At 60.2% G+C, this 107439-nt stretch overlaps 13 protein-coding genes across 25 annotated transcripts; 6 read left to right on the forward strand and 7 right to left on the reverse strand.

Moving 5' to 3' along the window:
* Positions 1-550: 550 nt before the first annotated feature.
* On the reverse strand, positions 551-3265 carry MARVELD1 (MARVEL domain containing 1). Its single transcript, XM_072869211.1, has one exon. It carries the CDS (start codon positions 3008-3010, stop codon positions 2474-2476), a length of 537 nt encoding a protein of 178 aa, XP_072725312.1. The 5' UTR covers positions 3011-3265; the 3' UTR covers positions 551-2473.
* A 337-nt stretch (positions 3266-3602) lies between these two features.
* On the forward strand, positions 3603-4610 carry AVPI1 (arginine vasopressin induced 1). Its single transcript, XM_072869212.1, has 3 exons — positions 3603-3739; positions 4051-4345; positions 4425-4610. Exons 2-3 carry the CDS (start codon positions 4062-4064, stop codon positions 4483-4485), a joined length of 345 nt encoding a protein of 114 aa, XP_072725313.1. The 5' UTR covers positions 3603-3739; positions 4051-4061; the 3' UTR covers positions 4486-4610.
* A 151-nt stretch (positions 4611-4761) lies between these two features.
* PI4K2A (phosphatidylinositol 4-kinase type 2 alpha) lies at positions 4762-12416 on the reverse strand. The gene is made up of 9 exons (XM_072869204.1): positions 11971-12416; positions 9118-9318; positions 8739-8870; positions 8501-8654; positions 7827-7888; positions 7286-7385; positions 6892-7025; positions 6541-6600; positions 4762-6404 (listed from the first exon to the last, which is right to left on the reverse strand). The coding sequence occupies exons 1-9, from the start codon at positions 12367-12369 to the stop codon at positions 6243-6245; spliced, it is 1404 nt and encodes a 467-aa protein (XP_072725305.1). The 5' UTR covers positions 12370-12416; the 3' UTR covers positions 4762-6242.
* Positions 12417-12862: 446 nt separating this feature from the next.
* On the forward strand, positions 12863-16634 carry MORN4 (MORN repeat containing 4). Of its 5 annotated transcripts, none has more exons than XM_072869206.1 (5): positions 12863-12975; positions 14674-14771; positions 14904-15018; positions 15105-15214; positions 15372-16634. In XM_072869206.1, the coding sequence occupies exons 2-5, from the start codon at positions 14705-14707 to the stop codon at positions 15518-15520; spliced, it is 441 nt and encodes a 146-aa protein (XP_072725307.1). In that variant the 5' UTR covers positions 12863-12975; positions 14674-14704; the 3' UTR covers positions 15521-16634. The 5 variants fall into 5 exon arrangements, with proteins under 5 accessions (XP_072725307.1, XP_072725310.1, XP_072725306.1 ...); XM_072869209.1 differs by having other exon boundaries at positions 12866-12975; positions 14645-14771; XM_072869205.1 differs by having other exon boundaries at positions 12884-13094; positions 14645-14771.
* A 351-nt stretch (positions 16635-16985) lies between these two features.
* Positions 16986-20205, reverse strand: HOGA1 (4-hydroxy-2-oxoglutarate aldolase 1). Its single transcript, XM_072871258.1, has 7 exons — positions 19962-20205; positions 18726-18854; positions 18523-18650; positions 18275-18409; positions 18002-18098; positions 17706-17839; positions 16986-17135 (listed from the first exon to the last, which is right to left on the reverse strand). Exons 1-7 carry the CDS (start codon positions 20188-20190, stop codon positions 16986-16988), a joined length of 1002 nt encoding a protein of 333 aa, XP_072727359.1. The 5' UTR covers positions 20191-20205.
* Positions 20206-21047: 842 nt separating this feature from the next.
* ANKRD2 (ankyrin repeat domain 2) lies at positions 21048-23961 on the reverse strand. Its single transcript, XM_072870975.1, has 9 exons — positions 23558-23961; positions 23066-23179; positions 22824-22985; positions 22528-22635; positions 22263-22361; positions 21935-22033; positions 21714-21812; positions 21328-21426; positions 21048-21244 (listed from the first exon to the last, which is right to left on the reverse strand). Exons 1-9 carry the CDS (start codon positions 23627-23629, stop codon positions 21140-21142), a joined length of 957 nt encoding a protein of 318 aa, XP_072727076.1. The 5' UTR covers positions 23630-23961; the 3' UTR covers positions 21048-21139.
* Positions 23962-24987: 1026 nt separating this feature from the next.
* Positions 24988-30554, reverse strand: UBTD1 (ubiquitin domain containing 1). 2 transcript variants are annotated; one of them, XM_072870977.1, is made up of 3 exons: positions 30458-30554; positions 26038-26265; positions 24988-25806 (listed from the first exon to the last, which is right to left on the reverse strand). In XM_072870977.1, the coding sequence occupies exons 1-3, from the start codon at positions 30480-30482 to the stop codon at positions 25421-25423; spliced, it is 639 nt and encodes a 212-aa protein (XP_072727078.1). In that variant the 5' UTR covers positions 30483-30554; the 3' UTR covers positions 24988-25420. The 2 variants fall into 2 exon arrangements, with proteins under 2 accessions (XP_072727078.1, XP_072727077.1); XM_072870976.1 differs by lacking the exon at positions 30458-30554 and adding an exon at positions 30204-30409.
* A 113-nt stretch (positions 30555-30667) lies between these two features.
* Positions 30668-46823, forward strand: MMS19 (MMS19 homolog, cytosolic iron-sulfur assembly component). 2 transcript variants are annotated; one of them, XM_072869572.1, is made up of 31 exons: positions 30668-30814; positions 34954-35002; positions 35802-35902; positions 37502-37587; positions 38005-38079; positions 38660-38729; positions 38925-39053; positions 39264-39325; positions 39603-39689; positions 39993-40067; positions 40345-40422; positions 40697-40847; positions 41246-41400; positions 41618-41696; positions 41954-42079; positions 42399-42480; positions 42840-42937; positions 43328-43468; positions 43698-43853; positions 44099-44198; positions 44364-44466; positions 44578-44652; positions 44784-44910; positions 44994-45094; positions 45173-45229; positions 45333-45519; positions 45633-45715; positions 45806-45970; positions 46056-46115; positions 46239-46339; positions 46418-46823. In XM_072869572.1, the coding sequence occupies exons 1-31, from the start codon at positions 30694-30696 to the stop codon at positions 46443-46445; spliced, it is 3108 nt and encodes a 1035-aa protein (XP_072725673.1). In that variant the 5' UTR covers positions 30668-30693; the 3' UTR covers positions 46446-46823. The 2 variants fall into 2 exon arrangements, with proteins under 2 accessions (XP_072725673.1, XP_072725674.1); XM_072869573.1 differs by having other exon boundaries at positions 40709-40847; positions 46418-46822.
* Positions 46824-46972: 149 nt separating this feature from the next.
* Positions 46973-52412, reverse strand: ZDHHC16 (zDHHC palmitoyltransferase 16). Of its 7 annotated transcripts, none has more exons than XM_072869574.1 (10): positions 50715-52395; positions 50300-50494; positions 49971-50059; positions 49720-49748; positions 49383-49516; positions 49107-49154; positions 48415-48500; positions 47991-48114; positions 47846-47916; positions 46973-47485 (listed from the first exon to the last, which is right to left on the reverse strand). In XM_072869574.1, exons 1-10 carry the CDS (start codon positions 50988-50990, stop codon positions 47371-47373), a joined length of 1167 nt encoding a protein of 388 aa, XP_072725675.1. In that variant the 5' UTR covers positions 50991-52395; the 3' UTR covers positions 46973-47370. The 7 variants fall into 7 exon arrangements, with proteins under 7 accessions (XP_072725675.1, XP_072725677.1, XP_072725681.1 ...); XM_072869579.1 differs by having other exon boundaries at positions 47347-47485; positions 47996-48114; positions 50715-52400; XM_072869576.1 differs by lacking the exon at positions 49107-49154 and having other exon boundaries at positions 50715-52396.
* Positions 52413-53477: 1065 nt separating this feature from the next.
* On the forward strand, positions 53478-56088 carry EXOSC1 (exosome component 1). The gene is made up of 8 exons (XM_072870186.1): positions 53478-53608; positions 53955-54070; positions 54246-54320; positions 54957-55045; positions 55284-55317; positions 55453-55503; positions 55586-55670; positions 55809-56088. Exons 1-8 carry the CDS (start codon positions 53578-53580, stop codon positions 55913-55915), a joined length of 588 nt encoding a protein of 195 aa, XP_072726287.1. The 5' UTR covers positions 53478-53577; the 3' UTR covers positions 55916-56088.
* A 592-nt stretch (positions 56089-56680) lies between these two features.
* On the reverse strand, positions 56681-59283 carry PGAM1 (phosphoglycerate mutase 1). The gene is made up of 4 exons (XM_072869697.1): positions 59053-59283; positions 58470-58744; positions 57783-57963; positions 56681-57685 (listed from the first exon to the last, which is right to left on the reverse strand). The coding sequence occupies exons 1-4, from the start codon at positions 59189-59191 to the stop codon at positions 57516-57518; spliced, it is 765 nt and encodes a 254-aa protein (XP_072725798.1). The 5' UTR covers positions 59192-59283; the 3' UTR covers positions 56681-57515.
* A 240-nt stretch (positions 59284-59523) lies between these two features.
* Positions 59524-71149, forward strand: RRP12 (ribosomal RNA processing 12 homolog). The gene is made up of 34 exons (XM_072869696.1): positions 59524-59920; positions 60987-61222; positions 61318-61401; positions 61633-61709; positions 61893-61998; positions 62164-62280; positions 62396-62534; positions 62845-62972; positions 63270-63368; positions 63449-63540; positions 63618-63729; positions 63894-63991; positions 64120-64234; positions 64493-64635; positions 64792-64913; positions 65071-65135; positions 65246-65408; positions 65508-65662; positions 66044-66111; positions 66307-66400; positions 66606-66764; positions 66878-66958; positions 67040-67145; positions 67289-67396; positions 67517-67674; positions 68010-68101; positions 68214-68372; positions 68527-68699; positions 68823-68939; positions 69277-69326; positions 69618-69696; positions 69947-70014; positions 70442-70524; positions 70729-71149. The coding sequence occupies exons 1-34, from the start codon at positions 59713-59715 to the stop codon at positions 70829-70831; spliced, it is 3957 nt and encodes a 1318-aa protein (XP_072725797.1). The 5' UTR covers positions 59524-59712; the 3' UTR covers positions 70832-71149.
* Positions 71150-74795: 3646 nt separating this feature from the next.
* ARHGAP19 (Rho GTPase activating protein 19) lies at positions 74796-101852 on the forward strand. Its single transcript, XM_072870895.1, has 12 exons — positions 74796-74853; positions 87798-88063; positions 92460-92540; positions 92882-93091; positions 93689-93915; positions 94452-94538; positions 95500-95565; positions 96298-96486; positions 97206-97304; positions 97868-97960; positions 98442-98510; positions 99008-101852. Exons 1-12 carry the CDS (start codon positions 74810-74812, stop codon positions 99062-99064), a joined length of 1488 nt encoding a protein of 495 aa, XP_072726996.1. The 5' UTR covers positions 74796-74809; the 3' UTR covers positions 99065-101852.
* Positions 101853-107439: the final 5587 nt, after the last annotated feature.

Here is a 107439-nt window from a genome sequence, read left to right on the forward strand (position 1 = left end):
AGAGCTCCAAGGCTGATCCCCGTCCTGAGAGTGCGGCCCAGGGCTGGAGCCAGCCCCGGGAGATGCTGGCTGCCCCCAGCCTGCCCCCAGCTCTCCGGGGGCCCAGCAGCGCCCCGGCCCCGGGACAGAGAGCCCTTTCAGCCCGGGAGTGACGAAGCCAATAGGAATGCAGCTCCGTCCTGTCCCCATCACGTCCCTGCGGCCACACAGCCCTGGGGACCTGGCCTCCCTCTGCACTGCCAGGCCACGGGAGCTGCCCGCACCCAGCACCCAGATGAGCACCAGGCTGTGCCCCATCTCTGGAGGGGGCAGTGGGGCTGGGGACGGCCCCCGTCCCCAAGGGCAGAGGTTTAAGCCTCTTGACCAGGAGCAGTGGCTCAGCACCGGGGAGCCTGCCCGTGACCCCAGAGCACACCAGGATGTTGTGACCACAGCCAGAGGCTCCAGGCAGGGAGACCCCAGGGTGCAGGGCTGCAGAGCCGGGTGTGATCTCAGCTCAGACCCCGTCCCCAGCAGGTCCCAGCCCCAGCACAAAGCCCCAGATACCCGGTGAGCGCCAATGTTGCTTTATTTGGAAGATGAATCCATAGGCACCAGAGAGAGGGCTGGAGAGGGACAGAGCCGGCATGACAGGCAAGGCTGCAGAAAGACGGGGAAAGGCACTTGTGGTGGCAGAAACTCTGCTGGGCATCTCGGGCAGCCTGGGCCAGGGGCTGCACCGGGGCAGGCGGTGTCGGGGACCAGCCCTGACACAGGGTAGGGACAGCACGTCCCACCCAGGGAAGGGGTAGATGGCCTGGGGGCTGGCAGGGCCCCCGAGCGTGAGGGGGGATCGGCTGGGACAGCACCTCACGATGGAAGCAACGATCCAACGCCAGCCCCGGACCTCTCCAAGCCCCAGGGGGATCACGGCTGCTGCTCTCCACCCCAAAAAAGGCACCAGGGAACCTCAGAGCCCGTGGCCAGCTGCTGGGGACATCCGTCCCACCGATCCGAGCCCACGCAGAGACTGGGGCAGACCCTCCCTCACACCAGGAGCAATGGCGAGGACCTGCCCCCAGGCAGGGCAAGGAGGGCTTTGTGGCAGGGCAGCTCTGGTGCGGTGCTCCTCCAAAAATTCCCAGTCTCTGGCTGCCCGTTGCTCCAGTTAGCCCTACACGGCCTCCTCAGGGCTTGGCTGTGGAGGCTGATCCAGGGCTGGGCTGGCCCCACTGCAGCGTCCTCTTCTCCTGTTCCCCAAGACAGGCTGTGTCCCCGCAATGCCTGGCCCCAGCTCCCCTGCGGCCACGGCGCCAGCGGCAGCCCAGCACCGCCATGCTGCCAAGCTCAGCCTTCCCCTCTGCCTCGCCACAGTCTCCGGGCAGCACAGGGCCCCGAGATGGAGCTGGAGAGCCCCAAGATGAGAGTTTTTCAGGATGATAAATCAAGCACTACAGAGCCAGGCAGGGCTGCGGGCTGGTCTCCAGCACTGCCGGTGAGGCCGTGCCTGTCCCTGTCGGAGCAGCCAGGCCCCGGGGTAGGCTCGGTGGCTCTGGGTAGCTCAGAGCCACAAACCTCGCTGCAGGAGGGCAGGGGGAAAGAATGACCCGGCGCCCCGCTCACTTCAACCCCAGGGGCACCTGGCCCCATCCCAGGACAGGACGAACCGCAAGGCTGGAGGAATTTAGCCCCTGCCCAGGGTCACAGGACCAGGCTGTGGCCCCACTCGCCCTTCCCCTCGCCCCGCAGCAATGGAGGAAGTGGGCTCAGCCCCCAAACAGAACAGCGTGTCCGGGGGGCCGGGGTGACGCCGGGTCAGGCTGTGCGGGACCTGGGTGTCTCCACACCCCCAGAACGCAGGGCAGGGAGGGGCTGAGCCCCGCGGGGCTCCGGCAAGACAGCGAACGTGTTCAGGCCAGACAGGAGGAGGGGCCCAGGCTGGGGAAGCTGAGATCAGAGCCTCCGTTAGGGAACTGCGGAAGCGCCGAGCAGTTGAGAACGGCAGGAGGGGGGGTGCCAGCGGGTCGCGGGGGGGGGTTATGCCCACCCAACCCCACTATGCACCGCTGCCCCCTGCTCAGCTCCCCCAGGCCAGTCCCCCTCCGCCCCAGGGACAGGTCGGCACCCACCTGAGCACGCAGCATCTGGAAGGCCGGGGGCAGGGGAGCTGGGCAGGGGCCGTGGGGGGCTCCCAGAAATTGGGGTCCCTCTTAGGGGCTCTCCGCTTGGTCCTTCCACTTGCCATAGCCTACATCTGCCCAGGGGTGGGAGAGGGGCCTGTGCAGTGGCTGGGTGTCCATGCTGTCTCGGCGGGATGCAGGGGAAGCCATGCTCGGGGAAGGCCTCTGTCTGTCCATCCGTCTGCGCAGGAGTCTCCGGAGGAAGCACGGTGCAGTCAGCCAGGAGGGGATGGGGCGGCAGGGTCACTTTGTCCCAAAGCAGGGCCGCGCTCTGTCCGTGGGCGAGGAGAAGGGGAGCTGAGTGCTGCGGGGTCTCAGATGATGTCGCGCTGGTCCCGGCAGCGCCGTGACAGGCAGTAGAGCCCAGAGAAGAGGTACAGGCAGGCAGCGATGCCCCCGCAGATGGAGGCGCTCAGGTAGGCACCGTAGAGGCAGTGCTGGCTGTAGCCCGGCAGGTTGCAATAGCTTCTCCGCCCGGCCTTGTAGCCCATGATGCCGGTGGCGGCCGCGTAGAGCCCCACGCCCAGCGCCAGGTCGTGCACCAGGTTGGTGAGGAGCCAGCGGGAGCCCAGCCAGGGCACCAGCGCCCAGCGCCCCAGCAGGCTGAGCCCGAAGAGGGCCAGGGTGAGGAGCCAGACCAGGACGGCGGCGAAGAGGGCGAAGTGGGCCGCCCCCTCGTACTTGTGAGCCGCCACCGTCACCCAGAAGGCAGCGCCCAGCGCCAGCTGCCCCAGGCGCAGCAGGCCCAGCGGGCTCTGCAGGTAGGCGCGGTGGAGGCTGAGGGAGCCGCGGGCTGGCGGCCCCGGCGGCCCCGGGGGCGGCGGCACCGCCGGGGGAGCCGTGCGGGCCATGGCGGGTCCCTGCCTGCTCCGGCGCGGCTCGGGCGGGACTCAGGGCCCCGGCAGCGACTTCTTCCCCCAGCTGCTGCCAAACATCTGGCGCCTAACGGTCGTCCCCGCGCGGGGCCTCTCTCCTCCCCGCCCCGCCTCCGCGCCCCGCCGCGCCTCCCGCCGGCCCACCGGACACCCGCGGGCCGCCGCGGATGCCTGCCGCCGCCGTCGGGCGGGAGCCGCCGCGCCCCTCCCGTCCCGCCGCCGCGGGGGTGGCCGCGCCTCGGGGCGCGGGAGGCGGCGGCAGGAGGCGGCGGGAGGCGGCGGGGCGGCCGATGCCGGCGGCGGGGGCGGGGGGGGGCGGGGGGGAACGCACCGGGACCCTGCGCGGGGGCCGGCGGGGGGCGCGCGCCGGGGCTCCCCTCTACGTCACCCGGGATTCCCCCTCAGTGTGACGCGTGCCGGGGCTCCGCCCGGGGTCGGGGCCGCGCCCCCCCGCCTACTGACGTCATTTGCGCCACGTGTCCCCTCTCCGGGAGGCGGTGCGGACTCGCCCCTCGGCGCCGATTGGCCCTGGCAGCGGGAGACGGGCGCGGATTGGCGGCGTGGCGCGGGGCGGGGCGGGGCAGCGGCGGGTGAATGAACGGGGCGCGCGGCGCGGGGCAGCGGCGGGACCCCGGTGCGGCGGCGCGGAGCGGCCCCGGGAGCGCAGCGGACACCCGGCGGACCCGCGCCGGCCGCCACCGCCAGGTCTGTGCCAGGGGCCGGCGGCGGCAAAGTGGGTCACGGCGGGGCCCAGCGCCCCGGGCACCGGCGGGGCGGGACCGGACCTGCGTGCACCGGCCCGAGCCGGGCGCCTCCCGCGTTCCCGGGCGGCCCCGCCCGCGCGGCTGGCCGGCTGCCCGGCGCCCCGGCTCGCCCTCTCCCTGCGGCCGCGGCGCGTCCTTCCCCTGCCGCCCGCCCTTCCTCACCGGGCGTCTGCGCCGGATCCCGGGGGAGGCGGGCCGGGCCGGGCGGCGGGAGCGGCGCGGAGCCTGACGCCGTCTCCCCGGTGCCCGCAGCGGCCGGGGCCATGGGCACGCCGGCCTCGGTGGTGAGCGATCCTCCGGGGCGGACGGCGCCCGCAGCCCGCAGCCGCAAGCGGGCCTCGGCCAACATCTTCCAGGGCGTGGGGCTGCCGGAGCTGCGGAGCCTGTTCCGGAGCGGCGGGGCCGAGCGGCCCGAGGAGCGCGCCCGCCTCGTCTGGCGGTACGCGGGCCAGCGGCGCATGGCGCGGGCCCTGCGGCGGCTCCGGCGGCGGCGGCCGGCCCAGCCCGGCGGCGGGATGGCAGCCCTGCGGCGCTTCGGCCGCCTGCGGTAGGTGCGGGCCGGGGCGGCGGGGGAACCGGGGAAGCGCGGCTGGGCCGCGCCGCTAACACACACCTCTTCCCCGCAGGATCGCGGAGAAGGATCCGGAGGGCGGGCGTGGGGCCGAGGCGCCCTCGGGGTCCGTGTAGCAGTGCTGAGCGGCCGGGCCGCGGAGGAGCAGGGCTGCTGGACAGGAGGTGCTGCACCAGGCGGGCTCTCCGAGGACACTACGTGTACTGGGCAGGGTGCAATGGTTAATAAAAGGCGGACAGTGGTGGCTGTGTGAGGCTCTGGCTGTGTCCTGACAACCCCTGGCCTTCCCCCAGGGCAGCAGGACCTTGGTCCAGGCCATTGTACTGGACCCAGTGCAAGGGGAACAGCCCCGAGCTGCCCTAGGGTGCTGCAGAGACCCAGAGGCAGCCGGCTGAACAGCAGCTCTGTTATTCAGACGGTTGCATGGTTTAAATACATTACATACATTTCTACAGTGCATTAGAACAATACATTTTGGGTCAGTCAGCGATGGAGCTGGGCCTGGCCAGGGAGCTGGAGTCGCACTGCTGCCTGCCCCGTGCTTGCACAGCCAGTGCTGAGCCCTCTCCCCGCGCAGGAGGCAAGGGAGCTGCTCTCCCCTCCCAGGCTCCAGCAGCAGAGCCCCAACCTGCCTTCATTCCCCCCCACCCCCCAAAGATGGGCTAACAGGACAGCGAGACCCAACACCGGCTTCCCCCAGCAGCAGGAGAAGCCGCAGCTCAAGGCAAGCGGATGCAGGCAGCAGCCCTGGTAACCGTTTTATACAACACAAGCTCAGCAGCTTCTGGGGAGAGAGGAGCTCGCTGCCTCACCCACCCACAGCAGGCCTGCGAGATTGTCAGCACCAGGGCAGCCAAGGAGCCCATGCTGGCCCCCCCCGTGCTCCTCTTGGGCCTCCTACCCATGCAGCAGAAGAGCCCCTCCAGCCCTTCCCCAGCAGCCCCCCACCCCTCGAGGGGGCCCTAGGCACAGACAAGGCTGGCACCATGCTGGCTGCACAGCAGCCAGGGAGCTTGCTGGGAGCAGGGGCAAAAGCCAAGCAAGAGCAGCCATGGAGACCTGGCAGGAGGGACAGACTGGGGCAGCAGAGGGGGAGAGGGTGCTCGCACCCACGCTCAGCCCTCTCTAACTGGGGGGCGGCTCCCACGGGGGGGGGGGGGAGGGCACTAAGCTAAAGCCCCTCCCAGAGCCACCTGCTATTCACAAGGACAAGCCAGCACCTCTTTCCCCTTAGTGTCTAACTGCACCCAAGCCAGCCCCGTGAGTTGTCCCTCATACGTCCCCTCCTCAAGCCCTCAGCCAGAGAACAGCCGTTCATTGTGGTCCCTGCTGTGCCAGCCGGCAGCAGGAACTCCCCCTGAGGAAAGCAGCGTGCACGGGGTTGGGGCAGAGGAGGGACAGTGGAGGAGTACAGCACACCCTCGGGGAAAGGGAGGGGGTATAACCCGCTACAGGCCTTCCCAGCCCAGCAGCCAGCACGGCGGGGGAAAAAAAAGGGCCAGTGGCTGGTGTAAAGGGCTGGACAGATCCTGGCCCGGGCAGCCTGCTCATCCCAGCCCCAAGCAGGGGTGCTCAGAACCGCATGCAGGCCAAGGAAGGGAGGCAGGGGCAGGGTCCCAGCCATGCCATGGCTCCCAGCAGATTCCCACACCTCCCCCTGGGTTCTGCCCCAGGCAGGGCACCGAGCTCTGACAGAGCTGGGGAGGGACCATGCCCGACCTGCCTGGCTCCTCCAGTTCAGCTGCAGGTTCCTCCAGCCGCACCTGCTCGCTCTACCCAGAAGGTTGAGTCCCAGCCACAGGAGCCGGCGGTGGCCCAGCTCCTCTCGCAGTGCTAGTCCGAGGCCGCCAAGCCCTGCCCACAGCTCCCACAGCTACCACCATGAGAAGAAAGGCTTCCGGCTCTGGAAGCTCTGCGTGTAGGACTCGCTGGCAGTGCGCTGGTGGGAACGTGCCGTTTCCACAATCACAGGTGGCATCTGAACCAGGTGCAGGGGGCTCTTCCCATCTTTCAGCGCCTGAGTCAGGTTCAGGATCTGTATGGCACAACAGAGCAAAGCCTGAGCTGCCCCACCGGAGCAACAGAGAGCATCCACCCCAGCACCCTTCCTGCCACACAGGCAGGACAAGGCTCCACACCTCACCCATCTGCCTTCCCTACGCACAGCTTACCTGGCCTCTCATGACAGCAATCTGCTTGTGAAACTGTCCCCTGTCAAAGCCAGGGTCCTTCTGCAAGAGAGAGAGCAGAGAACACAGTGGGATCTACCCACTGCCTCATCCTGTACAAGAGATGCCTACTTCCCAAGCAAGCCTCTCTCCTCCTGTCCCATGGGTTTGCTCCTTCTCCCCACACTGAATCTTCAGCTCCTGGCAGAGGGATAACCCTGCTATGCCTCTGCCCAGAAACACTGTCAGGAGCTTGGCCACCTTTCTGTCCCCTGCAGCCTTGACAGGGAGCTCCCCAACACCACCCCTGCTTTTCTTCCTCCCAAGCCATCCTCACTCACTCTCCCAGTTCACCTTGAAGAGCTCATACAGATCTTCCTCCAGGTCCTTGACAAAGTTGGGGTCCGAGATCTTGGGAAGAATCAGGTCCTTGATCTCCTGTGAAAAGGGGATTTTGGCCTGGGGTAGCCATGCCCAGTAGAAAGGATCTGTGGGAGGAAGCAGGAGACATTAGAGCTGGGGAAGGCAAACGATGGTGCCACACGCCCCTGGGTACCAGATCACCTGTGTCTGGGACACAGGGTCCAGCACCCGCTTCCTATAGCCTCTGCTGAGGTGGAGCTGCCCATGAACCCAGAAGGTTTGCAGAGGGACACCCCTTGCCCTCTCCTCTCCAGCCCTTGAGGAGGATGCCTGAGTGCAGTTGTATGGCTCGCCAGGCTGCCCTGGCACAGCCCGAGGGACTCACATGCTCTCCAGGAGTCTGGGTGTTTCAAGGGAAACGCTAAACCGTTGTCTATAGCAGCCAGCTTGATGATGGGCTCCTTCACCACCACCCAGTCGCTGTCCTGGAAGGAAGTGGAGCATGTCACAAGGAGGCCCCCCCAGCAGGAACAGTCCCTCTCCCACTCCCTGCAGCCCCCTTGCCAGGATCTTTGCCCTGACTACCACAGAGGCACAGCAGCCTCTCGCCCGTAGCATGGCCCCTTGCCCACAGGGAAACACTGTCTGCTTCAGGTGGGAGGGGGACAAAGCTGCTCCCCACCCCCCAGGCCTCACCCCAAAGATGCACAGGTCCAGCAACACCAGTTTCCCCCAAAGAGCCCAGCTGCATCCTCACAAAGTCCCACTAGGCCACAAATCACCAATGCAGAGGGCAGCGAAAGGCCTAGGAGACAAGATCAGGCCTCCACACACTCAGAAACCCAAGCCAGCTGGGAAATCCCCCGCCTGCCTGCTTGCAGGAGCGAAGTCCCCCGCAGAGCCCCTGCCCAGGAAGAGATGCTCACCCGCACGCCTGCGCTGTCCAGGGGACAGTCGTACTTGATGAGCCAGTTGTCATTGCCCCGATCTGCAGGGAGATAAAACCAGCTGTGCCAGCGCCAGGGCATGCCTGCACCACGCCAGGCAGATCGCTCCTCCTCTGACCCAGAAGTGAGACAGACCACTTTTAGGCCCAAACTCTACCCCAGAGCCCTCGAGTTTGCTGCAGGCCTGGGAAGCCACATCAATCCCCACACAACCAGCCCTGAAGACTGGAGAGGTCCACATATCCCCAGCTTGCAAGAGAAAGGTCAGCCTGCAAGCCTCGGAGTGCTAAACCAACCCCTTCCAGCCTGGCAGGAACTCAGAAGCCCAGCATGAGATGGGATATAGGGGCACAGTCAGGTGCTGGATCTCCGGATGTCCCTGGATCCTCACAGCTGGCAAACTTTCACCCCAGCACCATGCCAGATCCAGATCTCCTAGAACACAGGCCAGCAGCCAGAGCATGGCCACAGTGGCAGGCAGGCACAGCAGCTGTGCTCTACCCAGAGGCAGCTGCCACCTGGCAGCAACCAAGTGGCATTGAGAGGAGTTTTGGGTGCCAGGAAGGGATGCCAGGCCCCTGCCCTGCTCCCCTTTCTCCAGCTGGCAGGACATGAAGGAGCAGGTAGCATCCCGTGCCAGGCCACGGCCCTACCTGTGTTCCTGATGATGTAGTCCAGCACCACCAGCCGCTCAAACTGCAGCAGGAGCTGCCGGTTGGTGTTCTCCGGGAGCGGCTCAGCTTCAAACCGCCGCAGCCAGTAATCAGCATCCTTGTAGCCTTCCACAAAGAGCTGGAAGGAGCCCACCTGAAGCAAGGACAGGCTGCATTACAGGAGGCCACAGAGGATGGAGAAGCGGCAACAGACGGGCGCAGAGGCCGGCAGGCCTACCTTGGGCGGCAGACCAATGCGGTTGAAGCGCTGGCCGACTTTCGGCACCTTCTCCAGGGCCAGCCTCTTTCCTCGGGACTTTACCCTGTCAATGGCACTGTAGTTAAAGGTCTCGCTGGCCAGATACACCACCTGGAGGGACAGGAGCGCAGACGTCAGCAGGGGCACCTGGCAATTGTCACAGGACCAGCTGATAAAACCAAGACACAGCATTTCCCATGGCTCTGCCCAGCATGAGGATCCCCACAGCTTGAGCAGGAGCAGTCCCAGTCCAGAGCTCTCAACACAACATCTCCAAGGTCAGCAGTGCCACAAGACAAGGCACAAGCAGAACTGTGCAGAAGCAGATGAAAGCCTCCCCGGGACGAGATCCCCTCACCTTCGTGCGGGGAACAATGTTGAGTTCCAGTTTCTGGTCCACCAGGCTGGCACCCGCCTCCGAGAGGTAGCCCTGGTTGAGGACAAGGCAGTCTCTCCCAAAGCAGCATGGGCAGCACAACTTCTGCAGCCACTTGGTCCACTTGGGGTTCAGCTGCCCATACGGCTCCTCGTTCTTGGGCTTGAAGACGCCAATGATTTTCTGTGAGTGGGAGAGAGGAGGCTGACTCAAGGCAGTTGGCAGAGTCAGGACATTTCCCCCTGAGCCAGCCCATGATGGGGACACTCAGGAATTGGCCCAGAACAGCCCCTCACCTGGGCAATAACCAGCTCCTGGGACGAGGCAGACCCTGCAGCTCCCAGGAGGGAGGCAGGCAGGCAGGGGCTGGAAGGGACCCTTCCCCAGCCAGTGCCCCGTCCCACGAGAGCAGGGTGCTGCCTGAAGACCTTCATTACCCAGCTCACACACCTGGAAATGACCCTCCTTGTCCCAAAAGACACCGTGATGATGCTGTCCCTGGTAAACATCCCAGCCCTATCCCAGAGACCTTTGTATGGCTGGGGAGAGCTACCGCTCACTGCTTACTCATTATGACCATGCAGGAGAGGGAGGGGGATAGTGATCCCTGACCTGGCTCCAAAATCCATTGAACAGAGCTGATCCCAAACTGACCAGAGGAAATGGGACCAGAACAGCCAAGCAGCTGGAGGACACCTGAGGAGCTCAGGGCTCTCTGCTGGGGGTCCAGCTACAGACAGCAGAAGGGCTGGCTCTCTGGGTACGCTGTGGGCAAGAGGGCACAGACAGCTCCAAACTGGCCACCAGCTGGTACCAGCAACACCCCCAGCCCCTCAATCCAGCCTCACACACATTGACCCAACAGCGGGGGACAGCAGCACAGGTACCCCACCACTGCAGAGGGCACAGAAGCCTCATGCGACGTGCTGCGCCATCACTAAGCCAGCGTTGCCAAGCCACACAGCTGAGACAAGGGCTAGGGCAGGAGCAAGGCCACCTGCCCCCGTGGGCCAGGGATCCCTGGGGGGCTGCGCAGCAGCTCCGGGCTGGCAGCCCCTGCTCTGGGGTGACTCAGCAGCACACGCAACCAGCCCTCCTCCCCACAGCTGGTGCTGGCCCCGGCCTGAGTGGGTGGAACTTCCCCAAGCCGAGCTCCTGCCACAATGTGGAAGTGGAACATGAGACCCAGCACCTCAGCAGGGGACCCCAGTGCAATCTCAGTGTGCCAGGGGCCAGAAGCCAGGCCAGGCCAGGCAGGAGCAAGGTTTTGTTCACCAGGGAGAGGGAGAGGAAGGGTTTGAGGGAACAGGACCACTTCAGCCATCCCCAGATCACACTGAGGAGCCACTTCCCCTAAGCAGGCAGGAAGGCAATCCCCTCATCAGCCCCACGTGAAAGCACACGATTGCCAACACGTCCTTGGATATGAGCCTGCAAGAGGCTTGTTGGGAGTTCTGGCAGCACAGAGCCCTGTGCTCCATGGAGCCAGTCCAGTAGAGCAAAGCCCAGCTGGTCAGGGACAGTGCTGGAGCAGAGGCCAGAGGCCTGGCAGCACAGTGTCTCCTTCCAGACAGACCTGTGCCGAGAGCAGCACTGGCAGGGAAAACAGGTCTGCCTGGTGCCAGCAGCAAGGCAGAGGGAGCCAGGCCAGCCCGGAGACGCAGCCAGCAGTTGGGGTAACCACAGCCACCGGGGCTGGGGAAGCATATCCCTGCTGGGACAGCTCGGGCCCCAGCAGCCCAGAAGGAAGCAGGCACAAGAGAAAAGTTTTTCCCCCCCGATGCCCTCAGCCCCTGCCCACAACAGTAGCGCACTGTGCTCTCTCCTGTGCCTGCAGCGGGGAGGTTTTGGTGACCCTGGGCAGCAAGCCACAGAAATCAGACACACACCACATTCGCTGAAAGCAGGGCAGTCCAGGGGACCTGCCAGGTGATACGGACAGGGCTACACAGACTTTGGCTCCTCACATGCATCCTCCAGCAGCGCTCACTGAGCTCTGGTCTCCTATGGCAGTGACACGACATCTCGTATTGGGCAACAAGAGGGATCAGGAGAGCAGCAGGGCTGTGGCAGGAGGAAGTGTGTGTTGCCCCACAGCCTGCCAGCTCAGCTGGGACCCACGTGCCACAGCTCCCAGGAGCCAGGCTCCACCTGGGGCAGGAAAAGTAGGGCACACCAGAGACCAGCAAGCCTAGTCCTGTTTCCCAGGAAGCATCCCAGCACACACGCGACGAGGGAGTCACGGGAAGCGGCAACAGCTCACGTAATTGGGCTGGGTGCTGCAGGTCACAAGACAAGCCACCCTGTGCTGTGTGCACATCCAGTCAGTGGCGTGGAGACGGCTGCCACACAGCTGACCAGATCTATAGGGGACTAGCTATATGCCAAGGACTTTGCCTTGATTGTATCGGCCGTGCAACCGCAGAGGAGACCTCTCGCTCCAGTCTCACAGGCCAAAAACCAGCTCAGCGCTCAGAGTCGCAGCCCTAAGGCTGGAGTCACTGCGGTCAGGAGAAGCTGACCGTGCTCAGGAGATGCTGATGCACAGGCCCAGGGGAGAGGGTGACCCTTCCTCTCCGGGCAGGAGAGCCACAGAAGAGGCTGAAGCAGCACTGGGACACAGCCGCCCCCCACTCTTGCTGCTGGTCCCACTGCGCTTCTCCCCGGGGAAGCCCAGGGCGGCTCCAGCCGCTCCCCCCAGCCCCACAAGGCCGGTCACCCCCGGGCCAGCATCACCAGTTCCCCGGGAGCGCCCTCCTCCCGGCCAGCGCCGCTCAGCCCGCAGGCCGCGGCGGCCGCTCCCGGGACGGACTCACGGGGCAGGGGCCGGCTCACCCCGTGCGGGTCCTTGACGAAGTAGCTGCCGCTGGAGCCCTGCGAGATGCGCTCGGGGAAGATGCCGCGCTCGCTGGCCAGCTCGGCCCGCCGCACCACCTCGGCGAACTCGGGGTCCTCGGGGAAGTCGTTACGCTCCCGCTGCGCCGCTGCCGCCGCCTGGGCCTGGGCCTGCGCCGCCGCCTGGGCCTGCGCCTGGGCCTGCGCCGCCGCGGCCGCCGGGCCCCGCGCCCCGCGCTCCAGCAGCGGCTGCCGCTCGCGGTCGCGGCCGCCGGGGGAGCCGGGAGGGGAAGGCGGCGGGGGCGCGGCGGGCGGGAGGGCGCGCACGGCACCCCCCGGCAGCCCGTAGTCGGGGGCCTGCGCCCGCTCCGGCGACACCAGCGGGCTCGTCTCGTCCATCGCGCCCGCCCGGCCCCGCCGCGCCGCCCGCGCCCGCCGCTTGCGCCCGCGTCACCGCGCCGCCACGCCCCATTGGCTGCTCCGCCCCCGCCCCGCCCCGCCCCGCCCCGGCGTTGCCGTGGGAACCGCGCCCGCCGCGGGGGCGGCTGCGGCCGTGGTGCCGGTTGAGGCGGGCCTGGAGGCCCCCACGCCTCGCACCGCTTGTCCGTGGGGGCCGGGGGGGGTCCGCTGGCCCCGCGCCCCCGCCGTGGGGGCTGGCGCCGGTGCCCCACACAAAGATGGCCGCTCGGGAGTGGCCGCGGCCCCCGCTGCCCTTCGCAAAGATGGCGGCAGGGCGGGGGCGCTGCCCCTCTGCCGACACGCCCGGGGAGGAGACCGCCTTGCCCCACACAAAGATGGCGGCCGGCGAGGGCGTGCTGCGAAGCTGGCCAATGAGCAGCCGCGTTGCTAGCGGTTGCTGTGGAGACAACCAACGACGGGCGGGGATGGACGCTGGCGGCGTGGCACCGCCCGGCGGGGCGGGGGGCTGGCAGGGGAGGTGGCCGTGCCACCGCCCCTCGGCGGGACCCCCGTGGGGAGCGGTGCGGGCGGCGAGCGCGGAGCCAGGTGAGCGCGGGCCGCGGGTCCCTGCGCCGCCCGCACCGCCCGCACCGCCCCTGGGCAGGCACCGGGCCTGCGGGCATCGCCACGGGTCCCCCGGTGGGGCGTGCGTGCACCGCCCGTCGGTGCGTGGACCCGGTGGGGCGTGCATGCATCAGCCGTGGGTGCATGGGCACAGCGAGGCGTGCATACATCAGCCGTGGGTGCATGGGCACAGCGGGGCGTGCATACATCAGCCGTGGGTGCATGGGCACAGCGGGGCGTGCATGCATCAGTCGTGAGTGCAACCACCACCCCTGGACACACTACCCAGGCGGGGTGTGCATGTGTCCCCCATGGGTGCGTGGCACGGGCAGGGTGTGCCTGCATTGCCCAGGGGTGCGTGGCCCAGCTGGGTCGTGGGCTCACAGTCGAGGTGTGCATGGCATCGCCCCTGCTTGCTGTGGCACTGTGCGTGCAGGGCTCCGGCGTGCGTGGGTGCCAGTGGGGGGACATCCAGCTGCTAGTCAGGCTGGGTTGCTCACGGGACAAACGCTGCCCGTTCCCTGGATTAAGTCGCAGGTCCAGGCACAGGCCGTGCTGGCGGCAGGAGCCCTCCCCTGCAGCAGGCACTAAGTGCCTGCGACAGCACCCTCTCCTCCTCCTGGTACCGCCGGAGGTATCCCCAGAGGTGCTGGGCAGGCTGCAGGCTGGGCAGCCAGCGCTGAGCTTCTGGTCTCTGCCATCAGCAGAGAGCACTGTTCAGTCGCTGCTCGGCTTGGCTGGGGGCCATTTCTCCTCTGGACACAAGGCCCTTGCAAGTTCCCTGTGGTGCTCCCGGGTGCTGTGTCTGCCCGGTTAGCATGGCTCAGCACCCATCTCTCCAGGGATGCGCAGGCTGGTGCAAGCAGGAATACCCCCTTTTGAAGCGGGGAGCCCCTTCCCATCACAGGCGCTGCCTGAGCTACACTGGGAGCCACCGGAGAGGCAGTGCCCAGCCTGCCTGTGGGGCCAGCTCCATGCTGGTGCCTTCCCCAGGTGCTGGGGAGAGCTGTGCTGTGCAGCAGCTGCTCTGGGGGTGTGCAGGGCTCCGGGGACTGCTTGCTGTCAGCAGGCAGGTTTGCAAACCCTTGGTAGCTGAGCAAGGCCCTGGAGCCCCAGGGTCCTCTCTCCACTGTCCCTCTTAGGAAGAGCGGCTGCTCCATCCCTGGGGGGTGAGCCAGGTCTGCCCGTCCTCTACGCTGGAGCTGGAAACCCCACAAGCTCTCTGCTCCCTCCCCTGAAGAGCTGGCACTGAGCGCAACCCAGCAAGCCTCCCCTCTCCAAATGTGTATTTCTCCTCTCCAAATGCCCTGGCCTGAGCCCGCCGCAGTGCAGGACCCCCTCGGGTCCCACTGGGGAGCCATGCTGGAGGCAACCAGCTCCTACTGGGCTCCTCTTCCTGCTGCACACTCACGTTTCACAGGGCTGTGACCCCCGTGGGCTCACATCACCCCGAGCCCTGCAGCAGGGCAGACAGCAACCCGAACCTGGTGGCTGGGGTTTCAGAGGCAGGGCAGGGCAGCTGAGCTCCTGGGGTCACCTCCTCATCTGCGGTGTGCCCCAGCAGAGCCATCTCCGGGGCAGACGCATGCCTCTCCATGAGCCGAGGGGAGGTGGGGGCTCTGGGTGAGCCTGCCTGTTCCCCGCCACGCAGCAGCCACCCTCCGCACCTCTCCCTGCCAGCTCTTGCCCTGTGCTGCTGGAGGCTGTTGCCATGACCCTCACCAAAGGCTCCTTCACCTACTCCAATGGGGAGGAGTATCGCGGCGAGTGGAAAGAAGGTGAGACGGGGCGGGAGGGGATGGCACTGCCTGCGCCGGGGGCCGAGCAGCCCCTGCGTCCCTGCCCAGCACCGCACTGGGGCAGGTCCTGCCTCCGTCCATCCAGCACTGCCCATTTCTGCCCTCGCCTAGGTCGCAGGCACGGCATCGGGCAGCTGACGTTTACCGACGGCACCGCTTACGTGGGGCACTTCGAGAATGGGCTCTTCCACGGCTGCGGTGTGCTCACCTTCCCCGACGGCTCCAGGTGAGCGTGGCACCCCCATGTACATCCCCCCCGGGCATCCCTGCTTGCCACAGGGAGCTGCTGCCTCAGGAGCTCCTCCCGTGCAGGTACGAGGGGGAGTTTGTGCAGGGCAAGTTCAACGGTGTCGGCGTCTTCACCCGCTGCGACAACATGACCTTTGAGGGCGAGTTCAAAGGCGGGCGCGTGTACGGCTTCGGTGAGTGCCCGGTGGCATGGTGCGGGCAGCCGCAGCCCCGTGCGGCCCCAGCTCAGCCCGGCCCCATCCGGCATCTCCCGCTCTGTCCCTCCAGCCCTGGCCCTGGTGTGTGCTGTTCCCTGCCCCGTCACTCCCAGCCCTTCCCTCCCCTCCCCAGGTCTCCTGACCTTCCCCGACGGCTCCCACGGGGTGCCCCGCAACGAGGGCTTCTTCGAGAACAACAAGCTGCTGCGGCGGGAGAAGTGCCCGGCCGTCATCCAGAGGGCCCAGGGTGCGTCCAAGTCTGCCCACAACCTGACAGCGTGACGGTGCCCCACGCCCCCCTCCCACTGCTGCGGGGACCCCCCACCGGGCACTGGCTGGCCCCGCCGTCCCCAGAGCAGGGAGGCAGCACTGCTGGGTGGCCCCCCTGCCCTCCGCTCGCTGGCTGCCCAGCCTTGGCAGGGCCGGGGGTCTGCGCCAAGCCCCCTTGCTGAACCCCTGCCAGTGGGGGGGACAGGGCCCCCTGCTCTCCACTCAAGTGCCCCGGGGCGGCCGTGGTGCCTTCTCTCTCTGGCTGTAGCCCTGGCACCCACCAGAGTAGCCCAGCCCTTCTGCCCCCTCGGGAAGGCTGCGGACCACCGGGGCTGCCAGCCCACCGTGGGGTGTGGAGCAGGGGTGTGCGGGCTGGGGCTGGGCCCCGACCCCACTGCCAGGGTGCCTTGGCCATGGGCTGCTGGCTGGACCACGCGCCCGCAGAGGGGCAGCTCCTGGCCCGCTTTGCTACCCTGGTCCCAAGGCAGGGTGGGCACCCCGGGCACCCCTTGGCCTGCGCCCTCAGCTCTGGGTGACCGGCCATGCCCCCACATGCCGGGGTGACACGGTGCCCCTTAAGGACCCAGTCCGCTCTCAGGGCTGGCCGATGGGCTGCGTCCCCCTCGTCCCTGTGCCAATCCATCCCACCCACTGCCTTGGGGACATCTGCAGCAGCGTCCCCACCAAGGGGGGCACCCAGCCTGGCCCATGTCTGCTGCACACGGGGAGGGCAGGAGCGATGGTGAGCAAGGAGCAGAGTCAGCCGGCGCCTGGGATGAGGGGCAGGAGCGGGGCTGCGTGGGGTGCCAGGTGTGGGGCAGGGGGTCTGGGCAGGGTGGGCAGGGATAGAGGCATGGCGAAGGGGTGGGCAGGGGGCACACGGCTCCCCGTCCTGCCCCCCGCACGCATCCTTCACCTCCGCCCTGCGTGCTCACCTTCACCCCCGGTGCAGTCTGGCTGGCCGTGGCATGGGGGTCCTGGCAGCCCTCGCAGCCTGGTGGCAGGCTGCAGGGGCCGTGCCCTCCCTGCCGGTCTCTGCCCGCACCGGTCCCGTGCCTTGCCGTGACCCTGCCTTGTGCTGCTGCCTGCACCGGCCTCAGCTGAGTAAACCACGTTGCCAAATGCCCAGGCCGTGTCTTTTTTGCCGGGAGCCGGGACTGGGCGGGGGGCTGCTTGCGCGGGCAGGACTGCAGACACAGAGTGGGGGCAGCAGGTTTATTCCCAGCTCATGGCGCAGGGATCCATCCCTTCCCACACGGGGACGGAGGGACCCAGGGGCCGGTGGGGATGCAGGGGTGGCCAGGGGGTGCTGGGTGTCCCCCCTACCCACTCTGCCCAGGGCAGCCCTGTCCAGCAGGAAGGAGTGAGGTGGGTGGCTTTCTCCTGGCCACGTCCCAGTGTCCCCACCACGTCCCCAGCTCCCGGGGTCCTTGGCTCCCATGCCTTCCCGGTGCATGAGGGGGCAGGAGGGGACCCCTCACAACCAGCCGTTGGCACTGAAGGTGCCCCTCAGCTCCTCAACCTGGGGAGGGCTCAGCGGGGCCAGGGGTGCGCGGCAGGGACCCCCGTAGTAGCCGAACCACTCCATGGCCTTCTTCAGCCCTGGGATCCCGAACCGGCGGGTGACCTGTGGGAGGGAGGGCATGGGGGGGGGCTTGCCGGCTCCCGTGGGAGAGGGCGGCACGCTCCGTGGGCCCTGCTCCTGCCGACCCTGCTGCTTGCTCACCGTCGCTCCTGCCCTCCCCCATGTGGGGCTGCAAGGCTGGGCAGGGTGCGGGGTGGCTGCAGCCCCCCGTGAAGTGCCCACCATGGGGTGGGAGCGCAGAGCACAGCCACGCAGGGGAGCATCCCTGTGTCACGGCGGGCTCTTTGCGGCAGGGACGGGCCACCCCGCAGTGGGGTGGGGGGCCCGGGGAGGAGCAGCTCTTCCCCCCATCGCTGCCTATAAATAGCCAGCAAGGCTCCCGCGGGGGGGGCGGGCAGGTGCCCGCTGCCAGCGGACAGGCTGTTCCTGGCATGGCAGGGCTGGCATTTCCCAACCCGCCGCCTCCAGCCCGGCTCGGCTTGCCGACTGGGTGCTGTGCCATCCTGTCCCCCCTGGACCACCACTCCACCCCCTGCACCCCCAGGGACCTCCATTCTTTGCCGCCCCCCAGCTCTGCACCCCTCAGCATCCCGGGGGGTGCTGCCCGCTCACCGCCGTGTTGGGCTCAATGAGCCGGTGCTGCAGGTCGCGGGCCTCCTGCCAGCGGCCCTCACGGCACAGGAGGTCCAGCTGGCACAGCGGGGCCCCCAGGATGTTGGCGAGGGCACAGACCCCCCCAGAGGCACCTGGGGACACCAGGGCACGTTGGCAGCCAGCTCGGCACGCCGTGCCCAGCCAGCACCTCCCAGGCATCACCGCCCCTCGCCTGCCTCCCCCTGCCCAGTCCCTGCCAGTGCCCCCAGGGCAGCACCCCGTGCCCCCGGCCGAGCAGGGGCAGCAGCACCTACCCAGGGCATAGCTTGCCAGCAGGAAGCCGGCCGATCCCGCCAGCACCTGGAAATCCTCCTGCCTTGTCTTGTGGACCATCAGCCCCATGCGGGTGATCTGGAGAGAGACATGCTGTGCCCTGGGGCAGGCATCACCCCGTCCCGTCCCCCTGCTGCAGGGCTCCTGCCAGCACCCCCAGGGTCTGGGGAAGGGCTGCGAGTCCCAGCTCCCCATTCCCAGCTTGGGGCCAGGTTTGGGGGCAGCCAGCCCTGGGAAAGACCTGCCCCACTCACGTCTCCACCACTGTCCTTGATCCCGAGAATGTTGGGGTGCTGAGCCAGGGTGAGGACAGCCTCCAGGGGCAGGTCCAGGCTGGTGTTGGCAGGGACACTGTAGAGCACCACGGGGATGGGGGATGCGTCGGCGACCTGCAGGCAGCCAGGCAGAGCTCAGCAGCTGGGGTGGGTTGGAGATGTGTGGGACATACTCCCCATCCCGCTGCCCCAGCCGGGGCTGCCAGTGGGCACCAGGCACGGCTCACCTCCGTGTAGTGCCGGACCAGGGCAGCGCTGGTCATGGCCCCCCGGTAGTAGCAGGGTGTCACGACCAGCGCCAGGTCGGCCCCCGCCTCTGCCATGCTGACCGTCAGCTCGATGGTGGACTGGGTGGCTGGGGAGGAAAGAGAGGGGTGAGGGATGCCCCGGGGGGGCACATGGCCCCCGCGCTGCCCATGGAGGCACTCACATTCACAGCCCGAGCCGGCCAGCAGCAGGCGGTCCCTGGGCAGAGCCCGGCGCACGCAGCTCACCACTTCCAGCCGCTCGCGGGGCACCAGGTAGGGGTACTCCCCGTTGGAGCCCAGCACCACCAGGCCTGAAACGCAAGCATGGGGAGGGCAGGGCTTGGACGTCGGAGCAGGGTGCCATCCCTGCCCTCTCCGCACCCCACTATCAGGTGGGCACCGGGCACCCAGAGCAGCCCCATGCCCGCATCCAGCAGCCCCTTTGGGCCAGGAGCCTCCCGCAGGTGCCCCGCAAAGCCCCGGGCTCCCCCGCAAAGGGCACATGTGGGTATGTGCCCCCCAGATGGCCGTGCCCGCCTGGACCACGCTGAGCACCGGCAGTGCCATCCCTTACCCAGGGACCCTCGTGCGTGCCATGCATGCGCCCTGTGGGCTGAACACATCGCCTGCCCACCTCCATCCCCAGAAACCACCCCACGCTGCACCGCTAGCAAGGCATTTATTGGTGCCCGGAGCCAGACTGTGCCGCCCTGTCCCTGGCTGGGGCAGACAGAGCCCTTCCTTGGGACCCTGCCAGCACCACGGGCACAGGCAGGCCAGCTCCAGCCCAGTGCTGCCAGGCTCTGCCGCAACATCCAGGGCTCCAGGATGCTAGGAGGGTTGGGTGTCCCCATCATCCTCTCTCCCTTCCTTGCCCCTGGGCACCCAGACAGGGCTCTGCAGCCCACAGTGTGCCCTGTCCTGTCCCCATCCCCACAGCCCTGGACTCACAGCCTGGTCAGAAGAGGGGAGACCCCAGGGCACATCCCTGCAACCCCCAGCTTCTTCCTGCAGCCCCTCTCCTCCCATCCATCCATCCTGGGCAATCAACAGATACGCATCCCGTGGCACTGAATCTGTGTGAGTGTGCATGGGTGTGCAGAGGGTAGGTGCAAGCCTGCAGCTACGTGTGGAGGATGTGTCCAAGCCTGCACGTGTGGAGTGTGCATGCAAGTGTGCACCGGAGTGTGGTGGGGGTGTGCAAGGACACACGCGTGTGCCTGGGCTGCCTGGGCACTTGCTGTGCAAAGGGCCCCAGGTGGGTCACCCGAGGGGCTGCCAGCCCTGGAGCAAAGTCCAGCTGGAGACTGAGCACCCTTGGGAGGCCAGCAGGCTGCCTGCTTGCTGCCGCACAGCCCCTGCGGTGGGCAGGGATCTGGCAGGAGCCTGCAGGGAGAGGGGCAGTGGGCAGCACTTACCTCGGAAGGGGATGCTGGCGTAGCGGCACAGGTTCCCCTCCAGCCGGGCATAGTCCACCTCCTGCGTGGGTGAGAAGGGGGTGGCGAGGGGCGGGAAGATGCCCCTGAGGTCGAGTGTGTGCCCCGGTCCCGGGGGGGTGCTGAGCCCACGGCGCTGCCCGGGGGCTGCCCAGTGCAGAGCTGCCAGGGTGGGCCGGAGGGGCAAGGTAAGGCGGGCGCTGAGCGCCATGGTGGCTGGGTGCTGCCGCCGGCCGTGCCACCTGCCCTGCTGAGGGGCTGTTAATGTTTGACGGGGCACGTGAGGGACCCGCAACCCAGCTGGGCGGACGACGTTGGGGGTGGTACCGGGTCAGCTCAGGATGCTCTCCTCCCTTCCAGGAGCTTAGCACCCCGCTGGGTGAGCCCAGCCACCCCAGCTGCGCTTTCCCTTCTGCTTGCCAGCCCTGGCAGCCATCCCTCTGCCACCTACGGGGCTGGGCTGCAGGGCCAGGGAGGGACCAGGGACTGCGGGGAGTCCCGGGGCTGTGGGCAGGGTTCGCCTGCTCTGGGTGTTGGTGTAGGGTCTCCTGTAAATGGGCGAGCAGGAGCGTTTCTGGGTAGGGAGCAATGAGCACTGCACTCAGCAGAAGTGACCCAGCCTGCAAAGGGGCTGCTGTGTCCCCTGGGGGTAGCTCCAGAGGGGAAGGCAGGAGAACAAGCCCCCGTGGAGTGGCTGCCGGGCAGGGGTATGACTGCTGCTCCCCAGCACAACCCAAGCCTCCAGCACAGCATGGACCCGGGTTGAGCTGCCCTCGATGTAGGTGTAGTCCTATACCAATCGATGTACATCCATGTAGTCTGCCCTGAGCTTGCCCAGGTGGGACTTAGAAGCACTACGAGCAACCAGGGCATCCCGCAGCAAGGAGTCCTGCCCTTGAACCATGCATGTCCTGGCCCCACGGTGTCGCCGACACTCAAGTCCCTGTGCTAGGAGGCAGGGCATGTCTGTGCTTCCGGATAACCCAGCTCCCCAGATAACCCAGCTTCCCCAGCCCCATTGCCCCCGGCGCAAGCTGCCCAGCCCCACAGCCCCCTGGAGCCGAACGCTGCTCTTTGCTGGCTTTTATTGACACAGACAAGTCTCGGCTGGATCCTGCTCCTTGGAGCCGAGCCCAGTCCCTGGTCCCTGCCTGGTGCCGTCACGCGGGGACCTCCGTCTCCCCCTGCGGCTGCTCCTTGGTCTCCAGCGCATGGCGTGTGTCCACCTGCCACTGCTGCACCAGGTCCGTTGGGGTCTTGCCAGCCTGCAAGAGCAGGCAGAGAGAGGCTGGGGCCGGCATGGTGCAGCGTGGTGGGGCACCTCCCGGTGCTGGCCCCCCTTGCTCACCTGGTTCTTGGCCATCATGTCGGCCCCATGCAGGATCAGCATTTTGATGATCTTGTAGCGGCTGAGCCGCGTGGCGTCATGCAGCGCTGTGTCACCTTCCTATGAGAGATGCAGCCTGGCTGGGGATCGCGGTCCAGCTCTGGGGACAGGGACGCCCTGCCTGTCCGCAGCACTGCTCCCTGGCTCCCCGCACACCCACCTCTCCATGAGGACAAGGGGGACGGTGCCCACCCAGCCCTGACTGCGGCTGCCAGCACCCCGGGGCAGGGATGCGTGTGTGTCCGTACGTGCCCCGCTGCAGGTGCTGGGAGACCCCGGAGGGGTCAGCCAAGGGAGGGGGGATCAGTGTTGTCCCCCAGTGCTGGCTGCGCGGCTGCAGCACTCACCCTGTCTGGGGAGTTGATGTCCACCCCGCAGTGGATGAGGTGCTCCACGATGTCGGGGTGCCCGGTCCGGGTGGCCACATGGAGGGGGGTGCTGAGCAACTTGAGGGGGGAGGAGATGGACACCAGAGGGGATCAGCACCCATCCCTGCTAACCCTGGGTCCCCCGGGGCATGCCTGTGCCCCTGGCACATCCCCGTGCCCCCAGGCTCTGCCTTGCACACCTTGTCCTTCAGGTTGAGGTCTGCCCCGTGGTCCTGCAGCAGCTTGACGGCGTCCAGATGCCCACCCCGGCAGGCCCAGTGCACGGCGGTGCAGTCCAGCTGGGCGCACAGAGCTGCGTCACAGTGGGGGACACCCCCACCCCGTGTCTGTCCCCCACCCCAGCCAGTCCCCATGCCCAGGCTGAGCCAGCAGAACCCTGCCTGTGGCCACCTTGGTGGTGGGGACAGCACTGCCCCACTGCAGGAACCCCAACCCTGCTGTTGCTCCGGTTGCACCATGCCCGGAGGCTCGGACCAGCATGGAGCTGGGGGCAGGACCTGGCCTCACCCGGTCCCTGAAGTCGACGGTGGCCCCGCTGTCCAGAAGCTTCTGCAGGATGTCCATGTGTCCCTCCAGCGAGGAGCGGTGCAGGGCCGTGCGGTGGAACTGGGGGGACGAGGTGCTGTGTTGGCGGATGGATCCATCCCCCCTCTGGCCCAGCCCAGCCGTACCCCCAGCCCCATTCTGGGGGTCCCAGCCCTTGCAGCAGGCATGGCGGGGCATGGCGGCAGGGCGCAGGTGGGGGGCAGCCAGCGGCCGTGGGGGACGCTACCTCATCACACGTGTCGGGGGGGCCACCGTCTGCTAGAAACTTCTCAATGACACGCATCTTGCCCTGGACGGCGGCTCGCAGGAAGGTCTCTGGCTCCACGGGACCCTCCTGGTGGTGGGACAGGCTCAGGGCTGGGGTATCGCAGGGGTGTGGGAGAGGGTACAACATGGGGGGCTCCCTGCCCTGCTTCCCCGGGAGGTCCCTGGCTGGCAGGGTGACCCAGGGGCAGGCCCATGGGGGCTCCAGCCCCTGTCCCAGCAGTCCCCCTCCCGCACCCCGGGACACCCCTGACGTACAATCTCCAGGGGCTCAGGAGGTGGGGGGGGCTCGGGGGTGGCTGCCCGCTCCTCCCGGCGCTGCCGGCGCTGCTTGCGGAGCTCGATGAGGCGCTGGATGCTCCCCACGTCGATGATCTCCCGCCGCAGGTCCACTGAGGTCTTCCGCACCCGCTCCTGCCCCTGGGGGGACACGCAGCGCCCTGTTTGCCTTCTCTGCACCCAGCTGCCCCCCATCTCCCCTGCACCCTGACCCCCCTCACCTTGACGGCCTCGAGGCCCCGGTTCCTGGGCCCACGGCGTTTCTCCTCCTCCAGGTCGGGTGTGTTCATCCGCTCCACGGCCGGCGGTTCCCGTGTGCCATCCTCTTTGAGTCGCTGTATGGACACAGGGCAGGGGCTGCATGTCCTGGCTGGGCACGGAGCAGCCCCACCTCCTCTGTCCCCAGCCTGCCGCTGGAGGTAGCTCTGGGCATGGCTCACAGCTCGCCACTGAGGTCTATGGGATGCCCAGCAGCCTCTGGGCTTGCGCTTGCCCACCTGCCCTACTTGGCAAGCTGGGCACCTGCCTGCTGCTCGGCTCTGCCCCATGGGCAAGAGCTCCCAGGTTGGGAACCTGATGCCCCTGAGAGCCCTTGGCCACCTTGCTGCATCCCCCGGTGCCAGCCTCCTCGCATTCGAGTCCCTAAGGATGGACACAGCGCAAGGCAGGTCCCTGCTGCAGCCTGGGCAGGTCCCCCTGCCCTACGGACCCACCTTCTCCTCCTCCTCCTCCTCCGCCAGCTTCTGCTCGATGAGCTCCTTGGCCCGTTGCACGTCCAGCTCCATGCCTGCCTGCAGTGCACAGCCCCGTACAGGATGTGGCCTCTCCTCCTCGCCACCACGGACAGGGAGCACCCGGCCCTGGCTCCCGGCACTGCCGGCAGCTCAGCCGGGCACGGGGCTTTATGCCGCCGGCCCCTCTGTCCCGCAGCCCAAGGGCACTGACAGCTGTGGCTGCTCCACATGACTGGGGCAGCTTTGCCATGAGCTCACCCTCCTGCTTTCTGGTGGCCCTGGCTCACCTCCCCAGCCCCGCACCCTCTTAAAGAGACCCACTGCCCCCCCACAGGCTGCCCGGGACCCCCATGCTGGGTGCAGGGAGCTGGGGTGCACACAGCCCGCGGCAGCCAGTCCAGAGAGGCTCAGCAAAGCAGGGACACGGTCTGGGGTCCTGTGCCACTCACCCTGGGTGGCCGGGATGCTCCCTGTGGCTCTCGTCACGCTATCCCCGTGCAACCAGATGCTGCAGCACCCACCAGCATCTCCCGGGGCTCCCTTGGCACCCAGAGGGATTGCCGCCCACCACAAAAGGAGGCGATGGGCCCCCCCAAATCTCTCAGCCAGCAGCAGCCAGCACGTGATGCTGGGAGCCACAGCCCCTCCGCGCCGCTTTGGAGGATGACCTCAGGTGCGGAGCGTCCCGAGCAGCCCTGCCAGGGTCCCGGTGCCTGCCCGGCCTCACCCGCTGCGCACGGGCAGCCTGGCAGCAGGGCCGGCCTCATGTGGGGCCAGCGGGCAGAGCCAGCAGCTATTCCCGGCAGCAGGGACATTGTTCAGCCCCCCTGGGCTTTGCTCTCCCCCTTTGTAAGATGAGGCCAGCGCTGCCCTGTGCCGGGACAGTTAATGCGCTGGGCACCAGCCCCCGGCACAGGACCTGGGGGAAGGACAGATGGGGACACGTCACTGTCACCCTCCTGGGCAGTTCCCAGGGACACCCTTGGGTGCCCTGTCCCTGTCCCATGGGTGCCACAGCCTCCAGCTGCAGAAAGGCACCGTTTTCACCAGGACAGGTGACGGTGGCTGCAAAGGTGGTCCTGGGACCATTCCCCTCCTTGGGCTGTCCTGCCTGGCCCCGGGGCAGGTACAGGCTGAAACCTCCAGAAGGGAACACCGGGAAAAGGAGGTGGTGGCCCGATGCCAGCAAGCAGCCGGGATGGCAATGGGACAATGGTGGCAGCACTGGGGAAGGGTCCAGGCAGGCAAAGAGCTGGGGCTGGTGGGACAGGGTCAGGGTGGCCCTGGGGAGCAGAGCTGGGGCACCGAGGGCTCTCCCCTGCCACCCTGTGCCCACCCCAACACGGGAGCAGATGTAGGATGGGCACGGGGACCTCCCCTGGCTGCGGGTGACAGCCCCCTCAGCCTGCCCTGGGGACAGAGGAAGGATGAAAAGGCTTTATTGATAAATACAGACTATGTACAGAGGGGAGACATCTCCACTCAGCCCAGCACCCTGGGGCCTCCTGGCCAGAGGGAGCTGGAGCCCAGCGGGTCACAGCCTCTCCCCGCCGGCACAGCCCAGCAGCGGGGCCCCGGCCGTGCCGACCCCCCCCAGAGACAGCTGGTCTCGAACCTCCTGCAGCAAACGCAGCGTGCCTGTGTCCCCAGCCAAGGGGGACCACCATGGCAGCACAGCCCCACACAGCCCCTCCTGGGGGGTCACCCGGGTGGGGGGCAGCCTGGGGGGGGGGGAGCAGGGGCTGCCCCCGCTCTGGCAGGGCTGGGACACAGCTCAGTGTGTCCCCAGAGGTGCCACTGCCCCCCAGCCCCCTGCCCTCTCCCCCCAACCAGTGGGGGGGCTCAGTTCCTGGGCGGCACAGGCTGGTTGACGATCACTTGTACGACAAAATCCTTCTGGATCTTGGTCTCCTGCAGCCGCGTGCGGTCAGTGAGCAGCTTGCCAGAGAAGAACCAGCGCTGCCAAGCCAGGTCAATGCCCTCCTGCGCCTGCAGCTGCTTCTTCAGCTGCCCGATGGTGTCACCCATGCTGGCACTGAGCCGCAGGTCCTTGCCGGTGGAGAGTCGCACCTTGAGGGCAAACTCCCGCCGGGTGTTGGGCAGGGGCTCGGCCGGCTCCGCTGCCTCCTCCTCACTCCGCTCCAGGATCAGGTTGATGGGAGGTGCCAGGCAGTAGACGGGCAGCTGGTACCGGTTGCCCAGCTCGTCGTAGCACTCCGTCAGGGACCCTGGGGATGGCAGGGTGAGATGCTGTGGGTGAGCATCCCCATGGACCCCTCCCAAATGGGGACGGGGTCACCCCAGGCAGCGGGGCAGAGCTCATCTTGCCCCCTTTGGCTGGGCTGAGCTGCGTGGATGGCAGCTGGGAACCCCTCTCCTCTCCAACCTGTGACCCCAATGTGCTTGGATGTGGGGCACGCAGCACCCACCCCACCCGCACCCCCGGTGCCGTCCCTCACCATGGGGCAGGGTGATGCTGGCTCCATCAAGGATGGCCTGGGCCAGGCTGTGGTCGTTGGCCTCCACGGCGTAGGCAGCAGCCTTCAGGGCATCCCAGATCTCCTTGCGGCCCTCAAAGGCGGGTGCCGTGTCCCAAAACTCGTCCCGCTTGCTGCGCAGCTGCCCGTCCGTCATGGGGTAGTCACTCTTCCACTTGGGACGCTCCTTCTTCAGGGGCTCATTGCGGCCTGGGGAGGCAGGGGACGCTCAGCTGAGAGATGGGGCTCCCCCTTGGGACCCAAGCCCCCCATTCCCCTGTCCCCATGGGCTCCTGGAGACCCCTCGCACCATGCACAACAGTGTCCGAGGGACCGCCCTGCCCAGCACAGGACGGTCCCCAACACAGCTGGGGGAACTCGGCTAAAGCTAGCCCTGCCCAAGGTCCCACTGGCCCCATAGCAGCTGCCCCCCCGGGCGACATCCTTTGCCCCCAGGGGGGACGTGAGCTCTTGGCCCCATGCTCGGTGGACCAGCCCCTGCCCCACAGGGTGGCTGCGGGGCCTCGGGGCCCTTTGAGGCAGAGCAGTATTTATAGCTTGAGGAATTAGCCAGGAAATAAGCTGGTGAGTCGGAGTGGGAAGGGGATTACGGGGGCTGAGCTGCAGCCCTGGCAGGGGGCACAGGACTTCTCCATCCTCCCTGCCCACCCCAGGGTGGCAGGGACCAGCTCTGGACAAGATGGCAGGCACACAGCGTCCAGGGCATCAGGGGGGGCAGAGGGCAGCACCAGGGTGGGGGGCTGCCAGCCTGCAGCAGCCCCAGCCATGTGCTGAACTGAGCAGGCTCTCCATGAAACAGCCCCCAAGCGTGTCCCCAGGGATCCCCAGCAGCCGACACTCTCCAGGGCACAGCAGCAGGGGTCTGGGCCACCCCCCATGCCAGCCCCACACCGCCCTGCCCTCCCTACACCAGGCTGTGGCCCCGTGGGAACAGCCTCGTCCTGTTGGCTCCACGGCTGGGCCAGAAGCGTGGAGCAGGAAGGAGCTGTTGTCACTCCCAGCTGAGCAGGGGACAATGAGTGACAACAGCTCCTTCCTGCCTCCCCTCTCCCTGGGGCGGCCAGCCGGCACCCTTCCTGTGGGGACAGGACACGGGGGACGTGGAGCCCCAGACGGGCAGGAAGACGCCTGTGCCTACACGGTGGCCTGCCAGGCAAGGCGATGCCACACAACCCAGCTGCTGGGGACAGCCACCACCACCAGCTGCAGGCTGAGCCACGTCCCCCAGGCAGCTTTTCCTGGGCAAGCGTGTGGTGACACAAGGCACTATATGACCTTTTCTTTGTACCAGTCCTGTCCCACCCCGTCCAAGACCACTGGAGACAGCACAGCACCTGTTTTCCCAGCGAGCACCCAGCCCAGAGCTGGACACAACATGTGGCACCCACCCCGGGAGTCCCCCCGGGGCACAGGAGCTCAGCTATCCCGGGGCTGGACACTGAGCATCCCTGCTGGGCAGCATCCTGCCTGCACCCGCATCCCCAGAGGAGCAAGGGCAGCCAGCTGCAGCCAGCGCTGCTGATTCAGCAGTCACGGTGCTGGGCAGGAGGGATTTCCAGCACCGCAGGACAGAGCAAGGTCGGAGGCGGCACCTGCCCCGGGAGGGTGGCGGAGCAGCGGTCACGGCCAGCCTGAAGGACATGGCTGGGACCACGTCTCCACACTGCTGCAGCCACCAGGCCAGGTCATGCATCCTTACAGCCAGTACCATCGTGCACGGCAGGACTCCCGGCTGGCACAGTCCCCCCAGCTTCGCTCACGGCAAAGGGAAGAGGCTGGCACAGGCGAGGCAGCAGGATCAGAGCCGCAGGGCCTGCTTGCGGCCGCCCCACATGGGCAGGCATGCCCGGCAGCCTTGCCCAGGTAGGCAGGGGCTAAGCCTCGTCTATTTATTGCTGCCGCCCAGCCGGGCCCCGCAGACTCTAATCACCTCCTGCCGCTCTATTCCTGGCCCCTTGTGCAACCCTCCGCCCCTGCCCGCCGCGGCAGCACTGCTGGACAGGTCCGGCTGCTTGCTGCGCCCGGACTCGAGCCAACAGGATCTGGCCGGCAGCCTGCCTGCCTCCTGCCCTGCGCCTGCAGCACCCTGCCTGCAGCTCAGCCCCCCCGTGGTGCCCCGGCGCAGGGATCCCCAGGCAGCAGGCTGTGCCCCGGAGGCTCCCCTGTCCTGGGGCTCGCTCCCTGCCTGGCTGGAGCCCCAGGCAGCCCCAGCCAGCGGGTCCTGGAGGCCAGCTCGGCCCCGGAGGAGATACCAGCCAGGTGGCATGCGACACCGCTTCCAGCAGTGCTGGCTGGTCCCCTCCTGGGACAGGCAGGGTTGGGATACTGCATGCCACCGGCATCCCCTGCTCCTCCTGCTGCAGCAAGCTGGCCATCCTGCGGACAACGCTGTCACCTGTTGTGGGGAGCTGGGGCAGGACCTCTCTGCAGGGGGTCGCAGCGAGCCCCAGCCAGGGCAGGAGCCGGCCGAGCAGGCAGGCTGCTTAGCAGGGCCCCGCAGCAGCAGAGGCAGGCAGGCAGAGCACCCCTCCCCACTGACGGCAGGTCCTCACCTGCTGGGACCTGCCGGCCCAAGGCAGTGTCCCCACACTGCGGGTGAGGGCAGCTGCAGCCTTGCTTCCTTCTCCACCACCAGCTGAGCAGCTCCCATGGGCTGGTGGCACCATGCAAGCGAGGGCAGGAGTCAGCCTGGGCACCCCAGCACCGGGGACAGCCCCACTCCCCCAGGAAGGAACACGCTGCAAGAAAGCGGCAGCAGCTGCCGGGGGCACAGGGGCACCAGGAGGGGACCGTGACCCATCCCAGGAGAGCCCAGCAGGGAGTGAGTAGTGGTGATGGAGACACAGGCTCTGCAGCCAGCTGCTGCCCGGCACAGGAGGGGAGCACACAGATCCAGAGGTTGGGATCCGAGCCCCCAGCCACAGCAGCCCCCAGGTAACAGCCCCACACCCCCACCGAGCTGAGCTAACAGTCTGCCAGGGACCCCAGGACTCACTGACACCTCCAAGAAGGCACCTGCACCCCTGGGGGCCAGAGCGTGCTGGGATGGGGGGCTGCAGCCCCAGGGGGTGCAGGGCTGCCGGCTCCATGGGGGGCCATCACCCTAACCCGAGCCAGCAGGGCCTCCCCGGGGCGGGCTGGCACGCCTGGAGCCCCACACAGAGGGGACGGCTCCCCACGGGCAGCGGGCACAGCCAGACCCGGCAGCCACGGCACCCTGCACGCATTGCCGGAGCAGCAGGCACCATCCCACAGGAAAGCCTCCCTCCTTCCCTCCCACCTGCACCCCAGCTGCGGGCGAGGGCCGGGGTGCCCCGTTCCCGGGCACACGCTTCCTGCTCCTCCTCTCCCGCCGCCTACCACCGCTTTGCCATAAACACGGTAATTACCGGCTGCGATTGCACCGGCCGGGGAGGCGGGCGAGGGGAAGGCAGGCGTGATTCACCCCACCGGCCCACATCCACTCCGCCGGCAGGTAGCCGTGCCCATCCCCGTGGCCTCCGAGACCCTCCGGGGCAGCATCCCGGGGAGGTGCCTCACGGCACCCGGGTATTCAGCTGCCGGTAACTCCGGGGAGCCGCGGGACTGCACCAGCCGCCCCCGAGACGCCACTGCTCTCCGGACCCACGCAGCCGTTCCCTGCCCGCCCCGCGGCCGGGTCCCCAGTACCTCCCGAAACCCCGGGGGAGCGGGGACGGGGTTGTCCCCGCCGGCAGCAGCCCGGTGTACGGGCAGCACTGACCCCGGGCAGGCACCCAGCAGTTCGCAGGACACTGCCGAGCCCAAACCGGGGGCACCTGCCACCCCGCAGCCCCTCCGGGACACCCCCTCCCCGGGAGGAGCCGGGGACCGGCGGGGCCGGGCAGGACGCGCCGTGCAACCCAGCCCTGACCCTGCAAACCGCCCCGGGCCGCCGGGGCGAGAGCCGCGGTGCCTGCCCGCTCCCGGGGCCGCACACCCGACCGGAACCCCCGGTGCCCGGGGACCCCCGGGGGCGCAGAACGGCTCCCGGGGGTGTGCACGGGACAGCCCTCCCCGCGCCCGCCACCCCCAGGGGTACACGGGACCCCCTCCCGGTGCCCGCGATCCCGGGGGTGCCCAGGCGCGGCGGGCCCGGCCCCGCTCACCTGCTCGCTTGCGGGGATTCCCGGCGGCGGGCCGCTCGCGGCGCTGCCGCCCCACGCAGCCGCCCATGGCGGGGCTCGGCGGCGGCGCTCGGCATGGGGCCGGGCCGGCTCCGTGCTGCGCCCGACCGCGGGGCCCGGCGCCGTGCAGCCGCGCCGCCCGGCTCTGAGCGCCGGGGCCGCCCCGCCGCCGGAGACACCCCGCGCCGCGCCCCGCCGCGCCCCGCCCCCCCAGGTGCGCATGTGACCGCCCGCACCGGCACCGCCGCCGGCACCGCCCATGTGCGTGCGCCCGCCGCCGTAGCGCTTTTGTCCCCTCCGCCGCGCCGTACCGCGCCGTTCGCCCCCGCCGGGGGCGGGGGGGGGGGGGAAGGAGGGGAGCGCTCCCGCCGCGCGCGTGCGCGCGCGCGCGCTGTCACCGCCCGCGGCGCGAGGGCCCGGCGCATGCGCACGGCGGGAGGGCCGGCGGCCGCTGCCCTGGGCGCGGGGTGTCATGGCGGCGGCCGGGGCCGGGGCCGGGGCTGGGGCCGGGGCGGGAGCTGCGGCGCTCGCCGCCTCTGTCCAGGACTTCGTGGCCGGGCAGCAGGACGGCCGCGCCGCGGAGGTGGCGGCAGGTAGCGGGCGGGCGCGGCTGCGGGGCGGGGCCGGGCGTGGGCACGGCGGCGGGGCCGGGCCTGGGGCACGTCTGGGGGGCGGTGGGGCGGGACGTGGGGGTGCGGGGTGGGCTTTGAGGGTGAGCGTGGGGCAGGGTGTGGGGCTGGGCGTAGGCACGGCTGTGGGGTAGGGCTTAGGATGCAGAATGGGGCAGGGCATGAGGTAGGCTGTGGGGCAGGGCATGGCAGGGTGTGGGGGCGTGGGGCAGAGCGTGGCCATGGGTTGTGGAGCTGGGACACGAGGCTGCGGTGCGCAGCATGGCTATGGGGCAGGGCATGGGGGAATGGGTAGGGCCTGCAGCTGTGAGCTGGGCATTGAAAGGGGGGATGAGGACTAGGGGCTCAGGGGTAGGTGTGGGGCAGCAGCTAGGGTGAGGGACTCTAGGGCAGTGGTAGGTGTGGGTAGATGCGGGACTGTTGGGAGCTGGGGTGAAGGCAGAGTTGCGGGGTCTGTGGGGATGGGTCAGGGTTTTGGAGGGCTGGTCTAGAGTATGGGGTGGAATTGAAGGTGTTGGGCCAGCAGCTGGCCTGGAGCAGGGAAGGGGGCTTCGGGGTGGGGGATATGGCATGGGATGTGTGAGCTGATGGGTGCACGAGGCTGCAGGTCCTGGCACTGGAGGTTTAGGGTGCAGTGGGAGCTGCCATGGGTGGTACTGGGTATGACTGGCTGGGGAGTGGCCATGGATGGGTGGCAGAGAAGGTGACAGTGGGAAGGGAGCTCCTGGCCTTGCTGAGGTGCTGTGGGAGATGACTGATGCGCTGGCTTCGCTGGCCCCTGCTTCCGGGGCCCAGGCTCTGACTGCTCTCTCTGTGGTTTCTCCTCCTTTCCTGGCAGGGCTTGAGGCATTTGGGTTCCTTGGATAATTTGTTTTTCTGCTTGGAGCAGCAGTTTGGTGACTTTGTTACTTTAGGGAATTTGCAGCTTCAGGAACGTGGTTTTTTAAGGATAAGGCAGCACATTTGTGTTTCTAGGCAGTGGCTTCAGCGTGTTTTGGAATGGAGTTGAGAGAGCAGAGAAGGACTACATAGGCTACATTACACAGAGGGGTAGCTTATAGACCTTTCCCAAGGCTGATGGATTGTGAACCGATCTGTGGTATCATGGTAATGAGATGAGCTGGCAAAACGGGAAGATAACCTGGTGGTCCGTGCAATGCAGAGTGAAGAAAATGCCAAGGAAATTTGGAGGAATTCACTAAACTGTGTGACATTCAAGATGTTGCAAAAGAGTTGCACAAAGCCTCCAACATATTTGGGATGGAGGGGGCGAAAGATAACCTTACAACTACCGTTGCCATCTATGGTCATGTTACAGAAGTGCCCGCAGAAAGCTTTGCCTCTTCGAAGACGTACAAAGAGAATAGCCGCCCCTGCCTCCCCCCATTCTCATCAGCCGTATGGCACTTGTGACAAATCTACCTTGACAAGCGAGGGAGCTGGCAAGTGTTCTTTGGCCCCTCTGACCTCGTATAGAATCACACATCAGAAAGTATTAAATTGCATCACGTATCCTTGAGCGAAAGGGGAGGTTTTTTCTAACCTTGTGGCCGTTGTGCAATTGTTGGAAGAAACACGTCGAGCTTCTCCCATGTGTTGCTGAGTACTAAATCAAGGGTAAATTGGCAAGTGAAGCACCAATTTGGTGCTTCACCAATTGGCAAGTGACAGCACCAAGAAAGGCCTTGGTGCTGTCACAGGCAGCTCGGGCTGCACGAGTCAGTGGGTGGCAGGAGGCTGAACTCGTTTTTATTAAAACATGGGGAGAGAAGGATAACACTGTTACAGAAATCCATCACACGCTGCCCATGAATGCTGTGCTCACGTTTTGAGGGTGTGTGGGACACAAAAGTGGAAAGTGTGTGGAAGTGATTAATGTCTAGAAGGACACTGCATGAAAGGGCGGAAGAGGTGTCAGGAAGGGGAGCAGATTGATTCTGAGTAATAATGCAGCGAAGGGTAAATGGCTTGCTTCTGTTTAGCCTGTCGGACTACAGGAACACCAGAATGGGAAGGCAGCCCCTCCTGGTAAAGGGAGTGCTGGGATTCAAGGTGCGTAATTAACCTTGGGAACTTGTTGCTGCCAGATGTGGAGGCAGAAGTTTCACAGGCTCACCACTGTGCCTGCCGTGCTGATGAGGCAGGTCCAATTATAGCTGTGCTTGCGCTAAAGCCGTGGCCTGCACAGCTCTGCCTGCAAGCAGGAGGCAGCCCTCGCAGGTTGTGCTGTCGGGGCTGGCGTGGTCACTCCGCACAAGACGAAGCTGATCACACCCCTGGGTCCCTGAGCACAGAGCGAGTTCTCTCGCTGTAGCCAAGCGAAGGGGCTGCTAACCATGGGGAGCATTAAGAGCCAATTGTGGTTTGGTCAATTCAGCTCTTTCCTGTTGATTAGGAAACCAGCAGCTTTGTGTAGATGCTGCTTTTGGTCTCTCAAAACACAGAGAGGCAGAGTGCTTGGCTGTGGAGACAGTGTTTGTCTCAGATGTTCTCCATGGTGGTTCAGAGGCACGAGGGCTTTTTGTGAGCTTGCAGAGCGGGATGTTGGGATGCTGGGTGTGAAGGGGCCGTACGAGTTCTCCCGGCAGCCCACTCTGCTTTGTGCCAGTGCACAGCACCCACTTGCTGTTGCACTGTTGTTCTTCTGCAAGAAATTTTGCCAGCACCTTACAGCTGTCGCTCAAGGCATCCCCTGTTCAGTCTGTGCCTGTCGACTCTGCGACCTGCTGGGCTCCTCTTCTTCCTCACAGCTCCCCTTATCGGTTCTGTCCCTCAGTCCAGGCTTCCTCTCCCTGCTGTGCCAAGCGGGATTGGAAGCTCTTTCTCCAGAGACGGGGCTGCCTGCTGTCAGAAAACAGTCATCCCTTCTCCCATCCCCAGAGACCCCTCTCTCTGATGAACAGCGTGACTTAATACTGGAATTAACTGCTTAGGAAGAGCCAGTAAATGCTTGCAACAGCAGGAGATGCTAGCTGAGACAAGGCCTGGGAACGCCCTGAATGAAACCTTTAGGCTTCTGAGGGCGTGGGTGCCCTGTCAGTTGTGTAGGCAAGACTTCAGCAGGGCAGAGGGATGAACAGGGCCCTCCAGAGTGCCCGGAAGTTCTTCCGGGCAAAGGCAGCGAGGCTCGGTGACTGGAAGGTGCTTTTTTTGCGGAGGAAAGCTGTTTTGTCCAGGTGGAGAGTGAGGGGTGCTGCTTGTTTCCCAGCAATGTCCCTTGCCACCTGAGCTACAGGTTAGAGGGCTGAAGGTAAGGCAGTCCCCTGCCTCCCACCCCATGTCTGACCACAGGGCATGCACAGAGCTTTCCTACTGGGAAGGTGTCATGTTGGCAGTGGGTGGCAGGAGCGGAGAACCTGCCATTCTGCCAAGGTTCTTGTAGGATGCAGCAAGTCCTTACCAAAGCCTCCCAAGGAGCGACTCTTCCCCCAGTTGAGTTGCAAGGATATTGAGGCAGGAGGTGAGTGAGGCAACCTGGCGGGATGTCTGAGTCAGAGCTGGAAATAGACTCCAGGAGTCCCAACGTTTCGTCTTCCTCTGACCACAAAGCTGCCTTTCTCCCTGCCCTCCATCTTGGAGGGAGTTTGTGCAGGTCTTGCTCAGCACAGGGTGGAGGTGGCAGAGCCAAGTGGGGAAGCTGGGTGATCGCTAGTGTCTGAGCCGGTTCTCCCTCAGGAAGCACCTGGGGAGCTGCCCTCTGTCTCCTCCTGGCTTGCTCACATTAGAGAAGTGTTTTTTGGCATCTCAGCAAAGTGGAGCACAGCAAGGCTGCTTGTCTCGGGAGCCACGCATTGGTCACGGATGCAGCCAGGCTGCGGGGACAGGGTAGAGGCAAAGTGCAGGCAAGTTCTCCCCTTGCTGCCTGCTCTCAGCTCTGATCCAGTCAAGGCAGCTCTCGGTCCCAGACTTGTTCATAGGCAGGGCTGGAGGCAGCTCCACCAACTAAATGCACATGGCTCCTTCGGTGCTTAGCGAGGTGCCAGCACCCATCCAGCCTTTCCCGCTGCGGTGCTGGGGCCCTTCCCAGCATCTGTCTCCAGCGCTGTGCCTGACTGACAGTCTGGGAGTCTCTTTGGTTCACTCTCTTTACCTCCTTTCTCCAGGGGTGAAAGATGGAAGCTGGACTGTGCTGCAGCTTGTGGAAGCCCTGGGGTAAGAAAAGCCTTATACGTTATATATCGCATAAGGGCCTTGCAAGGGAGATTCCCACGAGGAGGGACAGTAAGAAGGAAAAGTGTGCATGCTCGTCCAGGACAACCTAGCTTCAGCACTGGTAGATGCGCCACAGCACACAGGCCTGCAGGGATGTTGTCCGCTCACAGCATGGGACCTGAGTGGTGCTTTGCCTTCCCAGGACTTGGGAGCTGTTTGGGAAAAAGCAAGGCCGCAGCAGCTCTTGATGCTCTCCCAGGACTGAGGAGAAGTGTTGTGGCAGGCAGCGAGCCACAGGACACTTCTCAGTTGGGACTGTCCCCAGCAGGAGCTGCCTGAGCACACAGCTGCACATCACCATGTCATGAGTTGGCTGGCACTCAGCTTTTGCTTCTGTCTCCGAGCTGTTGTGGCCTGGGACTCGGGGAGGCTTGTTTCTCCCAAGCTGGGGGCTGGGTTTGCCTCACTGTAAGAGGCTTTGCCCTTTTTTGGCCCTGGTGATCTTGGGAGCCTGAGTTTCAGGTGCAGAGCGTGGTGCAAGAGCAATTTCTTTGGACTGACTTGAGAACTTGGATTTATTGCTGTGTGACTCTGGGGCCAGGTGCATGCGTGCAGCATAGTCAGGGGAAGAGGAGTCTGCTCCCACCCTGCTGGCAAGTCAGGCAGGACTGGGCCACCACCCCCCTGCCCAGAGAGCAGCACCTCTTTGTTTTTATAATGTGTCTGCTCAGGATGTGCTTCCTGCTTGGGTGTCCCTGCTCACAACAGGCCTCTTGGGCTTTCTCTCCACTTGGGCTAGGTCTTGCCTGGAGAACACAGATCCTCGGACACGAGGGCGAGGCATCCAGCTGCTCTCACAAGTCCTGCTCCAGTGTTACTCCCTGCTCCAGGAGAAGGAAGGTAAGGGCTGCTCTGGCCCCTTGAGTGGCTGCTGGCGAGTTGGGGGCAAAGCCTGTGCCACTTAAGTGTCTGTCCTGCAGTTGGCAAAGGGATTGATTTAGCACCGTGACAACTTTGTACATGTCTCTCGCGTCAAAGTCCAAGGAGGGCACGGGGCCTCACGCTGCAGCCTTTTTGCCAGCCTCACCACCCAACTTGGGTTACTCCCTCAACACGCCAAAGCCCTGGCGCTGCAGCTGGTGCCCCTGGCAGCGTGTGGGTGTTGCACACCCAGGTGTGCTCAGCGCCACGTGGGACGCCTTGGGGACACATCTGCATGTCAAAATCCTTGGGTGGTGATTCAGTGCAGGAAAACCATCCTTCACAAAGCAAGTCACGCCGCAGCCCTGCGGCCTGCCCAGGTTAACTCTGGGGGAACCCTGGGGCCTGGGGAGGAGGGGAGATCAGCATAAGGATGAGAGTGGAGTGGAGGACCGGAGTGGGGAGAGGAAGATGCTCCATCCGAGGAGGCAAGGAGAAGGTTTGGCTGTGTTAAATGCCCCATAGCAACTGGCTGGCAGCAGGGGAAGCCAGTAAGTGCTGCCAGACTTTGACGTGGACTGGGGGGCTTGCTGATCGGTAGCTGAACCTGTGCCAGCAGGCTGGCAAGGCAGGGGGGCCCAGCTAGTAAGTGAGATCAAGGAAGGGAAGGATGGAACTAAGAGGTGCTTAGTCCTTGGCGTTTGGCTCTCTGTACGTTTCAGAGTGGTGCCAGGCAGGGCCAAGAGCAGCTGCACAGAGAGAGTACGGACAGACTAGCTACTGGTGTAGATGTGATGACTGTGATGGGGACTGGGGTGCTCCAGAGGGACAAGTGGGGGTGGGGAGATTCAGTGGGAAGGTCTGGCAGGGTGAGGGCAGCAAGTTGGGTTAGAGCCAAGTCACCAGGAGCTTCGGAGGAGGGTGGACAGAGCCAGCTTCCCAGGAGGGCACAGGCAGCTGCTGTGACACCCCCAGCTGGCCCCTTCTCCTTTCCTGTCCCTCCTCATGCAGTTAATTTCTCAAGCGCTGTGTCAGGCTGCCTCCTGGGGGGGTGAGTTTCTGCAGAGCTGTGGGCGCAGGATGCTGCTAGCTGGCTCTTCCAGTCTGCTTCCTGCTGCCACTCCCCAGGGCCGGGGTGTGCAGGCGCCCGTGGCCGTGACTCAGGGGCCGGGAACGTGTTGTGGAGCCAGCGCGGGGAAGCCGGAGCTCCTGCTCCAGCCCTGCACCCCACCCCACGACATCCCCCAGCCTTGGATGAGCAGGCATCTGCCACTTCACTGCTGGTGTCTGTACCCACGTGTCTGGACAGGACAGGGCAAATGCCTCTCGGGTAGCTCCAGCACCTCTGCAGCAGCCAGAGGTGGGTGCTGCCCCGCTGCGGTCAGACGTGGGTTGCTCACGGGGGGAGGGCGAAGGCGTTGGAGCCAGGTGGGTGCACCCAACAGTGGCGGTTAATCCCATTCACCAGTGCAAGATATGCTTGCTGTTCATCCAGCAGCTGCTTTTGGCAGAGCTGGGGCCGGTGCCCAGCAGCTGCGTTTCCTGGGACTAATGCACGTTGGTGTCTGTTTCTGGCAGTGCTGCATCTGGTCCTGTTCTATGAGAATCGGCTGCAAGATCATCACCTCGTGATCCCCTCGGTGCTCCAGGGACTCCGAGCGCTGGTGAGCTCGTGCCCCTCAGCCCGCAGCACCGGGATGTGCTCCAGAGTGGTGCCGGGGAGGTGCAACACCTGGGTATGGGTTGGAGCAGCATATTGAGCAGGGTCTGGCTGGTCTGTGAGCTCCTGCCCGGTGGCATTGCCCTGTCTCCTCAGTGCTCCTGCTGTGCCCCTTGCAGAGGGGCAGGTGAGAGGAGACTGCCTTGATTTCCTGCCCCATGCTGGTATTGGGGCAAGGATTCCCTGGCCACCCTGAGGAGCAGCGTAGGTGATGGGTATCCTGTCCTGTCCTGTGGGGGTGGTGAGCTCTCCCCAGGGTAGGAGAGGATCCTGCAGGTGGCTGCTGTACAGAAGCAGGAGCTCTGTTTTATTTTTGCCATCATGTTTTTTTCTTCTTGCCTTTCTCTTTTCCTGTTCCCAGAGCATGTGTGAGGTGCTGTCCCAGGGGTTAGCGGTGTCTGTGCTCAAAGCTATCTTCCAGGAGGTACACGTGCAGGTGAGCAATGTGATTTCCCATCCTCCTGTCCCCACTCTCCAGGTGTCTGGGGATGGCCTGCCTGCCCTGAGGACTGAGTGCACTCAGTAGCAGCGCAGTGTAGCGCATCCTTCAGCAGCAGTGCAGTGCTCCTGTGGAGCTTAGAGAGAGCTTGTCTCACTGCAGCGCGAGAGGCAGACAACAGCTGAGGATCCTGTTTGGCCCTTGTCCTCTCTTCTCTCAGCCCTGGGGGAGTTACTTCCTTTGCTCTGTTCTCCAGGCTGTGTTTAACTGCCCCTAGCCCCCATAGTCTCCTCCAATTTAAGATTGTTTATGCTGGCAGGACCTTGGGCAGCATGTGTGGCCCTGGTGTGACTGTAATGGTGCATTCATGCAGTGATGGACACAGTCATGTTCAGGTGTCATTGCATAGCCATGTGCACACTTTGCATGTGCTAAATGGGATCTACGTGCCAGGAAGCAGCAGCTGAGCTGCTGGGGGTCCTGCCCTCTTCTCAAAGGCATGCACAGCCCTTGGGTGGTGGGTAGCAGTGCTGCCATGTGTGGAGGCTTGTTTTGATTGCTCTGCTCCTCCCTCCAGTCCCTGCTGCAGCTGGACCGCCACACAGTCTACAGCATCATCACCAACTTCATGGGCACCAGGGAGGAAGGTGAGGGGGCAGATGCCAGAACCACTCTGGAGTTGTCCAGGCTGAGAAAATGGCCGCTTTCACCTTCTCCGAGGGCTCTGTGGCTCTGCCTGGGGAGAGCTGGAAGGGCTGTGGGGCTGGGGAAGCTGGGCTGGTTTCATGCCATGTTGGTGAGGTCTGGTGTCCTGCACATGCTCACGCTCCTTCTTTCTGCAGAGCTGAAGGGCCTGGGTGCCGACTTCACCTTCGGCTTTATCCAGGTGATGGATGGGGAGAAGGATCCCCGCAACCTGCTGGTGGCCTTCCAGATCGTGCATGATCTCATTACCAAGAACTACGCTCTGGGTGAGCCTGTGCCTGCCGTGCAGAGCTGATCAGGGAACATGTTGCTTTTCTTTGAGCTGTTGGAGGGATGGCCCTTGGGTCTGACCAGGGCTGAGGTTGTCCCTGACAGGCTTTAGGAGCTGCAGAGCCAGCTGTCATGGGTGCTAGGCATGGCTGCTGTGCCTCTTTTGCCCAGCATCTCTCCTCACTCCCTCTCTCCTCTCCCTGCAGGTCCCTTTGTGGAGGAGCTGTTTGAAGTGACGTCCTGCTACTTCCCCATTGATTTTACTCCAGTGAGTGAGTCTTCCCCGTGCCACAGTCTGTTCCTGCTGGTGTTTTCTCAGGGGGTCGTGACCCCTTCAGGGAATGGGAGGAGGGGGTGAGCAAGAGTCTTGGCTGGGCACTGTTGAGCTGTGAGCTGCGGTACCCAGGCTGACAGGCCAGTGCCAAGCTGGCTGCAGTGACTGGCATCACTGCTGCCTTGCTGGAGATGAGGTGATGCAGCCTCCCCTGATGGCTGGGTTGGGAGGTTTCCTGACCGGTGACCTGTTCTCTGTGCTTCCCTTCCAGCCCCCCAATGACCCTCATGGCATCCAGAGGGAAGACCTTATCCTGAGCCTCCGGGCTGTGCTGGCCTCCACGCCCCAATTTGCTGAGGTAGGAAGCTCCTAGGGTGTTCTCGAGCACCCCACTGTTCCCTGAGCACAGGCTGCATTTCATAGTGCTGCAGCTCCCACTGTGGCTCTGTGGGATGGGAACAACTGGGACCAGGAGCCTGCAGTAGGGCAGCCCTGTCTCCTGCTGGGGCTGAGCATGGGGAGGGTGCTGACGCTGACATCCTGGGCTGCCTGTTGCACATATCCCTCCACCTCTGAGGCTGAGAGGCTGAGCTTGCAGCCCTGCAGGGCCATGGACAAGTGGTGCAAAGGTGTGCTGACTCTTAAGTGCCTCTCTCTGCAGTTCCTACTCCCTCTGCTCATTGAGAAGATGGACTCAGACCTGCAAAGTGCCAAGCTTGACTCCCTGCAGACCCTGGTAAGGAGGGATCCCCTGCTCCCTTCAGCCCACAGCTGGCCTGTGGCAGCAGCAGCCAGTCACCTCTGAGCCCTTCTCCCTGCCAGCCAGAGACTCTCCCTTGCAGAGCCATAATTTCCAGGGTCCTAGTTTGGCCTGCATCACTCTTTCCTGTTTTTCTCTCCCTTGAGTGGTTTGTGCAGTTCAGCATGAGCCTGCCAGGATGGGCAGTGTCCTTGCTCTGTGTCCTCCCAGTACTGACTTCTCTCTGATGCTTTCTTCTGGCTCCCCCTTGCAGACTGCCTGCTGTGCCATCTACGGGCAGAAGGAGCTGCAGGAATTCCTCCCCAGCCTCTGGTCATCCCTGCGCAGGGAGGTGAGTACTGCAGGGCCCCTTACAAATGCTCCACCACAGTTGGGCTCCGGCTGAGCAGGAGTTCACAGCCAGACCAGGCGGCCCCCATATGTCCCAGCAGCCCCCACCTTGGACAGCCCCAGCTGGAAAGTGGGGGGACAGACCAGCGCTATCAGCATGTCCCTGGGGCTTGGATGTGCCACACTGCATGTTCGAAGCATGTGGGAAGCGAGGCGGGAGCCTGAGCCCTTCAGCCTGCGATTTGGGTCAGTGCAGAGCTTAGCTCATCCTACAGCCTCTCCTGCAGGTGTTCCAGACAGCAAGCGAGAAGGTCGAGGCCGAGTGCCTGGCCACGCTGCACGCCCTCTCTGCCTGCCTCTCCCGCTCCGTGCTCAGCTCTGACACCGAGGACCTGCTGGATTCCTTCCTCAGCAGCATCCTGCAAGGTAGCTAGCGGAGAGACCTACCCTGCCCCGAGCAGCCAGGCCTGCAAGCATCCTCCTAGCTAGAGATCCGCCCTCCTGTTCTCTTTGAAGCCTCTTTCTTCTCTTTCTAGCTCTCACAGCCACTGTTGGTTCCTCCAAGGGAATTGGCTGCAGGAAGGGAGGGGAAGGGGGCACAGTAGGAAGTGCCTGTTGGATCGAGTTGCTTTCCTCTCTGCTGGGATTGGGGCGTCCAAGGCTGTGCTGTGCGCTTGGAGCTGGGGGAAACAGCTCTGTTAGGGAGGCTGTGCGGCAGCTCAGAGCTGCGCCCCGGCAGCACGTCCCAGCCCAGATATCAGCTGCGTCCCCGCACACGAGGCAGAGGAGCTCTGCTGGTGCAGCTGATGCCCAGCCTATCTCAGATTGCAGGCACCATCTGTGCGAGCCCGACATGAAGCTGGTGTGGCCAAGTGCCAAACTCCTGCAGGCAGCAGCGGGTGCCTCCCTCCGCGCCTACCACCGCGTCACCCGCAGCGTCCTGCCCCTGCTGCTGGAGCAGTACACCAAGCACCCGCAGGTGAGGGGCACCCCGGGCTCTGCGGTCACAGGCAGCAGGGCTGAGCGCAGCCGCTGGCTCTGCAAGGCTTGGTGGGAGCAGGGTGTCAAAGTGGGTGTCCTTTCCTGGCTGCAGGTGGGCACCCTGTGGGCACCCTCTGACCTCACAGCACTGGGCTGAGGTGTAGCTGTGTCCCAGCAGTGACGGTGATCTGGGTTATGCCTTTGTGTCCCTGCAGAGCAGCCAGAGGAGGACAATCTTGGAAATGTTGCTGGGCTTCCTGGAGTTGCAGCAGAAGTGGGGACATGTGGAAGAAGGTGAGGCTGGCTGGTCCCTCCGGAGGCACCCGTGTCCCAGGGGGCTGCTGGGTCTCACCTCATCTTCCCGTATGCTGACAGAGAAGGAAAGCTCACTGACGTGGGCGGCTGCATGTGCAACCCCCTGCCACGTCCCAGGGGCCCTGCATGGTTGGGTGTCAACTGGCAGGGCCCCAGAAAGGGTCTGTCAGGTGCAGTGGTGGTGGCTGTGCGGTGACAGCCAGACACAAGCAGTGACTCCGTGCCTCTCTCTCCAGATGAGAGCACTCTGCTGTCACTCCAAGCCCCGGTTTGCTCTGTGGTGTTCTCGGCGCTGACGGATCCCAGTGTGCAGCTGCAGCTGATTGGGATCAGGGCACTGACTGTCCTGGGCTCCCTGCAAGGTTGGTGCCTTGTTTCCCTCGGGGAGGCAGAGGGAGGTGTCACCCTGTTCTGGGAGACATGGTGCCATGTGGCTGCTAGGACATCCTTGCCTGCTGCCTGTGCTGCCTGTAGGTGCACAGGAGCAGTGGCAGCACTTCCTACCCAGGCCATGAGCTCCAGGGACACTTGGTCTCTCTCTTCCCTGTTTGTGCCGGGTGCCTTCTATCTCTGGTGTTTGTCATGCTGCTGCTAGCTGGATGAGGGGGAAGGATGCTGGCCAGAACACTGGCATCTTTGCCTTTGGCCAAGGGCAGGATTCCTCTATGGCTCTTGTTGCAGGCTTCCTGTCTCCCTCTGACCTGGAGCTGGTTGTGGATCACCTCATCCGTCTTGCTCTCTGTGAGGAGGATTCCCAGAGCAGGTGAGGAGCGGGCTGGCACCGCTGCAGTCACCCACGCTCTGGGGAGAGGAACAAAGCCTGGCTTTGTTGCAGAGAGGGTCTGTAGTCTGGGGGAAGGCACAAGAACTGTCTGAACTGAAAGACAATGTGGGTGTAAGAGCAAAAGGATAAACCAGGTGATTTCTGGGCTGGAAATTAGAAAGTGTGGGCCTGTCAAAGTAGGGGGCTCTGCTCTGCCTGCCGGTAGGGTGAAAAAGGCAGATTGCTGAGAAATGGGTTTCTGGAGGCATCTTCTGGGCCAGGTCTTTGCAGCTGGTGTACAAGCAGCCCAGGGTTTGCAGTGCTCATATCACTCCTCCTACTCTCTTCCCCTCTGGCAGCGAAGCAGCGATGGAGGCAGCTGGTTCTCTGGCCCCCATCTACCCAAAGGTTTTCTCTGGACGCATGGTACCCAGGCTTGAAGAGGAGCTGCAGTCAGGTAGGGCTGGCAGCCTTGGGAAGGAAGTGATGTCTCGTTTTGGGGTGAAGCCTGTCCCATCCCCGTTTGCCTCCTACCAGGCAGCAGGGCTGTGCCACACGGTGTAGGTCAGTGGCTCACTTTCTTGGGGGATTCCCAGCACAGGCACTGTGGTGCTGCCACAGGGAAGGCCATGCCTGGTGCTGGCAACCAGCCAGCGTGGCCGGGATCACCCTTGGGGTGAGGATCTGCCCAGCCACAGAGCAGGCAGAGTGCCTTGGGCCTGGCACGGGCTAGTTCTGCTGTGCTGCTTCGCCCCATCCACCCTGGCAGGGGCTGGGCCCTGAATGCCCTTGGGTGAGGGGGCCTGGGGTCACCCCAACACCCCTCTGAGGTGTGTCTCCTCTTCAGAGCGGGAGGAGGAGAGCTCCCGCGACCACCGCTCCCTGCGGCAGCGCTGCCTGCAGGCCCTGGCAGCTCTGTCCATCCACACCAGCATCGTGAGGGAAACCGTCCCTGTCCTGCTGCAGCATCTCCGGAAGGTGCAGAAAGGTAACGCAGCCCATGACAGGCAGCTCCACGTCTGGGCAGGAGCTGCCTCCGTTACCGGGGATGGCTGGGAGAGAGCGGGGATGGCAGTGGGGTGAGGAGCCCAGGGCTGGGCTGGGACTCCCACCGGTGGAGGGGGGAGTAGGGAGGGCTGCATTGCACCGGGATCCCGGCGAAGATCAGGGGGGCGAGTGCTGCGGCTGTTTGATGTGACGATGACTGTGCCCTGCAGGGAGCGAGGCCGGGAACGCCCAGGATGTGGTCTCTGTGTGCCAGAGCCTGCACCGTGTGGCCCTGCAGTGCCAGCAGGACGCGGAGGGCTGCTGGTACTACCACCAGACGGTGGTGCCCTGCCTGCTGGCCATGGCTGTGCAGGCTGCCACGCAAGGTAGGTGCGGGGCTGCAGCGGGAGAGGGGAGAGCGGGCAGTTCCCCGGACTCCCTGGGGTCGCTGATCCTGCAGCCAGCGCTGCTGCTGCCGCCCTCCGGCAACCGCGGGCACTGCGGGCCCCGCTGCGCGCTGCCCGAGGCAGAGCAGCCCTGCCCCAGGGCCGGTGTGGGTCAGGGGGCTGTGCCTTCCTCCTCCCTCTGGGCAGCAGGCTCCAGCGCGTCCCTTTCCTCCCGCTGCCTGCAGAGAGCACCCACCCGCTGCTGGGCAAGGCGCTGCTGGAGGAAGAGGTGCTGACTGCCATGGTCCCAGTCATCAGCGCTGCCACCACTCACCTGAGCCCTGAGTGAGTGATGCTGGGGCAGCACGCCGGGCACTCCATCGTGGGGAGGGGGCAGGCTGCGTCCCTGCTGCTGGCTGTACGGGGAGACCCTGCGCCTCCTGGGAGGTACTTGGGAGCTCTCTGGTGACCCTCCCAGAGCAGCACATTGCGATGTCTCCTTTCTCCTAGGCTGGCTGCCCAGAGCGTGTCTCACGTGGTGCCCCTCTTCCTGGATGGAGAGGTCTCCTTCCTGCCCCAGAACAGTTTTCCCTGCTCCTTCCAGCCCTTTGAGGTGTGTTGGGTGCTTGGGGCTGGGGTGCCGGAACAGGGACAGGGAATGAGGATGTTGGCACAGGCTGGCAGCGAGAACCGTGATGACATGGGTGCTGTTCTTCCCCCGCAGGATGGGGAGTGCTCGGAGGCACAGAGACGCCTGGTCGTCCTCCTCATGGCCTTCGTCTGCTCCTTGCCCCGCAACGTAAGTTGGTGGGGTGGGGGTGGAGAAGGGGCCCTGACCGAGTGCCCTCCTGCCCGGGTCCACAGCAAGCTCCACAGGCAGAATGGAGCAGCTGCAGCCCCGGTCTGTAACATGCTCCATGTCTCTTCCAGGTGGCAATTCCTCAGCAGGAACGGCTGCTCCGGGAGCTGCTGGCACTGAGTTGCTCCTGCAGCTGCCCCTTCACAGCCACCACAGCTGCCAAGTGCTTCGCAGGGCTGGTGAACAAGCACCCAGCAGGTAAGGGGGCTGGGCAGGATGCCGTGGGTCCCTGCCCACTGCTGGCAGGGGAATGGCTCAGCCTGTCCCTTCTGTGTCCCCAGGGCAGCAGCTGGATGAGATCCTGCAGCTTGCAGTGAACAGGATGGAGCCCGGCCTTGCGGAGGGGCCCCGCCGAATGCAGGCACTCACCCTGCTGCTTTGGGTAAGGCCTGGCCTGGATGTGAGAAGGGGGGAGAGCTGGGGGGGCTGGCCTGGAGCTGACTCTGCTCTGCCTGCACAGGTGACCAAAGCCCTGGTGCTGCGCTACCACCCCCTGAGCTCCCGCCTGACGGACAAGGTAGGCAGCGGTAGGGCTGCGTGATGTCCGAGGAGCCTGCCCGCTCCCCCTGCGGCCGGCTCCAGCAGCAGGGTGCCCTGTCTCAGGGCTCTCTCCCTCACAGCTGCTGGGCTTACTGGGTGACATGGAGCTGGGCCCTGCTGCAGCCGACGGCTTCTCCCTGCTCATGGCCGAGTCCCCGGACGTGCTGCACAAGGGCTGCCATGCCGACGTGCGCATCATGTTCCGCCAGCGCTTCTTCACTGACAACGTCCCCAAGCTGGTGCAGGGCTTCCACGGGGCTGGCCCCGGTGAGCGGCCACCCCCAGCCCAGCCTTGCCACCCCGTTACCCCTTACCCAGGGGACCTGAGCTGGCGTCCCCTACTTCCCCTGGCTGCCTGTAACCATCTCTGCTCTCCACAGACGTGAAGGCCAATTACCTGAAGGGCCTGTCCCATGTGCTCAACCACCTCCCCAAGCCCGTGCTGGTGACGGAGCTGCCCACGGTGAGAGCCAGCTGTGGCAGGGGGGAATTGTGGCAGCGTAGGTGCACAGCTGGGAATTACTCATGTGTCCTGTGTCCTCCCCACCCACAGCTGCTTTCCCTCCTGCTTGAGGCTTTGTCCTGCTCAGACCGCGTGGTGCAGCTCTCCACACTGAGCTGCCTCCAGCCACTGCTGCTCGAAGCTCCCCAGATCATGAGCCTGCACGTCGACACACTGGTCACCAAGTTCCTCAGCCTCGCTTCCAGCCCCACCATGGTGGGTGTGCCCTCTCCTTCCCCCCCCACGCCCCTCTCCTCCACCCCTGGGGTGCTGCCCTCACCCCTCTCTCTCTCTGTTCCAGGCTGTCCGCATTGCCGCCCTGCGCTGTGCCCACGCACTTACCAGCCTGCCCACAACAGTGGTAAGTGCTCCTGCAGCGCCCGCTGCCTGCTCCTGCATGTAGAGGGGCAAGGGGGCCCCAAACGTCCTCCTGGGGAGCAACCAGCACCCAGCTCTCTCACTAAGAGCCCTTTCTGTCTGACAGCTGCTCCCGTACAAGGCCCGAGTTATCCGGGCGCTGGCCAAGCCTTTGGATGACAAGAAGAGGCTGGTGCGGAAGGAGGCGGTGGCAGCACGAGGGGAATGGTGAGTGCGTGTGGCTGGAGCTGCTAGGGCAAGGGCATGTTGGGGACGTGGCTGATGGCAGCATCTCTGTGCCCACAGGTTCCTGCTGGGGAGCCCGGGCAGGTGAGCACGCTGTGTCCCCTCCCTGTGCCGACCGACAATCTGACCGGGCCCCTGCTAACCCACCAAGCCATCCAACCGATGCCACGGACCGTCGGAGCCCAGTACTGCCCCAAGTGCCGGGGCTGGAGTGTGGGGGCCGGCAGACAGCACCCCTCACCGCGGCACCTTCCTGGCACCCCCACCCTCTTCCTGGCACCCGCCAGAGGGAAGGAGCTGTGTCGCTCGTGGCTTGCCCAGCCTCCGCTGCAGCCAGGGACAGTGACGGACAGACTCGCCACGTGTGGGTGGAGAGGGCAGGCCTGTGCACATGCGTACGGCGTGTGGCAACTCACGGGCCAGAGGAATAAATGTATCTGTTTTGGTAATGCTGCAGGGGTCTCCATGCAGCCCACGCTGGGACTGCCGTGCCCTTCCCTATGTTGAGTAGCTAAAGGTGCTGCTGGTTACAGGCCCTTACTCCTCTTTCCGTGTTGGGGAATTGTGGGGGTCCTTCTCCTCCCCTGCGCCCCCCACCAGGGAAAAGAGACAGGCTCCTTTAAAAAAAGAAAATTTATTGGATGGTCTTAAAAAGGCTCTCTGGGGAGTGCTTGGGGGGCAGGGGTGCCATCCTCTGCGCCCAGCCCTGCCGGAGAGCCGAGCTGGACCACATGCTGGCCCATACCTGTGCTAGCGAGGGCAGCACCTTCAGCTCGAGTGGGGAGCAGCAGCTCTGCCGCCTTTCCCCCGGGGCTGCCTGCAGCCCCACTGAGCCCAGAGAGCAGGCGTCCAGGCACCGACACTGTCCAAACAGTTTCCCATGGCTCTGGCTCCGCTCAGCAGTGTGTGCCAGCACCCGCCTTGGCACTTGGGCCAAAGGGAGCTGCGGTGGTGGAGCAGGTCCCCTGTGCGCTCCCCTGCCTGCGGGGAGGGATGGCTGCAGCACCCGGGCCTCAGATGGCCAGGAGCGGTGTGCGCTGCTCTGTCACACAGGGAGGCAGGTCCCAGCTCAGGCCCGTCCCATGGGGCAGGTGAGGAGAGGGCAGCAGGACGCGGGTGAGCCAGTGCCTGGGGGGAGAGGAGTGAGGCCACAGCAAAAAGCTGAAGTCTCGGTGCTTCTCAGCTCCACAGAGCTGAGGCAGGGCTGTCGCCACCCGTGAGGGGTGTGAGCCCGTATCCCTGAGCTGCCACGATGGCCGAGCTCCTCAGCCAGGACTCTCTTGGCAAAGGGGTGTGGGGTAGGCCAGAGCTTGCCACCGGGCAGGGCTGAGAAGCCGCAAGGCAGCTGACGCCCAGATCCTCTGCGCCTTGCAAAGCCCGGAGCAGCGCAGTGTGGGATGCTCACTGTCCTGCTCAGCCCCAGTGTCCCAGCACCCCCAACACTGCTGAGCCACCACCCTCCTGGGCAGGGGCTTCCCTGGGCTTTACCTTGGCATGTCCACACCCAGGAACACCTTCCAGTTATCCCAGCCGCCGTAACTGTAGGGGTTCCTGAAGACCTGGAGGCCAAGGAGACGCACATGATGTCTGGCTCTGTCCCAGCCAGCCCTCCCACTCCACGGGCTGCGCTCACCTTGCCTTTCTTCTGCAGTCTCTGCCTCTCCTTCTTGTTGATGTGCCGCTCGATGCTGGTTTCCCCACGGGTGATGAGGGCAGCGTGCCACAGCGTGAGGGCACCCAGAGCCAATGCAACCGAGCTGGGGACAGCAAGGGAGAGCAGGCTGCACACAGGCAATCCTTCCTTGGTGCCGCAGCTGTGGGGGGCTGAGGCTGCCTCCCCGCACCCACAGCTGCGTAGGTGGGTTGGCTCATCTAATCCCCTGACAGAGAGCCGAAATCTCTCCTCCTCTGTGGCCCAAGGGCTGGCAGGGCAGGGACGTCTGTGCTAGAGCAAGCCAGCCCAGCCCCAGGGAGGTAGAGGGTGAGCAACGTCACAGGGCAGGGGGCTGCACGCTGTTTCCCCCAGCACCCTCGCTCCCAGCCCCTGGGCCCGTTACCTGCACAGGACCCAGAGGTAGACCACACTCTTGTGGAAAGCTCGCTGGCGGAAGGAGAAGGTGGGCGGTGGGGTCTGGTAGTACGTCTGAAAAAGGACCAGAGGGGGACAGGATTACCCAAGCTGCTTTATAGCTTGAAGCCAGACAGGGGAACTGCTACACCCCTCACTGATGCAGAGCTCAGACAGCTAGAAAGGACTGTGGCTGGAACCAACACAACAGCCAGGGCGGTGGGGAGGCAGCCTGAGACAGCCACGAGACAGACAGACACCTGAGAGCCGGCACACAGGTGAGAAGCAGCGGGCTGGAGGTAAGGGGGCAGGGAGCAGCTGTGGGGCTGGTCAGGACACTGCACCACACCACAGCTGATGCTCAGGGTGAGATGTGTACGCACTGCTGCGGCTTCCCCAGGAGAGCAGGGCCTCAGCAGCACATGCCAAGCAGCTGCCACCAGCTGCCACCAGCCAAAGCCCCTGGAAGCTGGGTGCACAGGGAAGCGGACCCCACGCTGCTGGAGGCAGTGCACGTAGCAGAGCTGCCCGGCCAGCCTCAGCTCTCCGACACGAGATGAGCACGGGGGCTGGTTCTGGCTGTGGGGTGCTCCTTGAGAGCAGGGCCCCAAGCAGGATGCAGCCTGGAAGGCAGCTCTGCTCCACACTGCCTGGAGCAGCTGGGGGGCAGGGATGTCCCACCTGGTTGGCAGCCACCTGCAGTCTCTCCTTCTCAAGCAGTTTCATTCTCTAGGGGGATGGAAAACAGGGCACTGGTTATGTGTCTCAGAGGAGGGGGCCCTTCCCCCTCACCCCCCCACAGGACCAGGGCAGCTGGGGGCCTCGCAGGAGGAGGGAGAGAGGAAGCAAAGTCACCAGAAGGCCAGGGCTGGCCCAGCCTTGTTCTGCAAGCTCAGCCCAGGGAGCCCAGGCAGCCTCGGTGCACGGCAGGGCAAGGGCTGGGGCCTGCCTGCTCACCTCGATGGCTGCGTAGGCGTCCCGGAACATCTCCCAGCCGCTGATGCTGCAGTAGATGCAGCCCATGGTCATGAACAGGCAGAAGGAGAAGAAGTAGCGGTGGTTGTAGTGTCCCACACAGTTGTTTAGCCAGGCTGCTTCTGGGGTTAAAGGTGTGTAACTGTGACGGGCCATGGGTCCAAACCCACCCCAGAGACCAGGGCAGTTCTTCTGAGCTCGACCCCCAGCACCCTTCCCTGTGCTGGCTGACTCGGGAGGAGTGGGGCAGGGAGAGAAGAGGGAAGCAGGGCCGGCTCCCCCTGGGAGAGTGCCGTGGGTTAGTACTGCAGAAGGATACGGCAGTGGTGGTCCATCTTCAGCACACACCTGGGAGGGAGGAGAGCAGCGCCAGCGTCAGTGCCAGTACAAGCACCGTGTTTGGGAGGGGGTAGGCAGCCCCCCCAGCCCTGCATGCTGTGCTAGAGACGAGGCAAGAAGCCAGCAGAGCAGAGGGGAAGCAGCCCCAGTCTCGCAGCATGGTGAGGGACAAGGAGAGGGGTCCCGGAGGCTGCCCCGAGTGCTGTGGTGGGCAGAGGGAGGGAGCCCTACCTGTTGCAGATGCTGCAGTGGTGGGTGCGAGCCGGCTTGGGGGCAATGCATTTCCTGCAGATGGAGACGCCGGTGAGATCGTCCTTGGCCTGCGCACAGGTCAGAGAGATTTGTGCACCCAAGCCCTGCACCCATCCCCTGCTCCCCATGCTCCTCACCTCCCCAGTGATCCCCCTGCCTCCCCTCCCCACACTGCCCAGCCTAGCTGCCCCGATCTGGAGGAGGCCTGCGACACCACCACCAGGCTGGTTCAGCTGTTCCCAGTGCCGGTCCACAGCTGGTCCCCAGTGCCCAGCTGGGAGAGGCTGTGCTGCCAGTTGATGCCTCACCTGTGGCGGGTGCCCGGGCGAGGTGGTGATGGCCATGTAGTAGTGGAAGACGATCATGATGAGGTTCCAGTGTCCGTAGGCGAGGTGCCAGCAGATCCAGGCAGGTGTGTAGGTCTGCAGGATGAGGGGCAGCAGGCAGATGTACACAATGGCCACGATGGAGCTTGTCAGCCCGATCACCAGTGCCACGAACACCTATGGGAAAGGGGCCTGGGTCACCAGAGTGGGCAGCGCCTGCCCCTTGCTGCCTGGGGAGAGGCATGGGCAGGATATGGCCACAGGAAACCAATCTGAAGCACACACTGAGGTCCTCACTCCCTTCCTGCCTAGAGCACAGGCAGCCCTGAGACTCAGTTGCCCCAGCAGCACACTCGCCCCAGAGCCGCGTGCCCCCCTGCCCAGTGAGGGTACTCACCACACCGAACCACCGGGTGACGTGGTCCACCAGCCAGTAGACAGGCTCAAAGAGGGAGTCAAGCACCACGTCGCTGTTGGTGAAGGAGTTGTAGAGCAGGGAGCGGAGGCAGAGGTGCCCGTAGTGCCACAGCTGCTCCACCTGCCGCACCAGCTTAAACCGCCGCCGCCGGCCCAGCCGCAGGCACTTGAGGAGCAGGCGCATCACCGCTGCAAACATCCGCTGCCGGCTCCTCATCCCTGCCACACCACACCTGGGGAGAGAGGAGCTTAGCATGGACAGGCCACCCTGCTGCCTGGCTGTCCCTCAGGAAGGGTCTCCCCTCCCAGACGTGCTGATGCCAGTCATGCAGCTCCTTGCACCAACTCTGCCGGACGCCTGCCTGCACAGCAGGGCAGGGGCCTCTCCTTCACCCTGCACAAGGATGCAGAGCAGGGGGAGCTGAGCCCAGACTCCTGGAGGCTGTAGGACCACTGTCACTGGGACAGCTCTCTGCGTGGAGCGGGGGGCACAGGCCCCCTGGCATCTGGGCTCAGATGCTCTCTAGTCCCATCTCGTCTTTCCCAGCGGGGAGGGGGCCGGGGGAGCGACACGGAGAGTCTGACTCAGAGGAAACCAGAGAAGGCACGAGCATGCAGGATGCTGGGCCAGTTCCAGGAACAATCCCAGGCCCAGCCCCTCCCAACAGGTTCGGGAATGGGGGAACCCGCACAAGATGTATGCAGAGGAGCCAGGCCAGGATTACTCCTCCTCCCCTAGTCCCTCTCCTCACCCCCAAAAAGCAGGGTCTGAATGCTACTTCCCTTCATCTCAACCTCTGGACCAAGCCACGGAGGCCACCCTGCACTTTTCCCAACCTCGCAGCCCCACTCCAAGAGTCCCAACGCTTTCCCCCTTTCCATCGCCTGGATCCACCTTGGACAATGCCACGTGCCAGCAAAGGAGCGTCCCGAGAGCAGCCCCAGGCCGAGGCGATGCTGTGAAGTGCTCCCCTGACCGCTGAGCCCCTCGTCCCACCTGACAGCTGTGCTGGGAGCGAGGAACCTGAGCCAGCCCAGCAGCCGGAAAACGATCTGCAGGGTTGGGGCCCCCAGGCCATGCAGGCAGGGCCCATCAATATTAAGCAGCGAGGCTGCCCCGGGGTCCTGCCAAAGCACATTCTGAGCCTGGGCCAAGCGCTTGCCTCAGCACAGTGCCAGGCGACAGTGCCATGCTGCACAGCCTGTCCAGCAGGAACCGGCTCCCTGTGCTGCCATGCCTGCTGCACGACCCTTGGGGAGCAGCAGGGAGGGTAAGGGCAGGAGCTGCAGCATCCAGATGGGCTGTCCAAAGGAGCCAGGGGCTCCCCTCTGCCCTGCCAGATGAGTGTGGGGCTGACCCCAAGGCTGGGAGCAGCTGGACACAAGGACACCAGGCCCACCAGCCCACTCTAGGTCGCAGGCATGGCTCCTGCACAGGTTTCCTGTACCCTGGTAAGGGAGAGGTGGGATATGCAAACACCAGTGCCACCTCCTTCCCCACATTTCCCTTTGACTCTGAAAAGCACCAGGTGCAAAGTGGAGCAATAACTTCCTGCTGTGCAGCCTTTAGGTGGCACCTGTCGCCGTGTTTTCAGTGTGGTAAGAGACAAAATGTTGCAGCCAGCAGAAGGTCTTGGGGTCAGCCCTCCCCTCCAAACACACGGCACCTCCCTGCCCCTCAGAGAGGTCTCCTCGCCTACAACAGCTGGCAGCTGCTGAGCAGGCAGCCCACAGGGGAGGCAGCCAGCCTGCCCCAGGGCAGGACCTCCCTCTGTCCCCAGGCACCTGCCTGCAGACAGTGCCACAGCCACAGGGATGAGGCTCCAGCAGAGCCATGGGCCCTCCCTGTCCCAGTCAGGCACTGGGGCTCCAGCCCTTGCCCTACCCATGGCCCTCCCCAGGTCCCAGTGGGGCACTGAGCCCACGAGGGTGGGACAGCAACCACCAGCGCGGCCAAGACCACAGGCAACATCAGAGCCCAGGGGGTAACCTTAGATTTGGCCCTACCCCAGGCACAGCCAGGGTCCTGCTCCCGCTGGGTCCAGCCGCCCAGACCCAGCCCTGTGGCACCCTCCAGTGGCGCCCAGCTCCACAATGCCCCGCTCCCCCAGTTCAGTAGCACCCAGCCCCACAGCACCAAGACACTCTCTGGCACCCAGCCCCATCACGCAAAGGCTGCCCATACCAACAGCAAAAAGCCCTCGGCCCCGTAACACCGGGATCCCCTGCCCCGCAGCACCCCCGGCCCTTCCAGGCCCACAGCATCCCCCCCATTGCCTCCCAGCCCCATAGCACCGCCAGGGCGACAGCACGCTCCCCACTGCCTCCCAGGCCTACAGCACCTCCTGCCCCACAACACCCTCAGCCCTCTCCAGGCCCCCTGCACACCCCCCACTGCCTCCCAGCCCCACAGCACCCCAAGCCCCCCACGAGGCCCACCGCACCCCTACATTGCCTCCCAGCCCCACAGCACCCTCCCCATCGCCTCCCAGCCCCCTGGAGGCCCACGGCCCGTCCCAGGCCCATGACACCCCGCAGCAACAGCTCCGTCTGGCGCCGCCGACCTGCCGCCCGCGCCCCGCCGCCCGCCGCCTCCATGCCCGGCGGCCCGCCGCCCTCACGGCCCCACGGGCAGCGCCCGCCGCCCCGCGCACTGCGCCTGCGCGCCGGCCGCGCAGAGCATGCCGGGAAGCGCCCTCTGCCGGCGTTGGACTACAACTCCCAGCGGGCAACGCTCCGTGCCGGATAGGGGAGAACCAGTAGCCGCGCCGCTTACAGCGCGGCCTCGCTGCCGCGGACCAATAGGGTGAGGGCTTTTTGCGGGCGCACTCCCGGCAGCGAACATGGCGCCTCCCGCTCGGTACTGTGTCCCCGGTGAGTGCGGGCCCGGGCGGCTCGGGGAGGAGGTGGTGGGGTGCCCGGAGCAGGAGAGGGGTATCCTGGAGCGGGGGGTGCCCGGAGTAGGAGGGGGGGGGGGCTCGGCGCTGGGGGGTGCCCGGGATAGGGGAGGGGGTGGCCCGGGCGAGGAGAACGGGAGAGGGCGGCCGGGAGCCGCGGAGGGGGCTGCGTGGAGGGGGTTTGCCCCGGGGGGTGCGCGAAGGGACTGACCCGGGGCGGGCGGCCCCGCCGCATTGGGCCGGCCAGCAGCGGGCACCGTGCCCGGGGCAGTGCAGAGCCTGGGACCCCCGGCAGCGACAGCCCCTGCGCACCCGTCCCTCAGGCGAGCGGCTGTGCAGCGCGGAGGAGGCCACGGCTGGCAGCGGGACTTACACCCGGCACGGCTTCATCTTCTCCTCGCTGGCTGGCTGCCTGGAGAAAAGGAGCGAGGACAGCGGGGTGAGCATGGCCGCGGCACACGCTGCCCTTCCCTAGAGCCAGCTGCCGGGTGCCGAGGCTGCGCAGCCCCTTCCCAGTTGGGGAATTGGGCTCCGACGGGGTTTGGCCGGTGCCTGCTGTGAGCCCTGAGCATGGGCTGTGCCCCGAGCTAACCCTCATGTCTGCTGCCCTGCAGCTGCCCGTTGTGTCAGTGGTGAGAGACGCCGAGTCCCAGCTCCTGCCCGATGTGGGGGCCGTGGTGACGTGCAAGGTAGGGCGCCGGAGTGCACTGCAACGGCAAACGGCACAGCCTTTGCTCTCTCTGCCTCGTGCTGATCTTTGTTCCTGCGCGCTGTGGGGTGGGATGAGGAGCCCCTGGGCTCGTTAGTACCCTCTGCACGACTCCCAGCAGGGCAGAGGCAGCCCAGTGGCTCCCTTGGGTCCCTCACTCACAAAGAAGCCAGATATTGGCATGGGGGACACCTGCCTCTCAACAATCCCTGCCCTTGCCACCTGCCCCCAGGCTGAGGTGGGCTGAGGGGAGGTTTTTCTTTGCTCTCCCTTCCAGAACTCTTTCTGGAGCAGCTTGGAGAAAGGGTGGCACAGAGCAGGGATTAATTTCCTTACGGTCCTGATGGTGGGAGAGGGACTGGGGTCACAGCAGGTCTTGGCCTTATTCACGTGTCTTGAGTTGCACAAGTATCATCTTCCTCGCCTGGCTCGCTGCCAGGTGTCCCACCTCTGCCACCGCTACTCTGGTGACAAGGAGGAAGAGGCCGAGTGAGACACGAGCTCCCCGCATACAGCCCTGTCCTGCCTGCACCCTGCCCTTTCCCTGCCTGGAGCGGGGTGCGCTGGGGTGAGAGCAGGCCCACGCTGGCACTGATTCCCCTTTTCCTCCGGGCAGGTTTGCAGCATTAACTCCCGCTTTGCCAAGGTGCACATCCTGTATGTCGGCTCCACGCCACTGAAATCCACCTTCCGGGGGACCATACGGTAGGCAGAGGCCTGGGTTCCCTGTGGGATGGGGTGCCCAAGCGCCCCATCCTCAAGGGGGGAGGAAGGCTTTTCTGGGCAGCGCAGCCGGCTGCCCTGGCAGGAGCTCTGCCCCGAGCACCGGGCAGGTGTCCAGCAAGTCCTGGCGAGCACCCAGGGAGGCCGGGGCAGCTCCTGCCATGGGCTGGAGAGTCGCCTTCGCTCACTGGTGCTCAGATCCCTCCATCTCCTTTTTCAGGAGAGAAGATATTCGAGCCACGGAGAAGGATAAGGTCAGTGAGGCTCTGCCAGTGACTCTGCTGCTGCAGCCACCCCCACTCCTTCGTTCTGCTGGTGGGGGGCTCTTGTCCCACCGCTGACGAGCACCCCGACACGCTGTGCGGTTTTGCCTGCTCTCTCCTGTGCAGGTCGAAGTGTACAAGAGTTTCCGCCCCGGTGACATAGTCCTGGCCAAAGTCGTATCCTTTCCCTTGGTGCCGGGACAGGGGATTTCCAGGGGTCCCCTCGGGGAAGCCTTTCCCTTAACTCCTGTCTAACCAGATCTCGCTGGGGGACGCGCAGTCCAACTACCTGCTGAGCACAGCAGAGAACGAGCTGGGCGTGGTGGTGGCGCGCAGCGAGGCAGGTAGGGATGGGCCACGGGGCCCGGGCTCGGACAGTTCTGCCTCATCCCCCCCCAGGAGCAGCTGATGCGGCCGCCTCCCTTTCCACACGGAGGAACGCAGTGTGGGGAAGGGGAACCCCTGACATGTGGTGTCCCCAGGGGTGCAGATGGTGCCCATCAGCTGGTGCGAGATGCAGTGCCCGCGGACGCACACCAAGGACTTCCGAAAGGTGGCTCGCGTGCAGCCCCAGTTCCTGCAGACCTAGCAGCCCCCGAGGGGGGGCCGGGACCCTGCAGGGCAAGGGGCTGCCGGGCTGGGGTCTGCGGGGCCAGAGCAGCCCCTGGGCTCCAGGCTCCTCCACGTGCGCAAGAAGCTGGAACGGCCAGCCAGGCCCTTGCTGGCAGGATGGATTTTCTATTTTTGGATAATAAATATTTCTTGAGAGCTGCGTGCTCTGCTCAGTTACAGCCCGGTGGGGTGGCTGTGGCTGCCTGTAGCCCGCTGGTCTGGCTCCCGTGGCGGAGCTGTTGAGGGGACGGCTTCCCCAGCACTGCAGCTGGGAGGAAGCACGTGCTTCCAGCCCGCTGCCGGGGAAGAGGAACAACCCAGCAGCTTTGCCGCGGCGAGGTGAACGGCAGAGCTCTGGTTTGCGGCTGGGCGGCCAGGCTGGTTTCCCCACAGCAGTGTCGGGGGCGGAGAACAGCTCGTCTCCCTGCCCCTGCACTGATAACCGGTACAGGCTGCGGCTGTGCTCAGCCCCGGCGCGCCGCATCTCCTCCGGCCACACGTGCCCTGCCTGGCTCTGGGGACGAGGGTGTGCCGCGCCCAGAGCCAGTCAACCACCCTGGCAGAGATTGGGGAGCTGTGCTTTGCTCCCCCGAGCCCAGCGCACCTTCTGCACCCCCACGTCTGCGCCCAGCAGCGACTGCTGCCTCACGCACATGTGACAGGAGCCCCAGGGAGGTGCTGGGCGGCACAGGGAGCCCCACACGGCCGGGAGCACGTGGCAGAGGAAAGCACCGACACCTCGTTATTGCGCATTACTCTTTATTGAACTGGAACAAGACAGCTGCTATGGTCGGACAGCTACACTGACCCCGTGCAAGCCCAGGCTCACGGCGCCGGCAGTAGGGGGAGGCCACAGCGACAGGGCCAGGTACACGCACACGGGATGGGGCACAACGGCACCTGCTTCACTAGCAGGACCAGGATGGGCTTCGGCTGGGGGAAGTATGTGGTGGACACAGACATCCAAACAACCTGCTCCCTCCCTCACCCTCGTCCAAAGGCAATAAGTTAAAGCAGGGGCTGGCAGAGCTAGGTCCAGAGTCATGAGTACCACCCTTGGGTGCTGTACCGCATGCACCAAAATACAACCCTTCCAGTGTCTAACGCATCCCGGTCCTTGTGCCACACACCCACGAGGGGATGGGGTACCCATCTTGGTCGCTGCCTGCGCTGTGCTCGCCCCACTGCTCCCGGGATGACTAGACCAAGCAACAAAACTACAGTAACCGGGTGACGAGAGCTGCCGGGGAAGCAAAGCAGAGGAGGAGCCTGGCAGGGTGAGGGATCGCTCGGCGCATCCCCCTGCAGACAGGGCCCGAGGGCTGGGATCTCGGCCCGGAGAGGTGTGCGGTCGCTGCCTGGCAGAGCCAGGGCTTCCCTTCACACCAGACCTCCACGTGCGTGGCCCCTGGGCCCGCAGGCTGTCTGCAGAGGGGAGCCTGGTCCTGAGGGAACGGGCCTAATCCTGGGGAGCTGCTCCAGCTCTGCGGCTCCAAGTTCCTACAGCTGTGGGGGGTGTGCACAGAGGGGTGGGGGACGGCGGGGGGCTCTACTACGTGATAGCCTGCTGCCCCCCCTCACTTCTTGACCTTGCCCTGAGCAGCGACGGCCTCCATGGCCTTGCGCACTGTCTCCTCATCCCCCAGGAACTGCATGGGCTTGACGGGTTTCAGGTTCTTGTCCAGCTCGTAAACAATAGGGATGCCAGTGGGCAGGTTCAGCTCCATGATGGCCTCTTCCGACATGCCTGCAAACACAGAGGCACCATCGCTCGTGGCCCTGCTCACACAGCGCCAGCCGGGGCAGCAGGGAGACCCCCACGATACCCTGCAGGGCTAACGTACCTTCCAGGTGCTTGACAATCCCACGCAGGCTGTTGCCGTGGGCAGCAATAAGGACTCGCTTCCCCTCTTTGATCTGCGGGACGATTTCCTCATTCCAGAAGGGCAGAGCCCGGGCGATGGTGTCCTTCAGGCTCTCGCACGTTGGCAGCTGGTCCTCTGTCAGGTCAGCGTAGCGACGGTCCTGGGGGAACAGCCACCCTCATGCAGCAGCCCAACACAGTGTGGGAAGGCGGCGGCAGGGCCTTCATCCCCCGCACCAAATTCTCTGCCTGGGGACCTGCTACATGTAGGCAAAGCCAGGCTTGGAAGCAAGGAAGCATCTTTGAGGTTTGAGGCTGCACTCAGCTACAGTCAGGGCTCTGAGCCCCTCCTAGGGAAAGCCGTGCATCGCTTGCTCTGGGCAAAGAGACCAGAGCAAACATATATACACAGGTCATGGGAGTAATGATTAACAGAGGTATCGTCCCTTCCACTCTGAATCTGCCTGTACAATGCCCAGGGGTTCAACTCCCCAGGGAGGGAGCGGGACAAATTCAGCCCAACGCCAACCAACACCATGCACGACAGTCCTGGCTGCCGCAATGGAGACAGAGGAGACCTCGTGGAGGAAGCCAGACCACACTGCAGGGACCTAAGGTGGCTTTTAGGAGCCTCCCAGCAAGGCGGATGAAGAGCAATGGGTCTTACCTTGCAGATGGTGCTGTAGAAGGGGTGATCTGACTGCATGGGAGGTGGAGGGATGTCGTACGAGCGCCTCCAGATCTTCACCTGCGCCTCGCCATGCTTCGCCGCCGTCTCAGCCTTGTTCAAACCAGTGAGAGCCCCGTAGTGCCTCTCGTTCAGGCGCCAGGTTCGGATAACGGGTAACCACATCTGATCGATGGCATCCAAGACAGTCCAGAGGGTACGGATGGCCCGTTTCTGTACCGAGGTGAAGCAAATGTCGAACTCATAACCGGCATCTGGAAAAGACCGGGGAAGTGAGTGCCGGGCCTTATGCAACCGGTGAGGGGCCAAGGGCGGCGGCCTCACCGCACCGGTACCGGTCGCGTCCCCGCCGCCGCCGGCCCGCCTCCAGGGGGACGGGGACGCGACCGGTACCGGAGAACCACGGCCCCCCTCCCCCCCTCCCAGTACCTAAGGCTCTCCCCTCGGTATTGGAGCCGCCCCCCCGGCATCGGAGGGCTGCAAAACCACCCCCATTAGGCCCGAGGCGGCCGCACCCCCCCTCACAGCCTACCACTCCACCCCTTTTACCGGTCACCGGTACCTCGTAGGGCCTCGCCGCCGCGCCGCGCCTCTTGCTGACCGGCGGGGCTGAGATCGGCATCGTACCAACCGCTGAAGCGGTTCTCCAGGTTCCAGGCGCTCTCGCCGTGGCGGACGAGGACGAGGCGGTAGGCGGCCATGGCGGACGAGCGGAGCTGGGGGGAGGCCGGTGTGCGCGCGCGCTCTCCTCACGCTGCCGCCGCTGCTGCCGCGCGCGACTGACGCTACCGGCGCTGCCCCGCCCCTCCCCGCGCGGCAAGAGGGGAGGGGGGGACTAGCGCGCATGCGCAAAGCGGCGGGCGGGCGGAGGCGCACGTAGCGCATGGCGCGGCCGCGAAGGGCGGCGCGACCTTCAGGACCGTGACGTCACCGCGCTGTAAGGCACACGCAGTAACCCGTTGTGGCTGCTCACCCGTGCCGGGCGCCGACCCGGCTGCGGGCTCGGTGTGAACGGTTCCATACGGGTGCGGCACCGGCGGCGCCTTCTCCCCGTGCGGGGGGATATCAGACAGCCCCTCTTGCTGACGGCTGCCCCTAGGCCCCTCCGGTCTCCCATCCAAGCCCCAACCGGGGGCGACCCCGCTTAGCTTCCCCGACAGCGCTCCCCACCCGCCCCGCTGGCAGGTGGCCAGCCCTGAGGGCAGCGGTGCCCTCACTCAAGATGGCGGCGGGCGCCGGAAGCGGAAGGGGAGGGGGGCGTGGAGCGGCAGCACGTGGAGCCGGTTCCAGCATGGCGCGGAGCGGGCGGCTCCGCTCGGGAGCTGCCGCCAAGCTGAAGCGGTGGCGGAAGGGCCACAGCAGCGACTGCAACCCTGAGACCCGCCAGCACCGCCTGGCCGCCCGCAGCCGCTTCTGCAGCCGGCCCGCGGGTGAGGGCACGGAGGCGGGCAGGGGCCCGCGGAGCGGGCAGGGGCGCGGTGCAGGCAGCTCCCTGCCTGTGCCCGGCCCTTCCCGACGGGGCCTGCAGGGGCGTGGGGGGGCTGCGGGGCGAGCCTTTGGGTCCCCGGCTCCCGAGAGCTGGGGCGGGGGCAGGAGGGCCCGGAGCCGCTGACCCCCGAGCTGCAGCCCCGGGAGGCGCAGGCAGCAAACCGGGGAGAACCGGCCCCGCGGCGTAACGATTGTGTCCTCGTTACCTTCACCATGACAGCGGGCCTGTGGACGTGAAACGGGGCGCGGCCTGCAGTAATGCCTGTCACCGTGCCGGGGCCCGGTGCAAGGCCCTGCCCGCAGTCCGGGATACGTGCTGTCCCAGCAGCGTGACCTCCCGCAAGGCTCAGGGCAGGAGCGATTCGGCTCCCAAAAGCCCATGGCCGTGTCTGTAAGTGCTGCCGCGGTGTCTGGCACGTAGAGGAATGCGACAGAGACTCCCGCTCAGAAAGGCTGCATGATGGGGAAGACAAAGCTCAGAGCATCGCAGTCTGCGAGGGGCTGGAGCTTCACAGCCCTGGCTGCTGTTGGCCAAGGAGATCTTTCTCCTGCCGATGAAGAAACGCCTCTCACAGCACGCACTGTCCTCTTGCAGCTTGTTGCAAGCTGGCGTCTGTGACTTAGAGGGATGCGAAGCCTGTGCCTTGGCTGTCTGGTTGCTGGGGCTCTGGGTGGAAGAAGATAAATGGGGCAGAGTACCCGGAGCACCACAGCATTAAAGCCTTGGTACACCAGGATGTGTTTGTGAGGGCGTGATGCTCTTCTCCATCAGAGGAGATGGCTGAATTGTGCCCTGGTTTGTTTTCACAGGAATGACGAGCTCTCTCCAGTTATCACTGTGCTTTCTCCGTCAGGAGGAAGCAGCATCTGTGTCCCATGTGCTGGAGATGAGCTCCAGCCAAGCTGGTCTGGCTGAGAGGGGAAGGAGGGGGGGACATAGGGGGTTTTGGGGTGAATGGCAGAGTAATACAACTTCACGGTGCTGAGCATACCCGTTTGCCCCGGCAGAGAAGAGCAACTTGACAGTGGATGCGGTGAAGCTGCACAATGAGCTGCAGTCGGGGTCCCTGCGTTTGGAGCGGCCGAGTGGCAGCGCTCAGCTCCGTATGGAGGAGGACGATGCTGGGGAGGCCACCACGGAGAAGTCCTCCGGCACCTTCCTGAGTGGGCTGAGTGACTGCACCAATGTCACCTTCAGCAAGGTGCAGCGCTTCTGGGAGTCCAACTCTGCCGCTCACAAAGAGGTACGGGGAGGAGCAGGGCTGGGGGGGGTCCAGTAGGGATGGCCTCCCTGGATGTGAGGCTGAGGGTGCTGACCTGCTCCACTTGCTGCTCGTAGATCTGCGCCGTGCTGGCAGCTGTGACAGAGGTGATCCGCTCGCGGGGGGGCAAGGAGAGCGAGACGGAGTACTTTGCCGCGCTGGTGAGTGATGGTCATGGGGAGGAGGCGTGAGGGGACCTGCTGTTGGCAGCATGGGTGGGCTCTTGGGAGGGGTGGTGGTGGAATGTGCTGTGCTCGTAGCCAAGGCCCTGGGCGTTCTTCAGCAGAGATGCTGTTGGGCTGCTCTGGTTTCTCTGCTCCTCTCCCCAAGCCTTGGGGATGGGGAAGGGCTGGCCTGGTGCAAACCCTCGCTCACCCCTCCTCTGTTCCCAGATGACCACGCTGGAGGCGGTGGAGTCCCCCGAGTCACTGGCTGCTGTCGCCTACCTGCTCAACCTTGTCCTAAAGCGGTGAGTGGCTGGCAAAAGAGTGGGGAGAGCTACCTGGCCCCATGATGGAAGAGGGGCTGGTGCTGTCCCCCTTGCCAGGCTGGGGAAATGACCCAGCCAGGGCGGGCTGGGGTGCGATTGCCTGTGAGACGGCCACCAGCTTGCCTGCTCCTCTCACTGCTGATGTACCCCTTCTCCTGGCAGGGTCCCAAGCCCTGTGCTCATAAAAAAGTTCTCGGACGCCTCAAAAGCCTTCATGGGTATCGTGTCCTCGCAGGCCTGCAGCAGCTCCACCTCTGCCCTGCGATGGGTGAGTAGCCAAGAGGCAGCCAGCCGTGCCAGCTCTGTTCAGGCGTCTGCTGAGACCTGGGGTCAAGGCTGCTGCCGTAGAATGGTGCTGGGTGCTCGGCCTGAGGCCATTGCAATGAGGGGGGCTCTCTGTGATGCCAATGCCCCTGCTGCTCCCTTGTCATAGGTCCTGTCTTGCCTGGCCACACTGCTGCGGAAGCAGGACTTGGCAGCCTGGAGCTACCCCGTCACCCTCCAGGTCTATCACGGCTTGCTGAGCTTCTGCGTTCATACCAAGCCCAAGGTGAGCTCCTGGTGCCCCTGGCTGAGGGATGATGCTGCCTTTGAGGCTCATTTCTGGGGTAGGCTGTGCCTTCGGGGTCCGTGGCTTCTACCCACCTGGGCTCTTCTTCCCCCAGGTGCGGAAAGCGGCGCAGTACGGCGTGTGCTCTGTCCTGAGGGGCAGTGAGTTCATGTTTGGAGACGCGGCCCCTGAGCATCACCCCGCAGCACCATCCACCGCCAAGTTCTGCGTGCAGGAGATCGAAAAAGCTGGAGGTGTGGGCTGCTGGAGCAAGGGGTCTGCAGCTGATTGCGGGGGTCCTGCGGCCATGGGAGAATAAGGACTTGAAGGGAAGAGAGGAGGGTGCAGCACCCTGGATTGCTGGGAGGGCATGAGATGCCCCTAGGGCACCTAAGGTGTTTTGGAGGGTCCTCAGCCATCTGTCCATTGCTCTGCTCTTCCCAGAAGTCCGGGGCTGTTCACCCCAGCTCCGTGGGTCAGCCCCAGCTCTGTCATGGGGGCTTTCCTTCTGGCAGGGCTTTGCCACACACTGCCATGGGCTCAGGCCTTGCTCTGCTCCTGCAGGCACCAAGGAGGCGACCACCACCCTGCACATCCTCGCCCTGCTGCGGGACCTGCTGCCCTGCTTCCCCGCAGCCGTGGTGAAGACCTGCTGTGAGACCTTGCTCCGAGTCATGACTCTCAGCCACGTGGTGAGTGTCCCCGCACCAGGGATAGCGAGGGCAGCCCCTTTCCCCCTCGGCTGCACCCTGGAAGGGCTTGAACCCCCTCAGCTGCCAGCTGAGAGCCTGAAAATGCAGGATGCAAATGCGGAGGAGCCCGGGGCAGCCAGTGCTTGCTGGCCTGCCTGCTGTGGAAGAGGGAGGCTGAAGATGGGGCACAGCCACAGCTTCCCCAGGCAGAGCCTTATTTGGGGTAGGGGGGGCAGAGGGTGTGAAGGGGTGCCACCTGCCATGGAGCCCCCCCTCCTGATGCCACGTCCTCTGCAGCTGGTGACAGCATGTGCCATGCAAGCCTTCCACAGCCTCTTCAGCGCCCAGGCCAGCGTGGCCTGCCTGCCGGCCGAGCTCAACGCCCAAATCATCACCGTGAGTGTGGGGCGCCGGTGTGGGGAGGGACGGGGCTGGCAGTGCTGCAGCGCTCACCCACCCAGCCTCTGCTTCCCCAGGCCCTCTACGACTACGTGCCCAACATGAGTGACCTGCAGCCGCTGCTGACCTGGCTGTCCACCATGGAGCGGGCGCACATCAACCTGGGCAGGTGCGGGCAGGGGCCACGTCTGGGCAGGGGTAGAGGCGGTGGGTCGGTCTCTCACCCATCCGGTCTCTCTTCTCCAGGCTGCAGAAGGACCTGTGCTGGGCTCACCTGCCCCGGCTCTTCTCAGCTGCCATGAACTGCTTCCTCTCCCCGCACTCCCAGGTGGTGGCGGCAGCGGCGCAGACTCTGGAGGTGCTGTACAGGGGTGCCTCTCCCCGCTTGGCTGCCCTGGTCCTCGTGGGGAGGCTCTGCCCGGGGGTTTGGGGCTTGCCAGGGGGTTGTGTGCCCCTCTGCGCCTGCCAGGGCGGGAGGTCCGCGGTCCACTGCTGCCCTATTTTCCCTGTTTGTCCTTGCAGATCCTCCTGAGCGAGTGCGTTGCTCCTCACATGGATGACCTGGGCACCATCTCTGCGTCTGCCCCAGCCCCGGCCGCCTACCTGTGCAAGATGTTCAGGTGAGGAGTGGTGCCGTGGGAGAGGCTGTCCCCGTGGGTCTGGCTGAGCTCTGAGCAGCCTCTGCCCAGTCCCTGATTGATGCTGGGTCGGTCCCTGCCAGCGTGACCGTCTCCTCTCTCCTCCCCAGATCGGTGGAGGAGGGACTGACATATCGTTTCCATGCGGCGTGGGACGAGGTGCTGCGCGTGCTGGAGATCTTCTTCGAGACGTGTGGGAAGCAGTGCCACCCCATCATGAGGAAGGTGAGCCAGGCTGGGAGGGTGTCAGGCTGATCCGCGGAGGCAGGTAGGGCGGCCATGCCGCTGCCTGGGCTGCGTTGCGCTCTCCGGCCGCAGAGCGGGGCCGTTCCAGTGCCCTGTGCGTGGGCAGGGTCTGCGCAGCTCTGGGACTCTGCATGGGGACATGCAGGGCAGCTGGCATCCCTGGGCAGGAATAGTGAGTGACACGTGCCAGACCTGCCTCTGTGGCTCCTCTGTGACCGTCCTGCCCTGTCCCCGCAGTGTCTCCGGTCCCTGTGTGACCTACGTCTCTCCCCACACTTCCCCTACACCGCTGAAGTGGACCAGGCGGTGGGGGCTGCTGTGAGTGCCATGGGCCCCGAGGTGCTGCTGGAAGCCGTGCCCCTGGAGATCGACGGCAAGGAGTGAGCACAGCCGTGGGGCAGCAGGTCCTGCGCCCGCTCCCAGGAGCGGAGGACACTGGTCTCCAGCTGGGAAACCATTTTCCTCTTGCACCTAGGGGCTAGGGGCTGATGCCGGCAGTGCCCTGCGCTCCCCTGACCCGTGCCTTCCCTCCCCAGGGAGACGCTGGATTTCCCCCGGAGCTGGCTCCTGCCGGTGCTGCGGGACTACGTGCAGGGTGCGCGGCTCGGCTTCTTCACCAGCTACTTCTTGCCCTTGGCGGCCGCCCTGAAAAGCAGAGGTGAGGAGGGAGGCAATGGCAGGGGGGGCCAGCGGGGTGTGGTCCTGGGCTCCAGGGAGCCCCAGGGTGCTCCATGGGACCTCCCTTCCCTCCCCTGGGGTGGAGCGGGGCTTTGCCACCTCTGCTGTTCTGCTCATCTCCCCCTTCTCTTCTGCAGCCCTGGAGTTTACTCAGGCTGGGAAGAGCATGGAGGCCAAGATCTATGACACGCTGCAGTGGCAGGTAACGAGGAGTGCCCAGGAGCCCTGCCATGGTGTATCTGCGGTGCCAGGCTGGGGAGCGGTGACTCGGGTGAAGGGTGCTGGCCTCCCACTTCTCCCTTTGCCTTCCAGGTCTGGACCCTGCTGCCCGGCTTCTGCACCCACCCCACGGACGTGCTGGGGGCCTTCAAGGGGCTGGCCCGCACCCTGGGCATGGCCATCAGTGAGCGCCCGGACCTGCGCCCCACCGTGTGCCAGGCCTTGCGCACCCTCATCCACAAAGGATGCGAGACAGGTTGGGGGGAGCACAGACCCTCGTGGTGGGTCCCTGTCCGCTGCGGTGACCTGGAGAGGGGAGGTGCTGATCTGCACCCCTTTGTCATCCTCTCCCTAGATGCGGAGCGGGCAGAAGTGGGTCGCTTTGCCAAAAATTTCTTGCCCATCCTGTTCAACGTGTACAGCCAGCCCGAGGAGGACGGGGGCAGCAGTGCTCAGCGCCGCTCCGTGCTGGACACCGTCCGTGCTTACCTGACCATCACTGACCCCCAGGTGAGGGGAACCTGGGGCAGTGGGGCAGGCTGTGCTGGCGCAGGCCAGTGTCTCCCAGCTGGACCCAGTTTGATGGGGCTGTGGTGGGTGCCTGACTGGAGAAGACAGGGAGAAAGAAGCTGGGCAGAGAGCAGCCCTTCCCTGCCCTCATGGGGAGGGAGCCCTTCCCAGCCGGCCGTCTGGGATTTCCCAATCTGGCAGCCACACCTGGCGCATCGTGCATGAGCCCTTTGGGAATTTGCCTAGCTCTTTTTGGACCCGTTGGTGCTTCTGGTCTCCACAAAGTCCTGTGGCAAGGCGCTTGCCAGGTGGATTGCAAACTCCTGAAAAAAGCGCTCCCTTCAGTCAGTTCTGATCCTGCTCTGTGTGCCTGCCCTGCAGATGGTGTGCGGGTTCCTGCAGAAAGCCAGTGAGAAGCTGACCAGTCCTGAGAGCTCCGAGTTTGCCAGGTAACACCTGGGGGCCGGTGCTAATGAGTAAAGCTGCCGGCTTCCTCCTGGTGAGCAGCACTAGGGCACTCGTACTGTCCCATTTGGGATGTGCTACTCTCATGCATCCGATGAGACTCGCAGCCAGCGTCCCAGCTTGGTCGGGTAGTGTTAGTGATGCCGCAGTTACCCACCTGATGTCCTTCCCTGCTGCAGACTCTCCATCCTGGACCTGGTGGTGGCAATGGCACCCTATGCTGATGAGCAGTCCCTGGGCTCCCTTTACCGCACCATCCAGCCTTCCCTCCAGGTGAGTCGGCCCCCAGCCCCAAAGGCGCAGGGGGTGAAGTGGGGCACCTTCTGCTTGCTGCCAGCTTGGACCCATGCTCTGGGAGGCTGAGCAGCTGCTAGAGGGGACAGGTCTCTGCTGGGTTGCGTGGGGTGCTGCAGGGGTCCCTTCAGACACCGTGGCGAGGGCTGCCCTGACGGTGGGGGCGTGTTGGCTGTCCCTGCAGAGCAAGGAGCGCAGCATGCAGAAGAAAGCGTACCGTGTGCTGGAGGAGGTGTGTGCCGCTCCCCGTGCCCCCTGCCAGGCCTTCGTCCGCTCCCACCTGCAGGATCTGCAGGCAGCGCTGCTGGACTCACTTAAGAGCGCGGCGTCCCCGGCCAAGAGGGTGAGAGCAAGGGCTGCAGCAGCCAAGCTGAGCCCCGGCCGGGAGGGGACAGGGCGGGGGCAGCCAGGTGCGTGTCCCTGGGTGTACCAGCGCTGGGCCATTTCTTTCTCCAGCCCCGGCTGAAATGCCTGTTCCACATTGTGAAGCAGCTCTCCATGGAACACGAGCCCTTCATCACTGCCCTGGTCCCAGAGGTGAGCGTGGTCCCCAGGGGTCCCAGCTGATTCTGGCCATGGGGGGGACAGCAGGGTTGTGACGTGCCCGTGTGCCTCCAGGTCATCCTCTGCACCAAGGAAGTGTCGGTGGGGGCCCGCAAGAACGCCTTCATGCTGCTCGTGGAGATGGGTCATGCCTTCATCCGCTTTGGGCCCACCCCCCAAGGTGAGCTCCAGCTCTGCTTACTCAGCCCCATGGCCACTCCAGCCCCAGAGCAGTTGGACCCTTGCCCGGCACCCCGCTGAAACGGGCCAGGGATGCTGCTGGGCAGGGGGCGAGCGGGGGTCTGAGCCATTCCCTTCCTGCAGAGGCCATGCAGCGGTTCCTGCTCCTGGTCTACGCGGGGCTCACGGGCTCGGTCAGCATGATCAGCTGCACGGTGCTGGCGCTGACCCGCCTGTTCTTCGAGTTCAAAGGTGAGTGGGAGCAGGAGGGCTGGGGGGACGGGGGCAGCACAGGGGGACAAGGCAGCACCCTCCGGCAAAGGCAGGTGCTGGGAGGAGGCCATCTGTGGCTGAGCCCTGCTGCGGTTGCAGATCACCTGGAGCTGAGCGTGGTGGAGCAGCTCCTGCAGAATGTCTGCCTGCTGCTGGCCTCCCGCACGCGGGACGTGGTGAAGGCGGCCCTGGGCTTCCTCAAGGTCACACTGCTGCTGGTGGACACCAAGCTGCTGGCCAAGCACGTCCAGGCAATGGTGAGATCCCGCGCGGGGTGCCCCGAGGAGGGTGGTGGGGCAGAGCTGGGGCTGCCTTGGGCAGCCAGGGGCATCTCCAGCTGCACCCTGCTTCTGCCCAGGAGCCAGGGGCACAACCTTGATCTCAGTGACTGAGAAGGCAGTGAGAAGGTCCCTTTCCTGAATGCTGGCATGGACCTGCCAGAGAACCCCCGTGAACCAGCCCTGCCAAGCAGGGAGACCTCTCCACAGCCCTGCCTGGGGAGACGGCAGCAAGGTGGCTGTGCAGGGGAAGAGTGGGAGCCTGGGTGCCCAGGGCAGGGGTGCTTTGGTCTTGAGGGTTTCTGTCCTGGCAGCTGGAGGCCGTGGGGAACCTTTCAGACGACATGAGACGCCACTTCCGTATGAAGCTGCGAAACCTTTTCACCAAGTTCATCCGCAAGTTCGGGTGAGCCGGGGGCTCCTGGGTCACGCTAGAGCCGCGCTGGGGCAGCGAGGGAGCTCCCTGGGAAGCGGTGCGGGAGGAGGTGGGCACTGACCGTTCTCCGTGCGCTCCTCAGCTTCGAGCTGGTGAAGGGGCTGCTGCCGGCCGAGTACCACAAGGTGCTGGTGAACATCCGCAAGGCGGAAGCCCGGAGCCGCAAGCAGCGTGCCCTGAGGCAGGCCGCTGCGGATACGGATGAAGAGGAGGCACCACCGGCACAGCCCAGAGGAGACAGGTAAAGATGGGCCAGGGGTGAAGAAGGAGCAGCCCCGTCGGATCTGGGGATGGGGACATCTCCAGCACTGGGGTTGCTGTGTGCTGTGGGGCAGGCTGGGGTCTGCACCCCTGGGCTTATTCCGTCTCCATCATCCTCTCTGCCTTTTGACCAGCATGGAGGAGATCCTGGCTGACTCAGAGGACGAGGAGGAGGAAGAGAAGGAACAGCAGCGGAGTAAGGAGTGGAGAAAGCAAGCACGGCAGAAGGGCCAGGCCTGGCTGAAGGAAGGGGAAGAGGATGAGCCCCTCAACTTCCTGGACCCCAATGTGTCCCAGCGGGTGCTGGGTGAGGAGCGGAGCTTCAGATGTGGCTGGGGTGGGAGCTGGTGCGATGCACAGGGGCTCTGGGGGTACGACTGCCCTGGGAGTGGGTCCTTCCCCAGGCCCTGACGCACCTCTCTCTGAGCAGCTACCAAGCCAGGACCCAAGCGGTCCAGAGGAGTGAGCCACGACTTCCAGGTGTCTGAGGATGGGCGCCTGATCATCCATGAAGAGGAGGAGGAGGTGGACGATGATGAAGCCAAAGGTACGGCCTGGGCTGGCAGGGAACCATGCTAGACTTGCTCTGGTACTCTGAATGGTTTTCTTCCTGCCACCCATATGTGGGAGCTTGGGCAGGGATGTGGGTGGAAGTGGCAGGGGTTGGTGTGGCCTTGTGTCACATCCAGTAGCTCTCTTCTGGGCCACTGCCACCCAGGGGAGGCACCCCTCTCCATCACTAGGAGGGGGCTGGAAGGGGACATGGCCACCAGTGCCAGTTCAGCAGGGGCACCCTGCTCCTGCAGCCCGCTCTGGGGGCTGGCACAGTACTGGGACTCTCCTACACCCCCATCCTGTACTCACCCTCTTGTCCTGTGCCGTAGGAGCAGACGAGGAGATGGCAGATGTGCTGCAAGATGTGGGTCTCCGCAGTGTGAGTATGGGGCTCATGGTCCTGAGGAGATGCTGGGGGAGCTTGGCTGTGCCAAACCCCTGCCTGTGTGTGCCGCAGCAGATGCAGCTCTGCCCACGAGGCCAGTGGGGACACTGGGCACGCACCAGCTGCTTGGAGGGGTGCGGGAGGCTGGCTGGGGCACGGGACATGCGCAGGCAGTCTGGAAGGTTTCTGGGCCCCCATGGGAGGAAGCAGGAGGTCAGGGATCCGTGGGAGGGCAGAACTGTAAGGACAAGCCAGCTGCAGGGTCCCTGCTGTCGTCTTCTGCAGAAGAAAAGCCAGAAGCGTCGGTTCAGAGAGGAGCTAGACGATGAGGAACCTGAGGCTGGGACCTACCCTCAGTACAGAGGTAAGTCCTTCATCTGTGCCCGGCCTGGAGCTCCCCAGGGGGCCAGAACCACGTATCCATCTTACTGGGCTGCTCCAGGGCAGCTGGAGCAGAGATCTTTGCTCATGGGAAATGGTCACCCTTCTCTGCTGTCCTCACACCCAAGAGCTGGAGGCAAAAACAGGAACAGCTTCCCCGGCCCAGGTGCATTCTAGCATAGGGAAGGGGGAGCCCTGGGACCCCTCTTCAACACACATTCCCTGTTTTCCAGCTGGAGGCTCTGGGATCCACCGGCAGCTGGACAAGGAGCCAGCCTTTGGCGCGGAGTACAGATCCAAGGTGAGGGACCTGGGGAGTTGCAGGGTTTGGGTGGGGAGATGCCTGGGGCTCTGCTGGGGCAGGATTGCTGCTGGCCTGAGGGGCAGAAAGCACTGGGTGTTTGCTGAGGGTCTGGTCCAGCAGTGCTGAGGCTGGGGGCATAAACTTCTCCTCCAAAAGGAGTTGCCAAACACTCAGTACCTGTGAACATTTCCAGCCCATCTTGGAGCCCTGGTCCTGCCCTTGCCATGGCCAGTTGCTGCTCAGTGCTCAAAGCAGGTGTCTGTAGCATCATCTGGGTGGGAAATCAGTTCCAAGGGCCATGTGCTCAGCTGGCAGCCTGCTACAACATAGTCTTTGGGGTGGCCAGGTGCCAGGGTTGCACGAGGATAGGACACGTGCATCTCCCCTCGTGCTGCATCTTCTCTTGTGTCACTGTCTCCCACAGAAAGGCAAAGGCGATGTGAAGAAGAAGGGCCAGCTCGACCCCTATGCCTACATCCCCCTGAACAGAGCTAGACTCAACAGGAGGTGAGACTAGCTGGGAAGGGCACAGGGTGGGGAACAGGGCCAAAACGCGGGTTTGATCCTGCTTTTTGTTGTTATGGTTTTTTGTGGGTCTGGGAACTCTCTGCCAGCCTCTGCACCGCTCCTTGCGGAGCTTGGAGCATCCCTGTGCATCGGCCGTGCCCGGTGCCCATGCTAAGCCAGCCTCCTGCTCCTTCCTCCCTCCAGGAAGCGGGCAAAAATGCAGGGTCAGTTCAAGGGCCTGATGAAGGGTGCCCAGCGCGGGGCCAAGGCCGGCCGCAGGAACCGTCTGAAGGCCCAGCGCCCCTGAGGAGCCTCAGATGCTCTGCCTGCACCTGCCCAAGGATGGACAACACCCTGTGGCCTCTGGGCACTGGGGGACGGGGGCTTCGTGAATGGAGCAGGAGGAACTCCTCTGCAGGAGATGGCCTGCATCTGTTTGAGACTCATTGGGAAGCCACCCCGTCGTATTACGGACTCTTGGCCCAAGCCCTGCCCTCCTGTGCCTGGAGGAAGGTGCTGGGTGCCTGGTGCAGGGATGTGTGTGTGTGTGTGTGTGTGTGAGAGAGAGAGCAAGTAACATGTAATGAGTTCTCTGTATTGATAAATAACCCACTGTTCCTACCCAGCCCAGATTCCTCCTTTCCTTCCCTTCCCTTAAGAGCTGTGCACACCGTGTCCCCCGTGCTCTGCCCGCTGCCCCGGTGCAGGGGCTCCTTGTGCTGCTGCAGCACTGCTCCCCATGGGGCTCACGCCTGCATCAGCCTGGGACCTGGGGCCGGAGCCCTCTGCCCCGCGGGGGGCTTGCTTGGGGGCTGCCAGGAGCACTGCTGCGGTACAGAGCAGCGAGGCACTGCCCGTGTCCCGTGCCCTCCTGGCAGACATGCAGTAAGGCTGAGTCTTGGGGTTGGCCAACGAAAGAAGCCAGAGATGGTGAAAAGTCCTTTGCTGCAACCAGCTTCCTTATACAAACTCCCTCTTGGCAGCATCTTCTCCTGGATGAAGAGGGTCTCAGCCTGGGATCTGTGCCATGGTGGGAGTGTCTGCCATTTGGCTGCCACTGGTTTTGGTTCTGCCTCTTGCTTTTCTCGTATCAGCCATGACTGGTTGCAGGGCAGAACAGTTCGCTGCAAATTTCTTCAAATTGGCTGGAAAACTGCTACTGCAAACTCCGTGCCTTGCCCTTTCCCTTACCTGTGAGAGCTGGGAAAAGCCCTTTCCTCTGCTCTGACCACTTCCTGCCAGCTAGGCCTGAGCAGCACAAATAATCCTCAACCTTTTTAGCTGCCCAGCCATCTCAGGTTGGCCTGAGCATCTGTTTTTGCCCAAAAGATGGTGTTTGGCCAAAACATGCTGACGAGAATACAGCTGAGGGTATGGATACAGGTCCCATTGCTCACACTGCAAAGAACACGTATATGTGAAAGTAGCTGGCTTTCCCTTCCTCTTCTCTATTAAAAAGCCTTTAGTCCTTTGTCATCTCCTACCGTGGTAGCTTACATGCTGGAATTGCAATGCTTCTCAGGCTCCTAATAAGTTAAAGGGATTGTGCTTGTTCAGCCTCTTACTGCAGGCTTCTTTCTGGAGGCTGCAAATCCAGTTTTGTGGCTCTCATGCTTTTTGTTTTTTTATAAGATCCTTTTAAAAGCCTGGGGGTGGAGGAGGAGCTCTTGTACTGGTATTGGTCCTGCCTTGTCAGGAGCACTGTCCCCTTCCTGCTTCCCCACCCAGGGCTCTCACTTGGACCCTTGAGCCCCAGGGCCATGTTGAGGTGCTGCTGCTCTAATCCTGCCAGAAGGGAGCCCACAGCCTGGCTTGTGGGACAGGCATCTCCAGGAGCACCTCCTGACCATGCTCAGCCAGCAGCAGCTACATCCATCTTCCTCTGCTGCCTGCAGCCTTGGCCTGATGCCCTCCCTCCCCTGAGGGCAGGGCAGGGGGAGACAGGCAGCAGTCACCTTCCAAGCCCCCAACACCTGTAACATGCGGCTCCAGGCCCACCAGAGCTATCTGTCTTTCTTTCTCCCCTTGGAGACAGGGCCGGGAGAAGGCTGTAGCTAATTTGTTTAAAAGCTCCAGATTACTCACTGTATTGTTCTTCATTTGCACGTTGTTGCTTAAATTAGTGCATGCCTGCGTGGAACAGAAGAGTTTCATTAGCACAGAGGATGGTGTTTGCCTGAGCTGGTGTCCAGAGAACAGATTCTTCTGCAACAACATCTTGTTAATCAGCTAATTAATCATGTAACGCAATAGAAACCCTTGGAGAGGAGACGTCATGCTGCCCGGGGAGGCTGGCTGTGAGTCAAGCCTGCTCCCCACAGCAGCTGTCCCTGGCAGGGAGCAGAGCTGCATCTCGGGGGCCCACGGAAGGCTGAGTGCAGCTCTCTGCTATGGGTCAGGGTGAGGGTGATGTGGGGTCCTGCCTCCTGCAGATGCCAGCCACAAATATTTTGCAGTTACCTGCAGAGACGCACAAGATGGGGACCTGGAGCAATGCTTGGCATTTGTTGCTCAAGCTGGGAGGTGGCTGGAGGCCACCCATTTCTTCACCCAGCATGCCGTTGAACCATGCAACTCCTTTTGGCAGGCTACAGCAGGCATTGATAGTGTACCCGTGTTCAGCTATGCTCGTGCAGGGAATTGTCATGAAGGGCTCTTAGCCTTGCACGTACCAGCTGCAAAGCGGGAGGTCTCCGAGGTGTGGGCTGCAGGCATACTAGACACACTTGAGGAGAGGCTGAGAGGACTAACAGGCTGCCCCTGGCAATGGCTGGGTGGCCCTTGGACTGGCTGGGACAGAGTTGCCGATGCCCACATTAACTTTTGAGGCTTAAAATCAGGAGGAGAAGGAAAACATCATTGTTTCCTTACCCTAGAAGCTACCTGCCTGGGTTGCGTCCACTGTGGCACGCTGCTGAGAGGGACAGATGTGCCCTGTGGGGCTGTGCCCATGCAGCATCCAGCTGGACCGCCACCTCCTCCAAGCGTGCTGCAGCGTCTTTGGGGCTCCCCACAGGCACACCCGGGTCTCCCCGGTTCAAAGTCAGGATTCGGCACACACCAAGGTGCAGGGATGGGAAAACTCTCCTGGGGGCAGCAGTATAAGAACCACCTTGGTGTTTATGCCAAAATGATTGGCAGTAGGATAATTAAGTGTTGAGGTTTAAAATGGCAAGGGACCACTCCAGCTGAAATGTAGTCAATTAAAAAAATGTCAGATTAATTCGTAGTCCCCTCAGCACTCTGATCTACAGTTTCAGTTATTGTTTCTAAAAAGTTGTCTTTTTCTTGGTTGCTCCCTGAAAGCTCTGTGTAAATCGAGGTGCAGCAAGTGTGCAGGGGCACAGGGACAGCTAGGGGCAAGGCGGGTGCTTCCATGCACAAAGGAAAAAAACAAATAGGAAACAAAGAAATAAAACTGCTTTTCCAGTGTCTCTGTTCCTCTAATTCCTCCTTGATGGTGAGCAAAGATAAAAAATACTCAAGCTGAGATGTGAGTTGGGGTTTGTGGTGTAACTCACGCTTCTTGGAGCGCTTTGTGTGGTCTCTGCAGGCTCAGGCAGAACCCGCTGTGTCAGTTACACATAAGCCACATTTCAAAAGTTTCCTTGAAATTAAATGGCTGCAACTTTTATTTTTCTACTCAATATTAAGGTGTGCACAAGTGTCACACCTTAATATTGGAGTGTCAGGTGTGCACAAGACTCTTAAAGACAGCACCACAAGAACTTCCACAGCTCCAAACTGGTGCTGTGCACAGGCCCACGGCTCATGTGTGCTGGTCCTGCAGGTGTTAGCCGTCCTCCTCTGCCCTGCCAGGAGCTGTGGTGGCTCCTGCCACATGAAGGATGCTCATGCGTAGGCAAAATGGCACATGCACCTTCTTGCCCCCTTTGCCCCCCCCCCCCCAGCAGTGGGAGCAGGCCAGCCAGGCCCCACACGACGCCGGGGACGGCTGGGGCAGGCTGGCCGGCCGCCGTCGTGCCTCGGGCCCGCTGCGGAACCGCTCTGCCGCCCTGAGGGGTCTCCCCGCACCGCGGGGCTCTGCAGGGCCCCGCCGGGCCCAACGCCGGCCTACAACTCCCAATATGCCGCGCGCGGCATGGGAGGCCGTTCCCCCTCCCCACCCCCGTCGTGCGCGCGGATCGGCAGTTGCCCGTTCGAACCGGCCAATGGCGACGGGGCGGTGCCGGCTACAGCCAATGGCGATGCGCGTCACGGGCGGGGCGGGGCCGAGGGGGGGTGGTGCGGCGGACCAATGGGGAGGCGGAGCGGCAGGTATGAGATGGCGGCGGGAGCGCCGGTGCCTGGCGGGCGGTGCGGCGGCAGGTAGGAGCGGGGCTTCCCGGGGCCGGCACCCCTCGACCCCTGCCCGGGCGCCCTCCCCGTTCCCTCGCCGCGTTACGGGTCGCTGCCCGGCCCCACCCCGCCCGCTGCGGGCACCCCGCACCCGCCCGCAGCGCGCTGCTGGCGGGCAGGCGCTGCCCGGCGCACCTCGGCCCCGGCCCGCCCACTGCGGTGCTTCCGCTGCGAGCCGGGCTCTCGCCGTCCCTGCTGCGGCGGGGCAGCAGCTGCCTCGGCCGCAGTCCCTGACCCCCTGCCCGCCGCGCCAGGCGGCCCCTGGCGCTCGGCCCGTGCCGGCAGGCAGCCCCGTGGGACAGCGGGGGTCGAGGTGGCAGCCCGCGGGCACCTCCGTCCCGTGGGTTCGGCCTCAGCGGCTGGGGAGCGCTCCCTGCAGCGTCCCTGTGCTGCATTGCAGGGGAAGTACCGCCCGCTCCTCGCTCCTGCTCTAACCCGCCCGCCCTCGGGCAGGGGGCTGTTCCACAGGCACGCGTGTCCCTGCACTCACAGGTGTGCCCATGGCAGTTCTGCCCCTGCTCTGGCGCGGCCGCTGGCTGCCTGCAGAGGTACGAGGCGCGCTGTGGCCAGGCTGGCTCCTTCTCCCGCCGCCGCAGAGTGAGACCTAACAGCGAGCACTTGGCAGTTGCAGGGTTTGGTAGGGTGATGGCACTATATAGACTTGCTTTGCATCCAGCCCTTTCTCCCTTGCTTTGTCCACTCTACACGCGTTATTCTTGCTTTCTAAATATGCGTATGCTGTAAGCTTCACCTAATTAATCTTTAGCACATACTTTTATATGCGTAACCGTTCTGTGACTGCTGCCAATAAAATAGTGGAGACTGTACAAGCACCTCACTGGAACAGTGTTTTTGGATTACTGCTTAGAAGCTGTAATATATCTTCCTCTTTTTCTTTTTTTTCCTGCATGTGGGGTGTGAAGCCGCAAACTGAGTATCCTTTGAGTGGTAATTCTTGTGGACTTGCAGAATAAATACAGTTGAGGGCTGATGCCTCGTACCCAGCCTGATTCACAGTGGTGCTGTCCCGTTCTCTGCTGAGTGGCACCCATCCTGACGGCACTTGCTGTCGTTATCTGTGCGAACTGCTGTGGTGCCTGGGCTGGGGCAGAGCGTTGCTCTGGAAGGAGGGATGAAGAGATGGTGCTTAGTGTGGCTGGGAGTGCCTAAAATGCTGGACCTGGTAAAGGGATGAGTATGCTCTGAGCAGCTGATACTTACAGCACTTTTTTGGATAAAGCATTTTAAACGTGTCCTGGATCAGTCCAAATGACTGAATTTATTTGCTATATGCTGACAGTTGTCCTTAGGATGTAATCCCCCAGTTCTTTACCCCCCCTCCCACCGCAAGTGATTGTGTTAAAGCAAAGGCTGAAGCGTAAGTTTTACTCCAGTGCTTCCTGTCACCCGCAGGTAGCGCTAGCAAATTGATCTCTTGCTTTGCAGGTCTATCACCACAAAGACCACAAAGCTTGCTTTTTTTTTTAAAGTATGCGCTGTGACCATGCTTTTGCCCCTGTTTCCTCTCATCTGGAGAGAAGTGCGAGGTAGCTAGTAAAGCTTGCATGCTGCGCATGTGGTCTTATAGCATGCAGACTTAAAGATTGGAAATGAAAGCTGGTTGTCTTAACCTCCTTACCAAATGTTACTGAGCATGACAAAAATGATTTGTGTGGATGTCTCTTCTGTTTGTGGTCTCTCTAACCTCTGCCTGGCTCTTCATAACTGAGAATGATGATTGCAGTGTGCCTGAGTGCTCAATTTCAAAAGAGAAACATCTGTCTGTTTAATGAATGCATTTAATGTTCGATTCAGGCAGTGCCTAAACGCTTTGCCAGGCACTCAGTGTTCATGTCGGCCATTTGATATGGCAGGGATGAGTGGAAGGGAAAAAGCCATGGGCCTGGAAGGCAGGATGTGCTGAAAAAAGGCATAAGGCATCTTGCTAAAATGGATTGATAGAGTGTCACTGCACAACTGGACATCAAGAGCTTATGTTGTAAACAGGCAATGAAAGGAGACACAATTGCCATCTATGTTTTACTGCAAATAGGAAAATGTTCACTGTAAACATGAGTTAATGGCAAAAAGTCGAAGTGACTTGCTGAGGGTCGTGCAGAAAAAGTGGTTGATTTCAGAGTTAAAGCCAAGTCTGAACGCATGGCTACTTTTCTCTAAAGATAGCCTGGAGCAGGGGACAATCTTATTAAAACATTCCTTTTTCCACAGCTCTCACTAAAATCTTTGAGACCTAGACTTGCGTTTAACCCCCTACTCAGTCCAATCCCTGTCAGGTGCACATCCAGACCCGAACTTAAGGCTGTGTTGCATTTGCAGTGTTTTTGTATATTTGCACGTAACACCCTGTCCTGTTCTCATCCAGGGCCTGGGATGGGCTTGGACAACAGGATCCTTGTTCTGCTACGCTTCAGTTTATTGTCTGTTTGCATGAAGGGGGAGCGCTGCTTGCCCACGTAACCCAAAGCAGCGTCTGCATCTCCTTGCCAGCCTAGTCATTGCCTTGTTGCTGTGTGCACATTTACACGCATATGAAAATGTCACCGGGCTTCATTAACGCTCCTTTAAAGGTCCCTGGGCACTCAGTTCAGTCTGAAACTGAAGCACTGAGTGCTGGACACTGTGCTGGGAAATCAAATTCCTTGTCCTAAAGGTCAACAGTCTTGAGTGTGTGTTGGTTTAATAAGTGGCATGAACAGATGGGAAGGAGAGAGGGCAGCATAGAAATGTTGGCTAATATCTAATGGTTGCACTGAAGTCAAGTTCCTCTTGGAAATACTGCCCCTCTGTAAGATGGATTAGGCTCCTGGTCACTGCTGAGGCCCTGTATCTTCCACTTGTTTCAGAGTTAGCTCTTTCTGTAGGATCTCATTTTCACTTGTTCCCTAGCTGGAGGCAAAAAGAGGGAGCCAAGGCCCTTTCTTTAGCCTGTGCTCTGCCGGGTTCAGGCACGGACCTGCTGTGCTGCTTTTGTGCAGAAGTAGCAGGCTCTCACCAAACCTGCGCTGTGATCTGTGGGACTGACGCTGTGGGTTCCTGTGGTCCCAAGTCACAGGGGTCTTGGAGCCAGCTTGGGGAGAGAAATGGGAGGAACCGCAGCCCCATGGTGTGATAAATTTGGCCGACCCTTTGTTTCGGAGCTTCACAGGTCTGGTGTGTTCCTAGCCTCTCATCCCGGTAATGCATTACACTTATCGTGTCTGACAAGAGTGTTGGGCCCTTTTCTCTGAGGTGCAACAGCCTCACTCCCTGGCTCTTGGCCTTTCTCACCTCTACGCTAGGTAATTGCAATTAAGCTATCTAGAGTTTCCTCATAATTTTTTTCAGAAACTGTAGATAGTGGGGCATGTGATAAGCTGCTTAAATAATTGCCTGCCAGCTGGCTTACAAGAACTTTTAATGTGTTTGCTTTTGGCCTATAAAGCTCTAATAATTTGGAGTCTGGCCAAAACATCCTTTCTTCTTGAGTGGTAATGTGGCAGCTCTGATTTTTTCAGAGGCAGGAAGTTCTCAGGGGAGCCGGCATTAGTTTCCCTTTTTGTTTTGCTGGAGTTCAGGCTCAATGTTGAAACGTAGCTTTATGGTTTGGGAGTTCCATGTGGGCATTCCTGCAGCCCCGCTTGTGAGCTGTCATATAGCAGGAGACACGCGTGCTACGGCTGGCCGTGCCTTGGAGAACAGGAAGCCTTTTTAGGGAACATCCTTCACAAGCTCTCAGGGGTGCCTGGAGTTCTCCTCTCATGCACGTGCCACTCCGCGTCCTCCTGAGCGGCCCCCGGAGCAGCACATAAATATATCACTGCTCCCTGGGCTCTGCAGAGAAACCGGGTGAATCCAGACAGAGACGACCTGTCAGGCGGGATGGGAAGAGAAGCGGTTTCTGATCAGGATGGGAGAGTTGCATGAAGTGACAGCATAGGTTATTGTCATATGAATTCTGGCATCTGTGTACAATATTCCAGTTTTTTACATCCTAGCTTGCCCAAATCCCCTTCAAAAGCGCTAGGCTCCCATTCTGTTCAATTTGGTGAGTTAATTGGGCTGCTTTGTGCATCTCTGTCTCTCCGGTACTGCATGCTGTGCTGCTCTGCGGCTGGCCTAGCCTGTTTATCTGTGTGCCTCGGCAGCCCTGACCAGATGTCATCAGCTTATTTAAATGCTGGCATGCATCCAGGTGTGCCTCATTGCAATTCCAGCTTGTGAGAGTTTACACATCTGGAACATGGGATGTGGCCTCTGACATACTCAGTGGTGTCTGCAGAGGATTGCTGATGAGAACGGATTTGATGTGCTCTCATCCTTTGCAGACGCCACCATGATACAAAAGACAGATGCAAGCATGCAGCTTGCCCATTGCACCTCCAGAGCTAAGAAGCATTGTGGAGTTACAAAAGTGTAATGAACGTAAACAAGAGCTGTGACTTCCCGAGTACCTTTGTTCTCTGTATTTGCCAGGCTATGACCACAAAATCTCACCCAACAGCACTGTTGGGAGCTGGCTGTGGGTCCTGAGCCAGGTCTTAGTATCCCCTCAGTCCAGAAAAAACAACAGCAGTTGAGCGAACCTGTGAGTGCTACAGCACACTATACTCAAATTGCAATGCTTTGCTTGAGTGCTGACAGTTGATGGCGGGATGGGATTCCCGAACGTGTTCTGGGCACCAGTTGGTGCTACCAGTTTTGGGTGATCATTGTCCTGTGGGAGGACTAGAGGAAAACATCCTTCCTTGCTGGGTTGCTGAGTTTCCAGACTAGTTGCTACAATAGCTTGTTAATTTTGCTGTGTTGTTTTTGTGTGATTGTTTGATTTTTTTTTTTTTCATGTCAGAAGTAAACCTGATTGTTGTGGAGCTCATCTTTATAGATGGTAATTCTGCTCTGACCTGGACGCTGTCTCAGAGCTACTGGACTGAGAAGCATCTACATGGTGTATGTTTGCTAGTCTCTGAACTGCATTTTTCCCTGCCTCTGAAGGATGCCTTAGGGCTCTTGTCTTCAAGTGTAAGGGTGACAATCTGAGGTGCATGCAGCAATTTGAGTGCTAGAGGCCAAGGAGGTAAAGGTAGGACTGGGCTATGCCTCTTACTGACTTCCAGTACGCTCAAAATGGGGAAGTAACAAGTTAGACATTTTAAAATGGGGAGAGTAAGGGAATACTATCATTGTTGGCAATTGGAAAGTACCCATGCACACTCTGAGGATACAGCAGATGTGTGGACCTTGTGGTCCACCCAGCTAAGGACCAAACAGACAAAAGTGGAAAGAAACTTCCTACCTGGGATACGAATGAAGCTGAAGAGCACTCAGTTGGTGAGAGTCCATGGACAGATGTTCAGTAAAGAATTTTAGATTACACAAGAAAGGTGTTAGGGTTCATGGAAAGAGGAGGTGTCCTTGCAGTTCGTTAGTTTGATTTGTAGTCAAAGGTTGTGGTGGGTAATTCTGCAGTGCATGGGGAGAAAAGGCCCAGAATCCCTGTCCTAGACATGCAACACAGCATTCAGGGCAGATACCACCTGGCTCCACAGGGTACCTCAGATCTGTGGTACGTTATTCACAAAGCAAATGGCTTAAATTAGTAAAATAAAGCAAAAAAGATGCATTGCTTTGTCGTGATTATAACTATATGACTGAGGCAGGGAAAAGTACATCAATACGGTTTCTACACAGACTAGCCCCAGGCCCTGGTGACCTTCTCCTGAGGGAGGCAGCGTGCCTGCCTGGCATGTTCTGGGTGGTGGGACGTGGCCGCAGGGCTTCCTCGGGCTGTGACCCTCCCACCCTGCTGCAGGGGTCCAGATGTGGCCAGGCAGTGCCCTGCAGTGCTGCCAGGCTCTGCCGGCTCCCCGGCGCTGCTGGCCTGTTGTCTCTGCCTCGCCAGCGGCTCCTGGCCAGTGCTTGGAGCTCAGCTCTTGCCTCCTCAGCCCCACGTCCCAGCCGTCCCTGCCTGATAGCTTTCAAACCAGCTCCTTTGTGCTCAGTCCCATGTCGCCCCTCGTGCAGGAGCTGGATTTCTTCTAAATGTCTGCAGTGTGACCTGATTATTTTTCCTGTCCTTCCTCGCCCTCCTTTTTAATAGTGTCTACAGAAAAGCTGGCAGAGTTCAGTAATATCAGTCATGCTGACTGATAGTGCTGCCTCTTCTCTTGGGATTCCTCCCCTTTTCTGTCCCTCCAGCATTCATTTCAGATTTAGCTATCAGCCCTCTAAAGACAGGGTATTGCCTTTGTTCTGTGTTTGTACAGCATGGAGCACAGTGGAGTCCCCAGCTGTGACCGAGGTTCCCAGTGCCACAGTGATAAAAGTGAATAGATCAGTAATGAGAAGAGGCAGCTGCTGCCATCTAAAAAGATTCAGTTTTGGTGCTGGTTTCAGTGAAATCAGGATTGGATCTAAGGCTCCTCTTCTATTGCTGCTCCCAGTAGGGGTTTATATTAAAATAAAGACACAAACTTTAGACTGCACTGAAAGTCATGAAAATCAGAGTGGCATTGCTATTTAATGCTGTTAGACTGTGTTATTCTGATCTTAAGGCAGACACATGATCTTGCAGATCTTTAATGTGAAATGGCTGGGTTTCTGGCAGTAGCTGTGTTTCTGCATTTTTTACAGAGCCTTGGGTAGGAGGCTGAGCCATCGCGCACCGTGGGATCATCCAGAGCTGCTGTGGTGGTGCTGGGAAGGGGACTTGGTGAGGAATACCGCCGTGAACAAGCCGTTCCTCTCTAAGGCGCCTCTTAGTTCTTTTCCTCCTTCTAGCACTAGAAGGCATCTGGATACTCTGATGTTGTGGTGATGGCTGATCGAAGTGCTGCTTTGTTGACTTTAAAATATTCCAGTGGCTATTGTTAAAGATATCACATAAGAATTCACTGAGGTCAAAGTTGAGAAATTTGATGCTGAAATGCAAATTTCTTGATGTTTCACTGTCTTGCTGCTGCAGTTTTCTTTGACACTGGTAATATGTTGCATTTTGTGTTTCTTCCAAAGCACACTTCCCCCGCCTCTTCCAACCCTTTTATCTTCCCAGATAGGTCCGTCTCCAGGTTCACATCACAGATGTGTAGCTGATGTTGCTGAGGTCTGCTCTGAGTCCTTTAGTGAGACAGAATTTGAATTCTTATAATATAGTAGTGACTTGGATATCCAATTTACCCGATGTCCAAAAGATGGCCAGGTGTTACATTAGTTCCAGGTTGTCCAGCGCAGACTGCCATCCCATAATAACAGCTTTCTTCCCCGGCTTCTTGCTGTTTAAATTGTATATTATTATCTGGTTCCCATAGCCAAAAGGCTGAATCACTCTGTGTTAGCTGTTCAAATGTGAAGAAAGCAAAGCAAAAATTAAAAAGGCAGTGTTATCTAGTATGGCTTGCTTATATTAAGTCTAGAGACGCTGGTCAAGGATCGGCACCCACTGTGTTATGCACTGTGTACTCATCACAGAAGGACTCTCTCTGCCCCTAAAGACCTTATGAGTACAACCCCTGGCAAAAATTGCTGCGTGTTTTTCTTGACATTTTTCAGAGGCGTGTCAGTCTTCCTATGAAGAGTTACTGTGCTAAATCTGAGGCCTGAATGTGATCTTTGTTACGCTGCCTTACAAGAATGTCAGTCTGAAGTACAGTCCTCAACGCAACCTTAACTGTGAAGTCACTTCTAATGTCTGTACAGTCCATCCCCATTAGAATTCTGTTAAATCTCTTTTTTTTTTAATCTAGGAAATAATTTGTCTTCTAGTCCTTTTGTACTTAAAATGATTCCACATAATTCCACTACGGTTCTTTCATCTCTTTGCAAAATCTGGGATGGCTCCTATCTGGCTCTGGAAATACTGTCTTCAGACATCCTCATTAATTGATTCCTTACTCTGGCACAACGTAGGAAACGATGACACTTCTCTCTCCCTGGGGAAATATGAGCCTGTGAGCATCTGTCCCGTCTCCCTTTGTGCTTAGCCAGGCAAAGAATCGCTCACGTTTTGTGTTCTTTACCACTGCCTGCTTATCGCCCTGCTCTCAGTATTTGGTAGTAGCCTGGCTGTTTCTCACAGTCTAAAGATTTTGTTATTATAGAGGGAGATTTTCTTCCATTATCTGCCTTATTTTCAAAAGCTCTTTAATCCTTTTACTCCTGTATGGTAAGACTCATCTACTGTGGTGCGTCTGAAGTGTTAGCTCTTTAGTGACAACATACGAAGTGCGCAAAATGGCACCAGAGATGGATTTTGCCTACTGAATTAGGTACATCAGGCTCCTCTGAAATCTGCAGCTTCCAGCTTTTCCACTTTCCCAGCTAGACAAACACAGCTAATGCCTTGCCCCAAAGGTACCTCTTCCTTCTCTTTCTTGGCTTACTTCTGTTCTCCTTATGCTCTATTTCATGTTGCTTAAACCTGTTTCTGCCTTCACATGGGTGGAGTTGGAGCAATATAAAATGTGTAAAAGCCACTAAAACCGTTAGGTCTCATCTATCTGAATGTAAGCTTCCTGCCACATGAGCTAATCTGCCTGCTTGCACAGCTCTTGCAGCACAGGTTCAATCACCAGGTTTTGCCAGTTAAAGTCTCATTTTTGCCCTAGTTTCCAAGGCATTTCCCTGGCCTGGATCTAGTTACCTTAGGGATTAATTGATCCATCATGATTTTGACCTCCTGCACCATCCACTCCCCATGAAATGATGGGGCTGTCATGCCTGAAGCAAGAATGTTGTGTGTGACAGACAGCTTTCTTTGTGACTTGGCTGGGATCACAGGCTTCGCTCCTAAAAGATACTAGAATGGCAAGAATCTCAACACAATATAGGACCCATTTTTTTTAATCTGCTGTCTTAATCACAACCCTATTAGTACAAGGTTTTATTATTCATTGGGATTTGATTTTATTCATGGGATTGGAGAGGAAGCCATTTATTACTTTATTTTATCATCTTTTGACGTGTCATAAAGCAATCTGAGATCACAGCATATAGAAAATACAACTCTGTAATTGCAAGCAAAACAAAACAAAAAAGCAATAACTCCTGAATACATGTTTGTCTCCCCTTTGCTGCTGTTATATAAACTGTGAGTGTAGGTAGAGTACATCTATCTTCCTTTTTTAACATGAAAACAGCAGATGGGGCACATGGCTTTTTCTGAAGGTTATAGTATGTGCAGCAGTGAGGATTGGCAGGGTTATTGTGTGTAAAGCCAGTGGGGGCTTTATCTTTGCTCAGAAATAGGGGTTTGCTTCACATTTCCATTTTGATTAGCAATAATGATACAAAGGCAAATTTTCTGTGCGAGGAAGAGCTGCTAATAAAGTGACCTTTCAAAATTAAGTAGCTCATTGAAGTGCCATACCACAATAAGAGTATACAAGGCTGGTCCCAGCTGCGGCAGGCAGGGAAACTGGATGGGAATCCAGAGAAACGTGGAACGGGAAACCTGAAGTGGATGAACGGTGCACGGTGGCACAGTAATGGTAGCAAAGAACAATAGCCAGGTGCTGTTTCCAGCTCTGGAGAGGCCATTCTACGTGTTTTGTCTTTGAAAGGATCTAAAAGTGGGAAAGGCAGTGGCAGAGAGTGTTTCTAGCAAGGTTTCTGGGTACAGGGTTGTGCAGTTAAGGGACTCGGTTATTGTCCTGCCAGTGCCGTAACATCGGTTGTGCTTGAATGCTGTTGGGAATGCGTTTGCATGGCTTTACTCATGGTAAACGCAGGGTAGATTTGGGGCTATTTTGTAGATTCCTCTTGGATACAGGTGGAGAGCACTTAATATACCACGCTGGTCCTAATTCAAAACCCTGGTTTCTATGTAGGAATTATTTGCCGTTAAACTCCAGCTACGCAGCCTTTGGCAAGAGACATGAATCAATTTGTCCAGCTTTTCTTTTCTGTTTTGTCTCTGTGTGAAGGCTGATGCCCAGTGTGTGCCAAGGGGGCCTTTCAGACCCAATAATGCGCCCTTGTGTCTCGTAGCATGCGTGGAATTTGCATAGGCTGTGCTGGGACAGGCAGGTTTCTTTTGTTGCTGGAAACAAGGAGCAAGTTCTTTTCCCTGTCTCTGCTTCCTAATGCCTCTCCAAAAGCTCTCAGCACTCATGTAAGAAATTTACTTTTTTCTATTTATTTTTGCATTAAATGTTGTTAAACTTTGTGCAACTTGTAACGCTGGTTGTGCGGAGAAGTCATGTCAGTCAGTTCTAGTTGACAAAATTGTTTAATTTTCTTTCTCTGAATCTAGATATCTAATTGTCAGAGGGAGCAGATAATATGTGATGCTTGATGTAACTGCTGCAAAGTATTTGCATATCTTCTCTGTGGGGAAACAAAACTGCTAGTGAGTGAATAACAGTGCACGGATCATTGCAGGCAGGGTCACTGGGCCTATACACTTGCTATTAACCCTTCTCAGGATCTGTATTGCCACAGAATGGGTTGTCATGGGTTTCAGGCAAAGGGCTTGCTCCACATTATGGGCAGAGCTGGCACTTGTTTGTGCATTGTAGCCCTGTGCAATGAAATGTGAATATGATCAGATCGATTGGCAGTTGCTTTTTGGCAGCTGATACCGAGTTGTTGCGTTTCGGTCTTGATTTATTGCAGATAACAAACTGCTGAAAAACAGACTGGGAGGTACTCGGAAAAATATGGCCTCCATTTGGAGTCAGCAGCATGCTCGCTAGGCCACTCTGAGTGATGCAGCTGGGAGCCTTTAAGAGCTTTCTAAAATTCTAGACAACCTGGCAAATCGCCTTGCAGTCTGCCTTGCAGACCTTCCTCCTCTCCATCCTCTTGAAGGAGTCTTTGACATCTGTGGAGAGCAGTGGCAAGGGGAGGTGGTTTCGTACGGATTCTCACAATGCAAGTGTTGCCGAGAGCCTAGTTTCCTCTGATTTCAAGTATCTTTCTCCTTGTGTAGCCTGAGTCCCAGCTTTTATTCTCTTATCCTGATCATGCATCCTGGAAAACATGCCAAGGTGGTCTTTCAGGTCAAAGATGTACAGCAGTAGCTCAGATAACTGTTGGGTTCACAGATACTGCATGGAGGCGGGCTGGAGTTCAGGTGACTTGCCAGTATGTGCTTTGATGTCCTCCCCTTCTTTAGCTACTGTGGACTTACATCAGAACAATAAGTTGCTGAGATCTCTGAACTAGTAGCTGAAGTGCTCTATTACTTTAACCAATGGATGTAAGGTCCAGTGGGTTGCAAACGCTTTTGGTGGCAGGCGTGCTGAGCAGTGAGCACAGATGCCCAGTGTGGTCTGAACACGGTGACGTGTCCTCCACCCCTCAGCAGAGAGGAGAGGAAGGTCAAGGTGCTCCGGTCTTCTGTGGGGAAGCCTTTGGTGGCCTTGGGGTTGATCGGCAGAGCACGTGCTTCCCCACCAGTGCCACACCACACCTAAGGGACTGGCGTGATCCCTGGTGCACGAGCACAGCATTTCTATTGCCTCTGCACGTGGCAGGTGCTGTTGGAAAATGTTGTTCAGTGGGAGCTCACAGCTGAGGGAGGGATGTTGAAACAGTGGAAAGGAAAGTATTATATAAGAGCCCAAGAACGGTTAAAGGGTTGGGGAATGCCGCACAGTGAAAGCACGCAGTGTGTGCAAGCTGGGTGGGTAGGCAGCCTCCACCCAGAGCCCTGGAAGAACTGGCACACCAACTCGCAGGGCCAGGCCAGCACTTTATAGCTGAGTAGGACATTGGGGCAGTAGCTTGTGACTGGAGAATAATGACACTTATCCTCGCTTTTACTTAAAAGAGGGACGGGAGAAGCAAGCTAGGCAACTCTAGCCTGTGGGCTTGACTTCAGAGGCATGCAAGTGTTTGAAACAGTGGTGGGAAGGTGGTAATAGAAGACCTAGAGGTAGATGGAAATTGGGATAAGCTTTAAGTGTGAGCATTAAGAGCACCAATTAACCCGAGATATCTCTTTGATAACTCTTTATTTTGATCTTGGACATGGTAAATGTAGCTTACCTAACCTCTGGTAGGGCTAAGTGTCTGTTATAGATAACCCTTAGCAGAGCAGTGTCTCAGATGAATCCCTTTTCCTGTGCCATGTGAGAAGCTATGAAATGGAGAAAGTAGGCGTCAGTAGAGAATAGGGGGGTCGGATAAAGGACAGCCTGAAGAAGAGGCAAGAACTGGATGAGCTGGAAAGAGATGTTCTAGGAGAAAGGTTACTAGGGGTTCCTCAAGGACTGACCTTGCGTGGCTTGTGCTAATACTGATGAGTTCCCACTCTCTCCAGACTCGGAGTGCATAGCTGGCAGAGAGCAGTAACCAAAGCGTTGGCACCTTGTCACCTGGGAGCATTTGACCGCATCCCTAGCAGAACTGTTGGTCAGTGTTATTGCATGTTTATGATCTTAGAAACAACGTCCTAGGGCATGGAAACTATCTATTTGCTGATAGGAAGGTAGGGATGATGGCACGGCGATGGGAACTGATGAGTATAAGCTGACCATGAAAAAATTTAGATTGGGATTTAGACTTTCAGGACACTGGGCGTGGATTTCTGGGCAGGAAAGGAGGCAGAACCAAACTTATTTATGACTGAGAGTGGTAAGTTAATGTAAAATATTGGGTGTCGTATCTGCCTGAGCTAGTAGGATGTAGATACAGTGAAAGCTTTAGTTGGGTGTTGCCATGTGTTGCATATGTTACCATCACGCTATGGAGTACTAGTCTTGGGCTGTGTTGTACAAACAGGCCAGAAATGTTTTTGCTCCAAAGGGAAATGTAACTGTGCTGTGCTGAACACTCACCGAAGACAGACAGTGCTGATGGTGTAGACTGGTGGCTCCTGTGTCAGCAGATGTCTCCTTCAGGGCAGACCAGCTGGCTGTAAAAAACAAAGCAATGAGGAGTTACTGTATTTTTTTTTCTTCTTCCCTTTTTTCCAGTGATGCCATCTGCAATTTTGTCATTTGCAATGACTCCTCCCTCCGCAGTCAGCCGATCATCTTCAATCCTGACTTTTTCGTGGAAAAGCTGCGCCATGAAAAACCAGAGGTGTTCACAGAGCTCGTTGTCAGCAACATTACCAGGCTCATTGACTTGCCTGGGGCAGAGCTGGCCCAACTAATGGGAGAGGAGGACCCAAAGCTGCCTGGGGCAAACAGCACAGCCTCTGGATTTTTTCGTTCTCTGATGTCTCTGAAGCGCAAGGGTGAGTATGGCATGATGCCTGGTGCCCACCTTTAGGGTGATGCCGACTGTCATCATCTGTTACACATAGTTTACAAAACTTTCAGTGTAGGCCTGTTGTTTTGAGCTTGTGTTGAATGCTTAATACTGCAGGTTTGTAATCTGTGGGAATGCCGGCTCTAGAAAGGAGCAAAATAGAGGCCAGGAGATTCATCCAGGAAATGCCCTGCCGCTTCTAGAGTACTCTTCTTCTGGGGGTTATTGCTGTGGTTTGTTTATGTCAGGTTGGCCTCGGTGTGTCTGCTGCTCGCTGTGCTCAGTGCAGCACAAACCACAGAGATACAGCTTTGGTCCCTGAGTGTTTCTGGTCTGGCTGTGGATAGCACTGAGCTGGAGAGGGGTGCCTGAAGAAGCTGCAGGTTCTTCCAGTACACACCAAGGTCTGTCTGCTTGTTTGTGTCCGTGGTATTCCATGCTCTGTTTTTCTTAGCTCGTTAGCTTTCCTCATAAGTGATGGAATATCAGTAAAGGCTGAGAGGTTTGCATCAGGTTCCATGAACAACAACAATGTCCAGGTTTTCCAGGCCACTGACTTCACTCAGTACCCACTGCCTCCTACAGCAGCTGTCTGAGCTCTCTGGAAGGTCTTGTCTGTGCAGCTGAGATATCTGTAAGCATCTCCCATCCAAATGCCAGTGCCACTCTGATCCACATCCCAATCCAGCGAGTCAGTGACAAAGCTCTGCAGACTGACTCTGCTCGAGCCCAGATTCAACCCAGGGAGATAACATATTTCTCTTTCTCTCTGAGACAAGCATTGAGCTGGGGCTTTCTTCTGGTAAACTGACAATTCTTACCTTCTCTTTCAAGTTCAGCTGTCTTGGTTATGATACATTAGCTGCAGGCCCCTTCTCAGAAGTCTGAGATTTGCTTTTGAGCACAATTGTGTTCAGATCCTCTCCTCTTCACTGGCTGGCATTTACCACTCTGTTTTGTTGTCACTAAAATGGTGTTCTAGATATGTGTGTGTGTGCCTTCTCCCACCTCTGCCCACACTCAAGGGGGAGCCTGGTTCTCCTGGTAAGTTCAGTTAAACCTTCTCACTCATCTAGACAGAAACTGCCTCCATCTGGGCACCTCTCACATACCTTGTCAGCTCTGGTTTCCTAGCTAGACTGGCTGTCTGCTGGCAGAGAATCTGTGGGTAGCTGCCTTCAGATGTTCGCAGCCTGAGGTTGAACGTTTCTAATCAGTCTTCCCCTTCCTTTGAGCAATTCTGCTACTGTGAGTACCTCTGAGAAGGGAGCTATCACTATGTCCGAGTAGGCTTTTTTTTAATTCAACCTTTATATAGTTTCTCTAAGTGTTTTTGATTCTATGAAACCTATTCCTCCATTGTGTTTCAGAAGGACAAGGTCTGCAATTTTCTGGTGCTGGCTTCATCCCTCCACTCCTGGCTCATCCAGTGGGAACCCTGACAGATACACTCACCCTGGGCTGGACAGCACTGCAGGGGAAAATAAAGTACTGTAAATCAAGTTCTTTAGCATCCTTAGGCGAGAATTATTCAGTATCGCCATGACTTACCTTGCTGCTCCATAATAACAAGTCTTCACACTGTGCCCAAACTGCAGTTAGGCTGTGCTCATACCTGTTACTGCTCCTGCCTCTGTTCCAGGAGAGTAGCAGAACGCCTTAAATTCAGACACTTGACAAACAGAAGCCAGTGAGTAACCAAGTTCAAAGTGTTTTCTTAGCGTGTATGGAAACTTCCCTGTTCTTGTCAAAACCTTCTAGCAGGGGCTTGTGAGCCTTCTCTAGCTCATTTTTAAAAATTATCTGTACTCTGCTGGAGCACTGCTCTTATCAGACCTGACGTCTCCTGCTAGCTTTCTTCCCCAAGAGCTCCGCCTTCCCCCATTCAGACATCTCCATGGCCATGTGTCTCACTACAGCTACAGCTAGCAGATGTTTCCAAGTCTGCTGGCTGCACTCCCAGGCTGCAATAGCAGTGTCTCCCTGCATTGACAGGCACTGTCTGTGAACTCCTCGGCCAAACTCTGAGAAAAAGTATTTGTGCCTACAGAGAAAATCAGTTTCATGTACTGTGTGTTTCATCTTGGAGCCATCATTAGTTTTTCTTCATGTTATAGACCAGCTAGAACAAACAGGTTTTATTTCTTCAAAGCCAGAGGCCAAGGACCATAGATCCTCAGAGCTGATCAAACTGCAAATACTTACAACTCCTTTGAGTATTAGGAAACTCAATCTCATGCTGCTGTTTAGTTTCAGAAACAATCATACAATAACATCTAAGCCTTCGTAACTCAGCATCCATTCTCCAGACACTTCTTTCAAGTTTCTTTGAGAATCAAATTCTCATTTGGATATCAACTTCTGACTTCAAAAGTAAATCGAATTTGTCAGGCCCTGCATGTCTCAAGAAAATGTATTTTCCTCTTCCCTTCCTGGCCACCATTGATTCTCTGTTGAATGTCTAATGAGTTTAGTTTTCTTCAAGGACAAGAATCTTTTGCCAACCATTCTCTCCCTTCGCACTCAAGCCTTTCAGATCTTACATGTGGATCAAGAGGTCACATTGCCCTCCTTTCTCCTGCAAGATTGAAGCATGCGATTTATCAGAGGGAGGTCAGAAAGTTCTTGATTTAACGGGAGGCTGGAGTTCCTGGTGGCTTACCATGTATTTCAGAAGTCCTGGAAGAAAGTGGAACATTCTTCAGGCGGAATAAATTTAGTTGCACAAGAAGGCTGCTAGAGAAGTGCACAGGGTTAACCAGGTCTTTCCCACATGCTGTGAGCATCAACGCCACAGAACAGTAAGATCTGTAGTACAACAGACCAAAAGCTAGTAAAATCAAAATATGCTATGAGAGGAAAAAAAAAAAGGCAAGAGAAAGCTTGTGGGGGAGAACTTTTATCAGACTAGCCAATGTGCTGCTTGGATTGCTGGGCTATCAGCTGTAACAATAAGGAGGGAAATCTTCATCCACAGACAGCTGGGGTGCAAATGCCCAGCTCGCCCTCAGAAGTGACCCATGCTTCTGGCAGTCTGGTCATGGAGAAGGGAGGAATATTCTTTTGTTAAATCTGTTGGCTCTTTGAAGCCTAAGTGCAAGGGCAGGACAAACCAGCTCTGTACCTGGTTCCAGTTCTCAGTCCCAGCCAGCATGTTGCGTTGTGGTCTATCCAGCACCTTGTCTCTAGCTGCAGTCAAAACCTACATGCATCTGAGGAAGGAAGTGGTGCTCAGGGCTCTAGTTGCTGCCAGTGAAGCCCCTGGGAGTTGCCTCAGCTTTCTGAGGGGCAGAGCTTGCTGGCTGTGTGTGTCTGATGGAAAAAGCTACTCACTAGCAAGACTCCATTTATTAGAAAATACTGTCCTGCTGGATAAACCACTCTCTTACCTGGGAAGTCCCTCTCTGGACAAGAACAGTTTTCTTCATTGGTTCAATGAGTGTCTTTCAGTTAAATGGGCTTCTTCATCTAATGTTTCCTTCCATGCAAGGATCTCCTTCCTTTCAGCTCAGGTGCTTCTATCTTCTTTTAGGGCTGTAGCCTATGTTGAATGGAGTTCTGGAGCTGGCAGATCATGCCTAATCTGTAACAGCCCCATGAGATGAAAGCAAACTCCAAGAGTGAGAGGACCTGTTGGTGCTCCATATGGAGAAGAGCCCAGTTTATTGCTTCGCTACTCTCCTTTTTTTTTTCTAGCTCTTCCTTGTTCAGCTTTCTGATACTTCATACTTTACTGTACTGAGGCCAAGGCAGCTGACATGGAAGAGAGATTCACTGGAATTAGGGAATTCCAGGGACTACCCATCCCTGAAAAGGAGGCCAGTGTGAGCCAGTTAGATCATGTCTGCTCTCCCCACTAGTGCTTGTTTCCCTCTCCCATAGTCTCATAGCTGCACCTCTTCTTTCTGCTCTGCTCCATGTCAAGCCACAGTGAGGATTAATCTGGAAATTCCTTCCCAGGTGTGGAGTGTGCAAATGTAGCAGGCACCTGGGCAGTCCAGGCTGTCACATCTGCCCTTCCCACTTTGCTGTTCCCATAAGGTCCGGGCTTGCAGATTATATGCCCTTTAAAACTGAAGCATCTCTTCTGGTGTCATTTTCTTTTCAGGAGCTAGAGAATGTTTGCTTTAGCTGATATAACTGTAATTAAGCTGAGGTAAGAAGCAGGATGATGAAGCCCTTGTAAGTACAGCATGGTGAGATGAAGTGACTTATTTGGGAGTGCTTGTGATATCTCACATCTGTGGGGGTCCTTGTGGCCTTCACCCTTAGCGTTTTGGGGCACTGGCCTTTGCATGCTGAGATCCTGTTCTTTGGGGACCACTCATCTCTGTGGCTGTTGGGGTTTAAGCTGCCTGAACACGTTATCTTCTGTTCTGCAGAGAAAGGGGTGGTGTTTGGCTCACCGCTGACAGAAGAAGGCATTGCACAGGTCTCCCAGCTAATAGAGTATCTGCACAAAAGTAAGTGACTCTGTCTTGCTGTCTTCCTATCCCAAGGGGTATCTGTCTGGCCCACCTCAGGTCTCTGGTGCAGACAGAGTGAAAAGCTCTGAGCTCTCCAGCAGCATGAGCTTGGGGCTGGACGAGGTGACTGTTCCCCAGAATTGCCTAGCAGATATGTTAACCTCTTTTCCTCTGTGCATGGACTTTTTCTATTGATGGGAGCCAGCTTGAAGTAGTGTCTCTGAATGCAGCTCACTGTGGCTTGCTCTCAAGCTCTGGAAAGGGGAGGGAACTGCTTTAGGAGATGGGAATCAGCCTCTGATTAATCAGTGGCCTTTTTTCTCCCCTCTGCTGAGCAGATCTAAGAGCAGAAGGCTTGTTTCGCGTGCCAGGCAACAGCATCAGGCAACAGATCCTAAAGGATGCTCTGAACAGTGGTACAGATATTGACCTGGACTCTGGGGAGTTTCATTCCAACGATGTGGCCACCCTGCTTAAGATGTTCCTGGGTGAATTACCAGAGCCGCTGCTGACACACAAGCACTTCCATGCCCACCTCAAAATTGCAGGTGAGTGAGCAACAAGAGGCAGTGATGAGCAGAGGGAATGGAGCCAGCATCCTAGAGCTGGTAACGCTACAGAGCTGCACACTAGGCTGTAGAAGTGTAATCCTTAAAGGCAGGGTAAGAAGGAATCTTCCTGCCATCTCAGCCTAATGGTGGAAAGACTGGAACTGAAAATCCTAAGGAATCAGACCAAGTCTGTCTAGCCCAGTCTCCTCTCTCCAGCAATAAACAGATACCTACAGGAGTAGAGCCCACATTGGTAACCTGGGTTTCCGTCTGTTTTTAGTCTGGGGTCTCCTGAGCGAGGTATGGTTTCTATGTACTTAATAACTGTTATTGAACTACTTTGTGAACTTTCTCCATCTTTCCTTCAACCCATCACAACTATTAGCAACTGTGTTGCCCTGTGGGAGGAGTACCACAGATTAACACATCAGGTAGGGAGCTTGGGAGCTGGGGGAGAGAGAGACAGAGGGCCAAGAACTGTGCAGGAGTTTGGAGGAGATCTGCATGTGAAGAGGGAAGGGTAACCAGTTGCAATAGGCCTGCTGTTAGGGAAGGTAATGTATGTCCTTCATGTTCTGCCTTGTGATTTGGCAGACTTGACGCTGTTTGATGAGAAGGGGAATAAGACCAGCACTCCAGACAAAGAGCGCCAAATTGAAGCCCTCCAGCTGCTGTTTTTGATCCTTCCCGCACCCAACCGCAGTCTGCTCAAACTGCTGCTGGACTTGCTCTACCAGACCGCCAAGAAGCAGGACAAGAACAAGATGTCTGCCCACAATCTTGCCCTCATGTTTGCGCCCCACATCCTATGGCCCAGAAACGTGAGCAATGCCTCAGTGCGGGTGGGATATTGCAAGGTAGAAAGCAGAGGCTTGGCAGGCCTACAGGGGAAGAACCAAGATGGGAAGATGAAGTATTGATACAGTGATGTGAGGGTTGGAGGCTGGGATGGTGAGGTGGAGCTTCCTGGCAGGACTTAGTCCTAGTGTTCAGTCCAGACCTGCTGTAGGTCTCATTTGCAACTGATGCTTCACCTTTTTTGGTAAAATTGAAAGCACAGCACAGTCCTGCTTCTTTTAAGAATGACAATTCCAGACAAACATTGCAGATATCTCTGCAAGGTTTCTTGTGCTGCTGGTGAACTGTTTGACCCCACAGTTGTCTAGTTCTACTCCTCTCAGAGTAGCTTTGGCTCTGTGAGCTCTGCTTGTTGGTGTGCTGTGAGCCCTGCCTGCCAATCTCCTCAGAGCAGGTCTCCTGCTGAGTGTGTGTCTATGTCCCAGAGACAGCAAGGGCAGCAGAGACCCTTCCTCCTCCCCTTCTAACTGCTGTGCCTTTGGCTGTGTGCCCTTGCCAGGTGACAGCAAATGACCTTCAGGAGAATATCACAAAGCTAAACAATGGAGTGACCTTCATGATCAAACACTCTCAGAAACTCTTCAAGGTAAGTGCGCTTTGGGGTCTTGCTCTCCCTGGCCCTTCAGCAGGATACTGAACGTCCCTTGTCCAGACAGATCCCAGGTGTCAAGTGTATATTCTGGATGCTCTCTTCTGTGGTAGGAGCAGAAGGATTTCTTCAAGAAACTGTTCCTTTAGTGGCTAGGGAGGAGGTCTTTGCTGGGCAGGCAGCCCAGGAGGAGGAAGGCAGCCCCAGAGGTGGCTTTGTGCCTGGGCAGGTCAGAAGCACGGTGCAGGGTAATACCACCCTCTGCTGGACACCCAGTACCTGCTGCCCGGCTGGGAAACCTGGGTCCTGGGGGCAGGTAGCGACCGGGCTCCCCTCGGGTTCTGGCAGGATAAGAAGACTGAAGGGGCTTGTCCTGGATGAGTGCTGCCAAGAGCTGAATCCCTAATACAGCTGGTCATTTTGTTGCGAACTCTTCTGCAAGTGGTAGTCAACCCACTGGTGTTACAAGCACAGCCTGCGGTCTTGGGCCTCTGTCTAGCTCGGAGCGGGGTGCTGTCAGGAGTGTGGGGCTGTCTCCAGGTTCCCCCAAGGAAGTGTTTCTGCAACAGGCAGTCTCTTGACTTCTCGGGACCTTCCTGGTCACTGTAGGCATCTGCTCTCTTTGCAGAGAGTCCTTCCATAGAAAGTTCCCCTTCGGCCCTCTTTGTCAGGCCTGTTTGGCCAGCTCAGAGCTGGGGGAATTGCTTGGAAAAAGTTCCTGTGGAACCCTGCTCTTAGTCTGTGTTCCACTTGTGCTGGTTGCCTGCATCAAAAGGAAACTGTGCACTGCACTGGGGACACGAAATCCCATTGCTTTGTCTGCCCTTAGCAGCTGAGTCTTGATGTAAGTGGCTTGTGTGGTATGGTTGAAGGGCAGCAGCTCTTGCTGGGGCCACTCTTGCCCCAGGGCCAAACATACTAAACATACATTTGGCCTTTTCTCTGCTCGTTGCCACAGGCCCCAGCGTACATCCGGGAGTGTGCCAGGCTGCACTATCTGGGATCCAGAGCCCACACATCAAAGGTAAGGCAAGCAAATGCAGCGCCTGCCCTCAGTGAAAGGGCAGAGGCTGTGATACTATGAAGGGATCCTTGTGAGTGAAAGAAGCTGAAAACAAACCAAGTCATGAAAGAGGATCTGTCAGAGATCAGGAGTGAGGGAACCATATGGTGTGGTAGTGCAGGCGGCTGCATTAGGGAAATTGGGCAGAGTTGAAGCATCTGTTAATCAAAAGCACAGGGAAAGCTACCAGCCCCTGTTTAGCAGCAAACCTGCTCCCTGTGCCCAGTACATGCAGCACCTGCTCCTTCATGGGGTTGTGCCTTCCAAACAGACAGATGCGCCTGCTGCCATGGCCAGGCTGCCTGGAAGAGGGGCTGGGATAAAGGCTACTTGCTGCCACCGGAACAAGATTTGTCTGTGTCTTGCCAGTAAATGCTTCCCTGCCTCATATAGCTGCAGAAGAGGGAAGATGCATTGCAAGGAGCTGCACTGACCCTTCTCAAGCCTGGAAGGGCTTCTGCAGCTGGAATCCAGGAGGGGAGGGAAGAAGCAATGGGGTCACCTTTGTATTGCTGTCACCTCTTCCTGGCACAGGGCCTGCTGGTGCAGTGCTGCTGCAGAAGGGTAGGGAAAACACAGCCCTGTGCATTCACTGGGGTTGAGGCAGCTCACAAGACTCTTCCCAGCCTGGCTCAGATGGGTGGCTCGTTTGGATTAAAACATGGCAAGCGACTGCTGTCTCCACTTTCCCAGGACGACCTGGATTTGCTGACGTCTCCTGGCTCCAAGGAGCTGCAGCCCCTCAAGTCTCAGAAGCGGAGCCGGCTGGACACTTGCCATCAGGAGGAGACCCAGCAGCGCACGGAGGAGGCACTGAAGGAGCTCTTCCGCCATGTCCACAATATGCCTGACTCTGCAAAGAAGAAGAAGCTTATCCGGCAGGTAGCGTGGGGAGCAAAGATATCTCTGGGGTGTGCTTGTCAGCGCAATCCTGGGCACAGGGCTAAAGGCAGGGTCTTCTTGAGAGCTGCTCCTAATCCTGGGCAGGCTGGGGAGGGTGGGCTTTGGGCTGTGTAAGGGGCAGAGCTGTAAGAAGTCAGGGGAGGAGGCTGCCTATCCTGGATGTGGCTGACAGTGGAGCTTGCTGCACCAAGCTGTCTTCCAAGCCAGGGACTTGCCAGCCAGCAGTTCCCCAGTCCTGATCGTGGCCTTGTTGAGCTTCCTCCCTGAGAAAGGGAAAAGTCTTGTCCCCTCTTTGCCTGTGGGGAGTGGACCAACTGGTATCCTCTCAGTCCCATGAGCGTTCCCAGCCAACCTGCTGCTCCAGGGAGACTGGTTGATATGGTCAGCACCAGTCCTGGCTGCCAGCCTCCAGCTGCTGCCCAACCCTCTTTCTACTCCAACAGCTGCTGCTTTTGGCTTAATCTGGTAGCCAGCACAAAGCAGCCTCACACCCAAGCTCCCTGTAATCCTGGGCGGGAGATGTGGCCTTCCCCTGCTTTCTTCTCCCTCCAGCTCTGAGCTGCTCCTCCATTTTGGGGTGTGGAAGAGACAAACTGAGTTCTAGGCAGAGGGCAGCAGGTAGAGCAGCACACAGCAGCAAGGGACTGGTGTAACTCTAACAGTAACTGTGCTAACATACTGCCCTTGTTTCCTCCTAGTTTAATAAGCATCCTACAGCTCTCACTCCTGGCTCTGATGTACCCACATCCCCAGCACCACGACGCACCCGCTCACGCTCCTTCAGCGGCCTCATTAAGGTAAAGGCAGCCTCTGACGCATGCTCTCTGCTGTGAGTTTCTGACATTGCTCTCTGCTTCTGCCTTGCCCTGGCTTGAATGAGGCCCTCAAAGGGTAGGGACCGTTCAAAGTATTGGCTGCCAAAGAACACGGATCCACTGGGGACAGAAAAGGCAGCACTGTGACAAGAAGCCTTGTTAGTATAAAGTGTAATTATCTATGAAACGCATGGCTGTAGGATCTAAGCATCTTTCTGAAGGATTGGTTGCTTCCCGAGATGAGATGACAACTGACAGGTCATGTAGTCTAGCCTGTTAGCACACTGTAGGCTACCCCACAGCAGCATGTACCTGCTTCTGACAGGCTGGGCTCCTGGCCAGGCCTCAGGCCAGTTCCCAAACCCTTTACAATCAGGCAGGCTCACCTATTTCAGGTGGTTCTGCTTTGCAATCTTTGTCCCAGCTTGCCTTCCTTTTTTCTTTCTCAGCATCCAATTGCTTACCAGCAATGCATCCTGCTCCTTCCCTTTCTTTTTCACTTTGCACCCTAAGCACTAGCCAACAGCCCTCTCTTCTTATGGCAGCGGAAAGTTTTGGGAACCCCAGTTATCCTGGAGAGGAAGAGCAGGGATGCCACACCGGAGCCTGAGCGAGTCAACAAAGAGAATGTCCACCTGGTAAGAGCTGCTCCCAGCACTGCTGAAGCTGCTGGTAGGGGAGTGTGTGAAGGGAGTTTGAGTGCAACTTGGGCACTCGTTTCAGTGATCCTTGGGGGGCTGCTTGCTGTTCTCTGCTCAAGAGCAGGTTTCCAGGTTTCTTCTGTATGATCAAATAAGGTCTTAGGAAGCTGCTGTGAGGGGAGCAGAGCAGGTGGCGGGGGCAGCATTGGGACAGGGGTGGGCCTTCAGTCCAGTCTTGTCCCTCTGGCTGTGTTGCAGCCCTGGGGCATTGGCTTGTGCCCCCTTCCCTCTCCCGTCCTCCTCCACAAGTTGTACAGAGCCTGCTGCCTGTGGGTAGTAGGGCTGTCCCATGGCCCAGACAAACCAAGAGTGGATTTGGGTGGTAGCTGCTCTCTGGTCATACAGGCTGCTCCCAGGGAAGGCTGTGAATGCCACTTCATTCCCCAGCTCTCTAGTCCTATTTCCTTCTCTTGTCCAGTTACAGAAATGTGGATCTCCGGCTCACATGTCCCAAGGGAAGCTGAAATCTTTGGAGGGCCGGAAAGAGGTGAGACACACACATGCCCATTCTCCTTCCTGTGGGGAACCTGGCCTGCTGGGCTCTGACACCTGCAGAGGTGATAGCATGCACACAAGGCTCTGTGACAGCTGCGGTCCCCTGGCTTGTAGCAGTCTGCTCCATGCTGAGCTGCAGGCAGTTGGCATGCTGGAAGCCGGGCCTTGAAGGGTTTCACCCAAACAGGTGTGTACAGCCCTTCTACCTGTGAGCTGGCAGGCTGGCTGTCACAGGAAGCAGAGGGAAGCTGGCAGCACAGGGTAGTGCTAACAGCCTGTCAGGGTGGCAATGGGACAAGAGGTTGGTACAGCCCAAGACCGACTGCTGTGTTTGTCCCCATCTGCTCACTGCCTCTTGTCTAGTGTTCTGCTTTGGTAAAAGGTGTGGGAGGCAGACTCCAGGGGGAGGACAGCACTTCAACCTTTTCTTCAACCACACCTTGACATTGTGTGTCTCAAGCATTCAATTGCTCTAATTCTCTGCTCCAGGAATCCTGTAGACGCATCCGAGCCCACCTGCTTTCCAAGGATTCATCATCCCTCTGAATCGCCTCTCACCAACGCATGGGTGGGGAATGCCCAGTCTCGCAAGCTGTGAATAATGTGCTGCACTGAGAGGGGAGTGCTGCAGGCTCACAGCAACCCTCACCAACATGGCAGCACTCTTGAAACCAGACCTTTGCAAAAACTGCAGGGACTTGTTTCTTTCTGTATATAAATTGTATTTCATTCTACTATGGGGCAAACCACTATCTAACCAAAACTTGTGCAGCATGTCTGACCTGCTGGCTCTGGGAAGAGCTGGAGTGCTTGCTTACAAGGAGAGCCCTGTGCATTGTGGGGCTGTTTGCACTCCTAGCTTTCTTTGCAATGTTACTAGGCTGTATTTTTTTGCTTTTCTGCTCTGAGTTTTTAACACATTGGCTTGTTTTTGCTCCCTCTCCTCTGTTAGCAGTGAGAATGATGGACTCCAACCTTCACCCACAACCTGACAGCTAACCTTACCTCCAGGCCTCCTCTGGAGCCATGCCCTCCTCTGCTTCCTCTGGGCTCCGTGTTGCCCTGCTGTCCCTGGAGGGCTGGAGTGCACAAACGGTACAGAGCATAGGATGGGCCTGGGAGAAGAGGAGAGGCTCTGGGTGCCATCATTTCAAGTGGGGCCAGGGGAAAGCAGCTTCCCCAATCAATTCATCCCTCTGTTTCAGCTTGAGCTGGAGGCAGCCCTCGCTCACTGCCTTTGTGTTTCCATGGCACAGCGTGGCTGCTGGGCTCTGCCTGGTGAGCAAGGAGTGTCTCTGCTTTGTGTTTCCCCAGGGAGGCTAAGCTGAGCAGGGCAGGAGGCTGGCAAAGGCTGTCTGGGGCAGGACAGCCCAGTCTTTGGAAGCTGGGGTGTCTGGGGCAGGCAGAGCCTGGCGGCTGTGTGTGCAGCATAGGAACAGCATCAGCAGCATGAGAGGTGAGGGAGGGCTCCAGCCATTTGTGATCTGCTGCAAATGGTGCCAAAGGCTTTGGCTCAAGATATCTGGATGGCTGGTCAGGCAACTGGCTGATTAGTCATTAAACTGGGGGAAAGGGCTGGAGCTGGGTTCAGCTCTTTGGCCTGAGCTGCAGAAATGAGATGAAACCATCTAGATATGGGATAAACCCCCATCACAGCTGGCTAGTGTCAGCTGCCTTGTTAAGCTAAAGGGCTCCAATAAGCCAATCTTGCCAAGTACCTGTCTGCAAGCACTCTGGGGTAGGAAACAAACAGGGTCACCACTGTGAAATAAAGATTTAATCAGCTGGGGAACCATCTAAACACTTCTCAGCCCTTCTTGGTGAAGCAAATAATCTCTGGAATCCAATTATAATTGTCTTCTAATCTTTAAGAACCAGCAGCCAGCAGGAGTTAGAGCTCTGTCCTTGACAGCTTTCTGAGACAACTCGTGGCAGGAGGTGTGAATATTGGGATGTGAGCAGGGAGTTCAGTCTGACTGGCTAGAGCTGTCAAAACAGGGCATTGGAGCCCTGTGCAGCTTAGCTGAAATTTGTCACTTTTTTTACTGTGTTTTTTTTTTGAGATACAAAGCTATGTGCCTCATGCTGCTCTGTCTAAAGGGACATTCCTGGTACTTTATCAGGGGTGCCTGTCCCCAGTCTGACCCCAAATTGGAGGAGCTGCCTTGAAAATGTAGGGGGTAGTGGAACTGTAGATATGTGGGTTGGGAGTTGCTGGTGTTAGGAGCCTCTGTCGCAGCAAAGAGCGAGCTCTGGTTCTTCAGGGACCGAGCAGGCAAGGATGCTGTGAGGAAGGGCAGAGGCTGTTTGCTATGGTAGTAGTAGTGTATGCTTTTTGGATGTGTCTATAATAATCCCCCCTGGAGGCTGAAGCTGTCTATGTGCTCTTCTCCAAAGGGCACGGCATGTTTTGCTGACTGCACTTCTACCCTGCCCCTGCAGTCTGCTGTTAGCGGAGACCTGGGGATCTTGGCTTTGCTTCTGAACAGAGATGAGGCAGAGCCGAAGGTTGAGCGGCAGCGCATGGAGAGCTGGGTCTGGTCCTGCTATCTCTGCTCTTACTTGCATCAGGGGCGGTTGCTGGGTGAAGCATTTGTTCATCCCATCCCTCGTCTCCCCATTGCCCCTTGAGCATACATCTCTGTATGGGTGTCTGCTTGGCAAGGCAATCTTGTTCCTAGGACTAAATACACTGCTCCTGCATAGATAAGAGGAACATAACTCTTCTCTCCACTGTCCCCCCTTACTGATGGCTCTAGCAAAGGGACTCCGTCTGGCTTCTGGCACAGCTGGGATTTGCTTAGCTCTAAGAAAAATTATCAATGGGGCATCAGCTGGCATTTTGCATGTCTCAGATGCCTTCCCTGCCAAAGGGGTGGGTGCAGTCTCCAGACAGGGCAGTCCCAGGAGGGGTTTGGTGCCCTGGGCTTTAGCCCATGGTGCTGTCATCCCTATGCTGAGAATGGTGGTGGCTAACAGATTTGGCCTCTAGGACCCTTGGCTGTTGCAGTCCCAATGTGTTCACACTGTCTCACAGGCGAGGGGGAGTTTTAGTCGTGCTTGGATGTCTCATTTGTCTGCCCTGTGCAATGACTCACAAGGATGCTTCCTCCCAGAGCAGCCACTAACTGTTCCCAGAGACTGTCATTTCCAAAGTATTTTTAATCTTTGTCCTTATTTATATATGCTATGTATGCACTGTTTCAGACTGTTGCCTTTCTGTGTGTTCATGTGAAAACCCCATATTAAATGCTTTTATTTTTAGTGGTTTTGCTCAGTGGCTTAAGCAGTTTCATTGGGACAGCGAGGACTTAGTGGTGCATCCACCTTCAAAAGGAAGGAAATGTCTGCTCAGAACCCCAGAGCTCCTACCCTTAAGCGCAGGAGCGCTTGGTGAGGCGCTGCCCGCCTGCAGGGATGGCACTGGCCTCCCGTGGCACTAGGGCTTGTTCCCTCTCTGGGATCCTAGTGTGATGCAGGGTGTCCAGACGGGCTGTCTTTCCCTCGGAGGTACGAAGTTGGACCTCTTCTTTTCCTGTCTTCCCCCTGCTGTCATCCAGAGTGATGGGAAATCAGGTTTACAAAGAACACTTTGTATAAATAATGGATCAAATGAATACATTTTTCTCTGTAGAACCATTCTTCTCTTGCCACTCTTGGCTGCCGAGGGAGGATGGTTTCTGCTTGCATTTTCTTTTCCTCCTTCTTAATAATGGCGTCTCAGATTTTTATGCAGATTATTTCTCTGTGAAGTTCTTCCACGTTTGAAATGCCCTGGGCTTGCCTGCCGTGGCTCAGACACTCATTAACATCCTCGCCATGCAATTGAAAAACAAGCAGGAGAAGCAAGCGGCATGGTACGTTTGAAACCAGCGCTGCCTTCCTGCAGGGTGAGCTTCAAGCGGGCCCCGTTCTCCTCTAGGGCTGCAGTCGGGCGTCGTGGGACTGGTGTGCCCCAGCTCCCCAGAGCTCGGGGAGCAGGAGGGGACGAGCCTCTGTGCACTTGAAAGTGGGCATGGGAGTCCAGAGAGACATTTCTGTTCTTGAAAATGCTGAACAAAGGAATGCAAAAACTCACAATAGCTATTTTGAATACTGCAAACCCAAATATTGCCTTCCTGATAAGCTGTGATTCAAAGTGACAGCTTTATATGGCTTACATAATTTAAAAAATGAATAGTTTTTAGCCCCTGAAGCCACAACCGAAGCACTTACGCTTGGCTGCAAGTGAAAGGGCAGCAGTCATTGGGACCAAACACTGGGTGAAGGTACATATTTAGAGGGGGTCCGCTCAGCTTTCAGTGTGTTTGCTTTGGCCTGTTGGTATTCCTGCACAGCAGTAGCGTTACAAAGCAAACAAGCAGTGCTCATCCTTCATTTCATTGAACAGTTTTTATCTCAAATTGCACAGCACAGACTTGCAAATAAGTTCTGCAGAGTGTCACTGCTATCTAAATCAATTTTTGCAAGTTGTCTTGATTTTTTTTAAACTGTTCTGCCCTGGTTTGGAGTGGAAATAAGATATTTTTTCTCTCCTAAATTATCATGTGTGGCTGGGAGCTGTCATGCTGCTGCTGCATCTCACTGCCTAGGGCAACAGTGTAGACAAAAAACGTGAGTACTGCTAGCGATAGATGTTGGCACCAGCCAGACCAGTTATCATGCTTTACAATCTCATTGGCTTGGATTAACTAATATTTTGTCATAGAGTGAATAAATTACCATGTTTAGTTCTGTTTGCTCATCCCCCCAGTGAGGGTTTTGTGCTGAAGCTCATAAATTGTGCAGGCATGTAGATACCAAGATCTCGGTGCTGGGTCCCGCACGGACCTCCTACTTGTGCTGTGGACCAGGGTGGGATCTCCGCTGGCCCCGTCCTGCTCCAGACCAGCTTTGTTCCTGAGAAAAATGCCCACACATGAGGAATGCGATGGGGTTGTTTCTGTGTCTTGATGCAAGGAGAAGCTGTCCCCAGCTGTACATCACGGGGTGAGGTTCAGATACTTCCCAGCACCAGTCTTTCAGGTGCTCATTTCATTCTGGGTTGCAGGGAGCGAAGTTTTCCTTTCCGTGCTGAGTCCCAGCTGGAGTGGGCATTACTGTGCTCCCCTCCCCAGTCCCACCTCTCCTGGCTTAAACCAGGCTCTGCTCCCAGGCTAAACCAGTCCTCCCTGCTTTGTTGCTGGGAGGATTGACAAATCCACCACCCAGCCCTCCTGTGGGGTGCCTTACATGATTTTAAGCCTGGCTCCTTTTGCACCAGAGAAGAGGACTGGGTCCCACTTCATCCTCTCTGCTTCTGGCTGAAGCTCCTGTGCTGCTGGGGCTGGGAACTGGGATGAATGGAGGTGCAAACCTGCCTTGGCCATCGTGGCTGTGTGTAACTGGGTGCACACGCAGGTCTATGACGTGGGGGTGTCTGCGTTGGCCTGAGGTTGTTTTAGGGTTTGTTTCTTCCAACCTTTTGGCTTACAAAGACTGAGCCTTGCTCCCCGCCTGCCTGCCTGTCCTCCCGCCCCAGGGGAGCAGGATCTCAGCAACCTCTTGCACAAAAGCCTCTGGCTCCGTTGTGCCTGGCCAAGGCCATTCTGCAGCAGCAGCGCAAGAGGGGGCTGGCAGCACGTGCTCTGGGACAGGACCCCCTGCCCGCCCCACAGTGCTGGGGGGCCTGAGGGCCAGATGTGCTGAGGGGACAGGCTTGGAGATGCCTGGTTCTTCCCTTCTGGCTGCATCTGGGGGCTGGAGGGGGTAGGAAGCTGGGGCTAGAAATCAGGTGAACAAGAACATAAACAGCATGGAGAAGGCTGAGGGAAGAGGCTGGGGAGGGATGCTCTCTTACAAAGGACAAAAATCAGCTCTGCAGGTAGCCCCTAGTGTGGTCCTCCAGCTCTGGTGAGAGTCCCTGCCCACATTTGGGGCTGAGCAGAGCTGTCACAAGGCAAGCTAAACCCTTTCCTTTTCAAGTTATTTTGGCTACTGGCATCTTCTTGCCATCCTTCAGAGCCAGACCCTGGTAGCCAGTCACTCGGGCTCATGCCACTGGGGCTGCTGCTCCTTCCTGCAGCACCTCGCACCCTGAAAGTGCCTCCTCTACAGTGTGGGAATCTGGGTGATGGAGGCAAAGTAGGGCTGGCACCAGCTCCCTTGTCCCATGTTGTGCAGAATCTGACTTTCTTCCAGCCTCTAGTAGCTTCTAGCTTTGTAAGGGCTGGGGGAGGAGGAGCGAGGACACGGCGACACACGCTCACCACTGTGGGACCAGCAAGGCGCAGAAAAGCCGCAAGTGACTGCGGAAGCACAATGAGCCCAAGCGGGCACACAGCTTATTGATTACATCCCAGCGTGGGACCAGCCGCCAGCTAGCCATAAATATGGAGCAGAGGCAAGCTCGTCTGCACCCAGGGCATCTTCATTAATAAAATCAGGACAGAGCTGCTGCTTCCCTCATCCATCAGACTGAGACACTCCTTATTTCTCAGGTTAGATGGTTTCCCAGCTCAGGGATGTCAGTGCAACGGGGATTACAATAAGGTGGAAGGGGTTGGTGGGAACATGCCCTGTTCCTCCAAAAACAAAGCCCGGTGTCTCTGCTCACCCCATGGCCAAGGTCATCAGCTGAATCCTGAAAACCCACCTGCTCCTACTGGGAGGCAGGGTTTTATGGCAGAGGAGCTGCAGTTTACGGCACCATGGAGAAATATGTTGGATGCGCTTGCAACAGCAAATGGAAAGTTAGTCTATTAAACAGTAAATTATCCCTCCAATGCATCTTCATTGAGGAGGGTTAATGAGTGGCTCCAGGCAGAGCAAGCGGGGAAAAGCGTGTATGTATGCACAGCGCAGATGTGGAACAATTGCTACATCTGGGGACCCCCGAGTCCCCGATCCCACGCTGCACCAACAATAGCGTTTCCATGTGCGAGGCGCTTCACAAACACCTCCTCGCGTGTGGTTTATTCAAACCAGCTTGCGCTGCGCTGCAGAGCTCCCAGGCGGTTGGTGTGTCCAGCCGCGCTGGGAACAGCATCTCCCCATCTGTGTCTGGGCTGCTCGGTGCAAATGCTTTCCTTGTGGACTAGAGCTGGTTTTGGGAACCCAGGGTGTGGGGCTCGGCCCTTCTGCTCAGCCATGCCACGAAGCAGGGATGCAGTGCCTTGTGGACTGTCCCCCTCCTGCTGTTCTGCAGTTGTTCAAGGCAGTGGGACAGGCTGCACTCCCCACGCTTGGACAGTCCCTGTTGTGTGAGGCTGGGACCAAATCTACCTGCCTGGGAGCCTCAGCATCTCCCACATCATCCCAGAGGACCCAGTAGACGCTGTTCCCTTCACTCAGTCCCTGTGGTGAGGTGCCCTGGCAGCAGAGCTGCCCCCTTCTCCTCCAGTCAGCAGGGCCACGTTCACAGAGCGACGCTGGCCATGTTTGCAGGGTGATGCTGGCACAGGATGATGCTGGCCATGTTCACAGGGTGATGCTGGCAGCGTTTGCAGGGCGATGCTGGCAGTGTTCAGAGGGTGGTGCTGGCAGCGTTTGCAGGGTGATGCTGGCAGCGTTTGCAGGGCGATGCTGGCGGTGTCTAGAGGGTGAAGCTGGCCATGCTCGCAGGGCAACGCTGGCAGTGTTTGCAGGGCGATGCTGGCAGTTTGCAGGGCGATGCTAGCCACGTTTGCAGGGCAATGCTTTTGCTGTTTGCCAGCGAGGTAGGGCTTGTCCCTGGAGAGATGCCAGAAAGAGCGCATCCCAGCCCTGCCTGCCGCTGCTGCTAACTAGGCGAGATTTACTGTGATCCCCGTGGCCCCCGGCCGCCCGCACCTCTCCATAATAGACCCATCAAGGGCATTGTCGCGCTGCACAAGCCCAACAGGTGCCCTAACGGGGCCGACACGCCAGCCCGCTCCCACACAATGCCTCACTCTCCGAAGCCGAGCGTGTCCAGAGGGACAAAGGCAGCCTGTGGCCTCCCAGCACGAGCCGAGCCGGCCAGGCGTGACAGATGTGGCCCGGGCCGGCAGAGGGGCAGCCCGGCAGCCCGCCCCACGCAGGGTCTCTGGAGGATGCTGGGCAGACGGAGGTCACGGCCGCTCTGCTCCCGGCACATCTCCAGCTGGGTCTTGTGGCTGCCGCTCCCAAACCAGGTGTGTTTTAGCGGTGTTGCTGGTGGGAGGAAGGGTTCGAAGCAGAGCCCTGGTGCAAGGGGAGATGGATCCTGCCATTGGCAATGGTCCTCAGCAGGGGAGTTGGAGCAGGCACCATGCATGCACACTATTGCCTGCGTTTTAAACGCTTCTGCTCATACCAGTGCTTGGTCCTACCCTGAGAAGGGCTGAGCACTGCTGTGCGCTAGTAACAGCCGTGGCACGGCTTCGAAGCGCAGCATAAATGCTGTAGAAAGCACGGGCTGGGACATGCCGCCTCCTCCCCTGCGTGCCGAGGCACGGGGTGCAGCGGTGCGGCACGGCTGCCTCGAAGCCCAGGCACGCTGGAAGGTGCTATCGGCTGCTGGCGGCTCCGGCAGGGACCCAGCACCAGCCCAGACCGTGGGAGAGCTAACGGGGCAGGGCTGTGGCCCGTCCCGGGGTGGGTGGAAGTGCCTGGATGCTGCCCTGGAGGGCTTGGCTTAAAACTGGCAGCAATTTTTGTTTGAAGCTTTGTAGCTGCTTCGCATCTCTTTGCACGACAGGTCTGGCGCGTACCCTGGAATCCTTCCCTGGATCTTCCCATGAAAACTCCTTTCCTGCAAAAAAAGCTTCTGCTTCGTTTTAACCAAACCCAGAGCCCATCAGACGATCCAGATGGTCTCTCTCTCTATCGAGCAGTTTGGCCCAAATCCCGGTGGCAGACGGCAGGACCAGGCCTCCCCTGATAAAGAAAAGTTTGGGTTTTATTTTTCTCCCTGCTCCTCATCCATATTCAGAGGCACCCTG

Source organism: Ciconia boyciana, chromosome 8 (genome assembly GCF_034638445.1).
Source record: "Ciconia boyciana chromosome 8, ASM3463844v1, whole genome shotgun sequence".
Classification (NCBI taxonomy): Eukaryota; Metazoa; Chordata; class Aves; order Ciconiiformes; family Ciconiidae; genus Ciconia; species Ciconia boyciana.

Excerpts from the sequence above, each read along its gene's own strand:
- MARVELD1 (XM_072869211.1), bottom strand. The coding sequence starts at position 3,010 with ATGGCCCGCACGGCTCCCCCGGCGGTGCCGCCGCCCCCGGGGCCGCCG.
- AVPI1 (XM_072869212.1), top strand. The coding sequence starts at position 4,062 with ATGGGCACGCCGGCCTCGGTGGTGAGCGATCCTCCGGGGCGGACGGCG. Across the intron at positions 4,346-4,424 it reads CGGCGCTTCGGCCGCCTGCG|GATCGCGGAGAAGGATCCGG; the intron begins GTAGGTGCGGGC and ends TCTTCCCCGCAG.
- PI4K2A (XM_072869204.1), bottom strand. The coding sequence starts at position 12,369 with ATGGACGAGACGAGCCCGCTGGTGTCGCCGGAGCGGGCGCAGGCCCCC. Across the intron at positions 7,889-8,500 it reads CTACATCATCAGGAACACAG|ATCGGGGCAATGACAACTGG; the intron begins GTAGGGCCGTGG and ends ATCTCCCTGCAG. Across the intron at positions 7,386-7,826 it reads TGGACAGCGCAGGCGTGCGG|GACAGCGACTGGGTGGTGGT; the intron begins GTGAGCATCTCT and ends ACTTCCTTCCAG.
- MORN4 (XM_072869206.1), top strand. The coding sequence starts at position 14,705 with ATGACCCTCACCAAAGGCTCCTTCACCTACTCCAATGGGGAGGAGTAT. Across the intron at positions 14,772-14,903 it reads TCGCGGCGAGTGGAAAGAAG|GTCGCAGGCACGGCATCGGG; the intron begins GTGAGACGGGGC and ends GCCCTCGCCTAG. Across the intron at positions 15,215-15,371 it reads CGGGCGCGTGTACGGCTTCG|GTCTCCTGACCTTCCCCGAC; the intron begins GTGAGTGCCCGG and ends TCCCCTCCCCAG.
- HOGA1 (XM_072871258.1), bottom strand. The coding sequence starts at position 20,190 with ATGGCGCTCAGCGCCCGCCTTACCTTGCCCCTCCGGCCCACCCTGGCA. Across the intron at positions 18,099-18,274 it reads TCAAGGACAGTGGTGGAGAC|ATCACCCGCATGGGGCTGAT; the intron begins GTGAGTGGGGCA and ends GTCTCTCTCCAG. Across the intron at positions 17,840-18,001 it reads GCTGGCAAGCTATGCCCTGG|GTGCCTCTGGGGGGGTCTGT; the intron begins GTAGGTGCTGCT and ends TGGTGTCCCCAG.
- ANKRD2 (XM_072870975.1), bottom strand. The coding sequence starts at position 23,629 with ATGGAGCTGGACGTGCAACGGGCCAAGGAGCTCATCGAGCAGAAGCTG. Across the intron at positions 22,636-22,823 it reads CTCCTGAGCCCCTGGAGATT|GAGGGTCCCGTGGAGCCAGA; the intron begins GTACGTCAGGGG and ends TCCCACCACCAG. Across the intron at positions 22,362-22,527 it reads CCCCCGACACGTGTGATGAG|TTCCACCGCACGGCCCTGCA; the intron begins GTAGCGTCCCCC and ends TCGTCCCCCCAG.
- UBTD1 (XM_072870976.1), bottom strand. The coding sequence starts at position 30,270 with ATGGGCGGCTGCGTGGGGCGGCAGCGCCGCGAGCGGCCCGCCGCCGGG. Across the intron at positions 26,266-30,203 it reads GAATCCCCGCAAGCGAGCAG|GCCGCAATGAGCCCCTGAAG; the intron begins GTGAGCGGGGCC and ends CTGCCTCCCCAG. Across the intron at positions 25,807-26,037 it reads CAGCATCACCCTGCCCCATG|GGTCCCTGACGGAGTGCTAC; the intron begins GTGAGGGACGGC and ends TGCCATCCCCAG.
- MMS19 (XM_072869572.1), top strand. The coding sequence starts at position 30,694 with ATGGCGGCGGCCGGGGCCGGGGCCGGGGCTGGGGCCGGGGCGGGAGCT. Across the intron at positions 45,095-45,172 it reads CACTCACCCTGCTGCTTTGG|GTGACCAAAGCCCTGGTGCT; the intron begins GTAAGGCCTGGC and ends CTGCCTGCACAG. Across the intron at positions 46,116-46,238 it reads CCAGCCTGCCCACAACAGTG|CTGCTCCCGTACAAGGCCCG; the intron begins GTAAGTGCTCCT and ends TCTGTCTGACAG.
- ZDHHC16 (XM_072869574.1), bottom strand. The coding sequence starts at position 50,990 with ATGCTAAGCTCCTCTCTCCCCAGGTGTGGTGTGGCAGGGATGAGGAGC. Across the intron at positions 48,501-49,106 it reads TGCAGGTGGCTGCCAACCAG|ACGTACTACCAGACCCCACC; the intron begins GTGGGACATCCC and ends GTCCTTTTTCAG. Across the intron at positions 48,115-48,414 it reads TACCTCTGGGTCCTGTGCAG|CTCGGTTGCATTGGCTCTGG; the intron begins GTAACGGGCCCA and ends TGCTGTCCCCAG.
- EXOSC1 (XM_072870186.1), top strand. The coding sequence starts at position 53,578 with ATGGCGCCTCCCGCTCGGTACTGTGTCCCCG. Across the intron at positions 55,046-55,283 it reads ACCTTCCGGGGGACCATACG|GAGAGAAGATATTCGAGCCA; the intron begins GTAGGCAGAGGC and ends CTCCTTTTTCAG. Across the intron at positions 55,318-55,452 it reads GAGCCACGGAGAAGGATAAG|GTCGAAGTGTACAAGAGTTT; the intron begins GTCAGTGAGGCT and ends TCTCCTGTGCAG.
- PGAM1 (XM_072869697.1), bottom strand. The coding sequence starts at position 59,191 with ATGGCCGCCTACCGCCTCGTCCTCGTCCGCCACGGCGAGAGCGCCTGG. Across the intron at positions 57,964-58,469 it reads TCTACAGCACCATCTGCAAG|GACCGTCGCTACGCTGACCT; the intron begins GTAAGACCCATT and ends CTGTTCCCCCAG. Across the intron at positions 57,686-57,782 it reads GATTGTCAAGCACCTGGAAG|GCATGTCGGAAGAGGCCATC; the intron begins GTACGTTAGCCC and ends CTGTGTTTGCAG.
- RRP12 (XM_072869696.1), top strand. The coding sequence starts at position 59,713 with ATGGCGGCGGGCGCCGGAAGCGGAAGGGGAGGGGGGCGTGGAGCGGCA. Across the intron at positions 61,710-61,892 it reads CTCAACCTTGTCCTAAAGCG|GGTCCCAAGCCCTGTGCTCA; the intron begins GTGAGTGGCTGG and ends TTCTCCTGGCAG. Across the intron at positions 66,401-66,605 it reads CCATCCAGCCTTCCCTCCAG|AGCAAGGAGCGCAGCATGCA; the intron begins GTGAGTCGGCCC and ends CTGTCCCTGCAG.
- ARHGAP19 (XM_072870895.1), top strand. The coding sequence starts at position 74,810 with ATGGCGGCGGGAGCGCCGGTGCCTGGCGGGCGGTGCGGCGGCAG. Across the intron at positions 92,541-92,881 it reads AATAGAGTATCTGCACAAAA|ATCTAAGAGCAGAAGGCTTG; the intron begins GTAAGTGACTCT and ends TCTGCTGAGCAG. Across the intron at positions 93,916-94,451 it reads ACATCCTATGGCCCAGAAAC|GTGACAGCAAATGACCTTCA; the intron begins GTGAGCAATGCC and ends TGCCCTTGCCAG.